General features: G+C 37.5%; 2 protein-coding genes across 3 annotated transcripts in view; both read left to right on the top strand.

Moving 5' to 3' along the window:
- The window catches only part of TMEM33 (transmembrane protein 33), a gene marked incomplete at both ends in the record, with an annotated part of 17,799 nt that extends 10,531 nt beyond the window's left edge, over positions 1-7,268 (top strand). Inside the window, 2 exons of the mRNA XM_079718466.1 lie at positions 2,869-2,952; positions 7,139-7,268. Of these exons, the coding sequence (XP_079574592.1) occupies positions 2,869-2,952; positions 7,139-7,268 (214 nt within the window). The remainder of the gene's footprint in view (positions 1-2,868; positions 2,953-7,138) is intronic.
- Positions 7,269-35,942: 28,674 nt separating this feature from the next.
- On the top strand, positions 35,943-107,349 carry SLC30A9 (solute carrier family 30 member 9). Of its 2 annotated transcripts, none has more exons than XM_079706053.1 (18): positions 35,943-36,067; positions 46,521-46,673; positions 55,666-55,728; positions 57,949-58,048; positions 59,947-60,039; positions 60,405-60,487; positions 67,735-67,793; positions 71,091-71,158; positions 73,489-73,591; positions 81,849-81,904; positions 84,811-84,946; positions 86,825-86,864; positions 88,024-88,095; positions 88,698-88,805; positions 91,526-91,691; positions 96,402-96,531; positions 98,394-98,507; positions 105,761-107,349. In XM_079706053.1, the coding sequence occupies exons 1-18, from the start codon at positions 35,956-35,958 to the stop codon at positions 105,803-105,805; spliced, it is 1,701 nt and encodes a 566-aa protein (XP_079562179.1). In that variant the 5' UTR covers positions 35,943-35,955; the 3' UTR covers positions 105,806-107,349. The 2 variants fall into 2 exon arrangements, with proteins under 2 accessions (XP_079562179.1, XP_079562180.1); XM_079706054.1 differs by having other exon boundaries at positions 55,669-55,728.
- Positions 107,350-135,310: the final 27,961 nt, after the last annotated feature.

Raw genomic sequence — 135,310 nt, forward strand, 5'->3', positions numbered from 1 at the left:
GGTTCATGCCCCGGTCCGGGAAGATCCCACATGCCGCGGAGCGGCTGGTCCCGTGGGCCATGACCGCTGAGCCTGCGCGTCCGGAGCCTGTGCTCTGCAACGGGAGAGGCCACAACAGCGAGAGGCCCGCGTACCACAAAAAAAAAAAAAAAAAAAAAAAAAAAATTAGTAGTAGTTGAAATAAGTAATTGCCAAAACTCCTTCTAGTTGTAACGTACCATGAATGTTGGGTATAGAATTTGATGCAACTGTATTTGTCGATTATTCCACTCTGAAATTTTCACCCTAGAAGTTAGTTCATCTCCTTTTTGTGATCCTGATCATACACTTAAACATTTTAATTGGTAAAAGGAACCTTTTGCCCTCTTACTTTCTTGCTCATTTTTCTGTTTCTTGGGTCATCTGGTCTTGAGTCACACGAGGTTCTGTGATTTGTTTCATGTACCTGGGTGAAAGTTAAAATGTAGCTACCAAAACTAACTCTTTATGTGGAGGTAATTGGTGACTATATCTGAAACCTCCACATTCTGGTTAATAAACAAAATAATTTGTTCTCCTTTTAGGTAAGCTTAAGAGAATTATAATGAAATGCTGAGATGCCAGGCACACTTAAACAAAAACCTCATTTTTGGGACTTCCCTGGTGGCGCAGTGGTTAAGACTCCACCTGCCAATGCAGGGGACACAGGTTCGATCCCTGGTGTGGGAAGATCCCATGTGCCGCAGAGCAGCTAAGCCCGTGCGCCACAGCTACTGAGCCTGCACTCTAGAGCCCGTGAGCCACAACTTAAAAGCCCACGCACCACAACGAAGAGTAGCCCCCGCTCGCCGCAACTAGAGAAAGCCCGTGCGCAGCAGTGAAGACCCAACACAGCACCCCCCCTACAACAAAAGGCCTTATTTTTGGAACTGTAGTGAATTTTTTGTTGGAGCACCAAGTTTTGACTATATTGGTATATTAAGTCAATTGTGCTACAATCTTTTATTTAAACACTTATTATGTACAAGTTGATTTTAATTTTTAAGATTGTAAAGGAAATGAGAATTTACCAAAAATATTTAAATAGGGGAATCACTTTGTTATTCTAAAAAATTAAAATTAAGTAATAAAGTTTTATTCAATCCCTAATAAGAAAAGCTATTCATGTTTCAAGTGTGTCACTTGACCACAACGCAAACTGTAAAATTAAAAACAATTTTAAGTCATTATTCCTTAAATGCTACCTTTCATGGTAGAAGCACAGTCTGATATTAGAAGGCTTTATTAAGTTAAACTTGTAGCAGTAATGCATAAAGCTCTGTATTTAAAAGTGAACATTCTATGAGTTTTTCTTATACATGTAGTGTGTGAGTTTATCTTACATATACACGCACACATGTGCAAAGACAAGTAAAAGGATGATCATTGTAGTTTTATTCATTAGTAGAGAGCTTGTTACATAATAGTACATGCATAAGATGGAATATTTGATGCTGTGAAAAGAATGAAGTAATTTATGTGTTGTGATAGGGGATGATCTCCAAGATATAATAAGTTTAAAAGTGGTTGAGAACTGTGTAGGGTATTCCCCATTTATATTTTGGGGTGTGTGTGTTTAAAGACGTGTATATTTCTTTCTGCCTCAGTTTCTTCATCTTTAAAATCAGAATGATAATACCACTTCCCTCCTAGAGTTAAATGGATTCAGTGCATTACAAAATGAGCACTGTGTGTTAGTCATTATATACACTTGTTTATGTAAATTTCTGGAAGGATGTATTAGAAACTGCTGTGACTTTGAGGAAGGAACTAACTTGGCTGGTGGAAAAATTTTTTATTGAATATTCTTTTCTACTTAACGTTTTCTGTAATATGTGAATTCCTCAATTTAAAGAGTTAAAGTTTTATATGATTTATTGGGGAAGGTGGATATTACATTTAGTTATAAGTTTGTAATCGTGTAAATTTTTATTATGACAGTAATATCACACAATTTAGGGGAAAAAAGGCTAAAAAAGGGAATTCCCTGGCAGTCCAGTGGTTGGGACTCCACGCTTCCACTGCAGGGGCCCAGGTTTGATCCCTGGTTGGGGAACTAAGATCCCGCAAGCCTCATGGTGCGGCCAAAAAAAAAAGGGGGGTGGGGGGTGAGGGGTGGGACTAAAAAAATTTAACCTAAAAAACAAACCGTATTTAGCATCTTAGTGCATTTATTCCCCAAAAAAGTTTTAAAATATAGTTGTAGTAATATGTATAGCTTTATATTCTGCTTTCTTCAGAGTTACTGTGTAGTTTTCATAGTCAAGATTTTAAGTAGTTGCATACCAAGGCCGTCAAACATATGATTTACTTAGCCCTGCTACCTAACTATCCATGTTAGTTTGTTGCTGCATTTTATCTGTAGTTATTTTAGTGAATATCTTAAGATAGTTTTCCTAGGAAAGTATTCCAGACTTAGAATTTCATATACATATATATGGCTCTTGAGGTATTGTCATTGTTTTTTAAACGAAGAAAAATAGTGTAGGCTATGTAAATTTACTAGTGACCCCTTGTGGTTTTATTAGTTTTCTTATTTGCTTATATAAAATAAATTACTTTTCATTTTAAATATCTTATAAAGTTTTAAAACTTTATTATCAGTTATTAGTAGTAATTGTTGAAGCATTTATTTAATATTTGCTGGTTTATTTTAAAGCTTTAAAAAATTTTTAAAAAGTAATACCTACATAAATACATGAATAACTTGGATTTAGATAATGATAGATATGACTGTGACCATTTGATGAATAAAGACACACATTCTCCAATTAAATTGCCTTTAAATTTTGAGAGTAAACATATGAATTGATGATGTGTATTTATTGCCCTTGTATTTGTTTATTTCAGTGGTCAAGGAAGTTTGCTCCAGCCTTTTATATACTATAGATTCCTTACTCTTCGATACTCCTCTCGAAGAAATCCATATTGTCGGTAAGCTGGTGATTAGTTTAAACCTGTTTTATTTATTAAGAGTATTGTGAAATACAGTATTTGTAACTTTTAAGAGTTGTTTAACTTTTATGTTAGAATTTAGAAGCAAGCAATGTTTTTGTGAATTTAAGTTCTAGGCCTTAGAACTACCTAGGATTGATGAGGAGGTAGTTGTACTTCTTTTCAGACACTAAGACTAGACTTTTCTTGACCACTTCTAAAACAGTGCCAAAGTTTAAGGAGTTTTAAAATGTGTAGGACATAAGTCCCACTCTCAAGGCACTTTCCTAGTTGAAGAAACAAAAAACACATGTCAAATAATAAGAAAGGAAGCAGTAGTTTAGGATATGATATTCACATGTCAATCTATGATGAATTGTCATGTTTATTCTACTATATAAGTACTATAGTCCACAACAGGGGAGAGAGATCATTGAGCCAGAAGAGAGAAGAGCCCAGGAAAGTTTCACAAAATAGAGATTTTAATTTGTTCTAGAAGGATTAAAGCCTTTGAATAGACAGAATAAGGAAAGGCATTTTAGGTAGGAAAACAGAACAAGTTCAGAGGCAAGAAGATAAAAGCAGAGTTTAAGGGGCATTGAGTAGACCTATTTGACTATAAGGGAAATTCTGTATGGTGAGTGGTTGGAGCAAAGATTTAAAAGGTATATTGGAGCCATATCATAAAACTTCTTGAGTTTCAGGGTAAGAAGTTTAGAACTTACTTTTTGGATGTATAGGAATGATGGTTTTGACAAGATCATAATAGTTTCCTGATAGCCTGTGCAGAATTGTTTGGAGTGGAAAAATGAAGAAGCAGAGAAATATTTTAGTAAATTATCATAATATTGAGGAACAGAGGCTTAAATTAATGTACAATAAATTATGCCTTCTGATCTCAAAAATTAGAAGAAAACAAAAATGAATAGCTGTTCTTTTTTCTTTTTTTTTAAATATATTTATTTATTTATTTTGGCGGGCTTTTCATTGTGGTGGCTTCTCTTGCGGAGCACGGGCTCTAGACGCGCGGGCTCAATAGTTGTGGCTCACAGGCTCTAGAGCGCATGCTCAGTAGTTGTGGCACACGGGCTTAGTTGCTCTGTGGCATGTGGGACCTTCCCGGACCAGGGCTCAAATCCATGTCCCCTGCATTAGCAGGTGGATTCTTTAACCACTGTGCCACCAGGGAAGTCCCTGAATAGCTGTTTTTAATAGCTTCTTAAATAAGTTACTCAGATACTAAAGTTAACGTAGTTTTTGTTTTCACGTTTAAAATAAATTCATCATGTAGTAGAATTCAGCCAGAAATCCAGTGAGTGTGTTAGCATGATCTCTATTATATTTTCTCAAGCAAAGTAAAAACTGAATTTGAATGCTGGTCCATCATTTGACAGGTTTATGACTTCAGGCGAGTTACTTAAATTTTAATTTCTTCACTGACAGAGAGAAAAACCTCCTGGAGGTGAAATGAAGTAGTGTTTTTAAAAGTGCTTAGATTCTATTAGGTTCTTAATAAATCGTTTATTTTCCTTTTTTTTATGCTTCTGATTCTCCTTTGAAGGGGTTTTTATGCTCTCACAGACAATGTCTTTTTCACAGTACTTCCTAAACTAGAGCTTATTTTCTTTAGACATAGGTTCTTAATGAGTTCCTAGTCAAAAATAAACCTTTAATTTTACTTGCTTCCATGAGTTTTTCCCTTTTTCTTTCTGGTTCTTGTATTCATTTTAGACATTATATCCTGGTTCCCTACCCTGGCATCCAGTTTTCGTCAGTAGATTTGTTTTTCTCTGCTTCTTTATATCCTCTTCTTCTCTACTCCTGTTTTCTCCACATATCCTTAAATCATATCATCACCTATAAAAATGTAGAAGTGTTCAGTGGAATAGAAAAGAAAGGATAGAAGTGCTATAAGGTAACACAAATAAGTGCTATTAAACATCTCACATTAGTACACATTTTAATCAAAACAGTGGAAAGGTAATGGAAAATATTTGGGCTTATAAATATTGATAAGCAGGCTATAAAACTACATTTTCTACACTATACTTTTTTTTTTTATTAAGGGTTATGAGACAGTCTATATAGCCAGTTTGTACCATGTTCACTTACCATGATATTTATTCTCAAGTTAGTGGTATGAGTCCTTTGTTCATGTCTAGTGTAGATTGTGCAGAGCTGTGCTAATAGAACAGCCACTAGCCACATTTGACCATTTAAATTTAAATTAATTAAAATTCATAAAATTTAAAACTCAGTTCCTGAGTCAACACTAACCATATTGTTAAGCGCTCGGAAGCCATGCGTGGCTGATGGCCGCTGCACTGGACAAACAGATAGACATTTTCATCACCACTGAAAGTGCTGTTGTTTATGCCAGGGATAGAACCATGAATACGAGAATGAGGCGTGCCTCATCGGTAACCTGAAGGGGTTTAACTAGAGTGTTTTCAGGATGCCCTCTAACTTGATTCATTAGCCTCATTTATTCTGAAGACAGTGATTGTGTGTTGATGATAACAAGTTTAATGTGGGATTGAAATACCTGCTTTCTAGGGACTTAGAGCTGAGTGAATTAGATAGCTACATAAGTCAGTATGATGATGAAGGTGCTGTGAAGGCACACAGTGCAGAGGGAGACAGATGAGAATTCACGGAGGAGGTGGTAATAGAAGGCCAAGCTTTTTGAAGTCTGAGTTCTGGCATGTGGGTGCCTGAATGCGCTTGGCAAGCCAGTAGTTGTCACTTGAGTTGAGGAAGTATATAGGGAAGTAGTGAAGATCTGTGCGCAGAAAGGGAGACAGGAACTAGATCATGTGGAAGGGTTTGGACTTTATTCTAAGGTAGGAAGAGCATTTGAAGTTTGTAATGTGGAGGGGTTGAGAACACGATATGGTCTGATTTAGAAATACTATTCCAGAAGATGGATTTCAGGCTCACCAAAAGGACAGAAAGACCAATTTGGAAACTGTTAGAGAAGTCCAGAGCCTGAACTAATTCAGTGGTTAAAAAGGGATAAATTTGAAAGCTATTTAGGAGGGTTGGAACTTGGAGCTTAGGGAAGAAGTGTAAGATAAAGAAGACCTCCAGGTTTCTGGCCTGGGAACCTTGGAGAGTCATGAGTAATGTGGCTGTCGCAAAGATAGGAGATACAAGAGGAAGGTCAGGTTTTTAGATAAATGTGCATCTTTCCAAATTTCCTTCCTGTTTTTGTGTGAGAGTGTATTACATCCTTTTAAAAAACAGATTATTGCCTTCTCCTAACCATAAAAATAACACAGAGCATACAAAAAGGTAGAAGTTGTGTCTTTATGTAGGATGAGTCAGCACATAAAAATTATGAACAGCCAAAATTATCCTAGATGATTCTTTAAAGCACTTATAAATTACAGTACAGTATACATGATTTTGTTTCTACTAACCAGTACAATACGTATGATGTGTGTGTGATTACAGTATGTAATAAAGAGTACTTCGTAGGCAAGTGGCACAGTTAAGGCAAAGTCGTGATCCACAACCAGCCTGGGCTTAAAACAGGCAGCGTAACATGGGCATCATGGCAGAGAGTGATAGGAAATGAAGCAGGAAATTCAACTGAGACAAGATTGCACAAGGCATGGGATGTTGAGGAGGTGGGATTTAGTCTGAAGGCAAACAAGAGCTTATTTGATCAATGGAATGATCCAGTTGGGAGGTAACATTTATTGAGCATCTTCTGTGTTTTCTCATTTAAACTTCTCTATGACTCCAATAAGTACATAACCCCATTGTTCAGATGAGGAAAGCTCTAAGAGGCAGTATGTTCTTTTAAGGAAATAGTAGGTGGGATTGCTCATATTATATAATTTTCACTTTCTTGGTCTCTTTTTTAGAACTAGTTGAATTTGCCCAAGTCAAATATGAAAATTATGTGACTCAACTGTAAAGAAGATACAGATCATCCCTAATCTCAGCCCTCCGAGAGAGCCATTTATTAAATGCTTTTGTTAAATGATTTTTTTCCCCAAAAAAGGGAACAGGTGTTGATTTGGGGAATTTTATTTTGTATGTTCCCTACAGTGCATCCTGGTTTCTTTTACCTCTTCAAATTCTTTAATGGCTGTGGGAAAGTCCTTCATTAGCATTTGCTCTTGCATTACGTTGCTTTTTCATTGGGTTCCTGAAAGAAAACTATTTTATGTTGCAGGACCTTGTTTAATGAACTGAGGATTGTTGTTGAACATCTAATAATGAAACCTGCTTGCCCACTGTTTGTGAGAAGACTTTGTCTCCAGAGCATTGCCTTTATAAGCAGACTGGCACCAACAGTTGCATAGTTTAACATCCAGCTAAGTTATATATAATATAAATAAGCATTGTTAGCTGCTCGTACTTCTGCTATGGATGGTTAATTCCAGGTGTAAAACTGACCTCAATGCAATTTACATAAATGCATCTCGAAAGAAAAATGATCATTTTCCTGGCATGTTAAATCAAGCCTTTTAAACACTTTCTGAGAAACTTTATTGTAATGTATTGTTAATAGTTAGGGAAGTTTGAATCTTGTGATAAATGTATCAAAAATTCTTTAGATGCTGCTGTGCCTTTATCATGAAGTACATTTATTTCTCTGGTGAAAAATAGCTCTAAAATTTCTTTTCATCTAATTGGTAACCTGAATTTATATCTGGCATGAGTTCATTATAGTAACATTAACATGTAAATTCAATATATTTTGAGACAGTATTCTTTTGCCATTCAGTAATTTTGGTTGATGATTTTAACAAAAACACTTCCCACTGTATTTAATTTCAAATTGCTTTTAAATTGATTTTGTGCTGCTTTGTTAGGACAGATTTATTTTGGATGTTCCATTATAATAGGACTTCTATATGTATCTTATACTATGACCTTCCAAAATTTTATTTTCGTAATTACTTGTGTGGCTTTGAATATTTTTTTTAAAAAAGGCCGAACTGAAAGCTTGTTGACCAATTGGGTAAATATTTGTGGTCACCTAGGCGTTTTACATCAGAGAGCAATACAGTAGTCGGACAGTTTTCCTTTCACAGACCCATTGAGTAACATTTCTCAAATAGGAAATCCTTCTTTTAGAAATGTGGACACATAGGTTTTAGTATTACTGTAGTTTATACAATTACTTAGATCAGATTCTTGACTGCGAGTTTTCTCGGTTTCTTAGACTTGATTTTCATAGACAGTTGCAGCAATTCAGATGCCTTTTGAAAGGAATGTAACTGAAGGTTGAGCACATGACTAAACTTTGTATCTGTTCTGAAATAATAACGAAGATTATACATACTTACCCATCAAATCTGACTTAAAAGGTTAAATAGAAAGGTTTATAGGAAAGGTTATTGCCTGGGAATGGAGCCAGGGGGGGAGTTGTGGGGAAAATATTGCACGTTTCGGTGGTGTAACGCACAGCTGCATTTGGGGGGATTGGATGTATTATGTAACTGTGATTTTAGTTGTATAATATGTTAAATGTGTTCATTGAGCTTCCATTAACTCCTTTTAAAAATTCATTCTGATCTTTTTTGCATGATTGGAAATGTTAAAAACCTTGCAAAATGTAAATACAGAGTAATGTAACGGTTTTTTGTGACCAGTTTTCTTCTATGTGCATGTAACTTGGATTTCTCCAGTATACTCAGTGACTTATCAGTAACATCAGTTTTCTTTTTCAACTTTTTGACCTATAGAAATGTGATATCTACTTGATAGCTCAACTGTCACCAGCTATTTTTGTAATTTTGTAATATTTATCTACTAAGTTAGAGAAGCCTCGTAATATACAGTTGATTGTAGGGGTGGGGCAGTCTCACTATCACTATGTATCACTATCTGATGGTTTTAAAAACTAAATTTTCTAGAGCAATAAAGTAATTATAAGGTTAAGTAAACAATATATTATTGATTTCTAATGACGTTTTTAAAAATTTGAATTGTATCAAATTTTGGCAGCTGAAGGCATAATTTTAAGTTACTAGGTGTTTTTGTTTGCTTTTACAATTTTTTTTAATCTTGAGATAATTTTAGATTTGTAGAAGAGTTGTAAAAAATAGTAAAGAGAGTTCCTATATACCCTTTACTCAGCTTCTCCTTGTGTTAACAGCTTCCATAACTATACAACATTTATCAAAACTTAAGAAATTAACCCTGGAGCAATGCTATTAACTATTAAGGTACAGAACTTATTCACATTTCACCAGTTTTTCCATTTATTAATTTTCTTTTTGTGTGCTCTGTTTCTACCATGATGTTTCTTTGAATGATCTGTAAGTATGCCTCTGTTTTTAGTTTTTCCTCTTTATGTTGAAATTACTATTGGTCAAAAGGATTTTCCTAAAGGAAATAATTCATGTTTAACAAAAATAATTTAACATTAATACTATTACAATTTAAAACCCTCTGTGCTTCAAAAGTCAATGCTTTTATCACACAATGGAGTTATATTTCTGATATGCTCATGTTCTTTAAAGGAAGGTTTGATTTATAAACAAAACACTCCGAAACTCATGAAAAAATAAATCTTACAGTTTGAGCATTACTAGATGTTTAGTTAGCATGAACATGTAGTTAGGAATTTTGCAGTATGAATACATACAACTAGCTAATTTGACATCTGAAATTATAGGGTAACTTGCATATCTATCAAATTAAAATTAAGGAAATAGAGTGTTTAGAATGAATGTACTAGGAGAAATTATAGCTGCATAGCTGAATTTATTTTTACTTACAGGTTTAAAAAAAAGTTGATTTAACATCCAGAATATCTAATTCTTTAGGAAGTGGTATAGTGCTGCTGTTCTTTTAGTACTTTTAGATATTAAACCTTCTTGGACAGGTGGAACAAAATCTACTTTATTTCTAACAAAGATTCTGTATTCCATTTGTATACTTGATTCCTCATGAATTTTAACTATTTAACATCAGTCTAAAGAGAAATTTCATAAATAACAATTTGTATTTAAATTTTCTTGGCATAAAATTCACGAAGGTAGATGCTCCTAGAAGAAGTAAGCAAGAAAGAAAGCTAACCTTTTTTTAAAAAAAAAATTGAATTTAGTTATTTAGGAACCTCCCTTACGGGGAAAATCAAGGCATGCTTAACATTAAACCAGAAGTTGTGAAGGATTTATGGTCTGTTGCATAACTAAGAATTGTAAAGCTATCAGAATACTTCTTTTCCTCCTAAAAATCAGGATCAAAAATCAGTTTAGGTTTGTGAGTTTAGGACATGAATATTATTCATCTGAAAAAGGAAAATACGTGTGTATATAATGCTACGAGCAGAACTGAGAGTTTTTGTTTTTTTTAAGTTTGAGATAAGAATGAAATTAATTTTGAGGGATTGTGGTAAAGATCCTTATCTAATGCTAAGGAATCTGTTTTAATTAATATAGTTCTGGGGCTTCCCTGGTGGTGCAGTGGTTGAGAGTCCGCCTGCCGATGCAGGGGAACCGGGTTCGTGCCCCGGTCCGGGAGGATCCCACATGCCGCGGAGCAGCTGGGCCCGTGAGCCATGGCCGCTGAGCCTGCACGTCCGGAGCCTGTGCTCCGCAACGGGAGAGGCCACAACAGTGAGAGGCCCACGTACCGCAAAAAAAAAAAAATATATATATATATATAGTTCTGAAGCTCCCATCCACCCATCTACCCAAATCCCCTTTTGATCTGCTACCCTCAATGCTGTCACCCAAATTGAGACTGATTTTTATTCTGTAATGAAAACCTCAAGGGAGAAAGTAACCACAGTTATGTTTATGAGCAGTAGGTGGCACTCTTTCCTCAAGTAGTCCTCAGCTGTTTACGGGCTATGTTGGAAGGTTAAATGCCACTAAATCCTAAGTCAGCATAAAACTAAGGACCTGAATTCCATGACTCTTTAATGTGTAATTATTCAGTAAATATTTAGTAAGCATTTACTATGAGTACATTTTTAAAATATTGAAATGTTCAAAAGCTGGAAGAAGTACCCTGTTAATATCTGCTTTCTAGGTAAACAGTAGAATAGGCCACAATTATTGGTGTTATTCAGATCATGGTCTCTCTGTGTTTTTGTTTTTGTTTTCATAAGTGCCTAAATTACCTAAACACATCAATTATAAAATTGCTCTTTCTCCTTCATTTCAGGTATGTAGAAAAATGGTACTTAAAATTTGTTCATGGTCATTTTGTAGGTGTACAAGGTGTAACTAGTTCCATCTCTTAAAATTTAGACTTTTCACAATAATACAAAAGCATATTGAAATTATTGGATATTAGGAATGGTACCTAGATTTGTAAATTCAGTTTGAGTTGCAGAGACAACTATTGATAGTTTCACTTATCATCTCGTTGGAATTTCTCTAGAGTTAAGAGAATTCTACATAGGATATATGATAGTGTAGCTCAACAGATAATATACCAAAGGCATATATGTTTTATAAATCCAGGAGTTATTTCCAGAGATTGTTGTAATGAGCAGGCCTGTTATAATATTCTGGGTGGAAAGTTGTGACTGGATCTGATATTAAGGATAAGAAAGGAGCTGCTAAAAGTTTGGGAGGTTTCCTGGTAGTAATTACTCTATGACATGTTTATCTTCAGAGGTGGTATTTGGGAGGGTTCTTAGAAAGGAACACATCCCTGTGTGAGGGATTAACTGTAGAGTAGTCTCTCTCCTGTTGTGCAGTGCAAATAGGAAAACTGACTTGCACTGAATTTGAGTTATGTGACAAGAGATAAAGTACAGTATTTTTTTAGTCTAAAACAGATTCTTTTTCTTAGAAAATGATAGAGAAAAATTATTATTGGGTATCTTTGCTGGAATCTAAAAATTAGCTCACATTCCAGAAGAAGGAAAGGCCCAAGAATCATTTCACTTTTTCCATCATAGTTTTCCAGAGCTACTTTTTTGATTTGCTCAGTACTTTTAAATTAACCTTTTTTTTTTCTTGGTTCATGACAGTTTAGTTCCAACCTAGACTATTTTCTTTTGTAACTTTAAAATAAGACAAATGCTTTTGATATGAATTTTTGCTTGCGTATGTATCTGTAAGTTGAGACCAAATGGGCAAAGTCTTGGGCAGGTAACATTTGTGATGTGTATATATTGGAACAAATGTAAAAGGGGTCACAAGGATTAGAAAGAGAGTCATAAAAAACTGCTTGATATATAAATGCATTACTTCTGGTGCTCTATATAATGGGATATATTGAACTAAAAAATTTGTATACACAGTATGTCAGCATTTCTTAGTAACTTCTTTTGAATCCATTTTTAATATCTAATATTATACAGGTTGGGGAGTTACATACTCTTCAGGCCAATACTACCCAGACTGTATAAATTTATAAAATAAATTGAAAAATTCATCATTCCCCTGCATTCAAGATCAAAGCACATAGATGCTAATGTAGGGCTCAGAGGGGACATAATATTGCTCCTGAATATTTGAGAAAATGTGAACTCCTTTCAAGAAAATCTAATAAACATAATAATCCTAGCCTGCTGACACTAAGGAAAAAGGACCTCATTCACTCTTTCTTTTATGCAGTGATTTACTGGTCCCTACTGATTCTCAAATTGAATCACCGTACTAAATTATCTGTGCTGGTACCTGTGAAAGTAAGCCCTGGGATCCATATTTGTTTTGTGTTCTGCTTAAATCAGCAAGAATGATAAATTTGATGGTGTGAAATTGGAAGTGTCAAGGGCTTTCTTTGGTGATTGAGCAAAATGATGTCTCCACTTGTAATTTATTGTGACCCTTTTTCACTGTATGTGCTTTGTATATCTAATATATTTATTTCAATACAAATTAAATTGTTGTTCCTTCATCTATTGTTATATCTAAGATTTTATTGATGTAAAAATCAAATTGCATAATAATAAAATTTTCTCTGGATTTAAGCTGATTTGAAAATGTTATGTTGCAAAAAAACATTTACAATTAGAATTTAGCTTTCCATTGCTCTTCCTTGCCTTACTGTTAGAATAAGGTGAATTTGAACTTCTTTTTTTGTCTTCAGCTCATCACAAACAATAGAACTGGTGTAATTTTGTGATCTAGTATGAAACTGGAAAAAATGTGGTCTAAGGTGAAACTGGAAAGAAAAAAATTATAGTGCATCTCTCAGCTGTTCTCTTGCTTGCTCTCCTGTACTTTGTCTAGTGAAATTTACAGCCTAGTGGATGAGTTATTTGTAACCCTAAAATGATTCACAGTATACAGTATATTCAGAGTCAAAAATTAACACAGGATAACATAGAGGAATATATTTCCCTTCCAGATGTTTAGAGTTGGCAGATATTTTGTATGGCAATTTTAATAACTGGTACTAAGCAAAACACTGAACAAGCGAGTTAAATCCTTGTCCACTTAGAGATTGTAGTCTAAGAGGCATTATGGAAATCAGTTGTATAAAGGCAATTTTGAGAGGTGAATAAATATTGAATTCGTAAATGAGTTGTCCGTGTAAGGGGAAAAGTGTTTGATAGCTCAATAAATTGAGTGTTAGGAGAATTGATTTCCTAAAGATTCAGTGGTATAGGCTCTTAGGAACATATACATTGTTAATTCATAATGCTCTTTCCCTGAGCATATGGGAATATTTGAACCTGTTTAGGAAATAATTCTGAGCTTTGGGGAGGGAAAGGTCATCTCATTCCCCAAGCCTGGTTGAATGGAGTGACTCCTCAAGGAAGTGGTCAGCCATTGCTTATCAGGGAAGGAGAGGGAAAGCAGAAACAAAGGAGGAGCAGTCAAGAAACAATAGTGCAGCTGTGGGGCAGGGTCCTGGTTCCTCCTTAAGGAATATAACAGTATCTTTGAGTTCTGTAGGAACTATGGCCCCCACTTGGGTGGAGAATGGTCACTTAAGGCTGAGCACAAGATTCCTTGAACACGGCTCTGTTACCTCACCATAGACCAATCAGAAGAAAGTGCACACCGGAAGTCAGATCCCTCTTCCCCAAATGATTCTCCCTTTTAAAACTTTCATAGTCAAGCAGAATCTTCAAAGTTGATTTTTGGATACCAGTCCATCTTCTCCCCAGATTGCTTCCTGAATAAAGCAACTTTTCCTTTCCAACCAACACTCTCATCTCTTGAGTATTGTTGGCATTCCAGCGGCAAGCAGCAGAACCTGAGTTCGGTAACACCACCACCTTCCTCCTGGGAGAAGAAGCTGGAGATTGAGTTAATAATTGATCATGCCTATATAATGAAGCCTCCATGAATATCCCTGAACTGTGGGCTTTGGAAAGCTGCCAGATTGGTGAACAAACTCATGTGCTGGGAGGGTGGTGCAACCCAAATCCATGGGGACAGAACCTCCTATACTTGGAACCCTTCTGGACTTTCATGATGTCTCTTCATCTAGCTGTTCATCCATATCCTTTATTATATGATAAAGCAGTAAACACATTTCCCTGAGTTCTGTGAGCTGTTCTAGCAAAGTATCAAACCTGAGGTGGTGATTATAGGAATGCTGATTTATAGCCAGCCAGTCAGAAGAGTAGGTAGGTGACAACCTGGGACTTGCAATTGGTGTCTGAAGTGGGGGCAGCACCATGAGCCTGAGCCCGTAACTTGTGGGATCAGATGGATAGTGTCAGACTGAACTGAACTGTAGGACACCCAGTTGGTGTCTGCAGAATATCACAGCATTGCTTGGTGTAGGAAAACCCACACATCTGGCATCTTAAGTATTATGAGTGTGAGTAATGGAAGAAATAGTGTTTGTTTTCCTTTCAGTGGACACAGTTAAGTAATGGCATAGGTAAATAACATATCCAGAGTACAATGCGAAAGAATGAGGAGGCTCTGTGATGTACTGATGTGGAAAAATCTTTAAGATATAAGATTAAGAGAGAAGCAGATGTATAGTTGCATGCCTGTGTATAGATTTGTTGCCTACCCTGGGGACTAAGGTGAGGGTAATTTCATTACCATTTTATAAATCATGAATTTTCCATCATGCATTATACTACTGATGTATACATTATAGACAAATAAAATTTAATAAAAATAATATAAACATTAAAAAAAACGTTGTCAGCCAAGACCTCCGAGAGTTATCAGTCCAAACAGGCGATTTGTCAACAAAGGTTTGGGGTTTTTTTGTTGTTTTTTGGTTTTTTTTTTTTTTTTTTTTTTTTGTGGTACGCGGACCTCTCACTGTTGTGGCCTCTCCCGTTGTGGAGCACAGGCTCCGGACGCGCAAGCTCAGCGGCCATGGCTCACAGGCCCAGCCGCTCCGCGGCATGTGGGATCCTCCCGGACCAGGGCACGAACCCGCGTCCCCTGCACCGGCAGGCGGACTCTCAACCACTGCGCCACCAGGGAAGCCCAGGTTTGTTTTTTTTTAAACTTCTTATGGTGAGTTTTGAACATACATAAAAATAGAATAGTATGATGAACCTCCATATTATTATCACCCAGCCCTCATTAAATCCTCCACCATGGCTACCCCAGTCTACTTTCACCTCTATTTACTTTTTCTTCTAGTTTAAATAATTCACATTATTCTATACCACTAAGTAAAAATTACATTGTGTTTCTAAAAGATAAGGATCCTGAGACTTCCCTGGTGGCACAGTGGTTGGGAATCCGCCTGCCAATGCAGGGGACACGGATTCGAGCCCTGGTCTGGGAAAGATCCCACATGCCACGGAGCAACTGAGCCCGTGTGCCACAACTACTGAGCCTGTGCTCTGGAGCCCGTGAGCCACAACTACTGAAGCCCACAAGCCTAGAGCCTGTGCTCCACAACAAGAGAAGCCACCGCAATGAGAAGCCCACGCACTGCAACAAAGAGTAGCCCCTGCTCGCTGCAACTAGAGAAAACCTGTGCGCAGCAACGAAGACCCAACACAGCCAAAAATAAATAAATTTATTTTAAAAAAAATAAAAGATAAGGATCCTTTTTAAGATCAGTATTAAAAAATTAACAGTAATTAACATAGGTCTTTTAGATTGGGTGTCTAGAAGTGATTGATTAACAGTAACACTCTGACATGAAAAAGGCTTAACACAATTTTATAACAATAAGCATAACATTAGGGAAAGGGAAAATTCTAGTGTTTTTCAGTAAAAGGAAGACTTTTTCCCCTGTGTTGCTGCCCTCAGAGAAAGACACAGAAACCACCAGCCTTTAGGGAAAGAGGTAGGGAAGATTTTGCCTTCCGATTTCACTTTCTCCCTCCAAAAGGAGGTAGTGTATCCAAGGATTTTTTCCTTGAAAACATGGAGAGTGTGGGAGTTTGGCAGTCTTACCTGAAACAGAGGGGTTAGGGCATTGCTTCAAAGGAAGGGAGTGCTGTTAACCAAAGATGGAGATAAATAACATTAGAACCATTGTTCTTATTAAATTGCCTTTAAAACTATAGATATTTCCAAATAATTAAATAGTGGAATTCAGGTCAATTTATTCCCAATTTTTAAAAAAATGATAGCCTTTAAAAAGAAAACAGTAGTTTATAGTATTTTTTTCATTTAAATTATTTAAATTTGGAGCTCTACAATTATTTATTCCTAGACTTCCAAGAGTAATAGGCCATTTCATTTCAGTAACAAACTACAAACCCTCAAGACAAAGAAATGAAACTTGCAATGATCCAGAATAAAATGGGTATCATTTTTGTCATTAACTCATAAAAAATACAGTTGTATATGCAGGTTTCTCTGATCTGAAATAATGGTCCTTGATACTGTGAATTATCAGGTTCATGTTTTACAGTTCCATTTAGTAATATACAAAGTATATAGTTAATCTTTTGAGGTATTTACAAATTACCCTTTACTCCTTTGTCTGAAAGGCTAAACTTCCCTTTAGAGCTTACTGTATTATTAGACTTATTTTGAACTGAAGTTTTTAATATGAACGTTATATTTTCCTTTCATGAGGATGATCCTCAATTTCAAAATAAAAGCAGAACATTTCTTACAAAAATATTGGAACAGTTTTTAGAAAAATATTTTAATTTGGGCTCTGATATTTTTAGTTATATGGATATATTGCTGGGAATAAAATATTCTTTCAAAGTGAGTAATTAAACATTTACCCTTATAATTAGAACCTACCAGAGGACTTTTTTTCCTTAACAGAAAGAATATTAACTTACTGTGGTAAAAATCAAAGAATCTGTAAGGTTTATTACAACTCCATTTGAGCTTTTATGTTCATTATACTTGCTCTAAAGTGGTTTTGTGCAGCTATAATTAACTATACATATTTATATAGTACTGATATGCTTTTTTAAATATTTATTTATTTATTTATTTATTTGGCTGCGCTGGGTCTTAGTTGCTGCATGCGAGATCTTTGTTGCAGCATGCAAGATCTTCACTGCCTCATACAGGCTGTTAGCTGCAGTATGCGGGATCTAGTTCCCTGACCAGGGATCGAACCTTGGCCCCCTGCATTGGGAGCACAGAAGCTTAACCACTGGACCACCAGGGAAGTCCCTGAAATGCTTTTGATAACATCCATATCTTTTAACCTTTCTATAATAAAATGCAGAAGAAACTTTGAAGTTAGTTAATAAAATCATTCCTACTCCATTTTCTATATACTGGTAGTTATCAGATTCTCAAATTTTAAAACGTTAGAATCTTATTTTAATTACAGTACAAGCAAAGTGCCCCTTGGTGGCAAGTTTTTGGAAAAATAATTCTATTGGCTCTCATTTTGCCTGTAATAAAAAGCCATGGGCAAGGGGTGGAGGGAGAGAAACATTGCTTGACTCTTGATTTTATTTCCAGTGGTTTTTACATTAAACACCCAATCAAGGATATAAAGGCCTTCTTACTAATGATTTCTACCTTTTAATGTTAAAAAATGTTTTTAGACCATTTTCATTGGTTAATAATCACTATTAGTTTCCAAGGTGCCTAAGTGAGCTAATGAATTTTTCCATTATATTTATGAAACAAGTAGACTTTTTATCTCTGTTTTATGGCTGAGAAACCGAATTTCCACAGACAGGTCAGCGGGAATTCCTGGCTGATAATTTGTGAAGGAAATCATTAGAGCCCTCATTCAGCCCACGTTCACTGAGTGAGTGCGCATTTTTATAGTCTAAGGAACAGTCTTACGACAGCTTATGGATGTTCTTTGGGATACCATCATAATTTGGGTATCATAAGATTAGTTCTTTCTTTTTTAAAATTTTGCAGAATAGGGACTTCCCTGGTGGTCCAATGGGTAAGATTCTGCGCTCCCAATGCAGGGGGCCCAGGTTCGATCCCTGGTCAGGGAACTAGATCCCGCAAGCATGCCACAACTAAAAAGAGTCCACGTGCCACAATTAAGAAGTCAGCATGCTGCAACTAAAGATCCTGCATGCCGCAACTAAACCCAGCGCAGCCAAAGTAAATAAATATATATTTTTAAATAAAACAAAAATTTATAGAATAAATGATTCGATACTTAGGAGATGCCTCCACACATGGGCTGTTTGTCCAACCTTAAGGAGGTCATCTTGGACACTCTTACGTGTCTTCAAAGTTTTGAGCAAGGATAAGAGGAGGTAGATGCTCTTCTTCTATAAGTGAACTGTTTTTGGTTGTCATAGGATTCTCTTATAAATGAATCTCCTAACTACCATGCCAAGAAAAAAGTATTGCATGTTAATTACACCAAATACCCATTTTTTTTAACCTTGAAATAATACATTATCACTCACAGACATCAGTAGAACTTAACACTGGTTAGTTATTTTAGTGTCATTTCCATATAATCTTTTAGTTAAGACTGTGTAGCCCATCTCCTATATTTTCACTGTTTATTCTTACCATTAAATGGAATATAAAAAAGCCCTTTGAAAAATGCAAAATTAATTTGGGTTGTAATTAACCACTTAGTAAATCTGGTTGTAAATCACAGTGCAAAGTCACATAGAATCTTTTGAGGATTTTTTGTTTGGTTTTGGTTTTTATTGTTGCTATTTATGTTGATCAAGGCTCTTAAAAAGAAACAGATGGCCAGGATCCCAGGTTTTCAACTCAGTATTTACTGTTACCCAAGGAAAATAAACTGAAGGGATAATGCCACAAACACCAATGTATTTAGGTTTCCTAACAAGAATAGGTGAATTGGCCAGTGACAGGAATGTCAGGAGAGTGGGAAGACTGAACTGAGACAGAAAGTACCCCTAACGACATTCAAATTCAAGTTAAGAAAACGTTCTAAACACTGCCAGTCTCACACTGTGGACCCAATTTAGCTATGGGCCACCAGCTTGTGGTCTCTTCCTGGGCCAGTTCACACTGTTAATAGTAATGGGTTCTGTACTAGACCCTTTTGACTTCCGGTCCTAGTGAGTTGGGCTGTATTATGTTAACCCCAAGAACTCATATCTTTCGCTGACTAAAACAGGCTTAAAGATCTTCTCTATCTCTTTCCTTTGTGCTCCATCCTTGTCACAGGCCTTGTCCCGACTCAGATGCCATTTGTGAGAGAAAATACCTAGGTTTGAACCCTATAATGCTTCAATCTTCTTCATACTCTCTTGCCAATAATTCTCAATTTTGACCAGAGAGAGGAGGGGAAGGGAAAGCAGAGTAGGCACCTCTTAAGTAAGGAGAGATCCTCAGGCCCCTGTGGCCTAAGGCTTAGTTGAGTGACTCCATGACACCTTTCCCCTTTATACTCTGAGGTACAGAAAGACAAATCCAGAAGAAAGAACTTCTCTCTAAGCCTAGAGCTCAGCTTAGGTGAAAAGCCCACCAGCACACTTGGAAGGCCAATGGGCGAAACATCATTCCACAGGCAGTCCTACTTTTTCCCTCTTCCTCACCTTATCCTTGTCTTTATTTCCTTTTTCTCCAAGCACCTTGACATCATTTGAAACTTTCTTTTGGCAGTGTCCTCAACACTTGCCCCATGGTCCTGCTGTATCCACCTGGCAAAACCTCAACCTCTAATCTAAGATACCTAATATCTCCCCAGCTTCTCTTTCACAGCACACTATTTTTCCTTTACACTTTTTATTAGTGTTGTTCAATCTCGTATGTTCTTTCTTATTTCTCATCTGCTTTTACTATTATTCGGAAAGGTATGTCAGAGTCTCTCACTATGATAACAGATTTGTCAATTTCTCCTGGTAATCCTCTCAATTTTTGCCTTATGTATTTTAAGGCTATATTATTAGGTGTAGGCAACTTTAGAATTTTATCTCCCAGTTGAACATTTTATATCATGGCCCCCTAACTCTAGAAAACAACTTTTGCTTTAAAATCTGTTTTGTTTGATTTTAATCAAGTACACCAGGTTTCTTTTGCTTAGTTTTTGCCTGATGTGTCTGTTCCCACTCCTGTTCTTTATGCTTTAGATGTGTCTCTTATAAACAGTTATTCTGGATTGTTCTATTGTCAGCTCAATCAAGCTGGGAACTACATTTTCCCAGAATTTCCTTTTCTGGGTTAGACTTGGCTCCCAAAAGGAATTTGTGTGAGAATTGACAGATGTGAAGGAGTGGCCTTTACTTTGAAGGTTTGTAGACAGGGTGATGAGTAACTGCAACAGATGCCCAGCAGGGTCCAGCGTGTTTTTCTCTTTGTGCTTCTTACAGCTCTTCCTCCTGAAGGCTGCTCCATGTCGGCCTCCACTGCTTGGCTGTGGACCCAGAGATGGTAGACTCACAGGGGCAATAACTTCCCATAGTACTCTCCACAAATTCCTATTCCATATCCACTTTGCGATAGATGGGATATGCTTTGTTTCTCATTTTTTCCTTATAGTCTTCAACACTCATGGCAGTGCTTAGGAGACTAGTCAGTATCTTTGATTATCTATCTCCCCTTTCTGGATATTGAGGTCTCCACCTCCTCCCACAATTGTATAAAATCTACTTTCGATATAAATTCCTTGTCTCATAACACAAAGTTCTGCTTACCTGACTGAAACGTGACTAGCAATAATATATAGCTAAACTTTTAAAAATGGTTTGATAACTTTGTTTTTTAACTGCATAGTTTAGTCCACTTATAATTACTGTTATTACTGATATATGTGAGTTTATTTCTAGAGTCTTATATTTTGTGCTATTTGTTCTACCTTTTCTGTTTCTTTTTTCCTCTTTTCATTAAAAAAAATTATTTATTTATTTATTTATCTTTGCTGTGTTGGGTCTTCGTTTCTGTGTGAGGGCTTTCTGTAGTTGCGGTGAGCAGGGGCCACTCTTCATCGCAGTGCGCTGGCCTCTCACTATCGCGGCCTCTGTTGTTGCGGAGCACAGGCTCCAGACGCGCAGGCTCAGTAGTTGTGGCTCATGGGCCCAGTTGCTCCGCGGCATGTGGGATCTTCCCAGACCAGGGCTCGAACCCGTGTCCCCTGCATTGGCAGGCAGATTCTCAACCACTGCACCACCAGGGAAGCCCTTTTCCTCTTTTCTTGCTTGTGTCTTTTGTTGTTTGTGTGGTTTTTTCCCTTTGATTTTTTTTTTCAACCCATTTTTCCCACTCTACTATTTTGGAATTTATACACACTTGCTGCCTTTTTTTTTTCCCCCCATTAAACTTTAGAAATTCGAGCATGCAACAGAGCTTTGGGTTAAAAGGATTTAAATTTGCTTCTGCCAGGTGCCTTGGCGCATTACACACTGGGACCACTTAAACTGAATTCTTAGCTCTTAGCTCTTTATTTTCCCCACACAGGAAGTGTAAATTTAGGGTACAAATGTTATGAATACTGGCTTGTGGTTATGAATTCTTAGGGAAGATTTTTCTTCCCTCCACCTGACACCAAGGTAGAAAAAGGCAACTTTCCTAGCTGTCTCTAGACTTCAAATGCTGTTGTTTGTTATGCAAACTTCTGTTAGATTCCCCTCCTGGGGTGGGGCCTCTTCTTTACCTCGTGCCTTCAGTGTCCTGTTCTGGCTCCCACCCCTTACCCTAAGTTTACCTGGAGCTGGAATAGATTACCTGTGTGTATTCACTCATTCTGAAAATTCTTTATATTTTGCCATTTGGGGGTTGCTTTTAAGGTGTGTGTGAGGGGGGGAATTTTTTTTCCTGTTTAACATGATTTTTTTAGGTTGATTTGAGAACTAGTCAGCATTAACAAGAGAAAAATGAAAAAAAAGGTTCCTTTGGTGGTGTTTCATTCTGAAAAATCTGAAGGACCCAAAGCCTCCTTTCCAGATAGATGGAAACTCCTTTATTGCCAGTCCAAGATAATGGGAGGCAGGAGATAGCGAAAGATTTGGGAGAAGGGATGAATAGAGAGGGAAAGTGATGGTGGAGAGGTAGAATCTGTGCTATGATAGGATAAAAGACTCCATGGGAAAAGTAAATAAAGGCTTTGCCACATACTCTGGGTTCTTTTTTTTTTTTTTTTTTTTTTGCGGTACGCGGGCCTCTCACTGTTGTGGCCTCTCCCGTGGCGGAGCACAGGCTCCGGACGCGCAGGCTCAGCGGCCATGGCTCACGGGCCCAGCCGCTCCGCGGCAAGTGGGATCTTTCCAGACCGGGGCACGAATCCGTGTCCCCTGCATCGGCAGGCGGACTCTCAACCACTGCGCCACCAGGGAAGCCCTCTGGGCTCTTTTTTATTCAGGATGTCTCTGGTTTTCTTTTTGGTGATGGATTCAGGTGACATACTAACTCACATGTTAAAACATAATGAAGGAGTTAAAATACATGCAACATCAGGAGTAATGTCAAAAAGTCCACACACGGTGGTTCCAATCTTTACAGACATTCTCTTAATTTCTTTGGGTCTCAATTTCCTCATTTGTATAATATGGCCAGTAGAGAATTATTTTGAGGATTGTTTGAGGTGAACATATTTGTACATTGTGAAGTTTTGTACAAATAGCTACATTTTATATTATGCTTCTCATTTTACCTTAGGAGATTCTGGGACTCCTGGAATATAAAGAACTTCCTTCAAAATCCTACTTGATGAGTCAGTGTTGATTAAAATTTATGTTGCCATGTTTTAAGTCAGCACCTTTCAGGGCAAAAAAGAAACTCTGGACCCTTTAAGAGAATGTTGTTCTTTTTTCCCTTATTAAAGTACAAAGCCTTACGTTGATAGGTGGATTTTTTTTTTTTTAACTCTCACAATTCCAGGGACATAAAAGTTTATGCAAGGGACAGAAAGCAAAAGTGCTATTACTTGGCAAAGTCAGATCAGCCTCTGTAATTGCAAGAGTTCTCTCCAGAAGTACTTCATCAAAATCAGTAAATGATTGAAAGTCCTCTCCAAAACATGCTCTTGCTAAACGATCCCAAATGAATTCTTAAGAAGGATGGAAAAATAGTCTAAGAAATGCTCGAAACTAAATTTATCTGTTAATGTGCAGAGAATGTTGCCCAGAATTACAATTCTATTTTCTTTAGATATGAGTATGACCTGAGACACATAGGAAATAGCAGAGATAAGATCACTGGAAAGCAGTAGAGCACGGCCAGGATCTAGGGCTCTGAGATCGGACAGACCTGGTTTCAGTCACTTCTTAGGTGTGTGATTTCTGTTTCTCCTGTAAAATGGGGATGATAATATCCTATCCATTGTGAAATGATAAAATGAGCTCAAGCATATAGAGTGTTTAGCATAGTGCTTCACATAAAGGGCTCAAAACATTTTGGCTGTCATCGTCGTCATCTATAATTTAGGACAATTCTGTGGAGTGCTATATTGAATAAATTGAATAGCTGTTAACATAACTTCCCACTTATTTATATCCCAAATAGTCAGAAAATAACTATAATTATTTTCCAGGTACTGTTTAGTAATAATTGATGTTTGTAACAATGACCACCTCCCACTTTCTCCCCTACCCAGGTACTGTAAAATTTTGAATTGTCACTAAATTTTGGAGATTACATGATACTGTGATATAATGGTAAGAGAACAGAATAAAGCTCAGAACCCAGGTTCCAGTACTAACTACTTCATACAGATCTATGACCTTGGGTAATCCATTTAACTACTTTCCACATATGTTCCTCTTTTGAAGAACAGAGGGTAATATAGGATCCAGATCACTAATGTATGTATGACAGGACTGGGTTTTCTTCCCTACCACTTCCTTCCATTTTTCTAGAATGTTGAATTCTAAAGCCTACATTAATAGAAGGGTTAAGGTTTTTTGTTTTTTGTGTTTTTGTTGTTAGTTTATTTTCCCAAATAAAGTTCATCATTTTTTTTTCTTCTGTAGAAGAGTGTTTTAAAAATGTTACCTAAGGCAGTGAAGGAGAACAAGTATCAGTGCAATGTGGAAAGATCTAATTGCAATAGATATTTTACCTGGGAATCAGACCCCCGTGAGGACTACCCCCCCACCTCAAGCATACTCAAGTTTTGAAACCTGATCACTATCAAAAGCAGAACCACTTGGAGCAGAGAAAGATTGACAACGTCCTTTGAAGGCAAGACCCAGGAAACACTGGAGCTGAGACTTTAAGGAAAGAGCGAATGTATCAAAAGGACTAAGAGGGACTTCCCTGGTGGCGCAGTGGTTAAGAATCCGCCTGCCAATGCAGGGGACTCGGGTTCGAGCCCTGGTCTGCGAAGATCCCACGTGTCACGGAGCAACTGAGCACCACAACTACTGAGTCTGTGCTCTAGAGCCCGCGAGCCACAACTACTGAGCCCGCGTGCCACAACTACTGAAGGCCGCACGCCTAGAGCCCGTGCTCCACAACAAGAGAAGACAACACCATGAGAAGCCCGCACACCGCAATGAAGAGTAGCCCCCACTCACTGCAACTAGAGAAAGCCTGCGTGCAGCAACAAAGACCCAACACAGCCAAGAGACTGCGTGTGCATATGGAGTGGCACTGTCCAATAGGAATATAATGCAAGGCACACATGCAAGCCACATATATAATTTAAAATGTTCTAGTAGTTGGGAATTCAGTGGTGGTCCAGTGGCTGAGACTTCCTGCCCCCAATGCAGGGGGCCTGGGTTCGATCCCTGGTCAGGGAACTAGATCCCACATACATGCCACAACTAAGTGTTCGCATGCCACAACTAAAGATCCTGCATGCCGCAGTGAAGATCCCACATGCCACAACTAAGACGGGGCGCAGCCTAAATAAATAAATATTTTAAAAATAATAATAATAATAAAAATAAAATGTTCTAGTAGCATATTAAAACAGTAAAAAGAAACAGGTGAAATTAATTTTTATAATATGTTTTATTTAACTCACTATATCTAAAACATCAACAGTTATTAATTATTAATAATTTTACATTCTTTTTTTCATATTAAGCCTTCAATATATATTTTATTCTTACAGCACATCTCAATTCAGACTAGCCATATATCAAAGGCTCACTCTCCACATACGACTACTGGTTAGTGTATTCAACAACACAGATATGGAAGGTATGAAGGAGATTGTCAAAGATTCTCTTGTGACCTTGGTGTTACCACATGCTGTTCCCCCACAGTCTGGGACTAAGACTCCATGGCTGTGAATGGAGCTTAGGGGCAAGTTGAACAGATTAAAACACTCCACTGGCTTGTGTACTTGTGGACTTTGTGTTGTTTGGATTGCATGGCCTGAAAATGAAGCTGCGATTGAACATCCTTTAGGATTTTGTGTGTATATTGAATTGACCAACATTAAGACTGCTTTATTATAGAGTAAACCACCTTTCTCTTCCATTATATGGTGTATTAGTCTGCTCAGGATGCCATAACAAAATATCACAAACTAGGTGACTTAAACAACAGAAATTAATTTTCTCACAGTTCTGCAGGTTGGGAATTCCAAGGTCAAGGTGCCAGCAAAGTAGATTTCATTCTGAGGCCTCTTGGTAGCCACCATCTCACTGTATGGTCAGGTGGCCTTTCTTTGATGTGTGTACTTGGAGGGAGAAAGAGAAGGATATTTCTCCCTTCCTCCTCTTATAAAGCCACCTATTGGCTTAGGGCCCTACCCTTATGACCTCATTTAACCTTAATTCCCTCCTAAAGGTCCTATCTCCAAATACAGTCACATTGGGGGTAGGACTTTAACATAAAAATTTGAACAAAATCCACCCCAGTTAGTTAAACAGAAAAGGATTTTCTTGAAAGGATATTGGGCAGCTAACAGCATTTTTTTAAAGGAGGGGAGACTCAGGCTTGGAAGCTGTATAACCAGGAACGACGCAGCTTCCTATTTCAGTTTCCATTGACACGGTTGTCACTATTGCTGGGACACGCCCCTGGACTTCTGTCTCTACTGCCTCTGAATTTGTGTATTTGTGCCTCACATCTCTTCCCTTGTCAAAATGTGTTCCATGAGATGCCATGCTTTTCCCATTATTTTCTTGCAAATTGAGGCCTCTCACAGATTTCTGATGGTTGGTTGGAGCCTCTGTCACATCTGTGGGCCCTAGCTGGGAAGGAGCCTGGGAAAGCAAGTGCCAGCCTTCTACCTTGGGGAGGTAAACCCACAAGGTGGGAGATTCTCCAGATATTGGAAGTGTGTTCAAAATATGCTGGGCAGCCACAAAATATAAATGTCCTTCACTGGCACTGAATTCTATCATTCAGAAAAAAATTCCAGGTCAAGAGGCCTAAATTTAGTTTAAAAATCTTTGTTTAATCCAGAATTTGTTTCCAATAACAACTGTTAAACAATCTGTCTGCTTTCAAATTTACTTTTCTTTATTCCTGACCTTGCTTCTAAGCTTTATCAGTTGCATATTTTCTCATTTGACATGCTGGTAAATAACAACCAAAACCCATTGCCTCGGTTTCATCATGGACTTGTATTCCTTGGCTGGGGGATGGAGTTAGTAAACAACGTGATGCTTCACTTATGGAAAAGGAATAAGAGTGTGAGCCCATTACCAAAAAAACAGCCGGGCTGTAAGATATTGGGCCATCTCAGAGCGTCATGCCTATTACCATAAAATCCACAGTATTCAGCAGCAAGGTCGGTGAGCAGCCTGTTGCCCAGTTCAAATGGTATATTAGATTCTATGACTAGTCTTGACACCACATAACCACTTTTTCAATAACCTTTAATTTTTCTTTCCTTTTTTTTCTTTTTCTTTTTTTTTGAAAGCAGGAATGACTCTGCTAAATTATTAGATATTTAAGTTTAGAATTCACTGTCATTTCTGCACAATTCAGTTGCTGAAATAACATGTAGCAGATGCTACAGTGCAAGTTAATGAATAATTATTTTTTGTACTATGGCCTCTGACTGTAACATCTGTCACAACCATGTGGGTTTGGTAATTATTCTTTTGACACTTTCTCAATTTTTTTTTGGCGGAGCCGAGCTGCATGCGGGATCTTAGTTCCTGGACCTGGGATGGAACCACCGCCCCCTGCCGTGGAAGCACGGAGTCTTTACCACGGGACTGCCAAGGAAGTCCTCTAAAATGTTTTTAGCTTTTTTAAAAAAAAACATTTTTTTAATGTTTTGCTGCAGTCTTTAAATTTTGCTTTTGTTTAATTCTTTTCTATTTATTAAATTCTTCCATTTGTCCTAATTCTTTAGAAAGTGTAGTGGCTCTTTATGGTCTACTTCTGTTTAAGTATAAAGAGGAATGTGAAATTCTTCAATTGATTTTTTTCTTATTGTAAATAAGCCAAAGCCAGGGTCAAGCTTATTTACCATTTCTTGGGCACAGTTTAGGCTTCAGCTCTCAAGGGCATATTTTCAGCTTGTTACAAGCCATGCTTTGGCTTCCCTTCTTCAAAGTCGGCTCTTTCTTAACCAGGAAACAGGGCAGGGACAGGAGTCTTTTCTTCCCATTTCAGTTTCTCTATAACTGCTGTGTCCAGAAGTAAATATGGCATAGCCAAAATTAATACCAGAATTGACTCAATCCAACCTTTTTTTTTAAAAAAAAAAAAGGCTAAAAATAAAGGCCTGGATATTTTTAGAAAGATTAAATAATCAGTGTCAAATTTCACAGAAATCTGATATATATAGATTGATGTCATGCAAAAGTATTTCCAGCAAGCTACTGAAAGACAAAAGAACAAATGTTGGAGGTGTTAGGAGATAGTGCAGTGAAGTTGATGGGAACAAAGCAGCTGTAATGAAGCATGTCCACGCTGCTGAAACATTTGGAGGATGGGTTCACAAGAGGCTGAGAATAAAACAGAGCAAGAATCTAGTCCTGTGTATCTTTTTTTTTTTTTTTTTTTTTTAGTCCTGTGTATCTTTTTACCTTCCCATCCCCACTTGCATAGATACTGGAGGCAAAGATGAGGAGTACTCCCTATTCCTCTCTCCCTAATTCCCACCAGTGATGCTGAAATGGGGAAGTGGCTTCAGACATGGACAGAGCTGGTGGATGGGAAAACCTGTCGGTATCAAGATGCATATGTGAGGACTTAGGAGTTAAAAAAATACACACACAGGGCCTTCCCTTGTGGTGTAGTGGTTAAGAATCCGCCTGCCAACGCGGGGGACCGGGGTTTGAGCCCTGGTCTGGGAAGATCCCATGTGCTGCGGAGCAACTAAGCCCGTGAGCCACAACTACTGAGCCCGCGTGCCACAACTACTGAAGCCTGCACGCCTAGAGCCTGTGCTACGCAACCAGAGAAGCCACCACAATGAGAAGCCCACGCACCTCAACAAAGAGTAGCCCCCGCTCACTACAACTAGAGAAAGCCCATGCGCAGCAACGAAGACCCAACACAGCCAAAAATAAATAAATAAAAATAAATAAATTTAAAAAAAGAAAAAGGACATCTTTATAGAAAAAATACAAACACACACACACACACACGCACATTTGGTAGAAGCTGGTGGGCATTGCCTTTAATATGTAATTTCGAATTGTGACTCAGAAGCAGAGTTTTTCAACAGCAGCTCTGTTGACATTTCGAGGAGTCTAATTCTTTGTTGTGACAGGCTACCTTGCTTTTTGTAGGATGTTTAGCAGCATCTTTGACCTCTACCCACTAGATGCCAGTAGCTACCAGTTGTGACAATCAAAATGTCTCTAGACATTGCCAAAAGTTGCCACTGGTTGAGAATGACTGCTGCAAAGCCAGCATGATGTGGTTGGGTGGGAGAACACGGGACTGAGCTGGGGCGGGCAGGCTGGTAAGGCTGGAGGGGCAGAATTGTGAAAGATGGGAGGAGGTGGTGGATGAGGAAATTGAGTGGAATGCTGGGGACGGAACAAGTAGTTTCCTAAACATCCTAGAGGCTGAGAGAGCCTTTTAGGAATGTAACCAAAAGTCATGTAACATTTAAGGGGAAAGCCTGCTTGCTCTTCTGATGGTGGGGTCAGGAGGTCAAGAAGGCAAAAGGACAATACCTTAAGTGTTGCCTAACTGTGGTAAGGTTGCTGTCCCCTTTCTGTAAGTCAGTGTGGCTTATCTTGCTCACTGTCAGTGAGGATGAATGGGGATCCCAACAGGCCCCACTGAGGAGAAACCCAATCCCAAGAGCCCCCTATTCTTTGGTAGCTCCTTGCAAGACTTGCTGTATCTGTCAGCTCACTCCCAGCTGGCAGCGGTGAGCTACATTCATCTGAAACGTACATACCTCTTGCCCCATGCTGTGTTCCATGGCAAGTCTGCAGGCCTCCATCTCATTTACTCTCAGTGATTCCAACTCAGATCTGTAGGATCAGATGGGATCCATAGTCTACATATCACAGAAATTCTCTCTAGTCGCTGTACCATCTCTCTTCAATGCTCAAAAGTTTCCTCCAAATTCATAGCATTGGGACGGGTCAGTAAGCTTGGTGGCTAAGCAAACATCCAAATGGCGATGGAGATATGTCTCCTCTTCTTGAAGACACCAAAGAAGACATCTTATTCTTGCATGGAAGTGGCAAAGAGTGAACCTCTAAGTTTAATGGTAGTGGAGTACTCTATGGTTATTTCACAAATAATTGAGAAAAAAAAACCCCACAAGTACCTTCATAGAATAATGCTGGGGGAAAACCCATAAACCTCTGTCCCTCCACCACCTTCACTGAAGTGTATAACACAGATTTGGAGTCAGAGGGCCTGAGTCTGACTCCAGGTTCTAGCACATCCTTGCTGAGTGATCTTGGGAAAATCAATCACCTTTTCTGAAAAATGGAGATGAAAGTTAGCAAACTGGTCAGAAACTATGTCAATTCCACATTTCACTTCCTGTGCTTCGGCAGGAGACGTTTGCCTATACACGCAACATGTGTCTGTGCAGACCCCCATTGCTTCTGACCTTCGTTGTATAGCAGGCAATGACACCCTTGGTGTGGTCATTTTCTTTTTGAAGTGTTCAGATAGGCAAACTCCCTTCTTTCTCAACTTCACAGGGAAAAACATCATGACAACAACAAATATATCCATGTTCAAAATTAAATTTGTGTTCTTGGTAAGCCTCAGGATAAAGCCACTGACTTCATCTTGTAATGGATTATTGAAGTTTTCCAGATAAACAGTTAAGTTGGTCTCATGATCAGAATCATTATTTTCCCAACGCTATAGACAGGATGAAACCAAGGAATAGTCAGCTCAACTACAGAAGCTGTAAGATGTGGAATTTCTGTAAGATGTGGAACTTCCTCAGAGTTAATGGAAAATGTTGCAGGAGTTGTGGTTAATGATAATAATCAAATGACACTTCCCATTTTCCTACTTCTATTTCCATCTATCTGACTTAGTATTCCCTATATTTAGGCATCTATTTATATCAAAAATTCTCATGAAACAGCCAAATTAATATCATGCTGCTCACACAAAAAAATGGGATATAAAATCTGGGGAAATGCTCTCTCTTGACCTACTGTTCAGAAAACAGCAAAAGACCTTATATTTTCTTCCAAAGGACAAAACCCACTGGCTTAGAAAGTAAAGTTTGGTAGTTAAGAGAGAGATGTGCCTTAGTTTCCTCGTCTATAACTTGCTAAGGTGTTATGAATGAGATAATGCAAATAGAGGGTGTGGCAATTAGTAAATGATCAACATTGCTACTACTACTATCACTATTTGAAATTATATGTGTTTATTTTTAAATTTTCTGTCTCCTCCAATAGAAAATAAGCTCCATGATGCTTACCTGTTTAGTACATATAGGCACCTGCTGAATGTGTCTCAATTTGAGCATTAAAAGAAGGATGAGATTTCTCAAAGAATTTAGGGTCAGTGGAAATTCCCCTAAGGAACTCTAAAACTGATGCTGTTACTGAAACCATGCAACTCAGATTGGGACTTGAACCCACAGGCAGGGACTCAAACCCAGCCAAAACACAGATTGGGACTTGAACCCATGATCTTTTAACTGAGATCACACACCTGGTCTCAGGACTTAATGATGCTCAGGTTCTTGATGTCTCATCGCAGGAAGAATTTAGTGAGACACAAAGTGATAGGTAAGAAGTGGATTTATTGAGAGAAACACACTCCACAGACAGAGTGTTGTCCATCTCAGAAGGTGAAAGCAGCACCAGGGTATGGGATTGTCAGTTTTTATAAGGGTGGGTAATTTCATAGGCTAATGAGTGGGAGGAGTATTCCAGCTATTTTGGGGAAGGGGTGGGGATTTCCAGGAATTGGGCCACCGCCTACTTTTTGACCTTTATGGTTGGCCTTGGAACTGTCATGGCGCCTGTGGGTGTGTTACAATGAGGTCTGTATACTGAGGCTCAAGGTCTAGTGGAAATCAACTTGTCTGCCATCTTGGACCTATTTGGTTCTAATCAGTTTATGTCGTGTCCTCGGGCTATGTCTTTCTTTTAAAAGTTGTGCCCTGCCCCCTTCCCTCCTGTTTCATTACCTGAAAACTGGGTTTGCTTCTTGGTGGGTGTCCATCCAAGAGACACAACCAAGCCAAAGAGGGGGAGAAGGAAGGATTTATTACTTGCAGCAAGTAAGGAGAACACTGAGGAGCCTTTCCAAAGCAGTGTCTCCCTGAACAGCAAAATTGGGGAATTTTTTAGCTAAGGGTACATGCATGTTCATGAAGGGGCTTGAGCAGAGGAGAATTCAGTATAGAATTGGGGCAAAGGTTGACAGAGTCCAAACTTTAGTTAATTGAAGTCACGAGGGTCAGGAAAGTTCATCATCATTCCATCCTCCACCTAGGTGGGGGCTTTAATGCCTACAGAACTCAAAGATAAGTATCAGATTGTTATATATATCCCTTGAGGAGAAACTAGGACAATGTTTTATCACTGGACTATTGTTTTTTGACTGCTTTTCTTTTGTTTCTGCATTCCCTTGAGATCATTAATTACTAAGACCTATTCAAGGGCAAGCATTGTGACCAGGCTTAGAGCACACGATGGCTTAGGCCAAAAATGTCATCTCTTATGTCAAGAAAGCCATTCCTGGTTCTCTTTTTCCAGGGGCCCCCCGACCCTAACTGCTTACAACATTGCCTCAATTTTCAGCACTTGGGGAAATTTTGGAGCCTATCCAGCAAGACAAATATATGATGACAATATAGGTGTAAATACCAAGACAAGTGCAGAAGTATTTTAATACAAGTCCATGGAGAACTTATTATGTGATACAGCATTGTGAGGCTTAAAAAAGATAACACAGCATGATTCACTTTATTCTTGAAACTTTTGGCAAGTCAAGTCTTCTAGAGGTTTATTAAAATTAATAGTGTCTATAAGTCAAGTTATACAATGCTATATTACTATGGCATATTGCCCAGATATATCAGGGGAAAGGAGGGTAGGAAAAAACTAGCACATGGTGAAATTGTGCTATACACCAGGAATACGTTCTTCACATCACACAGCTGTTATTAAAATTATTTTAACAACCCTGCAAAAAAAATGTATTTAAAAAATGTTTCTTATCACAAAAGGAATGAATATTCCTCTAAGAATTATTAGAAAATACATATAAACAAAAATTAAAATCCTATTGTACATAAAAATAAATCCTATGAAGTTTTGACCAGTCTTGATTAAAATGAGAGTTGAAACTAGGGGCCAACTTTAAGAATCCAAAGCATTTAAGTTAGCAATATAGTAAAGGCTAATGCAACATATAGTTACCATAAAATTAGAGTTAAGCCTTTATGTATTTTATATCATAAAGCTGGATTTCTGCTAAAATCTACTTATAAGGAAAGGATAAGAACTTTCCAGTAATATTCAGATTTTTCAGTAATCTTGAGGTTATATTTAAGGAACAGCATTTTTTTGAAATAAATTTATTAATTTCTTTATTTTTGGCTGCGTTGAGTCTTTGTTGCTGCGCACTGGCTTTTTCTAGTTGTGGCGAGCGGGGGCTACTGTCCGCTGTGGTGCGCGGGCTTCTCATTGCGGTGGCTTCTCTTGTCGCGGAGCACGTGGCACATGGGCTCAGTAGTTGTGGCTCGCGGGCTCTAGAGCGCAGGCTCAGTAGTTGTGGTGCACGGGCTTAGTTGCTCCACAGCATGTGGGATCTTCCAGGACCAGGGCTCGCACCCATGTCCCCTACATTGGCAGGTGGATTCTTAACCACTGCACCACCTGGGAAGTCCCAGGAACAGCATTTTTTAATGTTTAACCACTTAATGTTTTAATCTATGTTTGTCATAGGAAGTTAAATTGCTTACCATTCTTGTGATAATTTAATCACTATCACCTCACTAATCTGGGTGTACTTCCTCAATCAGCATAAAAGACTGTGTTGATTCTCTTAAAATTGGGAACATACTAATTTATTTCCCCTTGAATTAGTTATTTTGTAGTGAAACTCAGCAGGACCCTGTGGGGCCTTTCCATGTCCCCTGTTTCTTACTTATAGCAAAAAGGCTACAGCCTCCCAGACCCTCTCCAAGTTAAGAGTTATTCAAAGTTACTAATTAGGGAAGTGAGGGAATGCAGAAACAAAGGAGGAGCAGTCAAGAAACAATAGTGCAACAATAAAGCAGGGTCCTGGTTCCTCCTCAGTAGATATACATAACAATATATCTCTGAGTTCTTCTACAGGAACTAAGGCTCCCCACCCAGGTGGAGGATGGTAATTTCAGGCTGAGCACAAGCCATGTGGACCCCAGACTGGTTGGAACCAGAAGGCTGATGATTGAGATTCTTGGAATCTCAATCTCAACCGGCTACCTCACCACCAACCAATCAGAGGAAGGTCACACACCCTGCAGACCTTCATCCGAATTTTGCCAGTAGAAACTCTTCCCTGAAAACCTTCAGGGAGTTTTGGCTTTGCTTGGCCCTGCAATAAACCTTTCTCTGCTCCAGACTCCTACGTCTTGGTTTGCTTGGCCTCTTTGTGCATCGGACACACGAACTTGGGTTCGACAACAGTAACACTACAATTAAATGACTCATTAATTTTAAAACAAACCATCATGCATTCCATTCGATTAATTTATTTGTGCCAGGCACTGTTTTAGCCCCTGGAAAACAGCAGTGTGCAAAACACAAGATTCCAGCATCATGATGCTTATTTTTTATTCTGAGAGACAGAAAATAAAAAAATACATATACAATTTCAAATATCTATAGACATTTTGAAGAAAAGTATACAGGGCAACAGGGTAGATAATAAACAGGCCTATTATAGCGTCGGGGAGGAAGAAATTTTCCTCTACCCTTCTAAGTCCTAGTGTTACCGAGTCCAAGCTCGCTCTCTGCTCGCCACACGACAGGCCAATAAATCAGAGACGAAGTGTTGAGGCAAGAAACCCGACTTTATTCGGAAAGCTGGCAGACAGAGAAGATGGCAGACTAGTGTCTCTGAAAAACCATCTTATCAGGAACTGGATGCCAGTTCCTTTTATAGAGTCAAAGAGGGAAGTAAAGTAAAAAGGCAGAATAGAGAGGGAGAGATGGGAAGGAAGTAAAGTAAAAAGGGCCATCAGTCTTGCAAAACGTCTCCTGGAATGGCCAGGCTCGGGGAGGAGATGTGTTAATTTCTTCTTTCTTGCAGCCATTCACAGGCGGGTAGGGTTCCCTGAGGCAGGCCATCATGTATGATTTAAATAACAAAAGCAACGAAAAGCAAAGGTTAAAGTCAAAGAAACAGATCCAACATGGAGTCAAAATTGGCTCTTCCCTGTTACACTAGCTGGTCTAAGAATTAAATTAACATGAGAAAGATTAACAGGAGAAAATCAAACAAAAGTTTAGTAACATGTATACATGGGAGATAACTCTCCAAAACCCTCACCTTTAATACCATCTTCAGCTAAAGAAAAAAGAGGATGTTGGGGGTAATAGTTCGGGACTTCCAAGGGGAGGAAGGCAACTGGCAAGGAGACAAAAAAGCAAATGTTTGGTAAACAAATGTTTGCTGGGCCCACAGAGACAATAGGACAGAGAGGAATTTTAACAAGCCGACTTTGCTAGGTTCCTCCCTGTCTATATACCTAGTTTGTACTACAGTTATCTATGTTGATAGCTCCCTTCTAGGAACAAGTTCTCTATCTACATTCTTTTAGGCAGGTAGGGTAAAGGTCAAAGGTGATGAGTCTTTTGGGCCTTAAAAAAAAAAATCAGCCTAAATTAATTCTCTTGCCAAAGAACTGATTCTGTGGGTACTTGCCTTCACGGTAATGGCTACACAACGCTGTTGTGATGTACTGTGTTCCAGGTTCCGAGGGCACTGAGGACAAATTAGCCTAGGCTTGGGATTATCCAGAAAGGCCCTGGAGAGGGAGAGGCTCAGAAGGCCACTGTCCTTCCTTCCCACCTTACCTCCCATTTCCAACACCATGGCCCAGGATCTGAGCCCAGAAAAAAGAAAAATAGGCAGAGCCCTCAACAGCTGTCACTTCTGCCAAGGCTTTCCGGGAGGTTAAGAAGCAAACAATTAATTTGTAGATATCCAAGCAAGGTGCAAAAGTAGTAGCGCCCTAAGACAAGGAGAACACGCCAAACTTTCTGCGCAGCCACGCCCTACCAAGCTTTTCCGGGGCAAGGTCTCGCGATTCGCTCTCCGCGCGTACGTCATTTCCGCTGCCTCCGCGGCCAGGTCATTAAATAATGTTACCATTTCCGAGTTCGCTAAGGCCGCCTGCGGCGGCGCAGGCGTCGGTTCTCTGTAGTGTCCGGTCTATGGAGTCAGTTGGTTTCGGCGGCGGCGCGGAGGTAGCAGGCGGTGTCCGAGTGGGGGCCTTTGCCCCGCCAGGATGTTACCGGGCTTGGCCGCCGCCGCCGCGGCCCACAGATGTAGCTGGTCCTCCCTGTGCCGGCTCCGTCTGCGCTGCAGGGCGGCAGCCTGCGGCTCCAGCGACCTCCAGGGTGAGTGTCCTGCGCCGGCCTCTGACTCCGCGGAAGCCGGACTAGAAGACAAGGCCGGGCGCCTCGCCTAGGGAGTATGCCGCCTTGCCCTTTCCCAGCCCCAGAACCTTCTTGTCGGGCCTCCGCCTTTGCAGTTCAGCCTGCCCAGCCGGCGGGGGCCCCTACAGGCCTCCCTGATCCTGGTCTCGCCCACGGTCCTAGCGCGGCCCCCGCGGGCATTTGGGGGCAATTCTCGGGCCGGGTCGCATCCATGAAACGGACCACTTCGTTTCAGATAAAACGTTACGTGAGCATCGCAGTGCCCGGCGGTGACCGCCCGCCTCCCCCTGCAGGCAGTGCGAAATTGCTGACTCCCCAAAGTTCCAGGGTCTTTTGAGCTCACCGCCTTACCTTTTTTGAGCACTTTGACCGAATAGATTTTCTTACCCTGTTCCTTTTCTCGTACTCCCAACCTGTGTTATTAAATTTTCTAAGGAGGAATTTGGGGCTTGCTACGCAACATTTACGAGTCATCCTTTAAGATGGGGGTATGACCATCCTACAATTATTGAATGAGCCCGGTTCGGTTGAACAATCTTTTTGGTGAAAAAGTGTCTACTGGAGCTGTAACCCAGAAAAAAGTGGTTGTCGGCAGGTTGTATCCCTCTTTTTCAGCTGTCTTTTCTGACTCGAATTTAAATTGACAGTTTACAAAATAACCTTGAACTTGCAAGTTTTATTTAGGCTTACCTCCGTTTTTGCCGTCATTGGCATGCCATAGGTTGCTTGACACTTGGGAAGTGTTAGGAACAATGAGGGAAGAGACAGAACCAAATCCACCCCTAATCTAATCCCCCAGAGTCTTGGGGATGAAAAGAGTATTTACAGAAACATTTACCCAAAATTTATGTTTGAAAAAACTTGTAGCATGTTTGTGACCTTGCAGTAGAAGTTGAAAGTCGTAGTCATTCAAGTTTATAAGTAACATAAGCTAAAATAATGCCTATGCTGTTCAATTATTTTAGAATATGGTCCTATCTTTAATTGCAATAAATATAAAAACTGGCTCTTAAAATTTCGGAAGGGTTAATTTTAACAGCACTGTTCTTGGGGCTTTTTGGTAGTGATAAAAACGTGTAATTGTGGAGTTTTCCTATAATGGAAATGTACCTGATTCTCTTATGAACAAAATGATTCATCTGGTTGTACTGTACTCCAAAATCCCCAATTAAACTTTCTGGCCTAGTTGCTTTTATTGACCAAGCAGTTTCGGCATTTTACACTTAAATTACGTGGAGTGGCTGTTGAATTTAGTCTAAACAGTCCTTTAAGGGTGGGTAAAAAGAAGTTGAAATAGTGTAATTTGTAATCCATTATTCTCTGTCGCTGTCAAGTCGAAAATTTTGTGCTCTTTGTCTCATCCCTCTGTGAACTACAGATAATAATCACCTATCTCTCCAGTCGGAATGACTGCAAAGTTGTTTGCAATGTTTATTACCAAAAAATTAAAATGTGTTTTCATATTTAAAAACAGTAGATGTAAAAAATAACCTTGTTTGTGCAAATTTAGTTTCAAAAATACTGAAACAGTTTTTAAAAGGGCAGCCATAATTATGATAAAGCTTAAAAAATTTATTTAGAAAAAGAGTACTAATTTAGAAAAAGAGTACTAAGTACTCTAGTAGTACTAAGAGTACTAACTAAAAAGAGTACTAAGTTGGATGCACGTAAGAAAATATTTGCAGAACTTTTGGGAAAAAATTCTAAAAATAAATATTTTTCTTTGTCAAGAAATAAAGTTTAGTTTATGCTTCTAAAACTGCTGTGTGGCTGGGAAAAACCTATAAAGAATAAGTCGAGGAGGAAATCTTGAAGGAAACAACTGCTTCATTTGCACACTTAAAAATGAGAAATGTCTGTGGGTCAAACTAACACTGAAAACATTTAAAGGCAAAAAGGAAGACAATATTCTAGAGCAGCTCTGTCCAAAAGAAATGTAATGTGAACCATGTATGTAATTTTGATTTGTCTGATAGCCATATTTTAAAAAGTAAAAACAGATGAAATTAATTTTATTAATATATTTTATACAGTGTATTCAAAATATTTCAACGTGTAATCAATATAAAAATTATTGAGACATTTTACATTATCTTTTCTTAACCATCTCTGGAGTCCAGTTTACACTTATAGCACATCTTACAGACTCCACATTTCAAGTGCTCAGTAAACAGTGACTACTGTATTGCACAGTGCACTTATAAAGTTAGTATCCCTAATTTATAAAGAATTTTTACAAACCATTGCACATTCCAGTAGAAAAATGGGCAAAGGAAATGAATGCTTTCATAAAGCCATTCGAGTAGCCAATAAAAATGCAAAAATGTTCATACTTACTAATAAGCATAGAAATATAAGTCTAAAGGATTTACTACTCATTGTCTCATATTAGCTAAGTTTTTCATAGTGATTCTTCATATTGAGGATGCAGGAAAGCAGGAACTCTCTTACTACTGATTGGGACATATAGTTAGTTGAACAGTGTTTTGGAGGTCAGTTATTCTTTATATTAAAAATAACTTTAGGACTTCCCTGGTGGTTCAGTGGTTAAGAATCCGCCTGCCAATGCAGCGGACACGGGTTCGCGCCCTGGTCCGGGAAGATCCCACATGCCACGGAGCAACTAAGCCTGTGTGCCACAACTACTGAAGCCTGCGTGCCTAGAGCCCATGCTCTGCAACAAGAGAAGCCTCCGCAATGAGAAGCCACATACCGCAACAAAGAGTAGCTCCCACTTGCCGCAACTAGAGAAAGCCCGCGTGCAGCAATGAAGACCCAATGCAGCCAAAAGATAAATAAGTAATAAATAAATAAAACCTTACTTTAAAAAAAGAAGAACTTTAAAGGTATATGACTTCTCACCCAACAATTATATTTAAAGGGATTTGCTTTCAAGAAATAATCAGATACATATTAAAGTCTGTGCACGAGTTTATTATTAATAGTAGTAAATAGGTAACGTTTACAGTTATGACGAGTTGGAAACGTTATGGTACAATTATTTTATTTTTATAAATTTATTTATTTTTGTCTGTGTTGGGTCTTTGTTGCTGTGCGCAGGCTTCCTCTGGTTGTGGTGAGCGGGGGCTACTCTTCGTTGTGGTGCACTGGCTTCTCATTGCAGTGGCTTCTCTTGTGGAGCACGGGCTCTAGGCACACGGGCTCTAGAGCGCAGGCTCAGTAGTTGTGGCGCACAGGCTTAGTTGCTCCGCAGCATGTGAGATCTTCCCAGACCAGGGCTTGAACCTGTGTCCCCTGCATTGGCAGGCAGATGCTTAACCACTGCACCACCAGGGAAGCCCTGGTACAGTTATTAAGGGCTGGTGATAGATGCAAACATTTAAAAAAAAAATCATAATGTAGAAGAATATTTAGTGGCGTGGGAAAATGCTCTTGAAACTAGAAAAAATGTAAGAATATATACTATGATATTACCAGTGACTTTCTCTAGAAAAAATTTTTTTTATTAACTTTAGTGTTTTTCAAATGATCTACACAAACATATACTTTCAAATGATAAAAATATTACTTAGGGCCTCCCTGGTGGCACAGTGGTTGAGAGTCTGCCTGCTGATGCAGGGGACACGGGTTTGTGCCCCGGTCCAGGAAGATCCCACATGCTGCGGAGCAGCTAGGCCCGTGAGCCATGGCCAGTGAGCCTGCACGTCCGGAGCCTGTGCTCCGCAATGGGAGAGGCCACAACAGTGAGAGGCTCGCATACCGCAAAAAAAAAAAAAAAAAAAAAAAAAAAAAAAAAATATATATATATATATATATATATATATATATATATATATTACTTAGTTTCTCTAGTAAATATGCCCTTTTTAAAAAAAGTTCTTTTGGCTTTGCATAAGCACTTATTTTTTCATGTATTTATGTCTTGCCTCATTTGACAGTGATTTGAGATGGTAGGATGCTCCTTTAAGGACTACATGCCAAATCAACAGATAACATGCTTTTGCTTAAGTCCGAGATTAATAAAAGTATAGTTTTTAAATAAAAATATAGAAATTGACCTTTGTATTTTTTAAATTTCTGTCTGCAATCTGCTAGTATTACCATATGAAAAGTAGAGTGGGAATTTAACCCCTTAAATAACTAATAGGAACACTGACAGTTATAAAAGACCATTTTGGCAGGCTGACAGCATGATTCTGTGTAGTTCAGGTTAATAATAGGGTTACCTGTAAAATGAGGTTAACCATGGTATGTGCTTCATAGGGTTTTTGTGAGTGAGAATCATTCAGGAAAGAGGTACCAGGCATTGTAGTTGCTGGTGGTGCAGTACTGAACAAGACAGACACAGTTTCCACCTTTTTTGGAAATGAGGAATGAGAAAACATACTTAAATGCTATAAAGGAAATAAGCAGAGTGATGGGCTAGAAGGTAGCCAGCAGGGGCCATTTCATTAGCTGTGCTGGCCTGGGACTCCAGGTTTTCTGAGGAGGTGGAAACTGAGCCACGGCATGAAAAATGAAAATGAGCAAGCCAGATGAACATCTGGGGCAAAGAGCAATCCAGGCAGAGCAAATAGAAACCCTAGAGACTAGACTTGTATTCAGGAGCAGGAGGAAAGGTGCTGTGGCTGGAGTGTGGTTGGAAGGGGAGGGGTGTGTGAAGTGAGATTGGGGAGGCATCATAGCCTTTTGGGTTGTAGGTTTAAAAAAAAAAGCAAGTGTTTAAAAAATATCATTCTCGGAGCGGCTAGGCCTGTGAGCCATGGCTGCTGAGCCTGCGCGTCCGGAGCCTGTGCTCCGCAACGGGAGAGGCCACAAGAGTGAGAGGCCCGCGTACTGCAAAAAATTTTTTTAAAAAATACATAAAAAATATCATTCTGACTACTGTGTAGAGAATGGAATGGAAAGGGAAGAGTGTAAATAAGGAGATCACTGGGGGCTATTAATTAGAGTTACCTACGCAAATAGGATTGTGGTTGGACCATGGTAGTTAGCAATGGAGATGGAGAGATGTAGATGGCTTTGAGGTATATTTTGGGATATAAATTATAGTGTGATAATACAGGTAAAGCACTTAGTACAGTGGCGCTTGGCAAATCCTTAATGTATTTGATATTTTTATTTCCCCTTTTCCTAAGCAAATGTTTACAAGAATTAAGCAAGGCAGTAGAGTTGGTGTGCCAAGATGCAGTGCAGGAAGTTGTATATTCTTTACATACTCCAAAAAAAAAAAAAAAAAAAAAGGATTCCCTATTGCTTACTCTGTTCTGGTGAAAAATCACATCAGCAATAGTCCTGAAGGTTGAGCCACCTGGTCTAGGTCACACTTTTGCTTGCCAGATGATTAGACATAAGAGGGATTTTCCTGCATTTTTTGTTAGCTGAAAGCATAAAAGTAAACTAAAGATAGTCAGTGTGTTACTATTAGCAGTATAATATTTGAAGTAATTTAACAATGGATGTATTTTTAACTTAAAATTTTAGACATCTGGGGAAAATACAGGAAAGTATAAAGTATAGAGTAAAAATTATGCATAATCCAGATATTTCACCAGTAGCATTTTTGAATAGTTGAAATCAAGCTGTATTATTTTGTCTCCTGCTTTTTTTAATGCAACATCATGATTCAGTTATACACACACATACGTATATTCTTTTTCAGAATGTATATTTTTCAGAATATACATATATACTTTTTTAGATTCTTTTCCATGGTAGGTTATTACAAGGTATTGAATATAGTTCCCTGTGCTATACAATAGGTCCTTCTTGTTTATCTGTTTTATGTATCTCAGTGTATATATGTTAATCTCAAGATCCTAATTTATCCCTCCCCTCTTTTCCCCTTTGGTAACCATAAGTATGTTTTCTATGTCTGTGGGTCTGTTTCTGTTTTGTAAATAAGTTTATTTGTATCATTTTTTAGATTGCACATATAAGTGATATATATTTGTCTATCTCTGTCTGACTTCACTTAGTATGATAATCTCTAGGTCCATCCATCTGCAGTGGTCTCTCTTTTTTTTGTTTTTTTAAAAAAATATTTATTTATTTGGCTGTGCTGGGTATTAGTTGCATGCTGCAGGGTCTTCATTGCTGCCTGCGGGATCTTTAGTTGTGGCATGCGGGATCTAGTTCCCTGATCAGGGGTCGAATCTGGTCCCCCTGCATTGGGAGCACGGTGTCTTAACCACTGGACCACCAGGGAAATCCCTGTAATGGTCTCTTAAGAAAAGAGACTGATCTCTGGAAGACTTAGGTGCAAGTTTGTCTCTGGTCCTGAAGTTAGCCTGAAGCAAAACATTTCAAACCATTAAGAAATCTTTTTGTTTGTTTTTAGTTATTATTATTGCAGAAGCAACATACACAATAGACAGAATTGTCCGTTTGCATGGGAGAAAGAGTTTTTTGTATTGTTGTAGTATGAAAAGGCTAAATTTCCTCCAGAAGCCAGAGTAAGTGGTAGGTGACAAACAAGATTGTAGAGGACAAAGGGTGATCAGTAGCAAAGTTATTAGGAGTTGCAGAGGCAGTAACAGTAAAATAAAAGCAGAGAAAAGCGATTGTTTCGACTAGACTGATAAGATACCAGTAGCTCTGCAGTCTCCATGAACAGCCTTGTATATGCAGCAACGAGAAGTTCCTTGTCCAGGCCCATAGAGTAGTGAGCACCAAACTAAAGACTAATCTGTACCATAACATAGCTTATTTTAGAAGTCACCTTGAAGAAAGGGTATGAATGGTGGTTAATTTTTTTTACTGTTTTTCTGCCTCCTAGAATTAATTAACAAATTCAGTAATTTATTCAACAAATGGTTGAGTTTCTACTGCTATGTGTTAGGTATTCTGTTTGTTTTATTGAATCAGATATGGTCCTGTGTATTTTTTAGAATATAAAATGTTAAAGGTAGAAACATATTCTGCAATTTCTGTGTAATTTTCAATCTTGTATTCATGGCAAATGTGTACTTTTAAAGCTGATACCTAAAATTCTACTAAAGTTAAAAATTAATTACTTTTTGAAACGGTGAGCAAGGAAGCTATCAAGATTACTAAGATAGTGTCACAGGATACGGGAGTTGAGAATTCCCTGGCGGTCCAGTGGTTAGGACTCTGCTCTTTCACTGTTGAAGTTAAGGGTTCGATCCCTGGTCAGGGGACTAAGATTCCACAAGCCGTGCGGAGAGGCCAAAAACAAAAAGGACACAGGAGTCAATTTGAAGAGACCCCTACTGGCCCAAAACGGGATGGACAGTTTGGACATAAATCAGGATAATGACTAAAATGGATTGATATACATCAAATAATGTTTAAATCTATGGAATCATCATGATACATACACATGCAAATTATTGTGTCACTATTGCAGGATGGTAGGTAGTGAACTCATTATTTTGAGAACTGGTAATGGTAAATGGAGAAAATTAAGCATTCAGCCTGACTTTCTTATATGAACTATACTGCTGGATAACCAAATACATGAAGGGAATTTTCTCTTTGTAGAAGTATTCTGACAAAAAAATGAAGTGATAAAACTGTAATATCACCATTTTGTAACCACCTAAGGAATAAATGATTCTAGGCATTGAACAACAGCAGACACTATCACAAATAGAGATAACCAAATATTATGTGGCTCCTGGTTAAAGAACACATCACCACTTATCAAGTAGTGTTGTCTTAATAAAAAGGAGCCTGAATTTGGATAAAGCCTTTATATCCATCGATTTATAGAACGCATAGAAGTACAGGTTAAACTACACCATGGGAATTAAATCAGTAAAATTCAGACTGGAAAACAACCAGGACAAAAATTTAGTACGAACAGCTGGTTTCTTCAATATAAAAATGGCTGTAAAACACATATCCTGTAGAAAAGAGACTTAAAAGACATCTCAGTCAATTGCAGTATGTGGACCAAATTAGGATCTGTTCACATACACAAAAATTATGACTTGTAACAGTGGAAATTGAGGATACTTGATGATATTAAGGATTTTTTTACTTGCAATGGTGGTACGGCTATGTTTTAAAAAGTTCTTATCTCTTAGAATGCATTCTGAAATATTTATGAATGAAATTATTTTATGTCTGAGATTTACATCAAATTAATATGTAGGTGGGGAGATGCAGGTGCTGGCAGAGGTGAAACAAGGTTGGCCATGAGTTGTTAATTGTTGAAGTAATGAGTATGTGTACGTTTATTGTGCTGTTTTTTTCTACCTTTGCATAATTTTGAAATTTTCTGTAATAACATGTTTTAAAAATTAAGGAGAACCTTGAAAAAGATCTAGGATCAAGTCACGAAAACACTGTCCTCTTCTGAGGAAGGATTTTTAGACTGTAGTAATCCCTCTTTAAACACCTTAGCACAGTCTCTATAGAAGTGTTTCATCAGTGGGTAAAAAAAAATGTTGGTGTCATAGTGTTTTTGTTAGGTAATAATCACAAAAGATATTTTGAATAGGCTGACAAGTCAGAACACCAGTGGCTGTGGTGAAGAAGATGCTTTCCTGGAGGGTGGGTTTCTTAGGAGAATTTGCTTTAACCCTTTCTTCACTAATTAATTTTGCTGGTAGTCTACATATTTTAAGGTGCAAGAAGATACATTGTTATATTCACTTTACTCAGCCTTTAATAAGTAGAGGGAAATGATCAAAAAAACACACTGGGGGACTTCCCTGGTGGCACAGTGGTTAAGAATCTGCCTGCCGATCGGGGGACACGGGTTTGATCCCTGGTCCTGGAAGATCCCACATGCCATGGAGCAGGTAAGCCTGTGCACCGCAACTACTGAGCCTGCGCTCTAGAGCCTGCTAGCCACAGCTGCTGAGCCCATGTGCCACAACTACTGAAGCCCACGTGCCTAGAGCTCGTGCTCCTCAACAAGAGAAGCCACCGCAGTGAAAAGCCCTAGTACTGCAACAAAGAGTAGCCCCCGCTTGCTGCAACTAGAGAAATCCTGCACGTAGCAAGGAAGACCCAACACAGCCAAAAATAAATAAATAAATTTATTAATGAAAAACAACAACAACTGGGCTTCCCTGGTGGCGCAGTGGTTGAGAGTCCACCTGCCGATGCAGGGGACACGGGTTCGTGCCCCAGTCTGGGAAGATCCCACATGCCGCGGAGCGGCTGGGCTCGTGAGCCATGGCTGCTGAGCCTGCGCGTCCAGAGCCTGTGCTCCGCAATGGGAGAGGCCACAACAGTGAGGGGCCTGCGTACCGCAAAAAACAAACAAACAAAAAATACTCGGTCTTCAACAAATATTTGCCAAATAAATGAAAGAGTAAGTTGACATCAGAAAGTTTTTGAAGAAAGCAGGTTCTAAGCCTGAAATTTGAATGAATACTTATGCTGCCTTATGCCCCTCATGCTTTTCAGATTATCTTCAGTATTCACAATAATTTTTCCTGATGAATTCTCTGAGCCATTAAAAAATTTATTTTTCTTGATTTTGGAAGGCAGTCTACACATGCACATACACGAATTAACATTTTGGGAAGATCATTATTAAGCAGTTAGAAAAGTTTCAACTCTTAGTGCTTAACCCTCCACTCTCGGAGAAACTTGACTGTTTCTAATGATATAATTGCATTATTTCACCTAAATCTTTAGAAAATATATAAATTATACCTAAACAAGATTTTCGAGTTTTAAGTACTCAGCGTAAAAAAATAAAACCAAGAGGGTCACATGAGAGTAGAGACAGATAGATTTACTTTTCTACCACTTTGATGCAAATGTGGAATATATTTTCCTTCTGTATTTCAGCCCTCTAAAGCTCACAGTCAACCCAGATGCAACAGCTAAAGTGCTTTGTAATTAGTCTTCTATTCTTCCCTCAATTAGAATTCCCATATACTGAGAAATCTCACCAAATGTTGATCTAATTATCTGATTTAAAAACATCAGTGACAGTATGAATGACTGATTAATATAATTCACATATTGATTGTGAAATGAAAGATGACTCAATCTCCACCTAGCAGAAGGAAGATGCAGGGTAGTTTTGAGTAGGACACCCTCCTGACCTTCCCCCTCTCAGAGTTCTTATTCTGAAAAGTACATTATATGTCATTTTTTTTATCATGCAACCAGCATACAAAATAAAGAATACCTTGTAAATGCCAGAGACCTTTCAGAACAGCTGAATAATACAAATATTTTGATTTTATATAATTTTAAAAGTTTCCATATAAATAAATTTGCAAATTAGGGGACAAAAAGGAATATTTTCTTTTCCTTTACAAAACATAGACCCTGTATACCTAGGGCTCAATGAAACACTTCCATGGAAAGGGTGGCTTAGCATTGTGCATTTGGATATTTAACAGGATGAAAGTTTTACTGTTATTCTGTAAAATTATTCTCTTATCATAGGTATGTTTTATTGGGTATAAAAATCCTTATTATTAGTTTGTTTGAAATTAAAAAAATTTTTTTCTTTTAGAATGGCAGAATTTAGTGACACTTGGAAGCTTTTCAAATATTGTTCCCTGTTGCACACTGAATCAAGTAAAGTTGTATTCCACAAATGTTCAGAAAGAAGGACAGGGATCACAGACTCACAAAATGGAAAAAGTGCCATCATTTGATGAAGCAGGTATGTATAAATCTTTTAAAATAGTTTTTTTCTGTATACCGGGATAGTTTGCATAAGATTATTTGTCCCTTGAATGTTTGATAGAACTTACATGTAAAACCATCTGGACTAGTGTTTTCTTGGTGAGGAGTCATTAAACTGCTAACTTAATTTCTTTTAATTTTTCTATTTCTTTTTGACTCAATTTTGGTAAGTTCTGTTTTTTTTCTAGGAATTTATCCACTTCAAGTAAATTTTTAATTTATTGACATGAAGTTCATGGTACTCTCTGTATACTTTTAGCAGCATATGTAGTTACACCCTTTTTTCCATTCCTAGTGGTGTTTGTCTTATTTTCTTGATTAAGTTTGCCAAAGCTTTGTCTATTTTATTATTTTTCCAAGTAACTTTTTTTACTTTGATTCTTTATATCATATGTTTGTCTCTTATTTCATTAATTTCCACTCTTACCTAAAATATATTCTCCTTTCTGCTTCCTTTGTATTTACTCTGTTATTCATTTTTTAACTATCATATCAGTTAGCTATTTTGCTCATTAATTTTGAACCTTTCTTCTTTTCTAAAGTAGGAATTTAAGTCATAGTTTTATTGGGTATAAAAATCATTATTAGTTTGTTTGAAATGAAAAAAATTTTTTTCTTTTAGAATGGCAGAATTTAGTGACATTTGGAAGCTTTTCAAATATTGTTCCCTGTTGCACACTGAATCAAGTAAAGTTGTACTTGAAAGTTGTACTTTCTTTTAGGTTTCTTTTTTTTTTTTTTTTTTTTGCGGTACGCGGGCCTCTCACTGTTGTGGCCTCTCCCATTGCGGAGCACAGGCTCCAGACGCGCAGGCTCAGCGGCCATGGCTCACGGGCCTAGCCACTCCACAGCATGTGGGATCTTCCCGGACCGGGGCATGAACCCGTGTCCCCTGCATCGGCAGGCGGACTCTCAACCACTGCGCCACCAGGGAAACCCAATCTTTGTCTTTTAACTGAAAGTTTAGTCTGTTTACATTTACTGTAATCATCGATATGTTTGGACATATTTCTGCCATTGTATCATGTGCTTCCCTGTGCGGTTGTTTTTTTTTTTTTTTTGCAGTACGCGGGCCTCTCACTGCTGTGGCCTCTCCCGTTGCAGAGCACAGGCTCCGGATGCGCAGGCTCAGTGACCATGGCTCACGGGCCCAGCCGCTGCACGGCATGTGGGATCCTCCTGGACTGGGGCATGAACCCATGTTCCCCACATCGGCAGGTGGACTTTCAACCACTGCGCCACCAGGGAAGCCCTGTGGCTGACCCTTTTGGTCATTTACATCTTTTTTCTTTAATATAAATTTATTTATTTATTTATTTTTGGCTGCGTTGGGTCTTTGTTGCTGTGCGCGGGCTTTCTCTGGTTGTGGTGAGTGGGGGCTACTCTTCATTGTGGTGCGTGGGCTTCTCATTGTGGAGCACGGGCTCTAGGCTCACGGCTTCAGTAGTTGCAGCATGCAGGCTCAGTAGTTGTGGCTTGTGGGCTCTAGAGCACAGGCTCTGTAGTTGTGGTGCACGGGCTTAGTTGCTCTGCGGCATGTGGGATCTTCCTGGACCAGGGCTCGAACCCATGCCCCATGCATTGGCAGGCAGATTCTTAACCACTGCGCCACCAGGGAAGTCCTGGTTATTTACATCTTAAATGACATGTCAGCTCTGCACACCCAGTCAGTCTTTAATATTACACTCATTTTAATTCTCTGTGTAACTAGCACTTATTACTGACTGATATTTTCAGTATCTGCTTTATTTTTCCCCGTTTCCAAGCCTCGTGATAGCAGGAACTTCAGTGCCTAGAGCAGTGGTTTGCCCATAGTAGGGGTTTAATAGTTTGTAAGTAAGTGAATGCATAGAGTTCTAACCTGGGGATAGAGATTTAGGAGTTATTAGCTACACCAGGTGGTAACTGAAGTCATGAGTGTGTTTGAGACAGTATAGGGAGAGAGTTTAGATTGGGGAGATGAGAGCTAGTACAAAATCCCCAGTGAGTAAGGGACAAGTGGAAGAGGAGGAGCTTGCAAAGAATACTTGAGGAGGTGCAGTCTGGAGAGGTAAAAGAAAAGACAAGGAGAGTATGGTGTTAGGAGAAGAGAGTATTTGAAGAAGAATAATAAACGTTTCAAGACTGTCTTTCCTATAGTCGGATGTCTTTCACAGGGAAGATTTTACAGATTCCTTGAGAAACCTGCGTTTATGTTTATGATGCCTGTTTTTCATCCTTTTCCCTAAGCCTCATCTTCTCTTGGGCTTACTATGCATTTTTAGCCAGTTTCTTCTCTTTTCCTTGTGGTGATGGAGAACTGCTGGGGTAAATATTGATTGAGAGTTTGATATTAGAGGATGAAGGAATGGAGAGTGTCATGAGTCCCTAAGTTCCAGAAATAAGCATATTTATTAGAACATTGAAATGGGAGAAGAAACAGATGATGAAATAATATAATTAAAGGTAAAACATGTTATAATGCTCTTCTGAAGGTGAACATCGACTCAGGCAAAAATATTTAATGTTGGTTCCACTATACAGAAGGCTTGAAATTGAAATCTGTGACTAGGTTTCTTTTTCCTCTGCTGACTGAAATTAAGATGTTAGTTTATTTTATTATATTCAGAGTACATTGTTTATTGATGGTTTTATTTTGGGCTTAAGTTTTCAGAATTTGCTTAGGCCAAATTAGACCTTGTTAACCATCAGATAGACAGCAAGTAATTGCTTGATTGAAAGATAATTTGTATATTTAAGAGTTTGAGATTGACTTCTGAATAATTCAGATCACGTGATAAAGTCAGAAACAGCTCATTAAGAGGCAGAGACTTGCTAAGGAATCCTTAAGTTTTTAAAGAGCATTCAGAGGTTTTAAATTTTAGTAAAATCAGTTTTAATTTTGCTAATGACAGCAGATGTGTGGCAAACAGCCAGGGCTTGAGCTTAAAACAAATTTCTAGAGATATTCATGGAGAGAATGTCTGGTTACTTATTGAAATCATAAAGATTCTACTCCAGTGATCCAGTGTAAGTTTATTAAGATGGTGGTGTACAAAAAAAGTATTCATACATGTGTTTGAGCCATTTACTAGCATTTCTTGTTTGTGATTCTTTTTTGCTGCATTGGGTGGCTTGTGGGATCTCAGTTTCCCAACCAGGGATTGAACCTGGGCCATGTCAGTGAAAGCCCAGAATCCTAACCATTAGGCTACCAGGAACCTCCCTGTGATTCGTAGCACTATATAATTAGTAATGTCTAGACAGTTTGTGGTGAGAAGAATATCCAGAAGTATCAGTTTTAGAGCAACTTATTTTATGTGATTTGTTTGAATGACTTTGATCATTGTAGAAAGGAGGGTTGTCTGTGAAACTTTAGACAGTAGATTTCCATTGTTCAGACACTAGGTGAGTGTTAAAAGCTTATTATTCTACCACCCTATCCCTTCACTTTTCTCTGCCCAGGGCTCTATTCCCCAAAACAAAAATTTTAAGTAATTGATATATAGATTCTATAGATAAAGATGCTTTAGAATTAGTTTGCTGTTTAGGTAGACAAAAATAAAATATCAGGTATTTAACTGATCAATGTCAAATGTTATAAGCCATAGTTATTAATTAATTAAATAGAAGTGTTTTTAAGCCTTTTTTTTTTTTTTTTTTACTAATATGCCATCATACCCTACTTAGGATCTGATGAATAGTTAAAATAAAGCCTTTTTGGATTTTCTGTATGTTTTAGTTATCAAAACATACCATGTTGGAAGCAACCTAAGTGCCCATCGACAGATGAATGGATAAAGATGTGGCACATATATACAATGGAATATTACTCAGCCATAAAAAGAAACGAAATTGAGTTATTTGTAGTGAGGTGGATGGACCTAGAGTCTGTCATACAGAGTGAAGTAAGTCAGAAAGAGAAAAACAAATACTGTATGTTAACACACATATGTGGAATCTGAAAAAAAATAAATGATTCTAATGAACCTAGGGGCAGGATAGGAATAGTGACACAGACAGGGGCAGGACAGAATAGAGACACAGACATAGAGAATGGACTTGAGGACATGGGGAGGGGGAATGGTAAGCTGGGACGAAGTGACAGAGTAGCATTTACATATATACACTACCACATGTAAAATAGATAGCTAATGGGAAGCAGCTGCATAGCACAGGGAGATCAGCTTGGTGCTCTGTGACCACCTAGAGGGGTGGGATAGGGAGGGTGGGAGGAGACGCAAAAGGGAGGGGATATGGGGATATAAGTATACATATAGCTGATTCACTTTGTTATACAGCAGAAACTAACACACATTGTGAAGCAATCATACTCCAATAAAGATGTTAAAAAAAAAAAAGAAAGAAAAAGTACCATGTTAAGTCATTTCCCCAGTGGCTTTTGCTGAAAAGAGATATATTAAAAATTACATGTAAGATTTTTTTGCTTTTATTTCAGGAATTTTGCCTTTGTTAATGCCTATTCTGTTGACATTTAATTTATACATAAGAGCATTAAAAGAAGGGCAATCAGTGGATAGGGAGAAATTCTGATCAAGATAGCAATAGCCTTGTTGAATGGATGCTCTGAGGTAACTGTTCTGCTTCTCACTTATTGGAGTGATAGACAAAATATACAAAGAGAAAACTAAAGGAGTAGCTGGACTCAAAAAAAGGTATGTTATGTCCAAGAAGTGGAACAGAACATGCCAGGCTCTGGGTTTGTAAGCAGGCACTGGCAGCCAGGAGTTTGGCTCATTTGGGGTAATGGATCTATAAATGCTCCATACATACCCGGGTATTGGAGTCAGACTCACTGCATGAACTTAGCCACCCACCCTCAAACAGGAGGCTGAAGCTAGCCTCTTCTGTTTGTTACCTGAGGTTCTGTCTTGTAGGAGGCTGTTGGGTAGGGAGGCAAGAGGAAGAACGTGAACTGAAACCTGCTGTTTGCTGGTTTGGAGACTGAACTGAGGGGTCGGAATTTCAAACTGGCAGTGTGAGGTCTGGTTCAGGACAGAAGGGTCAGATTGAGTTCTGGGCACTAGAGCATGAGGAGGAGAGTGAAAGGATATATCCTATTCAGAATAAGTTTGCAAATTCTAAAATTTAAAAGTGCACGAAGGATCATATTGCAATATATAAATGAATCGAATCAATATGTTATATACCTTAAACTTATAAAACATTATATGTCAGTTATATCTCAGTAAATCCTAATGCTAAGAAAGCCAGCAAAATCAACAATCAAATATGAATTAACTCCAGATGATGTTAAAATAACAGCTGAATTGCTTTATTTATTTATTTTTGTTAATTAATTTATTTTTGGCTGTGTTGGGTCTTTGTTGCTGTGTGTGGGCTTTCTGTAGTTGTGGCTAGAGGGGGCTAGTCTTCATTGCGGTGCCCGGACTTTTTATTGTGGTGGCTTCTCTTGTTGTGGAGCAGGGGCTCTAGGCACTTGGGCTTCAGTAGTTGTGGCTCGCGAGCTCAGTAGTTGTGGCTTGCGGGCCTCTAGAGCGAAGGCTCAGTAGTTGTGACGCACGGGCTTAGTTGCTCCGCGGCATATGGGATCTTCCCAGACCAGGGCTCAAACCCATGTCCCTTGTATCGGCAGGCAGATTCTTAACCACTGCACCACCAGGGAAGTCCCCTGAATTGCTTTAAATAAGTTTAATATCGTCAAAAGAATAAATGAAGTACTCATATTTTGAAACACAAACTGGCAGAAATAAAAGCAGAACAAGGAAATTTGGGAAAGAGCCAACTATAGAGCTTACAAATGAAAGTGTAATCACTAAAGTAAGAATTTAATAGATTAAATAGCCATAGTCAAGTAGAGAATTAGTAAATTGAAATTCACCCTGAATGAGCATAGGAAAGCAAAAAGATTTTCCAGGAAAATGAAAGAGCTTTAAAAAGGCATGAAGCTCTAGCCTATATTTAATGGGTATTTCAGAGAGAGAGAGAGAAAATAGAGAAATGGTGGAGGAATTATATATAAAGAGATAATGGATGAGAATTTTTCAGAATTTGAGAAAAACAAGGATCTTCAGATCAAAAATACACTTTTAGTACTAAACAGGGTAAATGAAAAGAAACCCATAGATTTCAAAACTGAAACAAGAAACAACCCAACTTAAAAGTTTCCAAAGAGAATGTCAGCCTGCTAGCAGTACAATTGTTGCTCTCTTGAAGTAGACTTTTTATCTACAACAATATGCAGAAAATAAGGGAGGAGTGATTTGGAGTAATAGCCATGAAAGGGTAAGAGGAAAAATAAATGTTACCCTAGAATTTTATACTTGTCTAAATAATCATTCTAGAGGGAAGGCAAAATAAAAACATTTCACATATATAAAGATGACTATCATTTACTACTAACCTACCCACATTAAAAAAAAACTATTCAAATATGTATTTCTGTAAGATGCAGAGTAAACTCAGGGAAAGAAGCGTTAGGATATAAAAGGGACAGTGAAAAGCAAGAAGTGGATAAAATGTGTTGGAATGTTAATTATTGATAGTAAAAATAATAAACATTTTATATTAAATGCTACAATTTTAGTCAAGAGTAATAAGATAGAAGAAGTTTTCAGTGGTTAAAGGTTTTTTTCTTGTTCAGAGGAAGGTAGAGATGGGGAATAACTTAACAGATGGTTAGAAAGATTTATAGGAAAGTATGTATGTTAAATTTCTAAATGGAATCATGAAAACAATAGAACTATAATCTTATAAATTTGAAACCAGCATGGGCATGGGGTGAGAGGAGGATATAGAAAACTTTATAAATCTAACAGATGGCAGGAAAGGCAAAAGAAAAATAAAAGCAAAGGAAGAAAAGGATGGTAAACCGAAGTCAGACAATAAGGTGGCAGAAGTCTAAATCAGGTAACCAAGTAGCCAGGTTTCATGGTGTTGCCTATCATTTATATATACTCATATTCTAAATATGTAGAAATGGTTCATTTGCATTTATTTCATCATTTCCACCTCTATATAAAATAAAATCAATATTTCCTTGATTCCATTCTCTTTTCCAGCTCTTACTGAAAGTCCAGATATTGTTTTCACTTCCTCATCTCCCATTCTCACCTCAACCTGTTGCTCCGTCCCTACTCTTCCTGCTGAAACTGCTGTTGTCAGAAGGTTGCCAGTGATCTTCATGTTGCTGATCCAGTTTTCACTTCTATCCTCTTTTCCCAAAAATACACAAATATCTACTTATAAATCAATTATTATTTTAAACATAGAGGTAATGTAGGAAAGTGGTTAAGAGAGGAGACTAATCGAAATGACTTGGGTTTCAATCCTGACTGTGCTTCCATATTTAAAATACTAGCTGTGTGACTTTGAGGGAAGTTCCAAAACTTCCTGAATAAGATGAAGATAATAATAGTACTTACCTCAGAGCAGTTTTGTGAGGATTAAATGAAATAATGCATGTAAAACACGTAGTGTACTGTATGTGGCACATGATAAATACTTAGTAAATGTTAGCTATTGTTAATAAGCTCCAAAATGTTATATTATTGAATGAAGATATAAATATAAGAGAAAAGGTTTTAAGGGTGAGATTTTTATTACAAAATATTTGATACATATAAAAGAATACATGCTATGTATATGTAAGTTAGAAAGCATAATAAAATCAACACCTGGGAATTTACCACCTAACCTGAGAACCTTGCATTCTTTTTTTAAAAAAACTTTTTATTTTCTTTCTTTATTTATTGTTTATTTGGCTGTGTTTGGTATTCGTCGCTGCATGTGCACTTTCTCTAGTTGTGGCGAGCGGGGGCTACTCTTTGTTGCGGTATGCGGGCTTCTCATTGCAGTGACTTCTCTTGTTGCGGAGCACGGACTCTAGGCGTGCGGGCTTCAGTAGTTGTGGCACACGGGCTCAGTAGTTGTGGCTCATGGGCTCTAGAGTGCAGGCTCAGTAGTTGTGGTGCACGGGTTTAGTTGCTCCGCGGCATGTGGGATCTTCCCGGATCAGGGCTCGAACCCGTGTCCCCTGCATTGGCAGGCGGATTCTTTTTTTTTTTTGCGGTACACGGGCCTCTCACTGTTGTGGCCTCTCCCGTTGCGGAGCACAGGCTCCGGACGCGCAGGCTCAGCGGCCATGGCTCACGGGACCAGCCGCTCTGCGGCATGTGGGATCTTCCCGGACCGGGGCACGAACCCGCGTCCCCTGCATAGGCAGGCGGACTCTCAACCACTGTGCCACCAGGGAAGCCTGAGGCTATCATCTCTTCATATGTTTATTGGTTATTTGTATTTCCTTTCCTGTGCAAGTTTGTTCTTGTCTTCTGCCCTTATTTTTTCTAATGGGTTGTCTTTTTGTTAATAGGGAGGAATTCTTAAATATTCTTGATAGTTATCCTTTGTTGATTATATTTGCTGGATATATCTTCTCCTATTTAAGTCATTAATTTACCTGGAATTGGTTGTTTATGGTGTGAGGTAGATTCCAGTTTTCTTTCATTAAATTTTTTGGAGGGGAGGGAGTTGTACAGTTGTTCCAATAACCACTTAATCGTCATCCTTTCTTCATTGAATAGTATCTATAGAACAGTTTTGAGTGGAAGAATCGACAGCATGTGCCCTTGTTTTAAAGTGATGCATTTAAATTTTCACCATTGAATGCAATGTTTGTTATAGGTTTGCTTTACCCTTTAAGGAAATTCGTTTTTGTCCTAATTTTCTGAAAAAGGTTTGAAACTTGCATGGGTGCTGAATTTTATTAAATGCTCTTTGTTTAGCTCCTGAAATGATTCTATAGTTTTTCTTCTTCAGTCTGTTAATGAGGGGAATTAATAGCTTTTCTAATGTTTAACTACTCTTTCATTCCTAGGATAAATCCAACTTGGTCTATGATAATATTATCTTTTTTATACATTGCCAGATTGTCAGCTAATATTAATTAAGTTTATAGGTTTGTATGAAAACAACTGCTTAATATAACTTTTTAAAAATGAACTTTACAGCAGAGAATATTGGTGCAGAACTGAAAGCTCCACTTATTAAGCAAGAACCTCTCCAAGTACGAGGTAAATATATTTTATTCTATTTTTTATTATAATGGTGTTTTGAATTAAATATGTAAAGTTAGTTTATATAGAGCTCTTTATAGTTATAAGGGTATATTCATTTTTCTTTAAATATATTGACCATAAGGAATTTATTCTATTTATAAACTAATTTTCTACTTAAGTTTACTTTGCATTTTAGTCGTAAATTTTATGCAAGTTGTTTTTTCAAAAGCCCAAAGAAAGGAGTAATGGCAAATAAAAATCATCAATTGCTTTATCATTTTTAGAAAAGTAATGTGATTAATAAAGAACAAGAGGCCAACACCTACAGCTTGTTCAAATCCATGTAGAGTTTGGAGATTCTTGTCTGATTTCCTTTTCTGGGAGTGATTGAGTGATGAAGGGATTCTTGTTTGCAGCTCTCTTCTTTATAACGCCCTATGGCTCCCATCTCCAAAGTAGCATGTTTCATGGAGGTACTAATTCTGTGATTAGGAGTACCATGGCTTTGGCGTCAGACAAAAGTGGATTCAATTTGTAACTTCAGGACATATTAGCTGTATGGCTTTGGGCAGTTTACTTTATTTCTCTGAGACTTAGTTTCCTCCCTATAAGATCATGCTAAAAATGGGACTTCTTTTCTAGGATAACTTTGGAGATGATAGTGTACAGTCACAATTAAGAATACTTAATGTTGCTTATCATCAGTAATCTGGGCTCGGAAGGCCAACAGGGATTTCTAGCTACTTTGAAGAAATTATTTAAAAGTAAGGTTAAAAAAACCCGAATCTTTTTGAAGAACGATGTAATTCTCCTCTCTGATCCAGAGAAGTTTATTTGGATTTAGAATTTTAGGATTTTTAGAGTAAGGTAGTTTAGAGAAACTCATGCAAAAAGAAACCTGAACTTCTTTATATACTTTTTCAAATAAGGTTTTGGTTTTTATATTGAACTTTATTTTTGAAATGTTCTTGTTAACTATTATTTGTGCATTTGATTTTAATAGTTTGTGTGTTATTTTAAGATTCTTTTTACCTACTGTAGTGATGGATAATTTTCGTCTTAATTTATTCTTTCAACTTGTAAGTACAATAGAAAACTCAATAGTTACTAGACATTAGAATAGAATATGAAGTGACTAGGTGACAATTTTCAGAGATTTGCTTATGTTATTTATCTGTGTTTTGTGACCAAAAGTCTCACTTTATAAAAATGAACAGAACAATGTTGACTGTAATTTTTAATTCATAGACTATAATTGATGCTAAATTGGTATTTTATTTTATTATTGATGTCTCTGGCTTTTTTATGAACAGGTTGATACTTGATAATAGGAAAAATTTAGAAGGCAGTATTTTACCTATAGTCTATAATTAACTTCCTGTAATTTTTAACTGATAAAAATGTTCCTTATAGTTATTTCATCTTTGTTACATTATGTGAAATTGCCCAGTGACTTTCAGACTTCTTTGACTGCAACCCACTTAAGAAATACTAATGATCTAGTATATATATAGATTATTATATGTAACTGAAAAGTTTTCACAAAAAGTGCTTATTCTTCATTATGTGCAGTACTCTTTGATTACTTTCTATTTTCATTTTTTATAAAATGCTGGTTTCACCAGTGTTTGTAAAACACCGAACCAGCGTCTAATTTGTTTTTTTTTTTGCGGTATGCGGGCCTCTCACTGTTGTGGCCTCTCCCGTTGTGGAGCACAGGCTCCGGACGCGCAGGCTCAGCGGCCATGGCTCACGGGCCCAGCCGCTCTGCGGCACGCGGGATCCTCCCGTACCAGGGCACGAACCCGCGTCCCCCGCATCGGCAGGCGGACTGTCAACCACTGCGCCACCAGGGAAGCCCCAGCGTCTGATTTTTTATTGAAACTTCAGTTCATTTTCATTTAGGCCCTAAGCAATTTAAATTGTACTAGTACGATTTAAACAGACCAGTAATACCTATACAAGGTATCCTTTAGACAAAGGGTTGACATTTTGTCATCAGTTACTGATGAACTATCTTAGAGATAAAGCTGGGTGGTTACAAGTGTAACCTGTCCTATTCTGTACTTGGAGTAAACTTTTTTTTTTCTGACGCCGTTCAGTGCATTAGGAAAAACAGTTTTCTGTGGAATTCATTAGTGAATCCACTTAAAACTCAGCATATGTTCATCTTCAAATGTGTCTTCCAATGTGCATATTTATATTTAGTATGTTTTCCTATATTTTTGGTTTTAGTCAAAGCAGTCCTTAAAAAGAGGGAATATGGACCAAAGTACACTCAGAATAATTTCATCACTGGAGTCAGAGCAATGAATGAGTTCTGCCTCAAATCCAGGTACAGTAATTTTTTAAAAATTGGGTAGTTTGCTCTATCTAATCTAAATAACCAGTTATTTCCTAGAATTTGTTACCCGCTAACATCCATGTGGAAACTTTACCATGGCTCCTTCCTAAATTGAAGAAGTATTTTTATTCAGTTAAAAAAATGTTACAGGGCTTCCCTGGTGGCGCAGTGGTTGAGAGTCCGCCTGCCGATGCAGGGGACACGGGTTTGTGCCCTGGTCTGGGAAGATGCCACGTGCCGCGGAGCAGCTGGGCTCGTGAGCTGTGGCTGCTGAGCCTGTGCATCCGGAGCCTGTGCTCCGCAACGGGAGAGGCCACAACAGTGAGAGGCCCGCGTACCGCAAAAAAAAAAAAAAAGTTACAATTTTTAGCTTACTAAACTGAAGGCTGCTCCAGCACGAGCAGTTCCAGTGTTTCTTGGCTACTTTAACTCAAAAAGGTAGGTTCTTCAATATCTTTGTGTCACACAAGAACCTTAGGAGTTTTATTGTTATGTTAATATGTAGCAAAATTATCAATAAGATTATTGCATATTTGTATAACTTTAAAATTTTGGTTTTTTTGGTAAAGCAATTTTATTATGTTTATGTTCACACTCCAGCTGTGATTCATGTTGAGTATAAATTATTTTCCTTCTTTCTGGTATCTTGTTATTAATTTTCTTATAATTAAAGAGATTTAGTGAGGTATTTTACACAAATTTAAACTTTTCCCCCTCTTTTGTGTGTTTACCTAGAAGAACCATATTTATGTGCAAGATTTCTTGGCAATTTCGACATCAGATGACCTAGCCTCCCCCACCCCACCCCACCCCCAGCCCATGGTCATATCGTCTATGGTATAATATCAAGAAATAAGGATTCCTGTAATCAGTTTTATAACTTACATAACTATTGAAACAACAACCAATTATAATAATGATATAAAACTATATTCTGTTTCACATACAACAATTTTGTGAGTTAAGTAGGTTAGGTATTGCTATCTCCACATTATAGACCAGGGAACATAATAAAGAGTGATGACGTAGCTTATTTAGTGAGTCAGTGACAGAGAGGGAACCAGAATATATATCTTTTGTTACTTGGTCCAGACTTTTTTTATTGATGTGTGATGGTTGATTGTTGAACTTACTTTATTTTATTTTTACTTTTTATTTATTTACTTTTTGACTGCACCACACAGCTTGCAGGATCTTATCCCTAACTGGGGATTGAACCCAGGTCATGGCAGTGAGAGCCTGGAATCCTAACCATTAGGCCACCAAGAAACGCCCCAGATTTTTATTTATAGGTCTTTTCGTTGCTATTACAAACTTTCCTTAGGAAGACCAATGATCAAATTTAGTATGACTATTTAGCAGTGACTTGATGAATGTATAAACCTTTCAGAATTTAAGAGAAAGGAAAATAATTAAATAGCATGAAATTGACACATATTCTTTATAACTTGGTATCTATGAATGATATTACCACTTAGTATTAATCTGGATATAAACAAATGACTGTAAATTTTAAATTTAAATTCTTAAATAGAGGGATAATACTCTAATGCATGTTCTTTCCACTTTTCACTTTCTTTCTTCATACATCAGACATTGCAATGGTGTGTCCGTAGCAGATAAAATGCAAGCTCTAATAAAGGAATTGACTCTCTACATATTATGTTATGGTATCTATATTGAGCATCAAGAATAATTCTTAGTGTTTCAACTGTCTCTAAGTCACTTTTGTGTACAAAATGTCATCTTTAAACTGCTTTTTACAGGCTATACAGGTTTAGCTATTAAATTGAGGATCAGTGTAGTGGCTTTTATCTGCCCGTAATCCTTTTAAGTACATGAACCACATGAACCTTGTCTGAATAAATTCAACATGTTTCTTTCTTCAGTGATCTAGAACAACTTCGAAAAATCAGACGACGAAGTCCTCATGAAGATACCGAGTCCTTTACTGTATACTTGAGATCAGATGTGGAGGCAAAGTAAGAATATAGTTCTTTTAGAATAAAAATACAAGCTGAATTTGGGATTAATAAAAATGTATTTTAGACAGACTCAGAATTTTTAAAATGACATGTTTTAAAAGCAGAATATTTTTACATTTCTAAATTTATCTGAGAGTTACTAGTATGTACTAGTTAGCAAAAAAGTCATAATTTATGAGAAAATTTGCTGTTGAATTTACTCTTATTGTTTAGATTTAATTTAGAAAAACTTAAGTGCTTTATATTTTTCCTAAAGGACCTTATGCTTTGTTGTTAAATTCTCATATAGTTTTAGTTATCTAGATTTAAATATTATAATAAAGTCATTAAAATTGTCATTATTGGTGGTTGTGTGTACACAGATCTTTGGAAGTTTGGGGAAGCCCTGAAGCTCTTGCCAGAGAGAAAAAACTTCGTAAGGAAGCAGAAATAGAATATAGAGAAAGTAAGTATATTAAATTTACAGCTAGGTTAACTGAAAAGCAACTTGTAAGTAAGACCTGTGCCTATGATAACTATGCCCTCCTTAGTGGTTGCCCACCTCTTGGCTTTGGCTTTGTTGCTTCTAGCAAATACCAGTTTTCATTTTGGGATTCAATTATTTTATAAAAACAGTATTAATAATTTGTTTTCTCCTCTATAGCTTTTTTCTTTTCTTTTTTTTTTTTTTTGCGGTACGTGGGCCTCTCACTGTTGTGGCCTCTCTCGTTGCGGAGCACAGGCTCTGGAAGCACAGGCTCAGCGGCCATGGCTCACGGGCCCAGCTGCTCCGCGGCATGTGGGATCTTCCCGGACCAGGGCACGAACCCGTCCGTGTCCCCTGCATCGGCAGGCGGACTCTCAACCACTGTGCCACCAGGGAAGCCCTAGTTTCTTTTTTTTAAATTTGTTTTTCAGTGAGGTTACATTGGTTTATAACATATATTTCATGTGTACAACATTATATTTCTACTTCTGTTTACCCTACAGTGTGATCACCACCAAAAATTTAGTTTCCGTCTGTTACTGTACAGTTGATCCATTTTACCCATTTCACCCTCAAGTAACCACTACTGTTTTCTTTACCTACATTTTTGGTTTGCTTTGGGTTGTTCATTTATTTCATTTGTTTGTTTGTTTGTTTTTTATATTCCACATGAGTGAAATCATATGGTATTTATATCTCTCCATCTGACTTGTCTCACTTAGCAGATGGCAAGAGTTCACCTTTTTTATGACTGAGTAGTATTCCATTGAGTAAAAATACCACATCTTTATCCATTCATCTGTTGTTGGGCGCTTAGGTTGTTTCCATATCTTGGCTATTGAAAATAAATGCTACAATGAATATAGAGGTGTGTATATCTTTTCTAATTAGTGTTTTCATATTCTTTGGATTAAATACCCAAAAATGGGATAGCTGGATCATATGGTAATTTTATTCTTAATTTCCTGAGGAATCTCCATACTGTTCTCCTTAGTAGGCTGCACTAATTTGCATTCCCATCAACAGTGCATATAGTTTTCCTTTTCTCCACATCCTCACCAACACTTGTTTTTTCTTGCCTTTTTGATACTAGCCATTCGAACAGGCGTGAGGTGATGTCTCGTTGTGTTTTGATTTGCATTTCCCTAATAATTAGTGATGTTGAACATCTTTTCATATTCTATTGGCCATCTGTATGAAAAAATGTCTTTGGAAAAATGCCTATTCAGCTCCCCTGCATTTTTTAATTGGTTTTTTTTTGTTGTTGTTGTTTAATTGGGTTGTCTATATTTTTTGGATATTAACCCCTTATCAGATATTTCATTTCTTTTCCCATTCATTAGGTTGGTTGTCTTTTCATTTTGTTGATGGTTTTTTTTGCTGTGCAGGAGCTTTTTAGTTTGATGTAGTCCTGTTTGTTTATTTTTGCTTTTGTTTCCCTTACCTGAGGATATATAGCTAGAAAGATAGAGGGAAGACCGATGTCAGAGTGTACTGCTTATGTTTTCTTCTAGGAGTTTTATGGTTTCAAGCCTTACATTGAGGTCTTTAATCCGTTCTGTGTTGATTTTTGTTTAAGGTGTGAGATAATGGCCTAGTTTCATCTTTTTGCATGTAACTGTCCCATTGTCCCAATTTTCCCAACTAATGAGTTGAAGAGACTGTCCTTCTTCCATTGTATGATATTTGCTCCTTTGTCATAAATTAATTGTCCATATATGTGTGGGTCTCTTTCTGGGCTCTAAATTCTGTTCCACTGATGTATGTCTCTGTTTTTTTGCCAATACCATGCTGTTTTGATCACTATGGCTTTGTAATTTAGTTTGAAATCAGGGCATATGATACCTCCAGCTTTATTCTTTTCTCTCAGTATTGCTTTGACTATTTGGGGTCTTTTGTGGTTTCATAAAACTTTTAGAATTTTTTGGTTCTATTTCTGTGAAAACCGTCCTTGGGGTTTTGATAAGGATGTGTTGAGTCTGTAGCTGAAATGTTTTTTTTTTTTTTTAATTGGCTTATAGTTGTTTTACAATGTTGTGTTAGTTTCTCCTGTACAGCAAAGTGAAGTAGAGTTCCCTGTGCTATACAGCAGGTTCTCATTAGTTATTTTATACATATTAGTGTATATATGTCAGTCCCAATCTCCCAATTCATACCATCCCTCCTTTCCCCCCTTGGTGTCCATACATTTGTTCTCTATGTGTGTCTCTATTTCTGCCTTGCAAACAGGTTCATCTGTACCATTTTTCTAGATTCTACATATATGCAGTCATATACAATATTTGTTTTTCTCTTTCTGACTTACTTCACTCTGTATGACAGTCTCTAGGTCCATTCACATCTCTACAAATGACCTAGTTTTGTTCCTTTTTATGGCTGAGTAATATTCCATTGTACATATGTACCATATCTTGTTTATCCATTCGTCTGTCAATGGGCATTTAGGTTGTTTCCATGACCTGGCTATTGTAAATAGTGCCGCAATGAACATTGGGGTGCATGTGTCTTTTTTTTTTTTTTAATAAATTTATTTATTTTATTTATTTGTTTTTGGCTCCTTTGGGTCTTGGTTGTGGTGCATGGGCTTCTCATTGCAGTGGCTTCTCTTGTTGCTGAGCACAGGCTCTAGGCACGCAGGCTCAGTAGTTGTGGCTCGCGGGCTCTAGAGCACAGGCTCAGTAGTTGTGGCACATGGGCTTAGTTGCTCCATGGCATGTGGGATCTTCCTGGACCAGGGTTTGAACCCATGTCCCCTGCATTGGCAGGCGGATTCTTAACCAGCGTGCCACCAGGGAAGCCTGCATGTGTCTTTTTGAGTTATGGTTTTCTTTGGTTATATGGCCAGGAGTTGGATTGCTGGGTCGTATGGTAATTCTGTTTTTAGTTTTTTGTTTTGTTTTGTTTTGTTTTGTTTTGTTTTGTTTTTTTGCAGTACGCGAGCCTCTCACTGTTGTGGCCTCTCCCGTTGCGGAGCACAGGCTCCAGACGTGCAGGCTTAGCGGCCATGGTTCACGGGCCCAGCCGCTTCGCGGCATGTGGGATCTTCCTGGACCGGGGCACGAACCCGTGTCCCCTGCATCAGCATGTGGACTCTCAACCACTGCGCCACCAGGGAAGCCCTATTTTTATTTTTTAAGGAACCTCCATAGTGTTCTCCATAGTGGTTGTATCAATTTACATTCCCACCAACAGTGCAAGAGGGTTCCCTTTTCTCCGCACCCTCTCCTGTAGCTGAAATGTTTACCTTTTTTTTTTTTTTTGGCTGAACTGCACGGCTTGTGGGATCTTAGTTCCATGACCAGGGATTGAACCCGTGCCCTCTGTAGTGGAAGTGCAGAGTCCTAACCACTGGAGCACCACAGAATTCCATGAAATGTTTACTTTTGATGAAAGAAATATGTGTGAGGGTCAGGGAGCCCCAGAATTGTGGTATCACTATTCAGTTACTGGCTTCCATTGGGTTTCTTTATAGGCAGTACAGGTGCTAATATAGGATATGATGAAATCTTCAAGTAGGGCATAATCCATTGGGGAATTAGATACTTGTACTACAGTTACAGTTCTGTTACTCTATGGAACTGAACGGTAATGTGGCAGGATTAAAGCAGAGATAGACGTGCTAGTGTCTGCAAAAATTAGACTTTTTTTTTTTTTTTTTTTGGTCAGGCTTTATTTAGGAGGATTCTGACTTCTTTAACTATATTTCTAAGTTCTGCATAGGACCAAGGCTTAAAGGTGACAATATTTCCTTCTCCTCATGAGTTGATGAAATTTCTAGGTGGAAATTATGAGACAGTTGTCAGTAGCACAGGAAGAAAAGGGGTTGGGAGAGTTTTTTGAGTGTGTGGGTGTTCAGTGTCAAGAGGGACAGCAGTGGGTAGGAAGGAGATCAGGAGATCGGGAAGAACGTGAAGAAGACATGAAAGGAAGAAAAGAACAAAGTAGGCAAAGTCGTGGTGCTCAACTTCACTTTGGCCAGTGGAAACATCTCAGATTGGCTCCGAAGTACTTTTGTCATAATCCAGGTACTGTTGTAGCATCCTTGCTTTTAGGTACAATAAGATGTTTCAGGTTTATTTAGTATATTCCTGCCCCAGATTGAGAATCCGCCATTTCTAATAGGAGACCCTTTCCTTTTAATAGGAAATAAAATTGAGAGACCTGTGGGCATTAGGGATACTCATTCTTAACAGGTTGAGGTATTTTTAAGGTCTTTTCAGTGGACAGAGCTAGGAAATACTTTTTGTTTCTTAAGAAAAAATACGTAGGTTTTTCTGATAAACATTGTTTCTTTTCTTTTTGTATCTCTTACACTGAAAATCTTATTTCTTAATTCATTAACATAATTAATTACATTTTTGGTTTGTTCCTATATGTGTATACACACAGAGAGAATACAGTGTAGTTTCAAACTAACAGGATCGATATTGCTGTCAAGGTGTTTTAAGATTTCTGTTTTCCTTTTTGTCATTATTATATATCCCACTAGGGATATATAGTCAAATGTCTACGCTTTAAAGTCACTTTTAATTTCTCTTTGTATGCATAAACCATCTAACAGATGTAAAATTAGCTTCATTTGTTTCATTTTGCTTTAGATGTTGAGAAATTATTTTTATTTTATAATTTTGTAAAATGTTTACATGATTCCAAAGTGACCTTTACTAGACAAAACACTTCAGAGAAGTTTAGCTCCCATGTCTGTCTTCTCTACCCTACTCCCTCTCTCTAACATAGGTAACTGTTTAAAAAATTAGTTTGGGGTCTTTCCTGGTGGTGCAGTGGTTAAGAATCCACCTGCCAATGCAGGGGACACGGGTTCGAGCCCTGGTCCGGGAAGATCCCACATGCCACAGAGCAACTAAGCCCATGCACCACAGCTACTGAGCCTGCACTCTAGAGCCTGCGAGCCACAGCTACTGAAGCCCGCGCGTCTATAGTGCGTGCTCCACAACAAGAGAAGCCACCACAGTGAGAAGCCTGTGCACCACAACGAAGAGTAGCCCCCGCTCGCTGCAACTAGAAAGCCCATGCACATCAACAAAGACCCAACACAGCCAAAAATAAATAAAATAAAATTAATTAATTAAAAAAAATTTAGTTTGGGGGTTATTTTTTCCATTTAAAAAAATGCAAGGGCTTCCCTGGTGGCGCAGTGGTTGAGAATCTGCCTGCCAATGCAGGGGATACGGGTTCGAGCCCTGGTCTGGGAAGATCCCACATGCCACGGAGCAACTGGGCTCGTGAGCCACAACTACTGAGCCTGCGCGTCTGGAGCCTGTGCTCTGCAACAAGAGAGGCCGCGATAGTGAGAGGCCCGCGCGCTGCGATGAAGAGTGGCCCCCGCTTGCCACGACTAGAGAAAGCCCTCGCAGAGAAACGAAGACCCAACACAGCCAAAAATAAATAAATAAAAATAAATTTAAAAAAATGCAATAAAATAGCATACATACTGGTAATTTAGACTCCCCTTTTCATAAATAAGGCATACTATGCATACTTTCTGTGCTTGGTTTTTTTTTTTTTTTTACTTGATAATATGTCCTGGAGAATATTCCATAGCAGGAAATAGAGATATTTCTTCATTTCTTTTATAATACTCCAGTTTGGGGGGTACACCATTGTTTATTCAGTTATTTCCTCCTAGGTCATTTCCAGTATTTTGCTAGTAAAATAATGATAACCATGAATAGCCTTGTACATATATTAAAGGAGATATTTAAAGTACAGAATTTGAGAAAGCACGGTAATAGAAAAATATTTTTTCCTGTATTTTTAAACTTTGAGCTAACAATGAAGAATTGGTTCTTGTATTTTTTAGTTAATACTGAGAAGAGAATCTTAGCAGACTGCCTTTATCTCATTACAAAAATACAACATACAATTTATTATTTTAACTGTTTTTATGTGTACAGTTCAGAAGTGCTAAGTATATTCACATTGTTATGAAACATTTCCAGCAAATGTTCTTCTGGAACCTTTTTCATCTTGCAAAACTGAAACTATACATGTTAAACAATTCCCTTCTCCCTCTCCCTCGAGCCCCTAGTAACTACTATTCTTTTTTCTACTTCTATGAATTTGACTACTGTAGATACCTCACATAAACGGAATCATACAGTATTTGTCTTTTTGACTAAGTTATTTCACTTAGTATAATGTCCTCAAGGTTCATCCATGTGACAGGATTTCCTTTCTCATGAAGTCTAAATAATATTCCATTGTATGCATATACCACATTTTGTTTATCCATTTATTCGTCCATGGATGTTTTGGTTGCTTTCACTTCTTGCCCATTGTGAATGGTGCTACTGTGTGCTGCTGTGAATTTGGGTGTGAAAATACCTCTTTGAGACTGTGCTTTCATTTTTTTTGCATATATACCCAGAAGTGGGATTGCTAGATCATATGGTAGTTTTTAATTGTTTTGAGGAACCTCCATGTTTTCCATGGCAGTTGCAATATTTTATAATCCTACCAACATACTCAAGATTTCCAATTTCTCTACATCCCTGCCTATACTTGTTACTATTATTATTATTTTTTTTGGCTGTGCTCTGTGGCGTGCAGGATCTTAGTTCCCTGACCAGTGATCAAACCTGTGCTCCCTGCATTGGGAGTGTGGAGTCTTAACCACTGGACCACCAGGGAAGTCCCTATACTTGTTATTTTCTGTTGTTTTTGTTTTTGTTTTGATAGTAGCCATTCTGATGGGTGTGAAGTGATACCTCATTATGGTTTTGATTTGCATTTCTCTGATGATTAGTGATACGAGCATCTTTTCATATGCCTGTTGGCCATCTGTATATCATCTTTGGAGAAACGTATTCAAATCCTTTGCCTGTTTCTTAATCAAGTTGCAAATTCAGATTTTTTTTTTTTTTTTTTTTTTTGCATTACGTGGGCTTCTCACTACTGTGGCCTCTCCCGTTGCGGAGCACAGGCTCTGGACGCGCAGGCCCAGCAGCCATGGCTCACGGGCCTAGCCGCTCCGCGGCATGTGGGATCCTCCCAGACCGGGGCACGAACCCGTGTCCCCTGCATCGGCAGGCGGACTCTCAACCACTGCGCCACCAGGGAAGCCCCAGATTTCTTCTAATAACATATTTTTGTTGGTAGCTAGTAGAAGATGATTTAACGTAGTCTTAGAATAATTGTGTTAATCTAAAATGTGACTGATAAGAATATGTATGACCTAAATGTATTGTGTAATTCTTTTCTTATAGGGTTATTTAGAAACCAAAAAATATTGAGAGAATATAGAGAGTTTCTGGGAAATACCAAGGTAAGGATATCTTTCAGTTAATGTTATGTGTGTATGTGTTGCACAGAAAATCCTAGTTTCAGTCCATGGTGAAAATCTAACATGTCTGTGATCCTATACTAAGATTTTCTTAAGTAGATTGTAATTTACTGAATTACAGTCTCTTTGCTTCTGTCTGTTTTTCTTAAAATTAAAAAAATTGGGACATAAGTTCTTTTTAAATTCATAACTGTGTTATACACATAAGCATATAGATATAGATGATTTATTTTGTTAGATTTTTAGCAAGATTTAGCTCTTGTATACACCTTTAATTTCCTTTATTCTTTTTCCTTCTACTCTTAACCTTGTTTAACATTCAAAGTGCTAATCCTCTGCTTGTACCCAAGAAGCTCAGCCCTTAGAGGAGAAAATTGCACAGCCATTTTGATGATTTTTTTTCTTTATTATATGAGTGTACAAAATCAATGGACACTCAATATTTGTCAGTCTTACTAAACTTCCGTAGTATGTTCACTCTCCCATTCTGTGAGATACTTATTGCATACCTTTTCCTCTCTTCCCAAACTTCCTGCAGACTCACTTTCCCTCTTCAGCTGATGACCTTGTTTTATATTTCATTGAAAAAAATAGATCTAATCTAATAGAAGTACCTTATCTTTCCATTAGCAGACTTACTACCTTATTGACAAGTGTGCCAGAATAACTCTGTTTTCCTTCCTATCAGAAGGAAATTAATATTGGGACCAGTATAGAAAGTTTACCTTTACTGTCCCACTTCTTTATTTTATTTTTTTTAAACTAGATTGCCTGTTTATTATTAAAGGATGTATAGTTCAGGAACAGCCAGATGGAAGAGGTGCAGGAGGCAAGGCATGTGGGATGGGGCTGCAGAACTTCTGGGCAGCCACTCTCCCTGAACCTCCACACATTCACCAAACCCCCTCCTTTCAGGGTTTTATGGAGGCTTCATTACATAAGCATGACTGATTAAACCACTGGCCATTGGAGGCTGAACTCAATCTCCAGCCTCTTTCTCAGCACTGGAGGTTGGAAAGTTATAACCCTCTAATTACATGGTTGGTTCCTCTGATGACCAGCCCCAAATCTTACTTTTTTTTTTTTTCAACTAATTTTTGTTGGAGTATAGTTGCTTTACAGTGTTGTGTTAGTTTCTGCTGTACAGCAAAGTGAATCAGCTATACGTAGACATATATCCCCTCTTTCTTGGATTTCCTTCCCATTTAGGTCACCACAGTGCACTGAGTAGAGTTCTCTGTGCTATATAGTAGGTTCTCACTAGTTATCTATTGATATTTTATACATAGTAGTGTATATATGTCAATCACAATCTTCCAATTCATCCCACCCCCCCTTCCCTGCTTGGCATCCATACGTTTGTTCTCTACATCTGTGTCTCTATTTTTGCTTTACAAATAAGTTCATCTGTATCATTTTCCTAGATTCCACATATAAGCGATACTATACAATATTTGTTTTTCTCTTTCTGACTTACTTCACCCTGTATGACAGTTTCTGGGCCCACCCACGTCTCTGCAAATGGCACGATTTCATTCCTTTTTATGGCTGAGTAATATTCCATTCTATATATATTCCACATCTTTTTTTATACATTCCTCTGTTGATAGATGTTTAGGTTGCGTCCATGTCCTGGCTATTGTAAACAGTGCTGCAATGAACACTGGGGTGCATGTATCTTTTTGAATTATGGTTCTCTCTGGGTTTATGCCCAGGAGTGGGATTGCTGGGTATATGGTAGTTCTATTTTTAATTTTTTAAAAATATTTATTTTTAATTTAATTAATTAATTTATTTATGGCTGCGTTGGGTCCTTGTTGCTTTAGTTTCGGGGGCTACTCTTCGTTTTGGTGCACGGGCTTCTCATTGCAGTGGCTTCTCTTGTTGTGGAGCATGGGCAATATGCAGGCTTCAGTAGTTGCGGCACATGGGGTCAGTAGTTGTGGTTTGTGGGCTCAGTAGTTGTGGTTCGTGGGCTCTAGAGCGCAGGCTCTGTAGTTGTGGCGCATGGGCTTAGTTGTTCCGCGGCACGTGGGATCTTCCTGGATCAGGACTCGAACCCTTGTCCCCTGAATTGGCAGACGGATTCTTAACCACTGTGCAAACAAGGAAGTCACCAGCCTTGTTTTTGTCCATTCTTCATACGAAACTTACTTCTGTTTGAGAATCATTGAGTGTGTTGTATACTCTGCCTCAACCGTTTTTCTTCCAGATTTTTCATGGTTGCCTCCTTCTCATCACTGAACTTCTTTCCCTCACTGTTCTAACTAAAATAACCCTCTCCATCATATCCCCCCAACACTATTCTCTCAGTCTCTGTTTTAGTTTCTTTATTATATTTATCACTATCAGATATGACGGACTTATTCTCTATCTTCCCATACTAGGCAGTGAGATCTATGAAGGCAGGGACTCTGTTTTGTTTACTGTTGTGTCCCAGCATCTAGAACTGTGCCAGGCATATAGTACTTGTACAATAAATATTTCTTGAATAAATTACATAAGGCAGAATATATGACATGCTTCAATAGAAAAGTAAAGTACAATAGTAAATGTGTAGCAGAGTGAGTATTCTTTGTGGGGGACCAAGGAAGGCTTTACGTAGAAAGGTGACACTTGGCCGGATATACAAGAAGATTAGTAAAGCTTGCCCAGGTTGCGGTGGAAGATGATAGCATTCCAAGGAGAGAAAAGAGCAGGAGGAGAAACACAGAAAGTATAAATTCAAGGAATAGCAGAAGAACATTTGACTGAAGAAAAATATTTTCCCTGAATATGTTCTTGTTTGATTTCCTTTTGTTTTGGTGTGTTTTGAAATTAAACACATTGTTATCACTTGATGTCTTTGGTCTTTAGAGAACAGTCATGAGTTAAATTAGAGCAACAAACTTGTTGGCTTTGGCTGTTCCTTTTATTATAAGTTAAGAAGTTGCTCAAGAAATGGGAAAATTTTAGAGTGTTTCAGTGCAATACATTTTTATCACTTTACTTCTGTTTTTTATGTAACCAACTCAGAATTTTTCCTGAAGTAGGCAGGAAATGAATTACAAGGAAATAAACAATTAAGGTTCTGCAGAAGGACCCACATGTACTTTCAATTTCCATCTTCTCACATCTTAAACAGGAAATTCTAGAGAAAAAGAATTAAATAAGTAAATCTAGTTGTTTAGAGGCATTGATAAAGGAGGTATTTTCTGGTGTGTCAAGAGTCACTTATTAGCGTCACAATGCTTCTCTGGGAAATGTTAGAGATTTTTTGTTTTTGTTTTTGTCTTATAGCCACGCTCTAGAACGACATCAGTTTTTTTTAAGGGGCCAGGAAAGGTGGTGATGGTTGCCATTTGCATGTAAGTACTGAAATATAAGCCTTTTAAAATAGAAATATTTTTAATGTATATATCCTTGAATGTATAGATTTATTACTTGGTATCTAGATAAAGATAAAGGTGCTATCTGAAAATTTTTCTCTCATTTTCACTGGCATTTATAGAAGTCTGTTTTAAAAAGTTGAATTGGCCAAGGTTATTTTTAGAGTAACTAAAGCAACCTGGGTTATAACTACTGAAGAGTACCTGCACTTTTATTTTTCTCCCACTTAACCTTGGTAGAACATAATTAGTGCTTTTGCCTCTTTCTTTTTTCCTCTTTCTTTTTTTTTTTTTAACTTTTTATTTTATATTGGAGTATAGGCAGTTAACAATGTTGTGATAGTTTCAGGTGCACGGCAAAGCGACTCAGTCATACATATACATGTATCCATTCTCCCCCCAAACTCCCCTCCCATCCAGGCTGCCAGATAACACTGAGCAGAGTTCCCTGTGCTATACAGTAGGTTATTCATTTTAAATATAGCAGTGTGTACTCCTCTTTCTTCTTGATTCCTATTATTTTGCCTATCTTTTATCTATTTTACTGAATAATCTAATTTAGGATGTTTGAGCATTAATTCCATAATTCATTAGTTTGTTCTTTTATTTCTAAAATACATATGTTACATGTGTCAGGAATTTTGATATGGTCTGGAAATGTAAAGGTAAAACACATAATTCTTATCTTCAAGGATTGGGGGGACACTAGACTAGAAGAAGTCATTTGTAATAATACAGAAAAGAGAGTGTTAGTAGGGATGGAGAGTCACGGTTAGTTTCAAAGAGTATTTAGGTGGTCTGGTTAACGATGGTGCCCAGGTTTCTGGTTCGGACAATTGGATAGATATTGCACCATCACTGAGAGAAGGAATGCTGGAAGGAGGGGGCAGGGTGGGAGAAAAGGAAATAATGAGTTCCTTTTTGAGTTTGAGTTATTTACAGGGCACCCAAGGGGAGTTGGTCAGCAGAATTAATTCTTTTCATTAATAAAACAGGATTAACAATGAAAGCTTTTTACATTAGAGGAATGTATGTAATGTATATAAACTGCTTTGCATAGTACCTGTTACATAATATGTACTTAATAATTATTATTGTTAGTATATATGGCTCTGAAGCTCAGGAGGGAGATCTGGATTAGAGATATAGAATCAAGAGTTATTAGTATATAGATGATAAAGCCATAGGAGTAGTTAAGATCACCTGGAGAATGTGTATGTAGTGTATGAGGAAGGAAAAGCCCTTCAGAAAAAACCTTGAAGAACACTAACATTTAAGAAACGGGTAGAAGAAAAAGATCCTGCAGAAGAGACTGAGGAAGAGAAAAGAGAAAGATAGGAAGAAAACCAGGAGTATTGTGGAAATCAAGGAAGACGGTGTTTTCAGAAAATAGTGGCAAATGCTTCTGTGAGATTAAGGAAAATATTAAAATGTTTTCAGGGATTTAATAGCAATAAATAGTTGATATATTGATAAAAACAATCTTATGAGGTGTTAGCGGCAGAAGCCACTGTTTAGTGGATTGAAGACTGAGTGCAAAGTGAGGAAAACTGAGACAGCAAGAGTGGATATAATTCTTTCAAGAAATTATTTGAAATTGAGGAGAGGAGAAAAGGGTAGCTGGAAGGGGATGTACAGTTTCCTCATTTATAAAATGAGGATGTAGTAACTACTACAGTGTTAGCATGAGGATGTAGTAACTACTACAATGTTAGCATTTGTATATTAGAGTTATAATAAAACATGGTAAGTGACTATAGTATAGTGCCTGATGTAAATTATACCAGTTATTACTGTTGGAATCTGAGTACAGCTGGCTTCCTCAGAGCTAACCATGTTTATTTTAGCATGTATGGCCTTCTCGTATGACACAGACTATTTGGTCTAGTTTTGTCTTCACCTCTGGCATCTGCCTAATTAAATAAACCGACCTTCACCAACGTCTTCCCTTTGACACTGGCCTACTGAACAATACCAAGTGCACATAAGACACATAATTTCCTTTCTGATTCCATTTTGTTCATATGTAGAACACCCTCTTTTCTCATCTTCTCAAAACGTACTTAAGTAATTTGCTGGCACGTATCATGCCTCTTTCATTTAAATATTTAATGAAACCATAATCTGTATTCTTCAAATTTGTACTCCTGTTTCCTAAAACATAGTAAATCTTAAAGGCTAGGGATTCTTTCTAATTTACTTTGAACAGAATCGTGTGTGTGTGTGTGTGTGTGTGTGTAAATTAAGTAAGCTTTTAATGGGAATTTTTATTTAAACCTATGCTAAGTTATTTTCTCTTTCTCTCCTAGCAATGGATTAAACTGTTTCTTCAAATTTCTTGCCTGGATTTATACGGGTTCAGCAAGTATGTTCTCAGAAGCTATACACTCTTTATCTGATACTTGTAATCAGGTGAGGGGTAAAAGCTTCTTTCTTATTAAAGTAATATTTTTTTTGAGACCTTAGTCTAAAAGTTGACATATTTAAAAATGGAATGATTCCTATAGTTGGGTTGTAGAAGAAAATGAAAGTTGTTTTACTTTTGAATGATGACGTACATAGAAATATGACATAGTATTTGAAAGCAGGTTGTTACGCTTTAAAAACGTTTAATAATCAAATATGAAGTGTAAGATTATCAGTCACAGAGGCTATTGTAGAAGAGATTCTTATCTTAGGTAGAAATTTGGTCTGTGAATGAGTTCTTATAACTGTAAGAGCCAGTGGATTTAAGTGTTTTGAATAAAGATATAAAATAGTCACATGTGATTGATGAATTATAATGATTTTCACCTTAGACTAGTATTTCGATTTTGAATACTACAAATCTAAGCCTTTTTTAAGAACACAACATTTCTACTTGTATATTATTTCACATTTTAAAAAATGTGGCCTGTTAGGAGAAAACCTTTTTAGTATTTATTTATTTATTTATACTCCTGTTATGTAAGAACAGATTTGGGAGAACTTACAATAAAAGACACAGGTATAATAAGAATATTTAAGACAAAGTTAAAAATAATAATAAAATGGTAAGAAGCAGGGAGAGCAATCTTAATAAAATTAAACCTGAGAACTCATGTAACTCACTGTCAAATGGATTAAAACGTTTTGTAAAAGTAAGGAAAGAATACAGGCATTTGCTATTAGTACTAACAGTCATTCTCTTGAATTAAATTTTTATACTCAGTAAATATTTAATAACTACTATTGTATAATATTTTGCCCGTTGAGTGGGGGGAGAGGAGGGTGGGAGAAATATGACACACAGTACCTATTTTGTTGAAAGCTTATGTGAACATAAGAAAATTAAAATGTGAAAATATTTGTACATTTGGCCAAGGAGATGTGTACATATTATTAATTTTAGTATTAGTTGTTATTTAAAACATTGAAGACAATTTTTTTTTAAATTTATTTATTTTATTTTTGGCTGTGTTGGGTCTTTATTGCTGCTCATGGGCTTTCTCTAGTTGTGGAGAGCGGGGGCTGCTCTTTGCTGCGGTGCATGGGCCTCTCATTTGCAGTGGCTTCTCTTTTGGCACTAGGTGCGCAGGCTTCAGTAGTTGTGGCAGACGGGCTTAGTTGCTCCGCAGCATGTGGGATCTTCCTGGACCAGGGCTTGTACCCGTGTCCCCTGTATTGGCAGGCGGATTCTTAACCACTGTGCCACCAGGGAAGCCCTGAATAAAATTTTTAAGTGTCTGTACTCTGAAATACTATTTAGGGATTTAAAAGCATGTGGTAGGATAGATAGTGGGAAGCAGCCACATAGCACAGGGAGATCAGCTCAGTGCTTTGTGACCGCCTGGAGGGGTGGGATAGGGAGGGTGGGAGGCGGGGAGACGCAAGAGGGAAGGGATGTGGGAACAGATGTGTATGTATGACTGATTCACTTTGTTATAAAGCAGAAACTAATAAAAAAAAAAGCATGTGGTAGATAGCTATTATGTACTGATGTGGAATAATAACCATGATATGAATAAAAAAATCAAGTTGCAAAACATTATGTACAAAACTTATGTTTCTAGCCATGATGGACTAATGAGGATTGGACTTAGTCTTTTGCTATAAACAGCTAAAAAACTAGACAAAATATATTAAACAATATTTTCAAACATTGGACAATAGCAGTGCAAGACCATGATCCCTGAGGAAGGGGAACAGGTGAATTGAACTCTGTGATTTCTCTGGTGTTTTGCTTGGAGGCGCATTTGTGATAGTGGAACAGGGTGGGAGACCCATCATTGAGTTGAGAAGGTAGAAATTAGGGTTAATGAGTCTGAAGTGGCTACAAATTACAAGGCTACAGAAGTCTACATAGGGTTTTCCTTGAGTTGAATCTTTGCTGAGTGTTAGATTACACATGTGTAGGGTAAAGCTCCATGAAACCAGGTAGAGAACCAGCAGGGAGTGTTAAGCTGAGTAATTCCTAGAGTTCACAATGGGCTTGGATTAATTAAGTTCTGAGGTTCTGAGACAGAGAGTCCTGATTGATTACCCAGGCCAATAGAAGGCTCAGACCTTAGTGGTAGGGCTAAATTATCTTAGTTGTAAAGACTCTTCTAGAACAGGGATCCCCAACCCCCAGACCGCAGACCAGTACCGATCCTCGGCCTTTTAGGAACTGATCCACACAGCAGGAGGTGAGCAGCGAGCGAGCAAAGCTGCACCTGCCACTCCCCATCGCTCGCATCACCTCCTGAACCATCTCCACCCCACCCCACACCCTCCGCCACTGGTCCGTAGAAAAATTGTCTTCCACGAAACCAGTCCCTGGTGCCAAAAAGGTTGGCAACTGCTGTTCTAGAACCTTTCTAACAAAGCTCTAAGGGATCACACTGATTTACAAGTAACTTAATTACCTGTGAGAACAAAGCCCCACATGCTATTATAAGGAAGACAAAATCCAGACACACAGTATAACATTCACAATGTCAGCATCTAATAAAAAAAATTATTAGACAACCATGAAGCAGAAAGTCTGACTCACAACCAGGAGAAAAATTAGTCAATAGAAAGACTCAATTGACATATGATAGAATTAGCAGAAAAGGATAAATGGCTATTATAACTACGTTCATGTATTGAAAAGAAAATATGAACATCATGAAAAGAGAAATGGAAGATACAAAGAAGAACCAAATGGAACTTTTAGAGCTGAAAAATATATCTGATGTGAAAAATCCACTGTATAGAATTAACAGCAGATTAGACATCGTGGAAAAAATGATCAGTGAACTCAAATATATGGCAGTAGAAAACATTCATACTAAAACTAGAGTGAAAAGAGACTAAAAAAGATGAAGGGAGCCTTAGACCTGTGGGACATTATCAAGAGAATTCTATCAAACATTTAACGAAAAAATAATACCAGTAGTACACAGACTTTCAAATATAGAGTAGAAGGAAACACTTTTCAGCTCCTCTAGTAAGGCTAGCATAACCCTGATACCAAAACCTTAAAGTTATTCCAAGAAAAAAAAAAAACCGGTATCTCTCATGAACATAGATACAAAAATCCTTAAGATATAATCACATTGAATCTAGCAGTACACAAAAATGGTAATACATCATAATCAAGTGAGTATTATTCCAAGAAGCATGGTTAGTTTAACATTCAAAATCAATAGAAGGTTAATATACAAAAGTCAGTTGTAAGGGCTTCCCTGGTGGTGCAGTGGTTAAGAATCCGCCTGCCAATGCAGGAGACACGAGTTCGAGCCCGGGTCCGGGAAGATCCCACGTGCTGCGGAGCAACTAAGCCTGTGTGCCACAACTACTGAGCTTGTGCTCTAGAGCCTGCGAGCCACAGCTACTGAGCCCCGCGCGCCTAGAGCCTCTGCTCCACAAGAAGAGAAGCCACCACGATGAGAAGCCGGCGCACCGCAATGAAGAGTAGCCCCCGCTTGCCGCAACTAGAGAAAGCCACGCACAGCAACAAAGACCCAACACAGCCAAAAATAAGTAAATAAATAAATTTATTTTAAAAAAATCAATTGCATTTCTACTATCAGGAAACAAATGGAGAGTGAAATTTTTAATAAATTCCATTTATGATATTAAATACTTAGGAGTAAATTTAACAAAAAATGTGTAAGACTTTAACACTGAAATCTTAAAATGTAACTAGGGGAAATTAAAGATGACCTAAGGAAGTGGAGAGAGATACCATGATCATGGATTTGATAACTGCGTTAATATGTCAAATTTCCCTAAATTAATCTATAGATTTCATATAATCCAGCATATTCTTTTGTAGAAATTGACAAACTGATTAAATTCTAAAATTTATAGGGAGGGACTTCCCTGGCGGTCCAGTGGTTAAGACTCCACTCTTCTATTGCAGAGGGTGTGGGTTTGATCCCTGGTTGGGGAACTGAAATCCTGCATGCCGCATGGCGTGGCCAAAAAAATAATAATAATAATAAAAAATAAAATTTATATGGAAATGTAAAGAACCTGGAATATTCAAGGCAATCTAAAAAAAATGAAAGAAATTTGGAGGACTTTAAGACTTATTTCAGAGCACAGTAATTAAGACAGTGCGGTATTGGCACAAGAACTGACAGACCAGTGGAACAGAATAGAGGGTCCAGCAACAGACCTTCAGTTACATAGTCAGTTGATTTTTGACAAAGGCACCAAAGCAATTCAGTGAAGAAAAGAAACTTTTCAACAAACGGTATGGGAAAGATTGGATATCCACATGGATAAAAACACGAAGGACCTTGATTCCCACTCATGCCGTGTACAAATTTAAGGTGGGTCACAGACCCAAATGTACAAGCTAAAACTATGAAAATACTAGAAGGAAACCTAGGAGAATATCTTCTAAGCCTTTGGGTAGGCAGAGATTTCTTAAACAGAACACAGAAACAAAACCATAAAATAAAAAAATTTACAAATTAAACTTCATCAAAATTAAATACTCTTATTAAAGGACACTTTTTTTGTGGCTGCATTGGGGCTTTGTTGCTGCACATGGGCTTTCTCTAGTTGCAGCGAGCAGGGACTACTCTTCGTTGCAGTGCACAGGCTTCTCATTGCAGTGGCTTCTCGTTGCGGAGCACAGGCTCTAGTGCGCAGGCTTCGGTAGTTGCAGCATGCAGGCTCAGTTGTTGTGGCACACAGGCCCTAGAGCGCATGGGCTTCAGTAGTTGCAATGCATGGGCCCAGTAGTTGTGGTGCATGGGCTCAGTAGTTGTGGCTCGCGGGCTCTAGAGTGCAGGCCCAGTAGTTGTGGCGCACGGGCTTAGTTGCTCCGTGGCATGTGGGATCTTCCCAGACCAGGGATTGAACCTGTGTCTCCTGCATTGGCAGGTGGACTCTTATTTATTTATTTATTTATTTAGTTTATTTATGGCTGTGTTGGGTCTTTGTTGCTGCATGCGGGCTTTCTTTAGTTGTGGCAAGCGGGGGCTACTCTTTGTCCTGGTGCCGGGGCTTCTCATTGCGGTGGCTTCTCGTTGTGGAGCACGGGCTCTAAGCACATGGGCTTCAGTAGTTGTGGTACGCGGGCGCAGTAGTTGTGGCTTGCAGGCTCTAGAGCGCAGGCTGTAGTTGTGGCGCATGGGCTTATTTGCTCCATGGCATGTGGGATCTTCTCAGACCAGGGCTTGGACCCGTGTCCCCTGCATTGGCAGACGGATTCTTAACCACTGCGCCACCAGGGAAGTCCCTGAAGAATACTTTTAAGGCAATAAATAAGCAAGCTGCTCATAGGGAGAAAATATTCACAAAGCATATAATCTGACAAAGGACTGGTATCCAGGATAAATAAAGAACTTGTATAACTCAATATTAAAAAGACAATCCAGTCTTTTTAAGAAGCTGAAGACTTGGAAAGGTACTTCACAATGATACCTGAATGTGGTTGATGGACACACAAAAAGGTGCTCAACACTATTAATCATCAGGAAATGTATATTGTAACCCCAACAAGACATCTCCACACATCCACTATTATGGCTAAAATTTAAGAGCCTGACAATCAAATATTGGTGAAGATGTAAAGCAGCCAGACTTTTTAGACATTGCTGGTGGAGTATAAAATGTTACAGTCACTCTTAAATTTGTCAGTTTCTTGTAAACATAAGCCTACTGTTTGACTTAGCAATTCCACTCCTAAGTATTTACCAAGAGTATTGGGAACAAATGTCCACAAAGACTTGTATAAGAATGTTTCTAGCACCATAAATGTGCTATAATGGGCAAAAAACTGGAATCAACCCAAATGTCCATCAACAGTGGGATAAACAAGTTGTTGTATAGTCATACAATAGAATATTATCTAGAAATAAAAAGAAATACTTATCCGTCAGTAGCATATATGCATCTCTAACAGTATGTTGAATAAAAGAAGGTAAATACAAAAGAGTAGTTACTGTGTGATGCCATTTATATTAAGTTCTAGAATAGAACTTTGGCTTTAATCTTTGGGGGAGAACAGGATTAACGATAGTCTATGATACCTTATTTTTATAAGAAGAACTAATAAATAATGGCCCATATTCAACTTATGAAACATTTGATATCTCACACTTCATTGCACAGCCAACCTGAATATTAAGTATTTTAAAAATAATTGAACACTCATTGACTATTATGTAAATATTATAAACACAGATACATATATATAGTGTGAATTGATAATGAATTGATTATGAATATTTCATTATGTTTTAATATACAGATTTTAAAATTATATGTTCTTAATTTACTCTCATTCTCTTAGTTTAATTCACTGAAAAGCCATCATCTATGTTTTAGGTAGTTTTGACTCTCTTTTCCTTTGGAATCCAGTAGAAAAAAACTTGTAATATTCTGTGTATTTAGGATTGGATTTCCGATACCAAAACTTAAAAATCAGTATAAGCCTTTTTTTTTTTTTTTGGCCGTGCCGCAAGGCATGTATTGTAGTTCTCCGACCAGGGATCAAACCCACACCCCCTGCATTGGAAGTGTGGAGTCTTAACCACTGGACCGCCAGGGAAGTCCCTGAATGGACTAGCCATTTGCAAGGTGGTATAATCCCCATGTATTTTACAAGAGGGAATGTTTCTATAAATGCCCAGTAACCTACAGAGAAACTTCATCCATGAAGAATTTGGTAATCTTGAAGACTTAACCTATTTGATTATTTGATACAATACTGAAAAAATGCAAAAAACCCAGCTTAGTCGAAAAAAAATCACATAGGGTATGCACTCAAGCTTTGTATTTTTTATTAAATAAATAATTCTAGTGTAATCTTTTTTTCAGATTTCTAAATTTACATCAAATTAAGAGAAAGGATACTAAGTGCAAGCATAATATTGAGCGGTACCAGTGGATAACTTTTTAACAAAAGATACAATCAAAAAACAAACAGAGGGCTTCCCTGCTGGCGCAGTGGTTGAGAGTCCACCTGCCGATGCAGGGGACACGGGTTCGTGCCCCAGTCCCGGAAGATCCCACATGCCGCAGAGCGGCTGGGCCCGTGAGCCATGGCCGCTGAGCCTGCGCGTCTGGAGCCTGTGCTCCGCAACAGGAGAGGCCACAACAGTGAGAGGCCCGCGTACAGCAAAAAAAAAAAAAAACCCCAAAAAACAAAACCCCAAACAAACAGAAATAAAAGGAAGAAAAGATGAAGGCAAGGGAGAAAGGAAGGAGAGAAAGGTGGTAACCAGGATTAAAGACTTGCATTTTTGTTATATTTACTTTAGACTTTTTTTCCTTAGAGAAATAAAATTTTAGTTATGACTAGTCTTCCATCTTTATTTCTTCCTTCCACACCCCAGTCACTGCTCTATATACATTGATGTGTATACTTCATGTGCATGGTTTTTCAGTTTTACTAGAAATGTAAATGTATCATGTCCATATACAGTTTGTACTCACTCTTACTGTCTTTGGGACTTCCCTGGCGGTCCAGTAGTTGAGACTTCGCCTTCCAATGCAGGTGGTGCGGGTTCGGTCTTTGGTCGGGAAACTAAGATCCCACATGCCTTGCAGCCAAAAAACCAAAACATAAAACAGAAGCTATATTGTAACAAATACAATAAAGACTTTAAAAAAAATGATGCATGTCAAAAAAAAAACAAAAGAAAAAACTTTTACTGTCTTTTATTTGTGCAGCTATACAAGTTATTCTTCCTTTAAAAAATCAGGTATTACAGACTACCCTAAACCTACTTCTCTCCTCAGAGGTATAAACAGAGTTAAATGTGAGTTCTTTCAGACCTTTTCCTGTGCTTTACATTATATTGTCATTTACAAAAACTACAAAACATAATTTCTTTTGTATTGTACGTACCGTTCCTAAACTTGCTTTTTTCCCGTCCACTGAATGGTATGTCTAGGAGCTTTCACCATGTCAGTACAGAGAGCTCTATCCCCTTTTACACTGTTGTAGAAGTAATTTATGGTTTGGTTATACCATGATTTATTTTGCCACTCCCCACTGAAGGAGTTTTAGGTTGCTTTCACATTTTACATAGTTATCCAGTGTTGTTTTGAACCCCTTTCGATTCACCTTTATTTCTCTATGGTAAGTAGTGGAAACAAGAATTGCTGGGCTATTGGACATACACATGTTAAGTACTTCTTTGTCATTGTCAGGTTGTGCCCTCTAGACTGGCTTATTATATTCCCTTGCTAATGATTATTTACCTTCTTTTCTCCATAGGCCTTACTAGCATTGGGCATCAGTAAGTCTGTTCAAACACCAGATCCTACTCATCCGTAAGGACGTTGTCTTTATTTTGTTTTCATTTGTTTTGGCAGCAAGTAGTTGAATTATAGAAATCTCTTGCAGTTTATAGACCTGCAGTTTTGTGTTAAAGATTTGGTCATTTCTTCTGCTGTTGTATCTAAAATGCAGGACTCAACCTCTGTGTCAAAGTAAATTCAAGATAAAATTTGAAAATGAGGTTCAAATTATTTTTATGCTTTGTAACATAGCAAAGAGATCCTGTCCTCTTTGTATTTGATAGTTAATAACAAAGCACGTGTTTTCATCTTAGAGTTCTGTTTTATTTGGTCAAAGCAGATATATATATTTCACATTTGGACTAATAGGCCACTCAATCTAAAATTTTAGTGATAATTTTATTAAATTCATGCTTAATGTATTTTAATCCCCCTGTTGTGATTTGGAAATAGGATTCTATTAATATTTCAAAATTACTTATTTGTAAAATGAGTATGCTCTTTAGGATATATTATTTTGAATTATATTAGTTATTTGATACAAAGACTTTTTTTTTGTTGCTTCTACTAACATAAGCAGGTGAAATTTTTTTTTTTTTTTGCGGTACGCGGGCCTCTCTGCTGTGGCCTCTCCCGCCGCGGAGCACAGGCTCCGGACGCGCAGGCTCAGCGGCCATGGCTCACAGGCCCAGCCGCTCCGCAGCATGTGGGATCCTCCTGGACCGGGGCACGAGCCCACGTCCCCTGCATCGGCAGGCGGACTCCCAACCACTGCGCCACCAGGGAAGCCCCAGGTGAAATTTTTGAATTCCACGTGTATTATTTTTTTTTAACAAGCTTCAGTAGTAGAATTTGAGCAGCCAAATTTGCCTTAAGGCAAAAAAAAAAATACACTTTTATTTCCATAAAGGAATCTGCCTCTGTGCTTTATATAAATGCCTTTCTTTACTTGTTTTCTTATAAATAATAGCATATTATTGAATATCCTATAACTATCAGTAAGCTCGTACAGAGAACAGCTAGCTTTCTAGTCTGCTAATTACACATGATTATATAGTATTTTACTATGTCAAGAAAAAAAATTTTTTTCCTGACCAGTTTTATATACCAAAAATTTAAAAACAGGGTAAAATTTAAAAGTTTTAGGTTGTAAAGATTTCTTCTTAAGATATTTTCAACAATCTGCTTTAGTACTGCCCAATAGAATTTTCTACAATAATAGAAATATTTATTTATATCTGTTCATTGTGATAGTCACTAGCTGCATGTGGCTATTGAGCACTTGAAATGTGGCTAGTGCGACTGAAGAACTGTATTAAAATTGTATCTAGTTTTAATTAATTTAAATTTAAATAGTCTTATGTAGCTAGCGACTTACATTGGACAGTGCAGATCTACATAGTTAAAAATTTTAGGGACTTCCCTGGTGGCACAGTGGTTAAGACTCTACGGGCTCCCAATGCAAGGGGCCTGGGTTTGATCCCTGGCCCAATACTAGATCCCACATGCATGCCACAGCTAGGAGCTTGCATGCCGCAACTAAGACCCAACGCAACCCCCCCAAAAAAAAAATTTTAATAAGAATCTCCAAATTCCTTGAAAACACATAAAATGAAAATAATGCCATTTAATTTAGATCTTAATTTACCTTAACTAAAATAAATAAATATATCTCCTTTCTTACTTTGGGGGGGAAACTTTAGAAGAATATAAATTGTTCTAAATCAAGCTGATAGAACACCATCACATCAATAAATTGATAATTTCCTATGGCAAGATTACATATTTGCAAAAAGAATTCAAAGAGCAATTTTAATTCAGAACTCTTGTTTAAATTTGCATCTGCTAGAAGGGTGCCATAGAATTTGGGTTTGGGAGTAAATTTCCCAGAAAATATTTTTATTAATGAATGATTCTTTTCCTCCTGTAGTATCCCATATTTTTAAATTTCTTATTACTCAGTATTTTATTGGTACATACAGTAATACAGAATAATGCACACATTGACCAAAAGACTTTCAAAAAAACCTGAGATTTAACAAAAAAATTACCATAAAAACACCCAGAAAACTGAAGCTCTTAGTCTTTTAATGATAGTAATTAGTGGCACTTCCCTGGCGGTCCAGTGGTTAAGACTCCGCACTTGCACTGCAGGGGACGTGGGTTGGATCTCTGGTCTGGGAACTAAGATCCCACATGCTGCCCTGTGCAGCCAAAAAAAAAAAGATAGTAGTTAGTTACTGTGTTACACTATACAGAAACAGCAAAATGCATTAAATTATAAGTAATATAAATTGTAGGAAATATAAATTATAAAAGACAAATATTCAATTAGAAGCTGCATTACAAGGAAATATAAATGTTACCATCTTTATTAAACATATGAATGCATTTAAAAAATAAATTTTGCCTGCATTTGTGTTACATAAAAGTAAAGTTGCTCTAGTAAATCAAAGCAAATTATATGAAAGAGGGCTTCCCTGGTGGCGCAGTGGTTGAGAGTCTGCCTGCCGATGCAGGGGACACGGGTTTGTGCCCCGGTCCCGGAAGATCCCACATGCCGCGGAGCAGCTGGGCCCGTGAGCCATGGCCGCTGAGCCTGCGTGTCCGGAGCCTGTGCTCCGCAACGCGAGAGGCCACAACAGTGAGAGGCCCGCGTACCGCAAAAAAAAAAAAATTATATGAAAGAGGGATTAGAAAATACCTGAATTAAATCATATTCACTCTCTTTTTATATAGTTTTCAAAGATCTTGCAGTTTTTTCCACTTTATATATTGATTTTCTGATTAGATTTGAGTTTGGCACTTAAATTTTACTTAAATATAAAATCATAACATAATGATGTTATAAGAAGTTTTTTTTTTCATTGACCTATTAGACATATTTTGCGAGGAAATCATTTGTATTTCTTGTAAACTATATTATCTTTTTTTTTCAGGTATGGATTTTCAAATATGCGCTATATTGCTTCACTAATTAGTGGTGTTGGTATTTTCATGATGGGTGCAGGATTATCTTGGTACCATGGAGTCATGGGATTGCTTAATCCTCAACCAATAGAATCTCTTCTATGGGTAATCTTCTCCCCTCCTCCCCCCTCAGTTTTGACGTAATATGAAATAGTGATTAAGTACAGTAGAATGCTTTTGTCATATTGATGTTAAAGAATGGGACTAAATATACCTTCTTGACTGTAATATAGGGTTATGTATCTGTAGTTGTGTTTTTTAGAATGTGACTGGACATGACCTCTAAATCCATATGATTCAGTGATGTTGAGCAAGAGTATCTCTGTAGGTACAGTTGTTAAACATTTCGTCCTTGGTTAAAATTTTGGGCAATTCTGTTAATTTCTGCTGTTACTTTTGAAAAGCAAGAAGACCTCTGTTCACTTTTAGTCCCAAGAATAAATGTCCTATCAGTAGTTAAAAATAACCATTCCTTTGTAACAGTCATATGTTAGAATTTTATTTAAAGTTAAACTTTCTCCTTTCCCTCATTCTGGTAGGAAGCCTACATTGAGAGAATTGGAGTATGGTTCCCTTCTGTATTTTTTCACTTAAGGGCTTCTCTTTTCTCCTACTCCATAGGTTGCCTCTGGCAGCACTGAAGGTAGCCATAGGGGACAGAAAGGTACTACTTTACTGGCACCAACGTCATCTTGCACTGGTTTCCACTGGCCTTTGTAGATACTTAAAGCTGTCTTTTTTTTTTTTTTTTTTTTTTTTTTTTGCGGTGCGCGGGCTTCTCAACTGTTGTGGCCTCTCCCGTTGCGGAGCACAGGCTCCGGACGCACAGGCTCAGCGGCCACGGCTCACGGGCCCAGCCGCTCGGCGGCATGTGGGATCTTCCCGGACCGGGACACGAACCTGGGTCCCCTGCATCAGCAGGCGGACTCTCAATCACTGTGCCACCAGGGAAGCCCTAAAGCTGTCTTCTTTTCCTCTCGTGGGAACTTCTTGGAGATTACTTACTCTGCTTGGCAGCTCTGATTGTAGCTCCCTTGACAAGTGCAGATTGGGCATGTGGCACCCCTGTCAGCTTCTGTATCTCACAGTGTAGTTCCAGACTATTTTTGCTGATGTTGCCAGTAAGATTCAGTGGAAAGAGCCTAGAATTGAGTTAGGAAAACCTGTATTCTAGTTCTTATTCCGATGCCATTTCTATTTACTCAAGCAAACCACACAGCCTTGGAAATCTCAGTTTCCTTAACAGAATTAGAAGAGTGTTGGACTGGGTTCAAAATTTTTAAAACTCTGTTTCAGGGAAGCCTAGGGTTCCGAAAAGGTAATATTGAAAATTCTATAGATGTTTGATTTGAATTTCACTTAAAATTTTTAAAAATTTGTGTTAATTCTTTCTATATATCTTGGATTAAAGCTATTCTTGGTATCTTTATCTAATTCAAGAGTGTCTGGGATTGTAAGGAAAGTGGTGTTATCTTCCTCCCCCAAATTGTTTACCTTTTATAACTGCTTATCTTTCTGAATGGGGACTGAGGAAGGATTCTCTTGGTGCTGGGCAAACAAACAAAATCGAAAGTTACTGGGTATGGTTGTGTGTCTTACTGCATCTGGTATCCACAACCCTAGATTTCAAATGCTTGTGTTCATTTTGAAGTTCAAAATTTTTTTTTTTACTAATTAAGTAATTCTTTTATATCATGAATTTAACTTTAGTTATGGTATAACATTCTACTCTGGGGGGGTGCGTGTGTGTATTAGTTTTTCAAGTATTAAAAAATGAGATGGCCATCAAATTTTTAACTTTTAATTGTTTCTTATGAAGATACCATCTATCTCATTGTCCTCATTGGAGCTGTTTCCCATCAAAATCCTTATCTGGCTAGGATTTGAATTTATGTGTCCATCTTTTAAACATTAAGTTTATGCATGAACTGTTGTAATTCTTTAGTGAGATATCAACTTATGCTTTATTTTTATATTTCCTAGGCATATTGTATTTTAGCAGGATCATTAGTATCTGAAGGAGGTATGTATTGTCACAGAATCGTTTTATTCTTTACTTAGTAATATATATTCAGCAGTCTATTTTTATAGATTGCTAAATTCTCTTGATTAAAGAAAGCTGTGGAAATAGGAATATAAGTTTTATCCTCTTTGAGGGAAGAAATTCTTTGTATAATGTACTATGGTTGTTCCTATAAGATGGGGCAAGTTTGGAAAAGCTTTTTATTTTGTTCTTGAGTATCATATCATTTGAAATGGAGTATAAAAACATAACTATATACTGAGGTTTTTTTCTTTTTTTGGAAAGTAAAAAACATTTTTATTTTTTTATACAGCAGGTTCTTATTAGTTATCTATTTTATACATATTAGTGTATATATGTCAATCCTAATCTCCCAATTCATCACACCACCACCCCACCCCCTGCTCCCCCGTTTTGGTGTCCATACGTTTGTTCGCTACATCTGTCTCTCTATTTCTGCCTTGCAAACCTGGTCATCTGTACCATTTTTCTAGATTCCACATGTATGCGTTAATAAACGATATTTTTCTCTTTCTGACTTAACTTCACTCTGTATGACAGTCTCTAGGTCCGTGGAGTATAAAAACATAACTAACTATATACTGAGTTTTTAAAAATCAAGTTTTAGTAACGTTTATCAGGGAGGACTGTCTTTTTTGCAGTACAAATATTTTAATGTTTCTGAAAGTTTCAGCCACAGCAGTATTATGACAGAGAAGTGCTAATATCATGTATGAAACTGCCTAATTCACTGCTGTATTCATAGTATGTTTACTTCTAAAACATTGTCATTTTTTATGCATCATCCTTTCATCTTTGGCAGTCTTATAAAATGGTGATAGCACCACCTGCCTCAAGAGGTTGGGAGGATGAAAGTGATTATGCTTAGTGCGGTGCCTGCCAGCTAGTAGCTGTCTAATAAATTAAGGCTGTTGTGGTGGTAATGATATTTAAATTATTGTGGTTTAGAAATATGGGGTTCATTATATCATAATGATTAATTGGGGTCTTGATAATGACTGGTTTAATATAGAACTTTTCCTTATTGACAGCCCTTAGCATTAAAGTGTTGTGCCTATTTATTTACCTTTTGAGATGCCACCTTACAGTTTGGAGGCATGAAGTTTCTTCCTTGCTGATATGAATGCTTTTCTTTCAGCAACACTTCTTGTTGCTGTAAATGAGCTTCGTAGGAGTGCTCGGGCCAAAGGAATGTCACTTTACAAGTATGGTATGTATTTTAGAAACCTAGGTGTATTATTTCATCTTCTTTATTTCCTTAAAATTGCCTAGTGCTATTATTGCTTTGTTCCATATAGATGTGTACAAAATATATCTCAGTGTCTTCCCTATGTGGCTCTTACTTATATATCAGCTCTTTTAAAAAGAGAAATGTAGTGTAATTTGAACAGCAGTACTTTATATTTGGATTTAACTTATGTGAACTACAGTATTTCTGTGTATGCTTATTATAATAAACTTGAGAAAGTAATTTGACTTTAAATATCTGTTATTGTTAACATTTAAACCAAGAAATTATATTTATATTGAACAGGGTTTTAAAAATCAGGATCTCGTACATTTTTTAATCTTAATTTTTTTTTTTTTTTGGCTGCACTGCACGTCTTGAGGCATCTCAGTTCCCTGACCGGGGATTGAACCCTAGTCACAGCAGTGAAAGCCTGTAATCCTAACCACTAGGCCACTAGGGAACTCCTTCTTAATTTTACTTTTAATTTAATTAAATTAATAGATACTTATTAAATTGTTATCTGATAGTATCAAATTAAGATTTCAAAAGTTTCTTTTCTTGTCTCTACCCCAATGATTAAGTAATGGAAAGTCGTGATCCTAGTACAAATGTTATATTATTGGAGGATACTGCAGCAGTGTTGGGAGTGACAATAGCAGCCACTTGTATGGGCCTTACTTCTATAACAGGTAAATATTTCTCAAATTACAGGTGCTTTATTTGTGCTACTAAAATAATTCTCTAATATGTGGGAATTTTCCTTTATATCATTGAATAATTTTAAACCAATAGATTGTTAAATGAGAATTTCATACTAACCATTTGTTTGTATAAGACAAATAAGATGGTAAAAGTGTTCAGATTTTTGAATTTGAAATTTCTCTTAGTTAGAAATAAAGAAGGCTGCTAATAGAGCATTTCTGTAATGCTCTAAGCTTTTCTAGCTGTGACTTAATAAGTTACACAACTACGCAGAGCTTTAAGTTCTTTACCTATAAAGATATTAATAATATTTGTCCTAGTGACCTTACAGGTTTAAGATAATATATGAGAGAGAACTTTAATAAACTCTAAAGTTCAAAATAAATATACATTGTAACTCTTGTCTGTCTTTTTCTACTATTAGTACCAATAATAACTGCTGTTGCTTTCCTGTTTCCTTGATTCTTTAGTTGCTTCCATCCTCATTTTGGTAGCTAGATAAATGTTTTGAAGGCCAATACAGCACAGGCGGATATTATTTTTATTTTCTAAAACAAAGGAACTGGGCTTCCCTGGTGGTGCGGTGGTTGAGAGTCCGCCTGCCGATGCAGGGGACACGGGTTCTTGCCCCGGTCCGGGAAGATCCCATATGCCGCGGAGCGGCTAGGCCCGTGAGCCATGGCCGCTGAGCCTGCACGTCCGGAGCCTGTGCTCCGCAACGGGAGAGGCCACAACAGTGAGAGGCCCGCGTACCGCAAAAAAAAAAAAAAAAAAAAAAAACAACAAAAAAAAAACCAAAGGAACCATTTAGTATGAAAAGACTCAATTTCTGAGGTTGGAATTCTCTTCAAATGGTACTACCATTCTTACCTGTTTGTCCTAGCGTATTTTAAATAATTTTAGGTGATGAGCTTCCACAGTTCTGCAGTATTTCTTAAAATAGCCTGAAATATGAATAGGTCTTTTTCATTTTGAATGTATATTTTAAGACTAAACCAGCATTCTCTGATGTTCACTGTGATCCAAAATATTTCTAATTGTTTTGATTGTTTTTCTGGTTGACCTTACCATTTTAGACATTTTTTTAGACCTAAATTATTACTTAGCAAAATTTCAGGCTTAAGGAAAGTGTGACTTGATAGGTAAGTTGACTTTTAATAGATTTTTTTTTACATAGTATTATAAACCAGTCAAATCAAACTTATAAAAAGTTTTGTTTCAAGAAAGTTTCACATTAATTTTTATTTAATTATTTAAATTGTCATTTAAATTAAATAACATGCCAAGAAATAAATAAAATATTTTCCAGCTAATAATTCTGTGATTTCTGTAAGATTATTAATAGGTGTATATTTTAAAATAAAAATAATTAATTAAATTTGGATTTCTAAAGAGCAATATTTGATTTTGAACTCTATAATTACAAACTTGCTAGTGAATTATGTTTTACAAGTGGATATATATATATATATATATATATATATATATATATTTTTTTTTTTTTTTTTTTTTTTTTTTTTTTTTTTGCGGTATGCGGGCCTCTCACTGTTGTGGCCTCTCCCGTTGCGGAGCACAGGCTCCAGACGCGCAGGCCCAGTGGCCATGGCTTACAGGCCTAGCCGCTCTGCGGCATGTGGGATCTTCCGGAACCAGGGCACAAACCCATGTCCCCTGCATCGGCAGGCGGACTCTCAACCACTGCGCCACCACGGAAACCCAAGTCGATATATTTTTACACTTTAGTAATACAAAATAAGTCATTCAGTTTTAGTGTTATATTTTGACTAAATGTTAATAAAACTAATGTAAATTGAGCTTTTTTTTTTAGTAAAACAAATGTATATTTTATCAAGCATTAAGAGAGTTAAATTTAATATTGACATTTGATCTTTGGAATAAAAAGACTTTTCATTATAAAAGCCTTGTGTGTAAAATTGATTATAAAGATTTAAAATATAATATTTATTTATGTCTGTTATATAAATATTAACCTATGCATTCATAGATAATAAGTCAACTCTTCTGATTGGTTCTGGAAGAGAATAAAGCCCTAATAACCTAAGGCAAACTTTAGAATCAGAATCATCTGGCAGCATTGGGAAGGCACAGAACGCTAGACCCACACCCACCCCACCCCCAACCCCAGATTTCTGATGTAGAAGGTCTTGAGCGAGGCCTGAGAATTTGCATTACTACCGTGTTCTTGAGTGATGCTGATGCTGCTGGTCAAAGGACTGCACTTTGAGAACCACTGCTCTGAGGTAGCCATTAGAGGAAAGGAATTAACTTCCTTGGTTCAGTGAGATAAGAGTGCCTCATATAATTTTTTGTATGGCTTAGTTCTTTCACAGAATCTTTGTAAGAATAAGACACAAAAATGGTTATTTCTTTTAGCTTTTGATTTTACAATTATTTTGTCAACTTGGGATAGGAAAAGTGCTACTGATATATCAAAAAGAAATGGACTCTTTATTGTATTATTAGTATGTCTCTAATTTGAAAATGCTCTGAACCCTCACCATGTGACCAGGTGCAAGAAACAGATCATAAGTAATTCAACTGCATAGAATAGTAAAACTATTAGGAGAAAGTCATTAGAAATGGATTTCCAGTCCCTTGATTTACTAATTCTGGTTCTTTGCTCACTACACCTCATTGAAATAATAGAAAATGTTAATTTACTGACTTCTTTTGTGCTTTTATTTAGGCAATCCACTGTATGACAGCCTAGGTTCTTTGGGTGTGGGCACCTTATTAGGTGTGGTCTCAGCATTCCTCATCTACACTAACACGGAAGCACTCTTAGGGCGATCCATCCAGCCAGAACAAGTACAGCGGCTTACTGAACTCCTGGAGAACGACCCATCAGTAAGGTCAGCTTATTCCAGTGATGCTGTTAAGGTTTACAAAAATGTATTAAGAAATAGAAATGCTTGTTTTGTAAATACTTCCAGAAGAGGTTTTGAATTCCTAGCCTTTAGAACTTTTTAATCTTATTACTTTGCAGCATTGCAACCTTACAAGAAAGCAAGTGAAAGCATGTAAGAAACTCCCTAAGTTTCCTTTTAAATTCTGTATATCTTTAATTTTTAGAATAAGGGACAGTTAGATGATGTAATGGGAACAGAAGTTTGCAAAGTATTTGCCTCTTTAACGTGGAACCACTTATATGAAACCTTCATATTTATATTTGCCTTACATTTGTATTATAATTACAAATTGAATATATTAAACTTAAGATTTTTATTCATGGGGATATGATTACCAAATTGAATATAATTTATACTTTTTTGAAAATAGACTTCTTGTTTTAGATTATATTAAATGTTTTTTCCATATAATCTTTATCTTTAAATGATATAAAAATAAAGAATTGAAGAGTTAGGAGGTAATCAGAAGAGATGCAGAGTTCTAATAGGACTTTTTAGTGAATTTCAGCAGCAGTGTAGTTTCAGAATGAAGGGGAAGGAACAGTCCTTTAAAATCCTGCTTTTGTGGACTTCCCTGGCAGTCCAGCGGTTAAGACTTCACCCTGGTTGGGGAGCTAAGATCCCACATGCCTCGCAGTCAAAAAGCCAAAACATAAAACAGAGCAGTATTGTGACAAATTCAATAAAGACTTTAAAAATGGTCCACATCCAAAAAAAAAAAAATCCTGATTTTCTAGTACTTACCTACATACGCATACATTAAACTTTAAAATAAGAATGTATTTTTCTTAACTAAAATCTTTAAGTTAAATATTTTAAGAATGACCTCTTGGACTTCCCTGGTGGCACAGTGGTTAAGAATCCGCCTGCCAATGCAGGGGACACGGGTTTGAGCCCTGGTACAGGAAGATCCCACATGCCGCAGAGCAGCTAAGCACGTGAGCCACAACTACTGAGCCCACGTGCCACAACTACTGAAGACCATGCGCTTAGAGCCCTTGCTCTGCAACAAGAAAAGCCACCGCAATGGGAAGCACACGCACTGCAACGAAGAGTAGCCCCCATTCACCACAACTAGAGAAAGTCCGTGTGCAGCAAGGAAGACACAACACAGGCAAAAATAAATAATTAATTTTAAAAAATGACCTCTATATCTTCATCAGTAGAACAAATGAGTATGTGAGTAGTAGATTTATATTCTAAGCTCTATATGTTTACTCTTAAGAAGTAATTATCTACTGGATCAAGATTTGAAATTGAGCATTCTTAGAATCAGTATTAGGCTTAGTAACTTAATGTGAGATACTCCATATTAATATCCTTCCCTTGTGATGTCTTTGTCTGATTTTGTTATCAAGGTAATACTGACCTTATAGAATGAATTGGGAAATGTTTCCTCCTCTTCTGATTTTTTAGAAGAGTTTATAAAGAATTGTTATTATTTCTTCTTTAAATGTTTGGTAGAATTCAGCAGTGATGCCATCTGGACATGGGCTTTTCTGCATGGTTAGTTTTCTGATTACTCATTCTATCTCTTGTTACTAGTTTATTCAGCTTATCTATTTCTTCTTGTGTCGGTTTCAGTAGTTTGTATCTTTCTAGAAATTTGTCCATTACTTCTAAGTTATCTAATTTGTTGGTATACAGCTGTTCCTAGTATTCCTTTGTAATCCTCTTTATTCCTTTAGGTTTGGTACTAATGTCTCCTCTTTCATTTCTGATTCTGGTAATTTGAGTGTTCTTTCTTTTTTCTCTTGGTCAGTCCAGCTAAAGATTTGTCAATTTTCTTGGTCTTTTCAAAGAACTAGCTTTTGGTTTAATTGATTTTCTTTGTTTTTCTCTTCTCTGTTTCATGAGTTCCTGCTCTAATCTGTATTATTTCCTTTCTTCTGCTTGCTTTAGGTTTAGTTTGCTCTTTTTCTAGTGTCTTAAGATGGTAGGTTAAGTTTTTTATTTGATATCCATCTTCTTTTTTAATATAGGCTTTTACATTTATCAACATCCTTCTAAGCCCTGCTTTCACTGCATCCTGTAAATTTTAATATGCTGTGTCTTCATTTTCATTCACTTCAAAATATTTTCTAATTTCACTTTAGATTTCTTCTTTGGCCATTGGTTAATTAGGGGTGTGTTGTTTAATTCCACATATTTGTGAGTTTCTCAAATGTCTTTGTTACTTATTTCATTCCATTGTGGTTGCCGAACATTCTTTTTATTATTTCTGTCATTTTAAATTTACTGAGGTTTGTTTTATGGCTTAGCATATGATTTATCTTGGATAATGTTCCATGTGTACTTGAGAATAATGTATATTCTTCTGTTGTATGGAGCATTGTGTCTGTTAGATTTTATAGTGCTCACGTTTTCTAGTTCCCTATTGATCTTCTTGCCTAGTTGTTCCATCCATTATTGAAAGTAGGATGTTAAAGTCTCCTGCTGTTATTGTTGAATTGCCTATTTCTCCTTTCATTTCTGTCAGTTTTTGCTTCATGTATTTTGGTACCCATTTGCTAGGTATATGTGTGTTTATAATTTTGCATATATTGTTTATAATTAAAGTCTAAAAAAAGAACTGTAAATGGAAAGACTCACTGTGGCAAATTTGAAATTTTCTGGAATAGTGATGATCTGTAGATTAAATTGTTGGAAAAAATAAATGTTAGTATTCCAGAAAGTTCATACAGTTTTTTAATCAGTGTATTAGTTATCTATATTGCTCTGTGACAAATTACCCCAAAACTTTGTGATTTAAAACAACATTTATTACCTCGCAACCTCTGTGGGTCAGGAATCTGGGCACGGTTTACCTAGGTCTCTACCTTAGGGTTTCTCATAGACTGCAGTCAAGGTGTTGGCTGGGACTATAGTCATCTCCTGGGGAAGGATCAGCTTCTAAGGTTTCTCATGTAATTATCAACAGGATTTAGTTCCTTGCCATATGGGACTGTCCAACATGGTAGCTTGCTTAATCAAAGTATGCAGATTGAGAAGACAATAGATATTGAGTGTGAACACGATAAAAGTCACAGGTTCGTCATCTAATCTTGGAAATAACATCTCATCATTTTGCCATGTTCTGTTGGTTAGGAGCAAATCGCTAAGTCTAGCCCACAGTTGAAGGAGAGAGGGTTGCACAAGGGCCTGAACACAGGAGGGGGTTGGGGGGGGTCATTGGGAACCATGATAGAAGCTGCCTATCACAGTTTTCTGTCTGCAGTTATGTGTAAGAACATAAGGAAGAAGTATATCAGAACATTTTTATTAACTGCTAATTAAGTATTAGTCAAATCATGAGTATTTTAAATCTTTTGTTAAGACTGAGTTAGATATGGTTTTTTTATTTTTTTATTTATTTATTTTTTTGCGATACGCGGGCTTCTCACTTTTGTGGCCTCTCCCGTTGCGGAGCCCAGGCTCTGGATGCGCAGGCTCAGCGGCCATGGCTCACAGGCCCAGCTGCTCCGCGGCATGTGGGATCTTCCCGGACCGGGGCACGAACCCGTGTCCCCTGCATCGGCAGGCGGATTCTCAACCACTGCGCCACCAGGGAAGCCCTAGATATGGTTTTTTTAAATGAATAAATTATATAACCTCTTACCAATCTGGACAAGTTCTTTTTCAGTCTGGGCATACATAACTTTATAAATATAAAATCATTAATTCTTATTTTCATCTATACTTCTTTATTCATATAGATAAAGAATTTTAGACTCAGTATTTAGTAACTTGCTTAAGATCTCTCAGAAATTAGAGTCAGATGTTTTAAGAGTACTTGGATTCTCACTTAAGCTTGTTTTCCCGGTAGGATATCTATGTCCTCAGAATTCAGAGTGTTTATAATTTTCTTATGTATCCTCTAAAGAAAAGATATTATAATGATTACTCTAGAAAGAAAGGAATTTCTCAGTAGTTTTCTGGAGAAAATTGATTCCTGAGGATTAGGGCAGGAGGTATGGAAAAGCAATTATGCTTGAGTGTCTGCTTCCTTTCTGGAAGGCAGAATGGTATAATGGAAAGACCAGTAGGTTTGGGTATCTAAAGATCTGGGGGTGAGTCCTGGCTCTCCTGTTGCCTAGATGAGTTACCTTAGACAGGTCTCTTATGCCCCTCTGGGATTGTTTTATCTGTAAAGTAAAGATGCCATCTTAATCTACTTCATGAATGTTTTTGATTAAATGCCTGCTGTGTAATTGGTAGCATATTAAACATTTTATATATGTTGGTTCATTATTCCCCACATCAGTCCCATTAGGTAGTTATTATTAACCTCATGCTAATGGAGTACTTCACAGAGTTGTATGAAGACTTTTAAAGAAGCTATTGAAAAAAGGAAAAAGGGATTATAAGATAAAATGACAACATTGTAGAAAAGCAATTTAGAGTTGATTTTTTAATCCACAAACTGTGTAGTCCATATATATACAAATTACCATAAAATAGTATTTATTGTTTACACCTTCGTATGGCATTATGCAAAAAGAGCTAAATGAACATTTGTTTGGAAAATGATAGGTGGTGCTTAATGGCGAACACTCTGAAAGCCATCTTAGTCCATTTTTCATCACTGGTAGTAAAAAACAAGAATTCTAGACTTTTTGCCATTAAAATGTATGTCTGTGTATATAAATTTGTATGTATTGTTATTGGTTGCAGGGCAATTCATGACGTTAAAGCCACAGATCTAGGATTAGGGAAAGTAAGATTTAAGGCAGAAGTAGATTTCGATGGACGAGTTGTTACGAGATCATATTTGGAAAAACAAGATTTTGACCAAATGCTACAAGTAAGTTAAAGTGTTTATTGATTTCTTCTTATTTAGCCAAGGGTTATAAAAATTACTTCCTAAGTAAATAAAATAAAACTTTTTCTTTTATAAGTCTTAAAAGTCACTTCAGGTTTCAGCTGGTTCAGAGGAGACAGTAGAAGAGGTAACTTATTATTAAAGTGCTTGTTGTGTGCCAGGCGTTTCATATATGTTACTTTATTTACTGTCAACAACCTGTGAGGTAAAGAAATAATATTTTCATTTTTATATATAGGCCAGTTCAGGCACAGAAAGATTAAGTAACTTGCCTAAAATTGCAGAGCCATCATATGGAATCAGATGTGAATTCAGATCTCTCTGACTCCAGAATCCATTCTTTTTTTATTAAGAGTACTTTAAAAGAAAATTTATACAGGATAATATAATGAACAGAGCAGAGGCTACCACTTGCCTTTGTCGAATATTAACATTTTACTGTACTGTACTTGCTTAAGATCTTAAAAAAGAAAGAAATCATTACAAAAATATTACAGTCCTTGTTTTCTCCTTATAGATCCCATTCTCTTTTCTCCATCCCCGGAACTCACAATTATCTTGAATTTAGTACCTGTCATTTCCATTCAGTTTTTTATACTTTTCAACATATTTTTCTTAGCGTAATATGTAACATTTTAGATGTTTAAAAATTGGTATAAATTGTATCATATCATATGGTTTCCTCTATAATTTGCTAAACAGCATGTTTTTGAGATTCCTCCTCTGTGTTAATATATATACCTCTAATTAATTTACTTGCTATTTAATAGTCCATCTTACTAATATGCTGCAGTTTGCTTATCCAGTCCCTACTTCATGGACAATTATATTGTTTCAAGTGTTAAACTATTGGAAACAGTGCCACAGTGGCATTCTTATACATGTTTCCTTGTTTGCATGGGCAAGAATTTCTTTAGGGCATTACATAGCTAGATTTAAAGCATAGGTGGGCCATTGGATGAACATATCTTCAACTTCCTTAGATATTGGCAAATTGTTCTCCAAAGTGTGTCAATTTAACTCCCACCATCAATGTATCAAAGTTTCTGTTGCTTCACATTTTCGCTAGATTGTATTGACGGAGTTTTGAAATTTTTATCATTATGATAGATATGAAATAGTATCCTGTTGATTTAATTTATATTTCCCTGGTAGTAGTGAGGTTAATAAACATAGAAATTTATTGACCATTGGGATTTCCTGTACTTGCTTCTTTGTTCGTTTAATTTCTGTTATTCTGACAGATTTATAAATGTTTTATTTTTAATATGCTGGGTACTAATCTTTCCTCAGTTGTGTATATGCAGATAACTTTCTAGTTTATAATTTATCATTACACTTTGTTGTTGTACAGAAGACTTAATGTAGTTTTTAATTTTATGTCAAATTTGTAATCTTTTTCTCTATGCTTTTTATTATCTTTCTTGAGGAATCCTTCTGTATCCCATTATCATAAAAATATTCTGTTTTTCTTCTAAAAATTTTAAGGTTTGTTTTTTACCCTTAGGTTTTCAATCCACTTAGAATTACTTGTTTAATGGTCTGAGGTAGGGATTTAGTATTTTCTTCCTATAAAAAAATAACTTCCCCAGCACTATTTACTGATTAGTCTGTTCTTTTCCTACTGATTTTGCAGTGCTACCTCTGTAGACCATTGTACTCAATTTTTTCTCAAATTGAGTTTTTTTTTTTGAAATATGTGGTCCATTGCCTATGGCTTGAAAGTTTTTCATTTTTCATTAAACTTAACGGTGTTGGTTATAATTTTTAAAAGAAATTATCAGTGTACCACTATGACTTTTTTAAGAATCTGTTTCATTTTTCTGCTATCATTTTCTTTATAGGAAATTCAAGAAGTGAAGACTCCTGAAGAACTAGAGACCTTTATGCTTAAACATGGAGAAAATATTATTGATACTTTAGGAGCTGAAGTAGATAGACTTGAGAAGGAACTGAAAGTAAGATATATTCATAATAATAATATAATACAGTGTCAGCTACTTTTTGAGTACTTATCTGTGTCAGACACTATGCTAATTGCATCAGTTGTATACTTTTATTTTCTAAGTAACCCCGTAATGTATCAGTAGTTATGGGCAAGAAAATGATGGGGTTAGAGAAGTTGGATAATATACTCAAGGTAGTATAGGACTTGGGATTTGAACCTTTGCTGTTCAATTTCAAATTCCATACTTTTAACCACTATTCTATACTGCTTGCTTAGTTTCTAAAGTAATCAACGTTTTTCTCCTTGTTTGTTTGTCTTTAAATAAGAAGCATTTCTAACGTTTCTAGAGAAAGGTAAAAGGGAAACTTTAGACTCTGTTCTAAAGTTAAAAAAGAGTGTGGGGCTTCCCTGGTGGCGCAGTGGTTGCGAGTCTGTCTGCCAATGCAGGGGACGCGGGTTCGTGCCCCGGTCCGGGAAGATCCCACATGCCGCGCAGCGGCTGGGCCCGTGAGCCGTGGCCGCTGAGCCTGCGCATCCGGAGCCTGTGCTCCACAACAGGAGAGGCCACAACGGTGAGAGGCCCGCGTACGGCAAAAAAAAAAAAAAAAAAAAAAGAGTGTGACCTTAAACATATACATACATACTTCTTTAGCCCGTCTGACATTATTTTATACTTTCTGTTTGTTTCTGTTCAGTTGGAGATCATTACAACCTGTTGGTTTTTTACTGAAATATTATCTAACCAGACTGCCTTTAAAAAAGTGTCAGTGCTCTCAAATTGTCATTTATTGACATTTGAATTCTAATTGTTTGCAATGAAGAAAACTTGTAAATGATCTTTAACGGTTATAACTTCTGTTGAAGGCAATGTATTTTCTTTAGCTCATGTTGATTTTTGTTTAGTTTTGTTAAAAATTGAAGAGAAAGACAAAAATTGAAGGGAAACATTTCTATCACTGTTTTACTATCTTTTAGAATCTAGATATGTGATTGGATTAATAGAAGCACTTCAAAAAAGATGATTTTGTTAATATTATAGTTCATGAGCTTATCAGGCATGATTTTCAGAATTTCTAGATGAACAATTCTCAAATATTTTGATATTAGGATTCTTAAAAATTATTGAGGACTCAGAGGTTTTTTTTAGTTATATTTATTTATATTTACCAAATTATTAATTAAAATTGAGAAATTTAAAAATATTTATTCATTTAGAAAACATAATAAACGTATTTCATGTTAATATAAATAACAGTTTGAAGGGAAGTAACTATAATTTCCAAAATGAAATAAATAGAAGAATGGTATTGTTTTACATTTTTACAAAAACCTAAGAGCTAGATTCCCATTTGTGCTTCTGCGTTCAGTCTATTACCATACATTATTTTGGTTGAAGAATATGAAGAAAAAGGAGGAGCCTTTTTAAGTATTCTTATAGTCTTTCCAGATACTTGGTATTCTCTTTTAATATTACACCAAAACCTGACAACCGGTAACCTCTTAAAGCATAGTTGTGCTGTGAAATCTGAAACCATATCGATGAACTTTTTATATACTGTTTGTTAAGTTAGGGGGCACAGTCCAGAAGACCACCTTCATTTCTAACACCAGTTGCAAAGTTCAGGTGGTTCCTAAGACCACCCTCAGGTTTGATAATTCGCTAGGAGGACTCACAGAACTCACTGAATGGTTTATTACAGTGAAAGGATACAGATTAAAACTAGCCAAAGGAAGAGATGCATAGGGCAGAGTTCCAAACCTGGAGTTTCACTTGTCCTCTCCCCATGGAGTCATGGACGGTATTATTTTCCTGACAGTGGTGTGTGACAGTTTGCATGGAGTATTGCCAACCACAGAAGCTCAACCGAGCCTTGGTGTCCAGAAATGTTTTTGGGGCTCTGTAGTTGACTGCTTGAGTGGATGACCTTTCATCTCCAGCCCCTCTCAGGAAGAGCCGACACCTTTAGTTTCCACCTGCTTCTGGAGGTAGAGCAGATACTGTGTGGACAAAGATAAACAAAGACATAATTATCAGGCGGAATATTCCAAGGACCTAGAGATTACCTCCCAATAGCCAAGAGCAAAGGCCAGACCTCTCTTTGAGTATGATTAGCACTCTCCTATACACTATTATATTAAAATCTGTTGGTCTGTCTTTATACTCTGATTGAATCTTTTTTTTTTTTAACATCTTTAGTGTCTGAATCTTTTTAACCCATGCTCGATTCTTTAACATTATGAATTGGTCATTTGGAAAATACTGGCTCACTGAATTTATGCACATCATGCAAATGTTGATACATTTCTAAGTATTGGGAAGCTGTCAGGCTCATGGTGGTGGATATGAGTTTTTCAATATTCTAATTTTGACTTGAAAGCTTGCATTTTATTATTAGCAACAAATACTGTTGTTTTCCTTGAAGTAGTAGACTCATTTTGTTTATTTCTTAAGAAGATGCCTGCCAAATACCCAAATTTGAATAACCATAGTTTGTTAGTTACTCTTTCAAGTAAAAAGGGTGTTGAGATAAAAACCGTCTGATTGAGCTCATTCAAGCAATCACAGGGATGCTTTTCCTTGTGACAACATCAGACTTCAGCGTGAAGCACAACTTCCCATTTTGTCACCGAATATTTTTTTAAAGTGTATTCAGGGGTTGAGGTTTAATAAACCAATACTTTTTACTACTTCGTGAAGGACATTTTAAAGTGAAACTGGCTTTAAAAAAAAACCAAAAAACTGGGTGGCAATAAAGGAACACAATGACTACCAGTATGATTTGGTGCAAGTTGCCTTGAGTTGTGTGAAGGTGCCAGCAGTTTTATCCATGCCATCAGAGGAAATGTCAGCATAGTAAAAAAGGCAAAAAACATCTTACTGTAATTATGAAAATAGTTTTGACCTCGGAGTCCCCCCGAAAATGTCTCAGTAACCCAGTAATCCTTGAACCACGCTTTGAATACCATTGTTCTGAATAAAATGTGAGATGATTATTTTTTTGCAGGGTGATTGGAGAATGAATAAATGTTGCACTTCCATTCTATCTGTTTTTATTTCCCTGGCAAGGAAAATAATGGACTTTTAAAACTAACTATTTTGGCTTTACTCTTTAATAGAAACAGTGTCAGAAGCCGATTTAAGAATAACAAGTTGGCCATTCTTTTTTTTTTTTTTTTTTTTTTTTTTTGCATTACGTGGGCTTCTCACTGCTGTGGCCTCTCCCGTTGCGGAGCACAGGCTCTGGACGCGCAGGCCCAGCAGCCATGGCTCACGGGCCTAGCCGCTCCGCGGCATGTGGGATCCTCCCAGACCGGGGCACGAACCCGTGTCCCCTGCATCGACAGGCGGACTCTCAACCACTGCGCCACCAGGGAAGCCCCAAGTTGGCCATTCTTAATTGTATTTACTCTTATCACAATCAGATATGCTTATTATTTTTTAAGCTAATTTTGTGCTTTAACTAGAAGCTATTAAATCATTAATAGACTGAATTATCTCGTGTTTTTGAATTATATAAGCTTTCAAACCAAGAAGCCACATTTTGCCTACACTTTCAGGTGGGAACGTCCCTAAGGTGGTAATAAGGTATAATTAATCTCAAGTGAAAAGAAAGTTCTTCATAGTTAAGGTACCAGACCAAGAGAATGCATGAAAATAAGCTGATTTTCTTTTGAAAACAAAAACTTTGTACATTGGTATTTTCGCTCCTTTTTAGTATCTAAGCATAGTTGCCTTCTAAGTTTAAATTTTAATAATTATTGAATTACTTTGGAAGGTCACACTCAGTGATAAAATTCTGCAGCATTATAGCCATCTCTTTGAGTAAATGCCATTGATCTAAGGTATTAGAACAGGCGATATTTTTGGCTTGAAGTCTGTAACTTACATAGTACTATGTTAAGATGTTACAAATAATAGAGGCTAATTTATAAAGTCCCGTATTATAATGTGAAATACATCTTGTTCTTATTTTGAAATTGTTTGAATTGTTAACATAGATTTTTGTTGTTGTTGTTTTACCTCTATATTCAATCAGTAGATAGACCCTTGTCCTATATCTCCATGAAGTTTCTTTGTTTGGGGGGAAATAATTATATTGGAAATTAATTCAGTGGGAAGATGCCATAGCAAATTTCTAATAAATTCCAGTTAAATGCTCTGCCCTTTACTATGTCTTTTGCATCTCTAATTACATCCTCCTGTAGTATTTTCTTTACTTGAGTCTACAGCATTGTAAAATAAATTATGTAATTTGGTTTTTATCTCTGCATAATATGAGTGTTGGAACAAAATCTGTGATGTGTAAAATATTCCAATTCGCATTGAACAGTGCCTGGGACATAATAGACCAATAAGTATTTGGTGAAAAAATGAATGAAAATTATAAGTTGGACCCGATTATTGATTTTCAGTTCTATTTAACAATTATATGTTCATGAATATATGAATATGTTAATTTCTACTATGCACGTGATATCTTGTTATGCACTAAACATTAAATTTTAAGGATATTAATCCTATTTCTTTTCTCATTCATTCAGCAAACACATTGTGTGTGTCTGCTTTGTAATGGACACATACATTTTAGGAATTTGGTTAATTTTCTCTCTGAAAACTTGATTTTAAAAAGCAGAGTAAATTAACTTTTTAGTTTCTTTTTCTTAGGATCAGATTTTTCTTAGTACACATTTGTTATATAGTGCTTTTTAGATTGAATAATTTTAAACTTTCCATGAACAGCTAAAATTTTTCAAGTCATATTGGGATGAGTAAGGGTTGATTGGAATGGGAAAATAAAATTCAGTTTCATTTATGTTTGAGGAAGTCTTTTTTATTCCATATTGAATTTAAGAAATTCTAGACACAGGGAATAGTTTAAGATAAAGAAAACATTGAGAACAAAAGTATCATCCGCCACCCCCTTGTGGGGTCCCTTTAAGATAAAGAAAACATTGAGAACAAAAGTATCATCCGCCACCCCCTTGTGGGGTCCCTGATCACTCTTACCTTAGGACCCAAGAGAAAAGCACCCCTAGGTACAGTTGACCAGCACTAGTTGTAAGGAAAATCCCAGTGCACACTAAACAGAATGAGCGCTCTAGCTGGAGCTACACTCCAGTATTATACCAGGTTTTTGTCTTTATATCTAAATTCATTTAATATGAATAATATGCAGATGTTCCTGGGATATTATATTTTAAGCTAGGAGTTATTAATCCTGACTGATTATTAGAATCCCTTAGAAGAGCTTTTTTCCCCTTGTTGATTTATTTATACGGTTTTTATCAAATAATACACACAGTTTACAAAATCAGACAGAACTGAAAAGCTTATACAAAAGTGTCACCTGCCTCGCCTTCCTCAATCGTTAGTTCTACATTTTAGAGATAACCATTTTTAATACTTTTAGTATTTCTTTTATATTTACTGCCGTATTTCTACGTAAGAATCTTACATTGCTCCTCCTGACTTAAACATTTCCTCTTAGGTAGGTATAGATTTAGTTATTTTATAAGTCTCTTCTGTCCTACAGTCTCACAATATCATTATATTCATTTTATTAAACTTTTAATTCCACCCCCACATTGTGTTAGATGTCCTTCCTTTATGTATCCATAGGGGAAAAAATCCCCTCAAATCTTTACTTTGCTCTGTAGTAGCAGATTATTACAATTGCCTGCTTACTTACCTGTATTTCCTCACTAGAGATAAGTTCATTCAAGGCAAGTGCTGTTTATTTCCTATTCATTGTTGTATACTTCAGTGCTTGGTACAGTGTAGGCATATAATAAAGATGTTTTTAGGGACTTCCCTGGTGGTCCATTGGCTAAGACTCTGCGCTCCCAATGCAGGGGGCCCAGGTTCGATCCCTGGTCAGGGAACTAGATCCCACATGCTGCAACTAAAGATCCCACACGTGGTAACAAAGATCCCACATGCTGCAACTAAGACCTGGAGCAGCCAAATAAAGAAAAATATTTTTTTAAAAATGTTTTTCATCGTTACTGAAATTCCTTAAGATTTTTCACAATCTGGCTTCTGCCTGTCTTTCCAGCCTCATTGCTTTTTGCAGCTTCTGTGCTAACTATACCATATTGCTAGTGCATACTTTCTAGGCTCTCTTGACTTTGCTCATGCTATTTCTTTTGTCTAGTCCCTTTTCATCATCTATCTGGAAAATTCACCGTATTCAAACCTTGTTTAGATACTATATCCTCCATGAATTCTTTCTGGATCTCATGAGCAAAAGTAATAGATCTCATGTTTTTGTTTCCAGAGTTATTTAGTACATTAAAATAGGAGCTTTGGGGTCTGGAGTCAGGCCTGGAATCTGTCCTGGCTCCATCACTTACTAGCTGTGTGACTTTGGACAGGTTAGTTAATTTCTTTAACCTTCATTTTTCTCATATGTAAAATGGAAATAATTGGGTTATTATGAGGATTTTAAAACACACACTTCCCGTGAAGCCCCTTATTATTAGCATAGTACTTGACACAAGAGTAACCGCTCAATATATGTTAACTGGTTATTATTAGCGATAATGCTTTTTTATTTTGGCTGTGCCAGGTCTTAGTTGTGGCAGGCAACCTCCTTAGTTGCGGCTCATGGGTTCCTTAGTTGTGGCATGCATGTGGGATCTAGTTCCCTGACCAGGGGTCGAACCCAGGCCCCCTGCAGTGGGAGCATGGAGTCTTTTAACTACTGGACCATCAGGGAAGTCCCTATTAGCTATAATGCTTTTGCTCGTAGAGGTTATTCATACACTTTTCTCTCTGGCTAAACTGAGTCCCTCAGGGTAAGGAGCAGAGTCTTATTTAATAATCACAGCTCTACTTTCTAGCACAGTGCTTAGATCAAGACTATATGGATTGTTACTAGAACATATATAATAAGTTAATATCAATTTAGTCTTTCGATTATTATTATTGCTTTGCAGTGATTTTCATCACAAATGAGCATATTTCCAGTGCTTTGCAGTGCTTGGCACATACTAGATTCTTAATCCATTATTGTATTAATGAACATATGGACAAAACTCAGGGAGGCTGGACTACTTACTATATATTTTATAGTGTATAACTGGTCTGTTCATCTATTGATCTTATGTTTTTCCCTCTGTAAATATTTCTCTTGCTAGTATGCTACAATGAAATAGTTTGACCAAATGTTTTCATTGGCTTTAGTGATCAAAAGGAATAAAAGGAAACAGAAAATTGTCTTTTGCTATTAATAATGTAGCGGTGATTTTTTTTCCTTCCAGAAACGAAATCCTGAAGTTCGACATGTAGATCTGGAGATATTATAGACTTGATGGAATGAATCACCTTGGAGGGAGCCTTGGAAACAAGTTTGCCAAGACTGCTTTCCCACGCTGAAGGAGTCAATGCCATTCAGAAGCCGTTTTTTTTTTTGTTTTTTTTTTTAAGATGGAGGAAATATTTATGTAAAGAGCAATTCAACAGTCCACAGAACTAAAACAACTTCTTACTTCTAAGAGTCATATTACAAGTTGAATCAATTTGGAAATCATGTTTTTATGTTTCAGCAGGAAACATTTTGGTTACCTAAATTGTTCATAATTTTTCATTTTAGCTGTCATTGTGTATTGTACCTTGCAATCATGTTTCCTTCAGATTGGTAAAAAATAAGCAGCATCTGTAAGATTATGATTTTTAATTTTGTTGCCAGTGAAGATTTCACTCCATCAAAACCTGTCAATCTTGAACATTCTGGCTAAATCTTGGTTTGCGGTTTTTAAAACAGTCACTCCATTTCAAAGTCTGTCTTTCCTTCTAGAATGTAGAAATTATTTTAACGTACCTTGTGTTTTTTGCCCTGAGCACTAAGAGGAACACTTTCCTAACCTAGTTATCCATAAATGTTCATTCCAGAAAGGGCGTTGTTACTGAATGGAAGGAAGAGATTTCAGTACACTCTTTTAGGTCATGCTACTTGCCATTTTGTAAAATTTCTTTTCTCTTCTTTGCTTTTTTTCCCTTATTTAGTTTAATTTTCCTAGTGATAGGAAATATAAAATAGCCCTAGATATTTCCATGGGCCAGTGTGCTGACTGGTTTTTTGTTTTTGTTTTGTAACTGGCTTCAGTCCCATAATGTGTACTTACTAGGAGATAATGCATTTATAAGCATTTTAACATTATGTAAAGTGGACTAGAAATATTTATAATTTCACAGGACAGCATTTTATTTTTAATTTATTTTAAAAGAGGCACTACTTGTGTAAATCTGAACTGTGGGATAGTTCTTGCTTTGAGAGATAGAGAAGTAAACCTCTTATGCGGAAACTTGTGGCCATGACTTTTGTATGATATAGACAGTAGTGTGTCTGTAACATGAGTTGCAGTTACAAATGGACATTTAGCATAATGTATGATTATAACATTATGTGATAAGTAGCTTTCTAATGATCATAAGGTATCAAGATGAAAAAACATGCAATTCAGTAATTGAAAATTTAGTGCAAAACTACAGATGTGTCTCCATTCATCAAAAGAATTCATATGCACTTTAAATTGTTCAGGTACCAGTGAGCATTGTCCATGCAAGAGTGGTAGCTGGGTGAATAATCTCTTTGCTGGGTGAGTGCTTAAGGACCTAGGTCAGTGTCTAAAAACTTACTTAGATTGAAGTTTATGAATTATAGCAAGTTATAATGCTGGAAACAAAAAATAAACATTTGGTTAAAGGGTTTGTAATAGTAATTTTTTGATTCAGAACTTACTTACTGAAAAATTGTGAAAATTTACATTGGTGTACACTTTTTACCACTACAAAACATTTTGTGTGCTGTACATTTTAAGTGAAATAACATTCCAATTTTATTTTTTAAGATATGAAATTGTTTTATACATATATATGTATATACACGCACACAATTTGTTCTTATGGTTTCAGATTCTTCACTCCTACTTTTTAAAAAACTTCTTTACCCCTTATAATTATACTTTCTGTGTCTTCCTCCTTCCCCTTTCCCACCTGCCATTTTGTTTATTCCATGTCAGTGTGCCATGTGGGAAGGTACCAAATTATATCCAATTTCCTCCTAGTAAAATTACTCTAAAAATTTTCACATAGTTAGACATTTAAAAAAAAAACTCAAAAGCTGATGTGCAGTAGTTATTCCAAATGGTAGATTTTTTTAAAGGACTCCCTGAAAGAGGCCAACTCCTGATATTTCTTTGGGTTTTCTAACCTTATTTTGATTGAAGTCATACCTATTCTTAAATAAAAATTGAAGACTTATGTTTCTGTCCTTTCACTGCAGTTCTGTTCTGCACTGATACCTTAAAGTTTGTTTAAGTGAAATTTGACATAAAGAAGTACAGCCTATCTAGGAATTTAATGTATGACATCACTGGTCCCCCTTTTTTTTTTTTTCCTTCCTTTTAAACTAGAGTCAAATTTGAATTTTGAAACCAGGGAATTTGGTCCCCTTTCTTTAAAAATAAGATAATATCTAGTTGTTCAGGTTTCTTATTTTTGTTTTTTTCCAAATTAATACTTCTTACTTTGTCTTACCCTTATGCATAGTGTTTGAATATTTAAGCATATAAATCTTAATATTTTTAAGGAAAATAGCTCCTGTAGTAGAATAGTTGCAATAGTAATGTTGGACAGAGAAGAGGTCAGTCAAGGCCATGACTCCTGTTTGTATTAAGCTGAAATCTGGAAACCAGCAAAGGTGAAGTATATTTGTTTTCAGCTCTGGCTGTAAGTAACAGGCCCCAAACTGGAAGCTGGCACATTTTTTAGACCATGGCAGATGGGGAATGAGGGGTGGAGATCTATTTTTAAGTGGACCATGTTGGTGGCCAGTAAGTAGTATTCAGTTCCAAAGAGGGAGATTCCTGAACATATACTGAGGAAACTGTAAGATAGAATCAGATTGGAAAATTTTCAGGTTTTTTTGAAAACAAAGTTAATATCTGCATACATCCTCCTACACACCAAATAACCCAGAACAACAAAAGAGCATTAGACTTGAATTTTGGGTATATGATTTTAGTGTTACCTTAATTATCCTGTACTTTGGATAATGGTTTTTGCTAAAATTATACCATCTAAAGGAAGTGGCTTAAGTTTTAAATCTGATAACTTTGGGGTAGAATGCTAGGAACTACAGAAAATTGCACAGGCATTTGGAATTTATACTATTTTTCTTAGATTGCATTTGTCAGGCTTTGGCATTTCTTTTAAATGTGATGACCCCCAATTTGCCAAACTGTCAGAAGTCAGTGAAGCAAAGAATTGAAGATAAAATGTTGATTCAAAGATTGTCCCCCCTAAATCCCTCATCCTGGTCTCTGAAATGGAAGTTTGGAAGGCATTTATATAGAAGATTGGTCTGGCAGCCTTTATATTTGCATTTAAGTTTACTGGCATCCCTAATCTTGGTTTTATGGAAGAGAGAAAATTTTTGTTTCTATTACATTGTATTTCATCTGTCTGATTTCTGTGGCAGGTTAAGATTTTCCTGGTCCATCAGGGTGGATTTTTCCTTAATAAATGCTGTATGTAAATAAGAGCAGTTCACTTCTTAGTTTGGGATTTTCCCCGCTGATAAATGTTTGCTAAACACTTCTTTACCTCATGTGCTAACCTTTAAAAATCATGCCTTTGTTTTTGAACAGAATTTATTATTCCTTGAGTATGCTTGTTAGTTTGTGGGTGTCCTCATTTTACAAAACCAAGATATAAAATCTCATAATTGTTTTATGATCCACTTTAAGTATGGAGAGAACTATTATTAATATACCATCAGGATGTCATGTAGTTGGTAAAGTGCAAATTCAGAAAATTATATCCCTTAGTGACAAATAGTATATGATTACATTTTGACAAAATAAGATTATTTAAACATGTTAGTTGGATTATTTCTTTTGAGACTGTGTCTATATATTATATTTAGGGGAAAAAATACAAAAATTAAAAACACCAAAAGGTAGAACCTAGAGCCAGCCTGCAGTGGGATCCAGGTTGAATTCTGTACTAATCCTGTAGGAATTGCAACTGTGTTTTCTTTTTCACAAGAAACTAAACCAAAGTAATTATTCAAAGTAATTTGGTATTTTGAGAGGGCATATTTCCCACCCCAAAATCAAAATGTATTGAAAATAGAAGGACTGTAGTTTAGAATTTGTGTAGCAAGATACAGAATTGTGTCTGTGTCTTTAAGGGCTTGTAGAGGTTTTAAAATAGACTTAAAAGTAAAAAAAAAAAAAAAAAGTATATAATAGCTATCAACAGGATAATTTGAACTGTTTATGCCAGGTACCATTTTATATATACAAGCATTCCTCAGAAATACTGCAGGCTCAGTCCCAGACCACTGCAATAAAGCAAATACCAAAACAGAGCAAGTCACACAAATTTTTTGGTTTTCCAGTGCATATAAAAGTTATGTTTACACAGTACTGTATGTAGTCAATAAAGTGTGTAATAGCATTATGCCTAAAAGCACAATGTACATACCTTAATTTAAAAGTACTTTATTGCTAAAAAATGCTAACCATCATCTGGGCCTTTTGAGGGGCTCTTTGCTGGTGGAGCGTCTTGTCTCCATGTTGGTGGCTTTTGAAGGCTGGGGTCGCTGTGGCAATTTCTTACGATAATGAAGTTTACCGCATCATGTGACTTCCTGTCGTGAACATTTCTCTGTAGTGTGCAATGCCATTTGATAGCATTTTACCCACAGCAGAACTTTCAAAATTGGGGTCAATCCTCTCAAGCCCAGCCCTGCTTTATCAACTAAGCTTACATAGTATTTTCAAGCCTTTGTTGTCATTTCAATAATCTTCACAGCATCTTCACCAGGAGTCAATTCCATCTCGAGAAACCACTTTTTGCTCACTCATAAGCAACTTCTCATCTGTTAAAGTTTTACCATGAGACTGCAGCAATTCAGTCACAGCTTTAGGCTCCACTTTGATTCTAGTTTTCTTGCTGTTTCCACCACACCTGCAGTGACTTCCTCCACTGAAGTCTTGAATCCCTCAAAGTCATCTACGAGGGTTGGAATCAACTTCTTCCAGAGTGCTGTTAATATTGATAATTTGTCCCGTGAGCCACTAATGTTCTTTTTTTTTCTTTACTTTTGGCTGCGTTGGGTCTTTGTTGCTGCACGTGGATTTCTCTAGTTGTGGCGAGCAGGGGCTACTCTTCGTTGCGGTGCACGGGCTTCTCATTGTGGTGGCTTCTCGTTGCAGAGCACGGGCTCTAGGTGCGTGCGGGCTTCAGTAGTTGCAGCACGCAGGCTCAGTAGTTGTGGCACATGGGCTTAGTTGCTCCGCAGTATGTGGGATCTTCCCAGGCCGGGGCTCAAACCCGTGACCCCTGCATTGGCAGGCGGATTCTTAACCACTGCGTCACCAGGGAAGTCCAAACCACTCATGTTCTTAATGGTATCAAGAATGGTGAATTCTTTCCAGAAGGTTTTCAATTGACTGTACCCAGATCCATCAGAGGAATCACTGTGGCTTTATGAAATGTATTTCTTAAATAAGAAGATTTGAAAATTGAAATTACTCCTTGATTCATGGACTGCAGAATGGATATTGTATTAGCGGCATGAAAACATTAATCTCGTGATATATCTCCATCAGAGCTCTTGGGTGACTAGGTGCATTGTCAATAAGCAGTAATATTTTTCAGGGAACCTTTTTTTTGAGCCATGGGTCTCAACAGTTGGTTTAAAATATTTAGTAAATCTTGTAAACAGATATGCTGTCATCTAGGGCTTTGTTCTTCCATTTATAGACCATAAGCAGAGTAGATTGAGCCTAACTTTTAAGGACCCTGGACTTTTGGAATGGTAAATGGGCATTGGCTTCCACTTAAAGTCATCAGCTGCATTAGCCCCTGCATTAGCCTCTAACAAAAGAGTCAGTCTGTCCTTTGTAGCTTTAAAAAAAAATTATTTATTTTGGCTGCGCTGGGTCTCAGTTGTGGCATGCGGGATCTTTGTTGCGGCATGAACCCGGGCCCCCTGCATTGGGAGCGTGGAGTCTTACCCGCTGGACCACCAGGGAAGTCCCTCCTTTGAAGCTTTCTTTTTTCTTTTTCTTTTTTTTTTTTTTTGCGGTACGCGAGCCTCTCACTGTTGTGGCCTCTCCCGTTGCGGAGCACAGGCTCCGGACGCGCAGCCTCAGCGGCCATGGCTCACTGGCCCAGCCGCTCCGCGGCACGAACCCGCGTCCCCTGCATCGGCAGGCGGACTCTCAACCACTGCGCCACCAGGGAAGCCCCCTCCTTTGAAGCTTTAAAGCCAGGCACTGACTTCTCTCTATCTATGAAAGTCCTACATGGCATCTTGCTTAATATAGCCACCTTCATTTATTATCTGAGCTAGATCTTCTGGATAACTTGCCGCAGCTTCTACATCAGCACTTGCTGCTTCACCTTGCAGTTTATGTTGTGGAAACGGCTTCTTACCTTAAACCGCATGAACCAGCCTCTGCTAACTTCAGACTCTTCTTCTGAAGCTGCCTCGCCTCTCTCAACCTTCACAGAACTGAAGAGAGTTAGGGCCTTGCTCTGGATTAGGCTTTGGCTTAAGGGAATGTTGTGGCTTGTTTGTCTTCTAACCAGACCACTACAACTTTCTCCATATCAGCCATAAGACCGTTTTGCTTTCTTATCATTCATGTTTTCAGTGGAGTACCACTTTTGATTTCCTTCAAGAGCTTTTCCTTTGCATCTACAACCTGGCTGTTCGGTACAAGAGGCCTAGCTTTTGTCCGGTTTTGGCTTTTGAGACACCTTCCTCACTAAGCTTAATCATTTCTAGCTTTTGATTTAAAGTGAGAGATGTGCACCTCTTCCTTTCACTTGAATGCTTGAGCCCATTGTAGGCTTATTCACTGGCCTAATTTCTATACTGTTGTGTCGGGAGACAGGGAGGCCTGAGGGGTGTCAGATGGGGGAATGGCTGGTTAGAGCAGTCAGAACACACACAGCATTTATCCACTGTTTGCCATCTTACATGGGCACACCATGCCTCGTGCCTCAAAACAGTTAAAACAGTAACCTCAAAGATCACTGATCGCAGATCACAGTAACAAATATAATAATAATGAAAAAGTCTGAGATACGCAAAAATTACCAAAATGACACAGAGACACAAAGTGAGTGAATGCTGTTGGAACAATGGTGCTGATAGACTTGCTCGGTGCAGGGTTGCCACAAACCCTCAATCTGTAAGAAACATAGTATCTGTGAAGGCAATAAAGCAAAGCACAATAAAACAAGGTATGCCTGTTCTAACCCATTTAATCCTTATAAAGAGCCAGTGAAGAGGGAATTATTACTCATTTTTTTTTGCAGATGAGGAAACTGAGATACAGTAGTTATGTGTCTGAGGACACTCAGCTGATAAGGGGCAGAGTCAGGATTTGAACTCACATAGTCTGGTTCTCTACAAGTCACTCTGCTAAGCAGAAGAGCCCAAGAAAACTAACACTGTATAGAAAGTGGAGACAAAATTTTCATTTCGGTATAAAATGAGAAAATGAATTAATATACAGTAGACAGAACAACTAGCTGGATCTAACTTGAACTGCCTGGAACAGGGGAGTTGGTGGGGTTGGGTGGGGGGTGGGACACTGACATGTGTGGATGCTGAGGAATTGTGTGTCATCTCGAGATTTATTTTCAAGCATTACTTAAAGGCCACCTTAGAGACATATCCAGAAAACTGTATTTAGTTCACTTGCCAGTCATTGATTTGAACCATGCAGGAAAGAAATTTAGGGAAAGTTATAGAAATTAGCATTAACCAAAATTTAAAAAAAAATTTAAACTTACATTTGAATAGACAAAACATATGACCCAAAATTAAGAATGTTCAAACAGATATATAGGGTGGCAGAAAAACAGAAACATAGATCAATGGAAGAAGATAGAAAGCCCAGAGATAAACCCACGCACCTATGGTCAACTAATCTATGACAAAGGAGGCAAGGCTATGCAATGGAGAAAAGACAGTCTCTTCAATAAGTGGTGCTGGGAAAACTGGACAGCTACATGGAAAAGAATGAAATTAGAACACTCCCTAACACCATACACAAAAATAAACTCAAAATGGATTAGAGACCTAAATGTAAGACCAGACACCATAAAACTCTTAGAGGAAAACAGGAAGAGCACACTTTGACATAAATCACAGCAAGATCTTTTTTGATCCACCTCCTAGAGTAATGGAAAAAAGAACAAAAATAACCAAATGGGACCTCATGAAACTTAAAAGCTATTGCACAGCAAAGGAAACCATAAACAAGATGAAAAGACAACCCTTGAAATGGAAGAAAATATTTGCAAACGAATCAACAAAGGATTAATCTCCAAAATATGTAAACAGCTCATGCAGCTCAATATTAAAAAAACAACCCAATCCAAAAATGGGCAGAAGACCTAAATAGACATTTCTCCAAAGAAGACATACAGAGGGCCAAGAAGCACATGAAAAGCTGCTCAACATCACTAATTATTAGAGAAATGCAAATCAAAACTACAATGAGGTATCACCTCATACCAGTTAGAATGGGCATCATCAGAAAATCTACAAACAACAAATGCTGGAGAGGGTGTGGAGAAAAGGGAACCCTCTTGCACTGTTGGTGGGAATGTAAATTGATACAGCCACTATGGAGAACAGTATGGAGGTTCCTTAAAAACCTAAAAATAGAACTACTGTAAGATCCAGCAATCCCATTACTGGGCATAGACCCAGAGAAAGCCATAATTCAAAAAGACACATGCACCTCAATGTTCATTGCAGCACTATTTACAATCGCCTGGTCATGGAAGCAACCTAAATGCCCATCAATGGACGAATGGATAAAGAAGATATGGTACATATATACAATGGAATATTACTCAGCCATAAAAAGGAACGAAATTGGGTCATTTGTTGAGACGTGGATGGATCTAGAGACTGTCATACAGAGTGAAGTAAGTCAGAAAGAGAAAAACAAAGATCGTATATTAATGCATATATGTGGAACCTAGAAAAATAGTACAGATGAACCAGTTTGCAAGACAGAAATTGAGACACAGATGTAGAGAACAAACGTATGGACACCAAGGGGGGAAAGAAGCAGGGAGTGGTGGTGGTGTGATGAATTGGGAGATTGGGATTGACATGTATACACTGATGTGTATAAAATGGATGACTAATAAGAAACTGCTGTATAAAAAAATAAAATTAAATTCAAAAAAAACAAACCAAAAAACAGATATATAGGGAATATTCTCTTTCCCAAGTCTGACCCCTAGTTACCCATTCTTTTCCCAGAGGCAGCTAATGTTACAAGTATTGTGATGTATCCTTATTGATACTTGATGTATATATGCACACACACACATATATACAAGTTTATAGTATATATTTCCTCTTCTACACAGATGGTAAAATACTTAAACGTTAATGAATCTTATAATTTAAAAAGTATGCAGCCAGTGGGACTTCCCTGGTGGTCCAGTGGTTAAGACTCTGCACTCCCAATGCAGGGGGCCTGGGTTCCATCCCTGGTCAGTGAACTAGATCCTGAGTGCCGAAACTAAGAGCCTGCATGCGACAATGAAGATCCCAAGTGCCACAACTAAGACCCAGTGCAGCCAAATAAATAAATATTTTTTAAAAAGTTAAAATCATGTGATAAAGAAAAAAAGTAAGCAGCCAATTTTCAAAGTTTTGTGTTCACTGAAAATTATTGTATCAAGAGGATGTAACACAATATAGTGCTGTGCTTTACCATATGGTGGACATTTGTGACTATTTATGTTTAAATTAATTAAATAAAATAAAAAGTTCAGTTCCCCAGTGCATTAGCCACATTTTCAGGTGTTCAATAGCTACATGTGGTTAGTGGCTACCATGTTGTACAATGCAGATATAGACCATTTCCATTATCACAAAAGGTTCTTTCAGACAGTACTAAAGATATATTGATATATAATTAGTTATTGGGCTATAACTTAAGGCTACCAACTAGTTAGCATTACTTTGAACAAGTAAATTTCTCATCTTCAAAATAGTTTGAACTTCATCTCTTATTCGAATACACAGTCAACATTCTGAACATTAGGGAAGAAAACCCTAAAAAAGTGTCCCTCACCACCCTTTATAAAATAGCAAACCCTCTCCATTTCGTATACAATGGACATTCAACCCCTTAGCAAGAACTACTGGCTCTACCTCCAAAATATATTTGGAATCCATTTCTCCTCATCTCAGTTATTATCTTAATGTTAGCTATCATCATATTGTGCTTGAATTTTCAAAAGAGCCTCTTAAGTGATTTCCCCCTAATAGCTCACACATTCTATTTCAACACAGCAGCTTGTGATTTTTTGAAAACATGTCAGATCATGTCCCTTCTCTTCTCAAAGCCCTCCCTGTGGTTTCTCATCTCATACGGAATAACATCATCTGTTCTGAGGAAGCTTACAAGTTCTCCATGATGAGTTTCTCCACTATCTCTTGGACCCCATTTTCTACTATTCTCTCCCTCACTGTTTCAGCCAGACTGGCCTCCTTTCTGCTTTTCATACATCCTAAGCATGCTCTCAACCCACAGGCTTTGTACTGTCTGAAACACTCTTCCCGCCACATACCTGCACAGCATGCTGCTTTGCTTCTTCAAATATCTGTTTAAATGACACCTTATCAGTGAGCTCTTTCCTCACCACCCTTTATAAAATAGCAAACCCTCTCCATTTCTCTCCTTACCCCTCTAATATTTCATTGCTTTGTTTTTGACTATAGCATTTATTACCTGCATACTATAATTTTATTCTTGTTTATTGTCTATCTCCACTAGAATGTAACATCCATTAGAGCTGGACCTCCAGAAACTAGAATGGCATCTGACACATAGTAGGCATTCAATAAATATATGTTGATAAGTGAATGTTTATGTATGATGCTGTCTCTAGAAGTATAAGGATAAAAAAGACCTAGACTTGGGCGGTCCAGTGGTGAGGACTCCGTGCTTTCACTGCCAAGGGTGTGGGTTCAAACCCTGGTTGGGGAACTAAGGTCCTGCACACCACATGGCAGGGACAAAAAAAAAAAGACATAGACACTCACACTCTAGTTAATTGACAAAGAAGAAGCCCATACAAATAATTACAATACAGTGTAATAATGTGCTTATCCAAAAACAGTTAAGTGGAGTAATATTAATCTTCATCAAAACTAGGTTTGTGAGATAGGCATGCTGATATGTTGCTCATGGGAGTGTGAAATGGGGCCTCCTCTCTGGAGGGTACTTTTCTAGTAGGTATCAAGAGTGGAAAATGTTCATACCTTTTGACCCAGTCATTTCACTTGTAGGAATGCAATCTAAGGAAACGGCATTGCTCTAGTATAAAAAAATTTGAAAAAAATTAGGTAAATGGTTAAACAAAGTATCGCGTATTTGTAAGATAGACAGACCATAATGCAGTCTTTGGAATCATTTTTGGCAGAATACTTAATAAGATGACAAAATGCTTATGATAAAGAAAAACCTAAGAATACATACCTATCACTTTAAGTTGTTACTGTTAAAGGTTGGGATTGGGGTGGGAGACGTCCTTTACTTTTCATTATTGATACAAAAATATGTTATGATCAAGAATTAGTTTTGCCAACTTTAGAAATGCTTAAGACTAATTTTTTAGTGGAAAAATAAAAATAGGACCCGAGTATATTAAGAATAATTTCAATTTTATGTACATAGAAAAAGGCCTAAAAGGAAATATACACACTAAATAGTAACAATGCTCATACATGATTTTTTTTTTTTGTCATTTAGAGATTTCCTATGATGAACTTGTCTTTTAAATTTTTAAAAAAATTTTTGGCTGTGTTGGGTCTTTGTTGCTGTGCGCAGGCTTTCTCTAGTTGCGGCAAGCGGGGGCTACTCTTCATTGTGGTGTGCGGGCTTCTCATTGCGGTGGCTTCTCTTGTTGCAGAGCACGGGCTCTAGGCACGCGGGTTCAGTAGTTGTGGGGCACGGGCTTCATTACTCAGTGGCATGTGGGATCTTCCTGGACCAGGGCTCGAACCTGTGTCTCCTGCATTGGCAGGCGGATTCTTAACCACTGCACCACCAGGGAAGCCCCGTAAGTTTGGATTTTGTTTGTTTTGTTTTTTAGATTCCACATATAAATGATATCATATATCATATTTGTCTTTCTCTGTCTGACTTATTTCACTGCTCATAACACCCTCCAGGTCCATCCATGTTGCTGCAAATGGCAAGATTTCCTTCTTTATGGCAGAATAACATTCCATTGTGTGTGTATATACATATGTATATACACACACACACACACATTTTCTTTTCTTTTTTTTCTTATTGAGGTAACATTTATCATTATGTAAGTTTCATGTGTATATTTCTACAACACGCTCACCACCAAAAATTTATTTTCCATCTGTCACCATACAGTTGATCCCCTTTACCGATTTCACCCTCCACACCCTTCTTCTCTGGTAGCCGCTACTCTCTTCTCTGCATCTACGTGTTTGTTTTTGTTTGGTTTGTATACCACATTTTCTTTATCCATTTATCCACTGATGAATGCTTAGGTTGTTTCCATATCTATTGTAAATAATGATGCAATGAGCATCATTAGTGTTTTTGTTTTCTTCAAATAAATACCCAGAAGTGGAATTGCAGGATCATATCATAGGTCTACTTTTAATTTTTGAGGAACCTCCATACTGTTTTCCACAGTTGGCTGCACCAATTTACATTCCCACCAGCAGTGCACAAGGGTTCCTTCTTCTCCACATCCTCACCAATGCCTATTATTTCTTACCTTTTTGACAATACCAATTCTAACAGGTGTGAGGTGGCATCTCGTGGTTTTGAGTTGCATTTCCCTGATGATTAGTGTGGTTGAGCACTTTTTTATGTTCCCTGTTGACCATTTGTATGTCTTCTTTGGAAAAATGTCTATTTAGATTCTCTGCTCATTTTTTATCAAGATTTTTTTCTTTTGCTACTGAATTGTATGTGTTCTTTATATATATTCTGGATATTAACCCCTTATCAGATACGTGATTTGCAAATATTTCTCCCATTTGGTAGGTTGTCTTTCCATTTTGTTCATGGTTTCCTTTGTTATGCAGAAGCCTTTTAGTTCGATGTAGTCTCACTTGTTTATTTTTGCTTTTGTTGTCTTTGCTTTTGGTGTCAAATCCAAAAAAATCATTGCCAAGACTGAAGTCAAGGAGCTTACTGCCTATGTTTTCTTCTAGGAGTTTTATGGTTTACTTACTTAATTTTTTTGAAATTCGTCTGTGGTCCACTAAATTCAGCTGAATTCCTCTTGAAGATTTACATTCCTAAAACTTAACTGTAGAATTAATTTTCTCCTTAATAAAGATAGTCATCACTGACTATTCTATCAGAAAAGAGTTTCCTTATCTTCATTAGTTATTTTCATTGGCATTGTAAATTTTGTTGTCTCTTCATAGGATCAGCTAGAGCTCTGTTTCTCAAATTTTAACCTGTATACAAATCACCTGGGAATTTTGTTAAAATGCAGATTTTTTGATTCAGTAGGTATCAATTAATTCTAAAGTAATTAATGCTAAAGCTGCTGGCCCATGGACCACACTTTGACTATCAGAGGCTAAGATTATTTTCAGATGTTGTATATTAAGCCTTCTGGCACAGTAATATCTCATCTTTTACAATAAGTCTATCTCTAAAGACATTTGATGTCTAAAGACATTTACAACTGTGGTTGTAAAATTGAAACACTATTTTTTTTTTTTTTTTGCGATACACGGGCCTCTCACTCTTGTGGCCTCTCCCGTTGCGGAGCACAGGCTCCAGACGCGCAGGCTCAGCGGCCATGGCTCACGGGCCCAGCCGCTCCACGGCATGTGGGATCTTCCCAGACCGGGGCACGAACCCGTGTCCCCTGCATCGGCAGGCGGACTCTCAACCACTGCGCCACCAGGGAGGCCCTGAAACACTTTTTAAAGAGAGATCACTATGAATTCTCATAAAGGATGCATTCTTACATAATTAATTATTGGGAGTAAATCCTGAATTGTATCCAAAGTATGACCATAAAATTATGTCAACAGTATTTTTAATAAACATTAAAGCTCAACTAAGTGTTCCTTTAAAAATAATCCCTTGTGTAAGCTATTGCCTTAGTCTAACAATGCTGTCATCTTTAGGATATGTTTGGAAACCTGCTTGGGATTTAACTATAGTATTTGTAACTCATTTGTAAAAATAGACCTGATGAAGTGACAGATATCTTCATCTTTTGAGGATAAATGGAATGTTTTGGGAAGCAGTCAAAACTAGCTGGATCCAAGACTGATGAATATGGTGGATGGGTATGCTTATTATTATTATTTTGGGTTAAAAATAAGGAACACTGTAATGAAATCTATTTTGTGTTTGCAGCTTATCATTTCATTCTGTAGGAGGAGCCCTACAAACAACATGAATCTTGTTTTAATGAGTTCATGCCCTTTCAAGGCAATTACTAATTTGAAGAATAATACTTATCTGAACATATAAATTCTGGTTTCTTGGTTAAAGAAATCAGTCTCATTATCAGAGTTTCAAAATACGTGAGGCAAAACTGATAGAAGTGAAAGAGAAATAGATAAATCCACACAACGCCCCTTTCACAATAATCAATAAAAGTAGACTGAAAAATCAGTGAGCATACAGATGTGAACAACACTATCAACTAACTTGACCTATTTGATATTTATAGTACATTCCATTCCAAAACGGAAATGAACATTCTTTTGAAGGTCACTTGGAATATTTACCAATAAAGACCATGTGCTTCACCATAAAACATGTGTCAATAAAGTTAAAAGTATTTAAATCATACAAAGTATGTTCTTTGACCAAAATGGAATTGAGTTTAAAAACCCATAAAATGTAGAATTAAAATATATGACAGCAATAGCGCAAAGGAAGTGCATTGTTGTAAGATTCTTACACTGTTAATGAAGTGGTATGTCTTTATTTCAAGGCAGCCTGCGATGTTAAAGATGTATATTGTAGTCATGGAGCAACCGCTAAAACACACGAGTGCGCACACACACACACACACACACACACACAGGTATAGCTAATAAGCCAACAGTGGAGATACAATGGAAACATAATAAATAATAAACCCAAAACAAGTCAATAAACAAGGAACAAAGAAAAGATGAGACAAATAGAAAACAAATAGCAAGATGTTAGCTTCAATTCTTATGTTAACTCAAAGAGGTAGATATTTTACAGATAAGGAAACTGAGACTTGGAGAGATTTAAGTAATTTGCCTAAGGTGACACAGCCAGTATGTATTGGGGCTGGGATTTCAATTCAGGTCCCCTGTCTTCCAAGGTCTCTGCACTCTATCTAATGCCAAGTTACTGTAGTAGTGTGTGTGTGTATGCATTCTAGCTACCTGTGTGTAGAATAATTTGGAGAACTAAACCCCTATGTCTTCTAAGAGTTGTGAATATGATTGACATTTACATTTCCGCATGCCTGTATAACTAAAATAAATTCTTGCTTTTCGAATTACAATGAAGCTATATAGAATTATTTCTTGAGGGGTTTCCCATCTGTCTTCACTCTCCATCACAGGTCAGGATGTGCCTAGATTCTCTGCAGTTGAGGGAGTGGGATGAAATGGTGCCGGCACTGCCACAGTGAGGACAACCTAAGTCATTTCCCACAAACCTCTTCAAATCTTTTAAAAGCTTCTTGTTGTGTTCATTATCTATGTATATACACATACATGAGCACAGTACACTAACACGTTAAAATATTTTGACACTCCATACAATATGCCAGGTTCTGTCGTAGGCAAAAGATATAAAAAGGTGAAAGAATTAATTATGTCCCCTGATATCATAGAGTTAAAAGTCTCATGAGGCATACAAACTTTATACAAAGAATCATACAAATATATATAATACTGTCATAAATGCTATGAAAGCAGCAGGATACCATGATAGTTTAACAGGATGACCTATTTGCAGGTCCTCAATGGAAAAAGTCATTTTCTTTTTTTTTAAACATTTTTATTGGAGTATAATTGCTTTACAGTCATTTTCTTCTTATACAAACATATTGAAGACTTTGAAACTATTACAAAGCCACCAAGCTAGAAGTTGACTATAAGTAAGGTAAGTTAGTAATAAAACAATTCTTTCAACTTTAGCATGCTTGGAGCCACGTGATATATTTCTAACAGAGTCTCTTGAGTATGAAGGGCTGTCACCGGCAATTATCTTGAAAGTTATTCATCCTTTTCTTTCCAATTTGTGAAAAGAATGATTTTTTAAAAAATATTATTTATTTATTTGGCTGCGCTGGGTCTTAGTTGCGGCATGCGAACTCTTAGTTGCAGCATGTGGGATCTAATTCCCTGACCAGGGATCGAACCTGGGCCCCCTGTATTGGGAGCGTGGAGTCTTAGCCACTGGACCACCAGGGAAGTCCCAGAATGATGGCTTTTTAAGAGTAAAGATTTAACTAGGAATTTTTCTTTACAGTACAGGCTATAATCATAGGACTTGAGAAGAAAACTCTTCACTTCCAGCAGTCCATTTAAAAAATGGCTGTGGATGATTTTAAAAGAGCAGTAAAATAAGTTGTAACCAATGTAACCTATAGCGTGTAAGGGGCTCACCCAGATCCTTCTGCATTCATCCTGAGCTGTGTCCTGGGAGAAGCTGAGCCAGGCATGGTTCTGGAAAGAGCCTGCTTCCCTGTCTCAACAAGACCAGATCTTGCAGGGGCTATTTCTGATTCTCTCCAAACAGAGCCCACTGGTTGGAGCCCAGTGACCAGCTGCAGCCGGTAAGAAAGCCGCCGCCCAGTGTCACTCTGAAAAGACCACAATACTCTTTCCTCTGTATCCCATCTTTTCCTGGTGACAGGGAACCGAAGACCCAAGGGCAGGCCCAGGACCGACCACTCGCATTGTGCCTAGCACACACTAAAGACTCAATAAATGCTTAAAAAAAAAAAAAAAAAGAAAGAAGAAGAAATATAAAATTGGGTGTTTGATTACAGATAGCTCAAAAGGGAGATGGAAATAAAATCAGTTTAATTGTTAGATAAGAATTGAGCAGGAAGAGACAAGAAACAATGATTTTAAAGGTACTTTACAAAAACACTGGATCATTATCTGATGACTTGCTTGTAAAAGTTGCTTTATTTTAGGAACAAATTTAAGTGACCGGATTTTAAACATTCTGCAAGTATTTTCCTGGTTAGACACTGAGTACCTAGGCGATAGAAACATCTGCTTGCTGAACAGGTATCACTGCAGAGTAAAGACACTCAAACAATTGCATTTGCTCTTCTGATTAGAGCGAAGGGGAGGGAGGGGAGGCAGGAACATGGAGAGAATGATGTGGGTGGCTGTACTTGTAGTGCGTGCCTGCCTGCAGTATAAATGGGCAGGCTTGTCTGCTCGACAAAATGGGAAGGATTGTTTCTAGCACAGAATAATTGTCCTTAAAAAGTGTTTCCTTATAAATATTTTTATTAGTATACCTTAAAGCTTTTAGTATTAGAGAACCCACCAGATTAAGGCTTGGCATAATTTTGAGAAGGTATATGCATTAGTTTTCAGGGTATTTTGGGGAGCAAAGCTGATTTGTTTCGATAATAATTGTAGCACAATCCTTTTTTAATAGCGGTATTTCATTTTTGGAACAGGTTCATCCATATGTCTTTCTGATACCCTCTTTCTAGACTAATAATTTGGGCATTTCATTTAAATATTTTAGAGCAACATATTTTACTCCAAAGCCTTCCTATATAGCCAACAAGTACTATAAGAAGAAACAAACAAACAAACAAAACCTGTAAGGTAAGCTTTCAGGGAAAAAGTGATTCTGAGCTGAGAGAAGGTTCTAGATTAGGAGTTCTTAACATGGGACCATGGGTAAAATTTAGGGGATTCAAGGATCCCTTGGAATTTCCTGGAAAATCCTGAGTGTATCTAGGGAGAGAGTCCTGTGTTTTTATAAGATTTTCAGAGTGGTATTGACCCAAAAGAGTTAGAATCTTGTAGTGTGAGTGTGAGTCAAGATAGCCTAAGTTATGCTGCAGTAACAAAATAACCTTGAGACCCTGGTAGCTTAAAACCACCGTGGTTTCTCACTACCTAAAATTACTTCCCCTCCAACTCAGCTCAGACAACAGATATTTGTTCAGAGCTAATTCTGCTCAAAGGCTCCTAACTAGGGCCCCAGAGAGGGATCAGGTCCCCTGGACGTTACATGTCTTCACCTCTGGACAAGTTCCTCACTTTTCCTTACCCACCAGATGTTTTCTTTATTTAAATTTTTATTGGAGTATAGTTGATTTAAAAAGTTGTTAGTTTCTGCTGTACAGCAAAGTGAATCAGTTATACGTATACATATATCCACTCTTTTTAAGATTCTTTTCCCATATAGGTCATTACAGAGTATTGAGTAGAGTGTCCTGTGCTATACGGTAGGTCCTTATTCGTTATCTATTTTATATATAGTCATGTGTATATGTCAATCCCAATCTTCCAAGTTACCTCTCTCCCTCCCCCTTCCCCCAACCATAAGTTTGTTTTCTACATCTGTGACTCCACTTCTGTTTTGTAAATAAGTTTATCTGTACAATTTTTTTTTTAGATTTCACATACAAGTGATATCATATGATATTTGTCTTTTACTGTCACCCGCCAGATTCTTATCCTCATTGCGAAGAGGGGATAGAACCCTGGAAGGGAAGTGACTGCAGGTGGAAAAAATAAATTCCAGATAGATAGATAAGTTGGAACAAATAGTTTGAAATGTTTTTGTCAGTCCTGGGGAGAGGTGGGTGGAGTAGGTGGTAGGAGGTGTGAAGGAGATTTCTTATTTCTGGACTTAGCGTTTCAACATGACAACTTACGTTCTAGGAAGCACTCGAATAAACTTATTATCCATATTTCATCCATTTCCAGGCAAAAATAGCACATCATAATACAGCGCTGTTACAGTAAACTTTCAAAGATAAATGCAAAATCAAGAACAGAAAAAGATGGTTGGTGGTGGTAGAGAACAAGCAGACAGAAAAGCTGAGCTAAGAGAAGCTGCAGTTGAGATATAACTGAACATCGGGCTTCCTGGCAGCCAAAGAAAAAAGGGAAACACCAATAAGAAATTTGGACAAGTAGCTGTAAAAATCTTATGGTTCTAGGGGACTGTATTGTTTTGATATTCATTTAGGCACTGCTAGTAAATAGCTGCATGAACTTGAACAAGTTACTAGAGTGTTCTAGGCCTTACTTTCCTATAAGTGACAGTAACTGCCTGCTGAATTAGATACCTAAATTTCCTTTACCTGAAACTTCTCAGTTATTGACACTTCAAAGAAATGTCTTCCTTTATACTTTTCATCAGGATTATACACTTCTTCATTAAACACGTGTTTATAGTTCTCTGTAGATTCATGAAGATTTTCCCTTTTTAGTATCCTTAAAGAGAAACATGACAGAATTCCCTAATCTTTACTAATTTTAAAGCTAACATATATTTCACATGTCACATGCCTAGTTTTTTTTTTTTTTTTTTTGCGGTACGCGGGCCTCTCACTGCTGTGGCCTCTCCCGTTGCGGAGCACAGGCTCCGGACGTGCAGGCTCAGCGGCTATGGCTCACGGGCCTAGCTGCTCCGCGGCATGTGGGATCTTCCCGGACTGGGTCACGAACCTGTGTCCCCTGCATTGGCAGGCGGACTCTCAACCACTGCACCACCAGGGAAGCCCACATGCCTAGTTTTGACTTTGACATTCTTCTGCAGTCACAGAAAAAACAGCATATTCAAAAATACACCAGAAATGAAAGGGTAATTATTTAGTACAGAGTGTTAATAGAAAACACAACACAAGCCACAAACACACAAAACACAAAACACAAAAACACAAAAAATTATGTTTTTAAAATGGAACTGAAAATGCTTCTATGTTGCCAGAAAAGAGAAAGAATCATAGTCGTTGGTACCAAAAAAGAGAAAGACTAGAAGACATTTCCATACCCCTGTTCCTCACATCTTGACAGGGCCTGAATTTCTTCCTAGAATCTGGCAGAGAGTGAAGAATGTTTTAAATCTCACTTATTGCTGGGAAGTGGACCTTAGCTTTTATAAACTGTCTATATTTATATGTTTTCTGATTTCTCTGCTTCTATCCAACCACACAGCTTACTGTTCATTATATTTCATTTTCATTAGTGGTATTCTTAAGTATTCATGTGGCTTGATGAATCTTTATTTTTCAGGAGTAAAGAAGGTAAAAAAAAAAATCAGGATTAATCTGGTCCATAACATTTTTTTTTTCAGCTGGGCTGTGCAACTTGTGGGATCTTAGTTCCCCGACCAGGGATTGAACACGGGCCCCCGAGAGTGAAAGCCTGGAATTCTAACCACTGTAGTCCATAACATTTTTGTTAGATGAGAATAAAGATAAACATCTTAAAGCTGTATTTCAAAACCATGTTTTAACCTCATTTATTAAAATTTGACAATGCATAAGTACAAGGTCCACAAGATATTCTATTTTGATGTAACTCATCCCCCCTTATCTATCATCTATCTATCATCTATCTATCTCTCCATTCATTCATAGAAGCAAGCATATTTCTTAAACATCAGGATCAATGAATACAGAGGACTACTGAGAGAGGCATTGAGACTGTGTCTCTATGGATCTTTAGGGCTGAATCAGAACCAAGACTCACCTGGGACCCAGAAACTGCACCGACATTCATCTGGGAATTTTTTCAGGATTTTGAGCATCAATCTTCTTGGGCCACATTGAGAAATGAATTATAGTTGGATCAGCCAAAGCTGGGTAGACTTAAGAAGTAGTTACTGTTTTATCAGCCTCATTGTTGCAACTTTTTTCCTCAGCCTTGCAAATCTTTTGATCAGTTTTATTGGAGTCAGTGAAACACGGGCTTCTCACCTGGAGCGGGCCGCCTGGATCAGCATCTGGCCTTTAGCGCTTCACCACCACTAGCTCTGTGACCTTGGGCACATGTCTCTAAGCATCAGTTTACTCATCTGTAGAGCGGGGATAATATTAGAGTTTACCTCGTAGGCTGTAGGAAGATTCACTGCGATAACGATAGTAAAGCACTCAACTACTGACTTAAAAAATGTTAACTATTCAAATTATTAAAAATTAAAAGGTCATTTATGTAAAGATGTCGACTCTCAAGATTTCAGTGAAGGGGAACCAAAGAGATCTTTGAACTATCTAACTCATCCCCATGATCAATTGTGATTAACTTCTTCCCTTTACTCTGTCTCCGCCTTGCTCTACGTCCCAGGGGGCTGATCTGTGTGGACATCAAGGTGCTCTCCTGCCCTCTGGTTTCCAGTTGCTCTCAGCTAGAGGGGAGCATCATAAGGAGACAGAAGTGAGTTGAGAAGTAAGGGTACTGATTCTCCTGGCTCCCTCCCTGCAGGCTCTGCCGAGTCTAACCATGTTTCCTCACATGGAGATCACATTTCCTAGCAGGGAGCCCTCATTCCAGTACACCCACTGGCTCACCTCACCTCTTCAGGCCGATGACAGTGCCCTGCCAGTGTAAGGTCTGGACACTACGCTCCCCATTGTAGTTTCAGGCTACCCTGCTCACACCTTTGGACTAAGTGTTTTTATCCAGCTCTTCTCAAATCAACCATGCCATCTGTTTCCTGACAGACTGGTTGAAACACCAGGTATGTACCACTAGGATGGTGTCTATGTGAGGCCTGAGGAACAACTTTAAGGGGAGGGGGAAAAAGGAAAAGAGAAAATAGAATGATTCAACCAGGATTTGGGAGCACACCAAATTATATATGAATAATTCTTTCCCTGAATTGGCATGTACTTTGGCTGATATGGTCAAATTGAACTATATTGGTATGATAGAGACAGACTCAGTGACCTTTATTTTCTCTCATTCTATGCCTGACTCAGCTTTGTAAATACAGCTTTATTGGGGGAACAAGTTGCCTACTGGAACTTGGGATTTTCTCATAATTCATAATAGGTCTTGGTCATTTTTCTCCAACTAGTTATTCAGCCGCTGGCTGTATTTATTTGGTTCTTGGGACATGGTACTTGATACAGGGCCAAGCACATCAGGCTCTCAGTAAATATATTGCATGAATGTGTAGTCAACTTTAAAGGGTTCATCCATGTTGTAGTATGTATTAGTATTTCATTCCTTTTTTATGACTGAACAACACTCCATTGTGTGGATATACCACATTTTGTTTGTCCATTCATCAATTAATGGACATTTGGATTGATTCCATTTTTTGGTATCATAGGGCTCCTGTGAACATTTGTGTACAAGTTTTTGTGTAGACATGTCTCCAATTCTCTTGGGTATATACCCATGAGTGGAATTGCTGGGTCAAATGATAACCTATATATAACTTTTTAAGGAATTGCCAAACTGTTTTTCAAAGTGACTGCACCATTTTACATTCCTACCAGCAATGTATGAAGGTTTCAATCTGTCCATATCCTAGCTAGTATTTGTTACTGTGTATCTTTTTCATTGGTATTTCACTGTGGTTTAATTTGCATTTCCCTAATAACTGGTGATGTTGTGCATCTTTTCATGTGCCTATTGGCCATTTGTATCTTCCTTGGAGAATGTATATTCAGAACGCTTGCCCACTTTTAATTAGGCTATTTGTGTTTATTGTTGAATTGTAAGAGATCTATATATTCTGGCTAAAGTTTCTTATCAGATATATAATCTGCAAATATTTTCTCCCATTCTGTGGGTTATCTTTTTGTTCTTCATGTTGTTCTTGGAAGCACAAGTTTTTCATTTTGAAGTACAATTTATCTTTTCTTTTTTTTGTCACTTATGCTTTCCGGTGTCATATTGAAAAAAACATGGCTTAACCCAAGAAGATTCACTCCTGTGTTTTCTTCCAAGAGTTTTACAATTTTAGCTCTTCCATTTAGGTCTATGACCTATTTTCAATTACTTTTTGCACATGGTATAAAAGTAGGGGTCCAACTTCATTCTTTGGGATGTGGATATCCTGTTGTCTCAGGATCATTTGTTGAAATGACTATTCTTTCCCCATTGAATTATCTTGGCACCCTTGTTAAAAACCAATTGACCACAAATGTAAGTTTTGTTGGCTATCTGGATTCCTTGCATTTCCATCAGAACTTTAGGATAAGCTTGTCAATTTCTGCAGAGAAGTCACCTGAGATTTGGATAGAAATTGCAATGGACCAGTAGATCAATTTGGGGAGTATTGCCATCTTAACAATATCGATTCTTCCACTCCATTATCATGGGATGTCTTCCCGTTATTTAGATCTTTTAAAATTTCTTCCAATAATGTGTTTAGTTTGCGGTTTAAATTTTATTTAAATTTTAAAATTTATTTAAAATGTATTCCTAAGTATTTTGTTCTTTCTGATGTTATTGAAAATAAAATTGTTTTTTAAGTTTCATTTTCAGAGTGTTTATTGTTAGTGTATAGAAATAGTTGATTTTCGTATATCGATCTTGTATACTGCAACCTTGCTGAATTTGTTCCTAATACTTTTTTGATCTGTAGCTTTTACTCTGTGTGACCTGCTATAAAATATTAAAAAACCGAAGTTACTTAATAATCCTCTTTTAATGCTTTAGAATAATAAAATAATTTAAATTTCATTTTAATTGATATCCCAATTCAAACTCAAATTATTTGGACTAAATTATTATTTTTTCATCCAAAACTACTGTTCAGAACATTGCATCTTGTAGTGCAAAAATAAAACATCTTTTCCCTAAAATGAAAAATGTGTTTTGTCTTAGTTTTTACTTAGTCTAACTTCTGAATGACACTTATGCAGTTTCGCTGTTCAGTAATGGTTGATACATCAGATTTATATTTTACATAATAACTAAAAGTGGGAAGCCACCACTACACCACCTTATTTAGCCATAGCTACTTTACTTCTGTAGTCAGATCACTGTTCAAAAACCATAAACAAGCAGCATCTGTTTATTGTTAAAAGTCAAGAGTAGCAGCTGTAGGGTTCCTCCTCTCCCTGATAGAATGGAACTATAGAAGCATGTATGTTTAAAATGTGAATGTATAAAATACTGTACAGAAACATTGGATTACATGTCACTCCTGGATCATCATTGGTTGTCCCATTCATTCACTAGATCAAGTGAATTTTTGGATGAGTTTTGGTCAGTTCCCTGACATAACCATCTTTTCTGTTTAAAAACAAACAAACAAACAAACCAGAAAAGCATCTTGAATTGGAGAAAGATGCAAAAAGCAAGTTAAAACACTTAACAGAGACTTGACATTTATTGTGCAATTTTATCTCCAACAGAACATGTGGCATTCTAGAGGTATATGAGGTAATAAAATCAATACTCCAGTTAGAACACCTGAAATAATTGGCTCTAGTAACAAATGTTTCTTATAATTAAAAATATTGAATGTTTAAAAAACTCTTATAACATTTTAAGTTCCTAAAAGTGCCTAACACTTAAAAAACAACTTACTCTTCTATATAAATTGTTCACAAAAAATCTTGCTATTCTATATTACACTACGCATTTACAGTTTTATTAACATACCTCTGGTGGGTTTTAACTCTACACAGTACAATCAAATAGAAATTATTCATAGAGAATCAACAAGACTTCAACAATAAAAATATTAGGATCAATGGATTTGTCACAGTTTCTCCACAAGTGTTCATCATAGAAAATAGAGTAAAGGCAAGTTGGCCCCAGTGTTAGGCTGCTACATGAAGCTCCAGAGAGGAGAGACACACAAGGGCAATGCTTAAATGGGGCAGGGTCGGACTAGACCAGTGACCTTGAAGGTTTCAGGACCCCTCTCATGGACTGATATGCCCTTATTCCTTAGAAACAAAGCCAGGCCCTGATGGCCATGGCAAGCTCTTGAACTTAAACACAGCCAGAGATGTTAAAGCCACAACTACAGGAAAGAACAGATTACTGTATTTTCCTACAAAAACTTCACGACAGTTCTCACAGTGACATCATAGATTGAAACCCTCTCTTCCAAACCAGACTCATCAATTCTAAGGCTATGAATACAACAAATGTGAAAAGTGAATGGACATTGACTAACTGATGTCCAGTGCCATTTCTACCATCTAGCCGTTCCCAAAGACCATCACTTCACTGAGTTCAAAGTTTTGCTTTTATATCCCTGCGTTTTTGTACTGGGAACCTATGACAGAAATGTGAACAAATTTTAATTTATCCACTACTTCAATTAAACAACAAATCCATTCCAAAGTGTTTAAGGGGGTTGAGAACCTTAACTACTAGGGAAAACTGAACTAGTCATTCTGCTTACTAAACCCAAAGATTTCCTCTTATTAGCTGAGTACCTTGGGCAGTGTCCTTATCAATAAAATGGGGTGGTAACAATAAGACCCTAGAGAGTGGTTGTGAGGATCAAAATGAGATGATGCATTAAAGTGCTTACCAAAGTACCTGGTGCACAAGGGCTCAATGTATATAAGCTATAGCTACTGTTATTGCTAGTGGTTTTGAATGGGCCTAAATAGTTTTCCAATGTGCACAAGACCCATCAGGCTACTTGTAGTAGGGCAATTATTCTGAGAATGAAGAGTCTTCTGAATAAGTCATCTTAGCAGATGAATTTTCACTGTAATTTGGGGAATTGTGATTCAGTGAAAACCTAGCCTGTATATTAGCCAGCTATGGATGGTCATGAGGAAATTTAATCTGGTCACTTTTACCACAATGATTTGGTAATTTAGTGCTTTCAAGAGCCAAGCTTACTGAGCTGGTCATTATATGAGTGAAGTCCAGACCTCTCAATGTTTCTTGCAATTGAATATACTGTGGAGGGTAAAAGTGGTCTCTAATGTGTAAACATATCTGTTATAGTTTTGAATTTTAATTAGGAGGCAAATATTGGTGAGTTATTATTTTTGCACTCCATGTTGTCTGGTATCAATTCTTCACTCTCCTCTAAATAATAACACAAATAGAAGAAGTGATGCCACTGGCTGATAAAATGTAAGTAACTGCGGAGGGCCATCAACTGGGTGACATTTTTCTACATTATTCAAGTGAAGTGGTTATTTTTATCCAGTACTTACACGACTGAAAGAAGCCATCACTATGTTTACAAAAATATATCATAATGATACATACTGCTGTTTAGACACATTTACACTAGAGTTCTGACTCAAGCATCCTATTTGACATGTTTTGCCAAGCAGTTTTGGCAAGTGTCACCACATTAAACACGCACCAGCAAGGCTTGCACCATATGTGCAAAATCACTTTCTATTACATTTCTAAAAACTGGTATATAAGAGCTGTCAAAAATTACAAACATCTGTACTGTGAAATGAGAAAAGTTTAAATATTTTTTAAAACGAAGTTATCCAAGAATGAGACTTTTTAAAATGATAGAAATCTAAGAAAAACTAAGGAGGTAGTCAGTGGGTATTAGGTTTAGGTTCTAGAGTACACGCTGAATGACAGAATTCAAATGAGGGCAACGTATGTTTGCTTTCCTGAAAACAGTGCATGCTTCATCCTACTCGATGCTCCATCCATTTTCTGATAGCAACAGGAGGTCAAGCCATTAAAGGTGGCAGGAAAATGTAGCCATCACGAACTTGTAGATTCCCAAGTTTGTATTATTGTCTAGATTTTTGGAAAACATCTGATATTACAAGAATATACTGGACTTAACCATTCTATCGCTGACACATGGAGGAGCTGGATCAAATAAGATATTGAGTAATTTATATCGCCTTATAATCCTGGTGAACAAATCTCTCAGGTCAATGTGTTTATGACTGATGAAGGGCTAACAAAGATCCAGAATATAAAATGACCCACTTGTCCTACAGCTACGAAGTAGCCACGTGTATAACGTATCTCCCAATTCCCCTACCAAAGGAGATGATGACCATTTCCAGCAAATGCTCTCATACTATCCTCTCTGTTCCTAGTGAAGCCTTATGAAACGTAAATGGTGACAGTAGCCTCAGTGCTGTGGTGGAAATTCTCAACCAAGAGAGTGGTGCCTGGGTTCAGGGCTGAATATTTTCAATTGACAGATTTTCTCCAAAGCATTTAATACTGAGGTTAAACCATGAGATTGTGAATGGTGGACCTTCAAAAGAGACCATGAGAAATGGGAGCTTAGTAACTGCTCGCAGAGTATGACGCATCCCCCCACCCCATCTCCCGGTTTCTGGCCTACATCCTCCAAACAGATCACTGAAGGGTTATGCTGGGCCAAGCGGAACTGCACTTGGCGTTCCATTCACTGGGAAAGCAGGCATGCTCTTTGTGATGTGACTTTAATTTGGGAAAACTCAGGACACATCAAGACACTGTCACTGAGAGTAGGTATGGTTCCCTTGATAGATGGGATTATGAACCATGCCCAGTCACTGACAAAATACCAAATTTGGTCTGTGGTGTCAGGCCAGACCTATGACCTTTTCTCTCACCAATGAGGTGGAGCAAAGCTGCATCCTGAGCTGTTTTAATTCAATCTATGTTATTCCAATGCTAAAATGACTCAAGGAAGCTGCTAAAAGCTGACATGAGTATGAGTGTCTCCTCAAGAGAGCAATTTATCCAACTGCCAGACAAAGATGTAGAAGATCAAATCAAGAAAATATACAGGTCTCCAGGTCTCCAAAGAGATCAACGGAAAGGCTGACAGAGCAGTGACAGCATCCAATCTTCTCACTGGTGAGCTTTTAACCTTGCTACAGAGGCTGCAATGGCCTTACCAAAAAAATAAGTGAACGATCCTTGCAAACCCTGATTTGAAAATCAGGTGACCATGCAGGCAACCAGCAAGAGCCAGGTAATATACCAGCCTTAAAGGGGAAGTGCAAATAGCAGCATGTGACATGGACTAAGGAGAGGACAAAGCAGAACAGCCAAGCAGATACTGTGTCACAGCCCAAGGGCCATTAGTGCCCGGGTCAGGCGGTGGGTTCGGCTAAAGGAACACAGCAACTACATCAACGGTGAAGAGTGGAATGGAACAGACGTCCCCTGGGGACAGGGGATCGTAGGTCCTAGACCCAGGAGAGGCGGTAGAACTGGCTGTGTGATGCTAAGTCAGTCATCTTGCTGGATCTTGATTGCTCATGTGCATAAGAGATGACCAGTGTGCAGCTCTTAACATTTTAGAATTTGTGAAGTATTGGAAAACAGCTGATAGAGAGATAATTCACCTGAAAATAGGGGTGGGAGGAAGAGACCAGGTGTACCTTCGAGCAAAGGCTGGTGCAACCACGGGCCTTGAGGGGCAGAGCCTCCTGACCCCAGGAGCCTTCTCAGGGGATGATAACAGGAGTGGAGCAAGCACTTGTTGTAAGCATGCCAACCTGTAAGGCTATGGAGAGTGAATGCAGAAATGCTCCATCGCCACCTTCAGCGAAGATCAGCACGACACACGGCTCCGTAGATGTGAAGATCTGTGGAATTCGCAAGCTTTCAGGGAAACAATAAGAATCGGAAGTTCTTTTGTTTTTTTTTAAGGCAGTGGTCAAATACTGCTGCTATAGAAAAAAAAAAAGGACAGTGAACTCAGCAGTAAGGATAACTAAAGTCCAATGCAAAGAAAGGAAAAGTAAGATGGAGAGACAGGTGAGATTATGGTGGTATTTTTCTCCTGGCTAAGATTTCATGTCACCAAAGATTCTTATAAGATATTGACTTCTAGACCTTGAAAACTCCTCAGGGAGTATCCTTCTTCCTCGGATAGCCAAAGATACTAGTCTCATCGTTCCCAGAAGCACTGCATTTGCCCTTATCTTTTCCTTTACCTGCAAATTTTAGCAAAGTTGCTCCAAAACAGGATTGAAATATTAGTTCTCCCCATACCATTTAACAGATCTGACAAATGACCATCTCTATAAACAAACTTTTCAGTGGAGGAAACCAATAATCATAACAAAAGCTAAAGAAGGACCTATTGCTAGGGTCGTGCACAGAGCTGATGCTAATTATAGAAGATAAAGGGTAATTTATTATTTTACTTTGTCGAAAAGTGGCAAAAAACCCTCTTTATGCATGGATGCTCATAAACTTTAGATGAATTTCCAAACCATTTTCAAAACCCTTAGTCATGTTTGTAGATGACATTAGCAGCCTTCACTAACAGTTGCCCATTTAGCCCTCAACTCTACAAAGAATGCAGACATCTGGATTAGGGTGATAAAGGAAGCCTCCCCTCCCACCCAAACCTGAAGCACTCAGAAAGATTCTCAGAAAGCATCTGTGGATAAGAAATGGTTCCAAAGACATTACTACTAACTTCACAGATGAAGCTCAACAAATTAAACCAGGGAAAGTGGGTGGGAGTGGTCACTGCTAACTCAGCCAGAGCCAGTAGTTCAGGGGAATACTGGTGGGAAGGGGGCACACAACAGTTGGGATGAAACATTTCCATCGGTGACAAGAAGAAACAAGATTTATGCAAATTCTAAAGATCAACTCAGCACAAAAAGACCCTCAAATTTCTGAGAAATTACAGACAAGCCCATTGCATAGTTGTCAGAATGGCCTTGAAGCTGTGTGTATACAATTCCAGAACATCTGGTCAATTCAGTGAATACCATCAGTCACATCACTTGTTTGGTCCTCAGTGCACCAAACAACTAGCTGACTGAAATTCTCATTGTTCAACCCATCACTTTGGCATTGTGTCAACAAAGCCCGATTTAAGGCTATGGAAACTGTGGATCTGTGAACTTACAAA

This window comes from Hyperoodon ampullatus, assembly GCF_949752795.1.
Source record: "Hyperoodon ampullatus genome assembly, chromosome: 1".
In the NCBI taxonomy this organism is placed as follows: domain Eukaryota; kingdom Metazoa; phylum Chordata; class Mammalia; order Artiodactyla; family Ziphiidae; genus Hyperoodon; species Hyperoodon ampullatus.

Bases quoted from the DNA above. Each gene is read 5' to 3' on its own strand.
- SLC30A9 (XM_079706053.1), top strand. From the start codon at position 35,956: ATGTTACCGGGCTTGGCCGCCGCCGCCGCGGCCCACAGATGTAGCTGG. The intron at 36,068-46,520 runs GTGAGTGTCCTG...TTTTTCTTTTAG, and splicing joins CGGCTCCAGCGACCTCCAGG to AATGGCAGAATTTAGTGACA. The intron at 67,794-71,090 runs GTAAGGATATCT...TTTGTCTTATAG, and splicing joins AGTTTCTGGGAAATACCAAG to CCACGCTCTAGAACGACATC.